General features: G+C 52.2%; 10 protein-coding genes and 1 pseudogene across 12 annotated transcripts; 3 read left to right on the top strand and 8 right to left on the bottom strand.

Moving 5' to 3' along the window:
• Window positions 1-1365: 1365 nt before the first annotated feature.
• On the top strand, window positions 1366-10820 carry LOC136140971 (sialic acid-binding Ig-like lectin 5). Its single transcript, XM_065899098.1, has 9 exons — window positions 1366-1414; window positions 1480-1863; window positions 2081-2359; window positions 2581-2628; window positions 5117-5374; window positions 5460-5744; window positions 6051-6141; window positions 6491-6572; window positions 10638-10820. The coding sequence occupies exons 1-9, from the start codon at window positions 1366-1368 to the stop codon at window positions 10818-10820; spliced, it is 1659 nt and encodes a 552-aa protein (XP_065755170.1).
• A 9081-nt stretch (window positions 10821-19901) lies between these two features.
• On the top strand, window positions 19902-20554 carry LOC136141408 (UPF0193 protein EVG1 pseudogene; annotated as a pseudogene).
• Window positions 20555-43080: 22526 nt separating this feature from the next.
• On the top strand, window positions 43081-58087 carry IGLON5 (IgLON family member 5). The gene is made up of 8 exons (XM_065898615.1): window positions 43081-43159; window positions 51793-51871; window positions 52590-52822; window positions 54580-54699; window positions 56014-56148; window positions 56375-56495; window positions 57079-57233; window positions 57953-58087. Exons 1-8 carry the CDS (start codon window positions 43081-43083, stop codon window positions 58039-58041), a joined length of 1011 nt encoding a protein of 336 aa, XP_065754687.1. The 3' UTR covers window positions 58042-58087.
• A 545-nt stretch (window positions 58088-58632) lies between these two features.
• Window positions 58633-70261, bottom strand: VSIG10L (V-set and immunoglobulin domain containing 10 like). Its single transcript, XM_065899097.1, has 11 exons — window positions 70222-70261; window positions 69310-70140; window positions 68677-68970; window positions 68234-68518; window positions 66924-67178; window positions 66224-66502; window positions 65514-65807; window positions 62911-63024; window positions 62531-62685; window positions 61964-62029; window positions 58633-58707 (listed from the first exon to the last, which is right to left on the bottom strand). The coding sequence occupies exons 1-11, from the start codon at window positions 70259-70261 to the stop codon at window positions 58633-58635; spliced, it is 2688 nt and encodes an 895-aa protein (XP_065755169.1).
• Window positions 70262-73119: 2858 nt separating this feature from the next.
• On the bottom strand, window positions 73120-84967 carry ETFB (electron transfer flavoprotein subunit beta). Its single transcript, XM_065899156.1, has 6 exons — window positions 84836-84967; window positions 77612-77770; window positions 77301-77459; window positions 76513-76575; window positions 74402-74560; window positions 73120-73329 (listed from the first exon to the last, which is right to left on the bottom strand). The coding sequence occupies exons 1-6, from the start codon at window positions 84890-84892 to the stop codon at window positions 73159-73161; spliced, it is 768 nt and encodes a 255-aa protein (XP_065755228.1). The 5' UTR covers window positions 84893-84967; the 3' UTR covers window positions 73120-73158.
• A 730-nt stretch (window positions 84968-85697) lies between these two features.
• On the bottom strand, window positions 85698-87021 carry CLDND2 (claudin domain containing 2). The gene is made up of 4 exons (XM_065899531.1): window positions 86853-87021; window positions 86365-86502; window positions 86031-86147; window positions 85698-85771 (listed from the first exon to the last, which is right to left on the bottom strand). Exons 1-4 carry the CDS (start codon window positions 87019-87021, stop codon window positions 85698-85700), a joined length of 498 nt encoding a protein of 165 aa, XP_065755603.1.
• Window positions 87022-89177: 2156 nt separating this feature from the next.
• Window positions 89178-89941, bottom strand: NKG7 (natural killer cell granule protein 7). Its single transcript, XM_065899529.1, has 4 exons — window positions 89785-89941; window positions 89562-89708; window positions 89340-89474; window positions 89178-89236 (listed from the first exon to the last, which is right to left on the bottom strand). Exons 1-4 carry the CDS (start codon window positions 89939-89941, stop codon window positions 89178-89180), a joined length of 498 nt encoding a protein of 165 aa, XP_065755601.1.
• A 5849-nt stretch (window positions 89942-95790) lies between these two features.
• Window positions 95791-101273, bottom strand: LIM2 (lens intrinsic membrane protein 2). Of its 2 annotated transcripts, none has more exons than XM_065899143.1 (4): window positions 100964-101273; window positions 97279-97428; window positions 96070-96204; window positions 95791-95852 (listed from the first exon to the last, which is right to left on the bottom strand). In XM_065899143.1, the coding sequence occupies exons 1-4, from the start codon at window positions 101271-101273 to the stop codon at window positions 95791-95793; spliced, it is 657 nt and encodes a 218-aa protein (XP_065755215.1). The 2 variants fall into 2 exon arrangements, with proteins under 2 accessions (XP_065755215.1, XP_065755216.1); XM_065899144.1 differs by having other exon boundaries at window positions 101099-101273.
• Window positions 101274-102848: 1575 nt separating this feature from the next.
• C20H19orf84 (chromosome 20 C19orf84 homolog) lies at window positions 102849-104052 on the bottom strand. The gene is made up of 2 exons (XM_065899738.1): window positions 104018-104052; window positions 102849-103362 (listed from the first exon to the last, which is right to left on the bottom strand). The coding sequence occupies exons 1-2, from the start codon at window positions 104050-104052 to the stop codon at window positions 102849-102851; spliced, it is 549 nt and encodes a 182-aa protein (XP_065755810.1).
• A 6531-nt stretch (window positions 104053-110583) lies between these two features.
• LOC136140587 (sialic acid-binding Ig-like lectin 10) lies at window positions 110584-116515 on the bottom strand. Of its 2 annotated transcripts, none has more exons than XM_065898745.1 (12): window positions 116479-116515; window positions 116021-116401; window positions 115589-115873; window positions 115220-115267; window positions 114867-115130; window positions 113662-113709; window positions 113288-113545; window positions 112921-113205; window positions 112508-112601; window positions 112372-112408; window positions 112249-112323; window positions 110584-110850 (listed from the first exon to the last, which is right to left on the bottom strand). In XM_065898745.1, the coding sequence occupies exons 1-12, from the start codon at window positions 116513-116515 to the stop codon at window positions 110584-110586; spliced, it is 2079 nt and encodes a 692-aa protein (XP_065754817.1). The 2 variants fall into 2 exon arrangements, with proteins under 2 accessions (XP_065754817.1, XP_065754818.1); XM_065898746.1 differs by having other exon boundaries at window positions 115589-115699.
• An 11119-nt stretch (window positions 116516-127634) lies between these two features.
• LOC136140968 (sialic acid-binding Ig-like lectin 13) lies at window positions 127635-130866 on the bottom strand. The gene is made up of 6 exons (XM_065899096.1): window positions 130833-130866; window positions 130383-130766; window positions 129887-130165; window positions 129638-129685; window positions 128296-128563; window positions 127635-127659 (listed from the first exon to the last, which is right to left on the bottom strand). Exons 1-6 carry the CDS (start codon window positions 130864-130866, stop codon window positions 127635-127637), a joined length of 1038 nt encoding a protein of 345 aa, XP_065755168.1.
• Between the last annotated feature and the right edge of the window lie 5827 nt (window positions 130867-136693).

Below are 136693 nucleotides of genomic sequence, written 5' to 3'. Positions count from 1 at the left end.
ATCAGATTCTCCCACAGACGAGGGTTGAACTCTGTGATCCTTCCATGTGACAGATGAGAAAACTGAGGCTTGGAAGGGAGAAGGGCAGGGCCCACCTACCTCCAAAAACTGGCATCCCCCCAGTGTCACACTGGCTGTCACACTGGCTCCCAAGCCTGGCATGTGCAGGGAGGCCTGCGGCAGGGGGCTGTGAGCAGGTCAGGAAGCTTCAGGACCACCTGTGGGATCATGTCCTTGTGACCACCCTCCTGGATCCTGGTCTCATCCTCTCTGTCCATTTACACCTGGGAACTCGCCTTCTAGCTGCATGGAGCGATGGGGTTTCCTCCAAGCCTCTATCTGGGCTGCCCCTATCTCACACTGTATCAGCAGGAGCTGGGGCGTTGGAGAAGTTCTCAAGGGTGGAGACAAAGTCTGTCGCATTCTTGCCTTGTGCTCCACTCCCCTGAAAGGAGAGGTGCACCTGTGCCGTTGTCGTGTTCATTTTGTTCCCAAGTCCAAGCCTGCTCTGCTCGCCTCACAACGGGCGTGTGAATCAGAGGTGAGGTGTTGAGGGAAGGGATGACAACTGTATTCGGAAATCTGGCAGACCTAGAAGACAGCAGACCAGTGTCTCTGAGAAACCATTTTACTGGGGCTTGGATGCCAGTTTCTTTTACAGCACAGAGAGGGAGAGGAGATGAGGAAGTAAAGTAAAAAGGCCACAAGCTTTGCAAACATCTCCTGGAATGGCCAGCCTCGGGGAGGGAATGTGTTCATTTCTTCTCCCTTGCAGCCATCCACGGGTGGAACAGCGTCCAGACGTTTCCCTGAACCAAGGCACTTTGTTTTAACCTTCAGGCAGAGGGGCAGGGTTCCCCGAGGCAGGCCATTATGTAGAGACAGTATCCTTTTAATGAACAAAAGCAGTGGAAAGCAAAGGTTAAAGTAGAGGAAACAGATCCAACATGGAGTCAGGATTGACTCTTCCCTGTTACAATTTCAGTAACTAATCACCACCTCTCTCACCCTGGTGGGACCCATCCCCGTCTTTCATGCATGGAGCTTTCCCGGCTGCCCCTCCTGCATCTCACACCTGACGGGGACTGACCGGCCTGATTTCCTGCGGACAGAGGTGTGGGAGGGACAGGCTGTGGACAGGGATCCGGGAGACGCCTTTGGGCTGTATTCGCTGCTCGTGACCCTCACCAGGGCCTCGCACGGAAAGTAGAAGTGGTGACTCCCCAAGGTCCACGCAGCTCCGGCAGCATGTGGGTGAGGAGTTCCTCTTTTGTGGTCGGCTACCTTCTGACCTCAGCTCTGGGCTTCCTGTGGGGCTTCCTGTCTATCCTGTGACACGAAGGCCCCATCACTCTTACCCCGAAGATGCTGCTGTTGCCGCCACGGCTGCTGCTGCTGTCCCTGCTGTGGGCAGGTGGGTGGGCTGCGGGGAGAGGGGTGGGCGGGGCAGGGCTGCAGCTGACCCTTGTTCCTCCGCAGGGTCCCTGGCTCAGGACGAGAGATACTGGCTGCAGGTGGAGGGGTCTGTGATGGTGCAGGAGGGCCTGTGTGTCCACGTGCCCTGCGGCTTCCGCTATCCCCGGGAGGACTGGGACGACTCTGTCCCAGCTTTCGGCTACTGGTTCAAGGAAGGGGCCAGAAGCCCCCAGGATCGTCCAGTGGCCACAAACAACCCAGGTCGTGAGGTGCTGACGGACACCCAGGGCCGATTCCACCTCCTTGGAGACCCCCGGACCTACAAGTGCTCCCTGGACATCAGAGATGCACGGCAGGGAGACACGGGGACATACTTCTTTAGGGTGGAGAGAGGGTCTACTGTAAAATATAGTTATTTAGAGAACAAGCTCCACCTGCATGTAACAGGTAAGGATGGTGTCAAGGAGAGGACACACAGACACAGGGGCCCTGAGGGCCCCCAGGGCAGGGCTGGGAGGGGACCCCCTGTCTTCTCATCCTGGGAGGGGCCCTAGGGGACCTAGGAGGACAGGCCGCTGCGGCTGGCCTGGGGCAGAGACAGCTCTGAGGGGCACACTCGGGGCCCCCCCTCCAGGGCCTGGGTCTGTTTCTCTCTCCTCTTCAGCTCTGACACAGACACCCGACATCCACGTCCAGGGGACCCTAGAATCTGGCCTCCCCAGGAATATCACCTGTGCAGTGCCATGGGCCTGTGGGAGGGGGACACCCCACACCTTCTCCTGGATCGGGGTTGCCCTCACTTCCCTGCACCCCAAGAGCCCCCACTCCTCGGTGCTCACCGTCACCCTGGGGCCCCAGGACCATGGCACCAACCTCACCTGTCGAGTGACCTTCCCCGGAGCTGGCGTGAGCACAGACAGAACCATCAGGCTCAACGTGTCCTGTGAGCGCGGGGCCAGGACGCCGGGTCCCTGAGGGCGGAGGGCATTCGGGATGGGAGGGAGGACCTGGGCTACTGCGTGCTGAGCCCTGCGAGCTGGGACTGGGGAGGAAGGAAAGAGGACACTACTCCACCCTCTTCCTATTTCTAATGTTTCTGGGGGAAAAGGGCCGATGCCTACCTTCCTGCCACTGAAAAGGGGACAGTTATGTCTGTCTGTCCAGATGCACCCCAGAAGCCAACCATCAGAGTGTTCCGGAAAGAAGACACAGGTAGGTCTAAACCTCTCTTCTCCAGGGGTGTGGTGGAAGTGGAAGTGTCTCTGCCCTTCGGAGCAGAGCTGGGGATCAGAACTCAGATGGCAGAGAGGCTCAGGCCTGGGGTGGGGACAGCAGAGGTGGGAAAGCCCCCACTGGCTCATCAGCTTGCACACTGGCCTCCCCCTTTCGCTGACCCTGCTCTCATGGGGTATCGCGTGGCCTCTTCCTTGTCTGTTGGACGTGGCTGTCCCCACTGCCAGGGTTCCATCCTTGTCCCACATCCCGCCCTCATTCTCTTTAGGATCTAGACCCCACCTACTCCTTCAGTTTCCTTCCCTCATTTTAATGTTATTGTTTACAATAGTGAGCATACGGGGCTTCCCTGGCGGTCCTGTGGTTAAGCCTCCACGCTCCCAATGCAGGGGGCGCAGGTTCAGTCCCTGTTCAGGGAACTAAGATCCTGTATGCCGCACGGCACAGCCAAAATAAATAAATAAAACAAAATATAGAACGTAGTTTAAAAAAGAAAGAAAAGAAAAGAATAAGCATACAATGTGTGCTAGTTAGCTCAGGCCGCCACAATAAAATACCAGAGACTAGGTGGCTTAAAAACTAGGAATTTATTTCTCACAGCGCTGGAGGCTGGGAAGTCTCAGATCAAAGGGCCGGCTGATCGGGTTCCTGGTGAAGGCTCGCTTCCTGGCTTGTGCACGGCTGCTTTTTGTCTACGTCCTCTGGTATCTCCTATAAGAACACTAACGTCATCGCGAGAATCTCAATCTCATGACCTCATCTAACCCTAATGACTTCTCAAAGACCCATCCAAATACCTCCAAATGCCATCATATTGGAGGTGAGGGCTTTGACATATGAACCAAATACCTCCAAATGCCATCATATTGGAGGTGAGGGCTTTGACATATGAACCAAATACCTCCAAATACCATCGTATTGGAGGTGAGGGCTTTGACATATGAATTTGAGGGGAACATAGTTCAGTCCCTAGCAAAATTTAATAAGAATAAAATAGCATTCAGCACTTATGTATCTCCCCTCTTGGTTATCTTTTCGAGTAGAACCTACACATATACATTTTAAAACACACACATATATGCAGCTCATGCTACCCACGTGCTTTGCATCTCTATTAGTATTTTTTACTAAACTTTTCATGTGGAGTAATTTTAGACTCACACGGTACAGAGACTTTCCACAAATCTCTCACCTCATCATTAAAACCCTCCATCAACATGGCGTATTTGTCACAGCTAAGGAAGTGACGTTGGTACATTTCTACAAACTAAACTCGCCTTTTTCTCAAACTTGGTATATCTTGGAGATTTTCCTGTATCTGTACATAGGAAACCTTCTTCATTCTTAATAATGAGCCCATGGTTTTCCAATTAGAAGTATATTATATGATAAAGTACTTAATAGGTCTCCTGTTAGTGGAAAACTATGGTGTTTCCAGTCCTTTGCAAAGACAAGACAAATGTGTGGGTCTGGAAGATTACTCCTGAGAGAGAAGAAAGTCCTAGATCAAAGGGTATGTTTGTAATTTCTACAGATATTGCCAAATCGAGCCACACGGAAGTTGTCCTGCTTATACTACCCCCTGCCGTGTGTCTACTTCCCTGCTAAACATTTTCTTCCTTGCTGATACCATAAGTGAAGACACTATCGTGTTACTTGCATTACCATTTTGTGAATAGGTTGCGTATCTTTCATTGTGTTTAAAAACCACGTGTCTTTCTTTTTTTCTTTTTTATTGCGGTACGCGGGCCTCCCACTGTCGTGGCCTCTCCCGTTGCGGAGCACAGGCTCCGGACGCACAGGCTCAGCGGCCATGGCTCACGGGCCCAGCCGCTCCGCGGCACGTGGGATCCTCCCGGACCGGGGCACGAACCCGTGTCCCCTGCATCGGCAGGCGGACTCTCAACCACTGCGCCACCAGGGAAGCCCCATGCGTATTTCTTTGTGGTCTTTTTCTTGATGATTTGAAGAAACTCTTTTCATATTAACGCAATCATCTGTGTATACGTTGAAAGGATTTATTTCCAGCCTAATCATGGGCTTTTGACTTAGTGTATGGTGATTTTGCTAGGCAAAAACATGCCATGTTTCTTGGCCACACCGCGTGGCTTGTGGGATCTTAGTTCCCCAACCGGGGATGTAGACTGTGCCCCCTGCAGTGGAAGCACAGAATCCTAACCACTGGACCGCAAGGGAACCCCCGCCATTTTTTTTTTTTAAGTCGCATTCAGTGATGTACTGGGACTAGCTCTTACTGGTTGGCGAGAGCCCGTTGTGCAATTGTGTCCATCTTTTCCCACTTCTGGGTTCAGAGGCTTCAAATCAGGTGCTTGAAATTGGCCAAGATGGGCGTTTTTACACAGAGGAAATTGACAAGTGCTACAAAACGGGAAGATATGAGCCATTAGGCGATGGAAGAGACAGATAGACAGGCAGACTGAAGCTAGCTTTCTCTCTGTCTTGCCAGAACCTGAAAGTCTGGGCCAAAGCCTATCTCTCCCAGTCCAGGAGGGCCAGTTCCTACGCCTGGACTGTGTTGCCGACAGCAACCCTCCTGCCAGGATGAGCTGGATCCGGGGGAGCCTGACCCTGAGCCCCTCCAATTCCTCGAACCCTGGGGTCCTGGAGCTGCCCCGGGTGGAACTGGAGGACCACGGGAAATATGTCTGCCGAGCTCAGCATCCGTTAGGCTCCAAGGAAGCATCTCTGTGCCTCGTTGTGAAAAGTGAGTTGGAACACACCTGAGGGAAGGACGCCTGGGTTCTAGGGAGGGGAGAGTCTCCTCTGATCCCTCCCATCTCTCCCCACAGACCCCCCGCAGCTGCTGGAACCCTCCTGCTCCCAGGAGGAGGAGGGTCTGCACTGCAACTGTTCCTCCCGAGCCCAGCCGGCCCCCTCCCTGCGCTGGCGGCTGGGGGAGGGGCTGCTGGAGGGGAATTTCAGCAACGCCTCCTTCAAGGTCACCTCCAGCTCGGCTGGGCCCTGGGCCAACAGCTCCCTGAGCCTCAGCCACGGGCTCAGCTTTGGCCTCCGACTCAGCTGCGAGGCCCAGAACGGCCACGGGAAACAGAGCGCCACTGTCCTGCTGCTGCCAGGTCTGGGAGCTATGAAGGGCCGTGTCCGGGGAAAGGGGACACACGAGCCTGCGTCCTAGAAGATACTGAGAGGGAGAGAAATGGGCCTGATTCAGGGCAACAGGAACTAGAGTTCAGGGTCCTCTGTCGGTTGGCTGGGGTGGGGGCTGGGGACACAGGAACCTGCAATTATATAGAAGGATGGGGGACAAAGGACAGAGTCCTGGATAGAAGTGGGCACACTCGTGGGTCGTGGATTTGAGAAGGCTGGTCACTTAGGTGCCTGCTTAGGGAGACTGCAGGTCAGCCCAAGCCTCTTACTTGCAGGGAGGCCAGCACCCAGGACCGGTGTGGTTTGGGGGGCCGTCGGGGGATCTGGCGCCACAGCCCTGCTAGCTCTCTGTCTCATCTTCTTTGTGTGAGTGGTGGCCCCAGTTTGGGACAAGACTTCCCAAGGCGGTGGTATGGGGGGTAAGGGGCGAAGGAGGGGGAGACTCGAAGACGTTTTCAAAACTCGAAGCTCAGAGCTGAGGGCCCCGGTGGAGTGATGAAGCCAGGAAGGAGGCCGTTAGTTGAAGCGGCATCAGGAATGTAGCCTCCTGACATCTTGGCCAAGTGTGGACTCTGGTGCCAGCCATCCTGGAGGAGGGAACAGGTGTTCCGGTCATGGTCTCTGCAGCTGGATGCCGGCCTGCATTCGGTCAGTCCTTCTCAGCTCCATGCAGTGAGTCCACCAAGCCAAGAAAGGCCCTGGTCTCTCTCTTCAGAGTGAAGATCTACAGGAAGAAATCAGCGGAGAAGGCATCAAGCAGAGATGGCGTCCATCCCGCGTTGACTTCCATCTCTCTGGTGAGTGATGTGGGCAACTTTCCACCCAGTGTCTCCACTGGACACCTCTCCCCTAACAGGGGCCATAGCAGCTTACTCAGCACCTCAAAAAATGAGTTCGTCCTCCCCACCTCCAAATCTGTTCTTCCTCCTGAATTTCCTGTTGCGTTCAAATCACCCTCTCCTCTTTCCCCTCCATCACTTCCCAGAGCCAAGAATTGCCCAAGTCCTGTCCGTCTTCCTTTTAGCAAAGCTCATCTCCATTTGGCCGCTTCCCTGCTGAGCCCTCACATTCTCTCTGCTGGGTCACTGGCTTCATCTCTCCTCCCCAACAAGCTCTCGGCAAGAAATTCCCCTAACAGCTGTCCTTCAGTCAGCCTGTACTTGCTCCCCACTGTCTAGATCCAACAGAAGTATGATGCGAGCCATGTATATAACTTAAAACTTAGCCAAGTTAAAATAGTAGAAAGGAACATGAGATCAATTTTAATATAATATTTTATTTAACCCAACGTAGCCAAAGTGTTATTTCAAACATCATGTCATCAACAGTCAACATAAACATACAAATTATTGAGATTTCTTTTTTTCTTTTTTTCTTTCTTTCTTTCTTTCTTTTCTTTCTTTCTTTCTTTCCTTCTCTCCTTCTCCCTTCTTTCCTTCCTCTGTTTTCTTTCCTTTTTCTTTTTCTTTCTTCCTTCCTTCTTCCCTCCCTCCCTCCCCCTCCCCCTTTCTTTCTTTTTTTTTTTTAATTTATTTATTTTTAGCTGCATGGGTCTTTGTTGCTGCACACGGGCTTTCTCTAGTTGCAGCGTGTGGGGGCTACTCTTCGTTGTGGTGCGTGGGCTTCTCATTGTGGTGACTTCTCTTGTTGTGGAGCACGGGCTCTAGGTGCAAGAGCTTCAGTAGTTGTGGCTCACAGGCTCAGTAGTTGTGGCTCTTGGGCTCTAGAGTGCAGGCTCAGTAGTTGTGGCTCACGGGTTTAGTTGCTCCATGACATGTGGGATCCTCCAGGGACCAGAACTCAAACCCATGTCCCCTACACTGGCAGGTAGACTCTTAACCACTCCGCCACAAGGGAAGCCCCTCTTTCTTTCTTTCCTTCTTTCTTCCTTCCTTCCTTCCTTTGTTCCTTCCTTTCTCTTTCCTTCTTTCTTTCTTTCTTTCTTCTTTCTTTCTTTCTTTCCTTCCTTCTTTCTTCTTTCTTTCATTTTTCTTTCTTTCTTTCTTTCTCTTTCTTTCTTTCTTTCTCTTTCTTTCTTTCTTTCTCGACTTTGAACTCCAGTATGCATTTTGTACTCACAGCACATCTTTGTTCTGACTCACGGCGTTTCGTGGGCTCAAGAGCCACGTGTGGCTGGGGGCTCCTGCGCTGGACAGCGCAGGCCTAGGAAATCAAGACCAAATTCTTCAGTCTGGTGTTCTGTGATCTGTCCCCCGCCAAGTTCTCCAGCCGGCATCCTGTCCCTCCCCACAAAATGAGCTTATTATATTCTATGATATTATGATTTATAATAAGAAATATATATTTGGTCTTTATCCCCTATTCCTGGCACAAAGCTCCTAGAACTCTTGAACTTTCCTGTGATGGGAGTGATAAAAGTATTTCTTGTTATATTCATGGGGTGACTTTTGGGAAGCACCTAAGGATGGGGGCTGGTTACTGGGAGAACCAACCATGCAATTGGGGGATTGGAACTTTCAGTCCCACGCCCTGACCTCCAGGGATGGGAAAGGGGCTGGAGGATGAGTTCAATCCCCAAGGGCCAATGATTCAGTCAATCATGACTATGGAATGAAGCCTCCATAAAACCCCTCAAAGTATGGGGCTCAGAGAGCTTCCAGGTTGGTGAACAAGTGGAGATTTGAAGAGATTGAAGCAATCGGAGAGGGCGTGGAAACTCTGCACCCTTTCCCTATACCTTGCCCTACACATCTCTTCCATCTGGCTGTTCCTGAGTTATATACTTTAATTTAAAAAAACAGCTAATTTAGTAAGTGAAATATTTCTCTGAGTTCTGTGAGCTGCTCTAGCAAATTAATGGAATCTGAGGAGAGGGGTTGTGGGAATCTCTGATCGACAGCTGTCTGGTCAGAAGCACAGGTGAGAATCTGGGACTTGTGATTGGCATGTGAGGTTGAGGGTGGGACAGTCTTGTGGGACTGATCCCTTAACAGTGTCAGAATTGAGCTGAATTGTAGGACACCCAGCTGGTGCTGCAGACACGCTTGGTGTGCAAATCCCCCCGCCCCTGCCCCATATTGTAAGTGGTTCCAGGATCCTTATATCTCCAGGCAGGGCTCACTCTTTGTGACTTTGTGCGTTTGCATTCGAGATTTCCTCTGTCCTGATCCCATTTGCACTGGTCAAGCCCTCAGTCATCTTTCTTGCCCCAATTAATTTTTTTATTTATTTTTTATTGAACTATAGTTGATTTACAATATTGTGTTAGTTTCTGGTATACAGCAAAGTGATTCCTATATATATATATTCTTTTTCAGATTATTTTCCATTATAGTTTATTAAAAGATATTATACGTAGTTCCCAGTGCTATACAGTAGGACCCTGTTGATTATCTGTTTTATATGTAATAGTATGTATCTACTAATCCCAAACTCCTGATTTATCCCTCCCTGCCTCCCCTGTAACCGTAAGTTTGCTTTCTGTCTGTGAGTCTGTTTCTGTTTTGTAAATAAGTTCTTTTGTATCATTCTTTTAGATTCCACATATAAGTGAAATTATATGATATTTGTCTTTCTCTGTCTGACTTACTTCACTTAGTATGATAATCTCTAGGTCCACCCATGTTGCTGAAAACGGCATTATTTCCTTCTTTTTTAAAAAAATGTATTTTATTAAAGTATAGCTGATTTACAGTGTTGTGTTAATTTCTGTTGTACAGCAAAGTGATTCAGTTTTATATATATACATATATATACACACATTCTTTTTCATATTCCTTTCCATTATGGTTTATCACTGGATATTGCTTTTTTTTAATTAATGAACTTATTTATTTATTTTTGGCTGCGTTGGGTCTTCATTGCTGCATGTGGGCTTTCTCTAGTTGCGGCAAGCAGGGGCTACTCTTCGTTGCAGTGCACGGGCTTTTCGTTGCAGTAGCTTCTCTTGTTGCAAAGCATAGGCTCTAGGCGCACAGACTTCAGTAGTTGTGGCACGTGGGCTCAGTAGTTGTGGCGCACAGGCTTAGTTGCTCCGCGGCATGTGGGATCTTCCCGGACCAGGGCTCAAACCCATGTCCCCTGCATTGGCAGGCAGATTCTTTTTTTTTTTTGGCAGGCGGATTCTTAAGCACTGTGCCACCAGGGAAGCCCTATCACTGGATACTTAGTTCCCTGTGCTATACAGTAGGGCCTTGTTGTTTATCCAGTCTATATATAATAGTTTGCATCTGCTAATGCCAAACTCCCAATCCATCCCTCCCCCACCCCACCCTCCTTGGCAACCACAAGTCTGTTCTCTATGTCTGTGAGTCTGTTTCTGTTTTATTTCATTCTTCTTTAATGTCATGCCAATTTATGTCATTTAAATATTCCCCTGCCCTATACCAGACCGACTGTCATCATGCATCCCTGTAATAATCACAGGCCTGTCCCCACCACACTGTGAGGCCCTGGGGGCTAGTTCAGGTCTCCTGCAGACCTCTGTGACTCTCACCCACAGCACCCTGCTTCTGTCCATCAAATCACAATTTGCAATTCGATAAGTTTTGAGTGTGCAACAATTTCATACAGTCCCCTTGTCCTCATAGACTGTGCAAGGTCAGGGATCTTGTCTGTGGAAGAATCACTTCACCTTGCTCACTCAGTCTGTTTTCCTAACTGTAAAATGAGGATAACATTTATATCATCCGTGAAGGGAAGTTGTAAGCATTCAGTAGGGTGAGAAACAAGGACAGACCACTATGATTAAAGGAATGAATGAATGAGTGAGTGAGTGAATGAGTGAATCCTCAGGAGGTGGGTGTGACATGGATAAGGGAATAATTGCCCCCCTCAAGCCCCAGGTTCCCTTCTCCAGACCTCAACAGCCAGCTCTGAAGCTCTTCTCTCGTCCCACTCAGGGTCACCTCAATGAATCCTGTTCAGACAGCCCCTCAGACTACCAGACCCCAGCTCCGGCCACCTCCACCTCAGAGAAGGAGCAGGAGCTCCATTACGCCACCCTCAACTTTCACAGGCTGGGGACCCACAACTTTGAGGACCAGGACACCACTGAGTACTCAGAGATCAAGATCCAGAAATGACGCCCCCGCCCCCAACCCCAGAACCAGGCTGGAGCCCAGAAAATGCATCTCTGAAGAAAATGTGTGCGAGGCACCGATCCTTGAAGACTTGGCTGCCCTCTGAGCCAGAGCTTATAAATGAGAAGGTGAAGCTCCTTGGAGCGGCTAAAGGGCACAGAGAGTCCTAGGTTCAAATCCAGGCCCTGGGAACCCTAAGGGTGTTATATCAGGCAAGTCACTTTACCTCTCTGTGCTTCAGTTTCCTGCTCTGTAAAATGGGGATAATGTCCATTAGGTACATTGTTAAGTGGGGAAAATGCACTTTGGGAGTTGTTAACTACATCGTTATGTGTTAAGTTAACCTCGGGATGGAGGGAGATGTCAGCTTTTGGCTCTACCACATATTTCTATTTTGCCTGACTGTTTTTAAGAACACGAATTATTTTTTGTGTGTTTGTTTTTCTGGGAGGGAGAAGATAAAACATGTATTTTTTTAAGTAAATCTAAATTTACCTCTCTGGATGGAGACGATATTTCCCAATACATGTATCTAACCCAGGATATATAAATTTAAAAATAAATTTGAAGGCTTCCCTGGTGGCACAGTGGTTAAGAATTCACCTGCCAATGCAGGGGACACAGGTTCAAGCCCTGGTCTGGGAAGATCCCACATGCCGCAGAGCAACGAAGCCCATGCACCACAACTACTGAGCCTGCGCTCTAGAGCCCTCGAGCCACAACTACTGAACCCGCGTGCCACAACTACTGAAGCCCACATGCCTAGAGCCCGTGCTCCGCAACAAGGGAAGCCACCACAATGAGAAGCCCGCGCACCGCGATGAAGAGTAGCCCCTGCTCACCCTGACTAGAGAAAACCCGCACGCAGCAACAAAGACCCAACGCAGCCAAAAATAAATAAAATGATAATAATAATATATATTTTAAAATAAATAAATTTGAAAAAAATTTAAAGGGCTATGTAAAGAGCTTCCACAAATCCATTAGAAAAAGGCAGACAACCGAATAGGAAGACAAAATAGTCAAATGGCCAATAAACATAGAGAAAAGTATTCAACTTCTGTAGCTGTCAAGGAAATAAAATTAAAATCACAGTGGTGCCAACCGCATAGTTACACTGGCTAAGATAAAAAAATAATGTCAAGGAAATCAAGTGTTGAGGATATTACGCTAAGCGAAATAAACCAGTTACAGAATGCCAAAGGCTGCATGATTCCAGCTATAGGAAGTATTTAAGGAAATCAGACTCTGAAACAGAAGGTAGAGGGGCCCTGGGGGAGACTCAGAGAAGGGGAGTTAGGAAACTGCTCTTCAATAGGTGTAGAGTTTCATTTTTGCAAGATGGAAACATTCTAGAGATTTGATGGCCAACAATGTGCATATATTAACATTACCACGCACTTAAAAATGGTTAAGAAGGTAAATTTTATGTTATTTTTTTTATCGCAATGTTTTTAAAAGTACTATATGGTGGTTACCGGGGGCTGGAGACTGGGGGTGTCGGTGGACAGTTAATGTTTAGTGGGTACAGAATTTCCGTTTCGGATGATGAAAAAGTTCTAGAGACAGACGGTGGTGATGTGAATACGCTTAATGCCATTGAATTGTACACTTGAAACGTGGTTAAACCAGTATGTCATGGGTACTTCATCACAATAAAAAATGCTTCCTTAAAGAACATCAAGGGGCTTCCCTGGTGGCACAGTGGTCGAGGGTCTGCCTGCCGATGCAGGGGACACGGGTTCGTGCCTCGGTCCGGGAAGATCCCACATGTCGCGGAGCGGCTGGGCCCGTGAGCCATGGCCGCTGAGCTTGTGCGTCCGGAGCCTGTGCTCCGTAAACACCCTCCTCCTTAAAAATCTGGGCTCCGGTGTCATCCCATCCAGCAGCAGCAGAGGGAGCGAATATGCAGCTCCAACTCTGTCCCTCTCCTCCTAAATGTCCTTCCATGCCTGCCCCTTTCCCTCAAGATGAAATATCAACTTCCGTGAGAGTTATTCAAGAATTTTCACGCTCACACCTTCATCTACCCTTGGCACTCCCTGGTGGTCTAGTGGTTAGGATTTGGCGCTCTCATCTACCCTAAACACACCCCCTTTTAGCCACCACTTCACACATCTTAGCCGCGTCCCTGTCACTTCATGAAGATCTCATACCCCTTCCTGTCTCTCCAACCTTCATTCATATGGTCCCATCCCACTATAATATTGTCCCCTTTCTCCATCTTTGCGATACATGCTTACCCTTTGAGATCTGACTCAAGTATCACCTCCTCAAACAAGCTATCAGTACCTTCCCTGCTTTACCCCGCCCCCACCCCTGCACTTCCCCGTGGGTGGATTAGAGTCTGGTTTATCAACCTCAGCACTACTGATATCTGGGCAGTTGGGGACTGAATGACTCTTTCTTGTGCGGGTGTGTCTTGTGCATTGTAGGATGTCAAGGGGCACCTCTGATCTCTATCCATGAGACGTCAGTAGCTTCCGCTGGCCAGTTTTGACAACCAAAAATGTCTCCAAACATTACCAGATGCCCGTGGGAGAGCAAAACGTCCCCCACCCCCAGCAGAACCACTGGGTTAGAGCCTCCCTCCTCTGCACTCACACAGATACTTCAGTGGAACGACAAACTTTCTCCAGTTCTTCTTTTCGAAGTCACCACAAACACCATTTCTTCACTCCTGGAAAAGTTTCAAAACAATTAAATGCATTTCAGTTCCTTTGCGTCGCATTCATGAGGGGAGCCATGGGAAATTCCTATATTTGTTCCTCATTTCTTTGTTCCCCAGACTTCTTTCTGTTGTTGTTCCCAATCTGCATCCTACCATACACCAAGAATAACAAAAGGAAGAAGATACAGTTTCTGCCTCAGACGAGTTCAAGTTCGTGGGGTAAGGTTTGGGGAAGGAACAGAAATACGTAACCTATTAAAACACAATGTGATGTGGTTCCTATCAGGATGGACATAGGGTATTAGGAGAAAAGCAGGAGCTGGCCAAGCAGAGAAAATGCAAAGCATCCCAGGTAGTAATAACATCAGGTATAAAACAAGGAGGTGGGAGACGACCTGGCAGCTGTTTGGACGAGAGAGATCAGTGCGCAGTAGTGAGACCTGGGGTAAAAGACACAAGGTGAGGTCACATCCCTAGAAACTTTGACTGGTCTCTGCTCTCCAAAGACTTTGTAGCCATGTTGAGGAGGCTGGACTTCCTCCTTCAGTCTGTCACACAAAAAACAAATCTGGATTAAGATAAAAAGAGAGTTTGTTCAAAAGGATTATTGCAATAAGGGGAATGGGATTATTGCCACAGGGAAAAGGAAACTTCTCTTTGTTAAAAAACAAGTTTTAATAAAGTTTAAAATACGGAAATCAGGGCTTCCCTGGTGGCGCAGTGGTTGAGAGTCCGCCTGCCGATGCAGGGGACGCGGGTTCGTGCCCCGGTCTGGGAAGATCCCACATGCCGCGGAGCGGCTGGGCCCGTGAGCCATGGCCGCTGAGCCTGCGCGTCCGGAGCCTGTGCTCCGCAACGGGAGAGGCCACAACAGTGAGAGGCCCGCGTACCGCAAAAAAAAAAAAAAAAAAAAAAAAAAAAAAAATACGGAAATCATGCAAAGCATCTCTTCCAATCACAGTGGACTAAAACTAGAAATCGATAACAGAAAGGAAACTGGAAAATTCACAACTATGTGGAAATTAAACAGCACGCTCTTCAACAATCAAGAGTCTAAGAAGAAATCACCAGGGAAATTAGAAAATACCTTGGGACAAATGAAAACCAAAACACATACCAAAATTTATGGGATGCTGTCAAAGCAGTGCTAAAAGAAAAATGTATAGCTGTAGACGCTTACATTCAAAAAGAAGAAAGATCTCAAACAAGCCACATAATTTTACAGATTAAGATGCTAGAAAAACAAAAGAAAATGAAACCTAAAGCTGGCAGAAGGAAATAAATAATAAAGATTAGAATGGAGATAAGTGAAAGAGAATAGAAAAGCAATAGAAAAAATCAACAAAACAAAGTTGATTCTTTGAAAAGATCGACAAGACTGACCAACTTTTTTAAATATAAATTTATTTATTTAATTTTTGGCTGTGTTGGGTCTTCGTTGCTGCGTGTGGGCTTTCTCTAGTCGCAGTGAGTGGGGGCTACTCTTCGTTCTTGTCATTGTGGTGGCTTCTCTAGCTGCAGAGCAGGGGCTCTAGGCATGAGGGCTTCAGTAGTTGTGGCACGTGGGCTCAGTAGTTGTGGCTCGCAGGCTCTAGAGCGCAGGTTCCATGGTTGTGGTGCACGGGCTTAGTTGCTCTGCGGCATGTGGAATCTTCCCCGACCAAGGCTCAAACCCATGTCCCCTGCATTGGCAGCCAGATTCTTAACCACTCTACCACCAGGGAAGTGCAAGACTGACCAGCTTTTAACTAGATCAACTAAGAATGAAAGAGAAAAGACTCAAATTACAAAAATCAGAAATGAAAGTGAGAATATTACTACTGATTCTAAAAAAAAAAAAAAAAAGATAACCCAGATGAATGGATAAACTCCTAGAAACACACAATCTACTAAGACTAAATCATGAAGAAATAGAAAATCTGAATAGACCTATAACTAGTAATAAGATTGAATCAATAATTTAAAACCTCACAACAAAGAAAAGCTCAGGACCAGATGGCTTCATGAATGAATTCTACCAAACATTTAAAGAAGAATTAACATCAATCTTTATTAAACTCTTCCAAAAAATCAAAGGGGAGGGAACACTTCCTAACTCATTCTTTGAGGCCAACGTTACCCTGATACCAAAGCCAGACAAAGAGACTACAAGAAAATGAAACTACAGACCAATATTCCTTAGGTATGACAGTGAAACAGAGACAACAAAAGAAAAGTGAAAAAATTGGACTTCACCAAAATTAAAAACATTTGTGTATCTAGTAACATTATCAACATAGTGAAAAGGCAACACACAGAATGGGAGAAAATATTTGCAAATCATATCTCTGAAAAAGGATTAACATCTACAAGATATAAAGAGCTCCTACAACTCAACAAATATAAATGATCCAATTTTTAAAATGTCAAAGACTTGAATAGACGTTCCTCCAAAGAAGATATAAAAGTAATAATGAGATATTACTTCATACCTATTAGGATGGCTATTATCAAAGAAAGAAAAAATAGGGAGGTTGATGAAGTTTCAGAGAAATTGGAACCCTTGTGCATTGCTGGTGAGAATGTAAAATGTCGAAGCCACTGTGGAAAACAGTCTGAAGGATCCTCCAAAAATTACACATAGAATGACCATATGATCCAGTAATGCCACTTCCGGGTATATACCCCAAAGAAATGAAAGCAAGGACTCAAACAGGTATTTGTAACCCAATGTTCATAGCAGCAGCATCACAATAGCCAAGAGGTGGAACAACCAAAGTGTCTATTGGCAGATGAATGGATGAACGAAATGTGGTGCATATATATATATATGTACATACATACATACACACACACACCAGAATATTATCCAGCCTTAAAAAGGAAAGAAATCCTGTTGCATGCTACAACATGGATGAACCTTGAAAACATTATGCTAAGTGAAATAAGCCAATCACAAAAGGATAAATATTATGGGGTCCCACTTAGATGAAGTACTTAGACTAGTCAGATTCCTAGAGAAAGGAAGTAGCATGGTGATTACAAGGGGTTGAGGGGAGAGAGGAACGGGAGGTGTTGTTTAGTGGTTACAGAGTTTAAATTTGGGATGATGGAAAGTTTCCTGGAGATGGATAGAGGTGGTGGTTGCACATCACTGTGAGTGTACTTAGTGACACTCAATTATACGCTTGGAAATGATTAAAATGATAAATTTTATGTAATGGATATTTTATCACAATTTTTTTTAAGGTAAGAAGTGGATTTATTTAGAGGGAAACACACTCCACAGACATAGTGTGGGCCATCTCAGAAGGCGAGGAAAGGCCTATCGCAGTTTTTAAAAAGAATATTGTGCTGTGTTCCTGGTCAGATTGTCCCCCAATTCATCTGTTAATTCAATGAAATCCCAATCAGAATTCTGGAAGGGGTGTGTGTGTGTGTGTGTGTGAATGAGAGCCATCAGGGTGAGGGCAGAGTGATTTTTGTTTTTGAAATTTTTTTTATTGAAGTATAGTTGATTTACAATGTTGTGTTAGTTTCAGGTGTACAGCAAAGTGACTATTTTTTTTTCAGATTTTTTTCCATTATACTTTATTACAAGATATTCAATATAGTTCCCTGTGCTATACGGTAGGTCCTTGTTGTTTATCTATTTTATATATAGTAATGTGTATCTGTTCATCCCAAACTCCTAATTTGCCACCCCCCCCCCCATGGTTTTCATGAACATGGTCAAAAAAGGCTTCTCTGAGAAGAAAATTGACTCCTAAATTTCCATAGCACAACCCACACTACAGATTGGCTCAAGCCCTGAAGCTTGATCCCCTTCCCCCACCAGGCCCCCACACACAAAGTGGGGGGGCGGGCATGTGCTTTCAGCTCCTGATTGGCTCTTGCAGCTGTGCATCAACTCCCAAAGCTTCATCTGCCTCATTGATTGGCTGTGGACTACTAATCCATGCAGTCGCTGATTGGCTATGAAACAGGCCCATGCAGTAGCTGATTGGCTGCCGGGTGGACGCGTACAGCACATGCGCAGGAGGCACACAGCCTGGATCCAGAGCAGTTTCCACGTGGCACTGAGCTGCAGCCTTCCACTTGCGGACAGGCCAGGGCATCAGACCCCGCGGGGCCTCACGGGGCCGCGCTGGGCCTGTTGGCTTTCCCGTCAGTTATTGAGTGTAGAACCTGCGTTGGGACTGTCCAAACTGGGCTTCCATGAAAGTAGGGCATCTCTGTCAATCCAAGTGACCTTGGGCAGCTAGGCAGCTACGACGTCAGTGAGGCCTCCCAAGGTGGCTGTCCGTCCTGAGAGGCCTCCGAGATCCCCTTAGTCAGAAAGGCCAATTCTGGATCAGATTGGGAGGCTCCCTGAGAGCTAGCTCACCAGCTAGCCAGCCAGTTCACTGGGAGCCTGCCACCAAGTGGGTCACTCAGTCAGCCTGAAGGGGAACTAGGGGGTCACCAATATCAGTAAGATCACCAATCGGTGTGTCGTTGGAGGATCAGGCTAGCGCCCTGATGGGTCAACAGTTAGTCCCCTCGTAAATCATTTAATCAGCTAATCAGATCATCCACCCCCTTCACAGCCTGCCCTGTTAGTCAGTCAAATTAGGCTCCCTGTAAATCAGCCTCTTAATAAGTTAATCCCCCTACAAGGCACTCAGTCATTAGTCACACAGTTATCCCGCGTGTTGTAAACCAGCTAATCAGTTTCACTGTTAGTCCTTGGTTTCTCTAGAAAATTCGTTTCCTAGGCAACATAAGTAGGTCATCCAAAATTCAGTCCCGCCCTTAGGAAGTCTGGAAAGCCCTTTGCATTACTTACGTTCTGCTGAGGGAGGTGTACTGAGGATAAAGAATCTCCTGGAAGCCTTGGAATGAGAGACAAAGGTAAAATTGGGAGGAGAAGTGATGGATGAAGGGCAATAGAAGGGCAGGAAAAAAAAGAGGGTAATGAGGATTCATTCCATGTATCTCTAAAGGCTGGCAGAGAGGAGCAAGAAGAAATCAGAATTTTAGAGCTAGGCTGATCATCACATCTCAAACAATCAAGCCCACTCATGTTACAGATGAAGAAATAAAAGGAAAACCAGAGAGAGGGATATAGTTGACCAAGGTTATTCCGTGATTTAATGGCTAAGCCTGGGCCAGGACCCAGACAGGGCTCGTTCCAACACCCAAATGCAGTTTTAAATCAGAGAACGGAAAAGGAAAAAAAAAAAATTTGGCAGTGCAAAAAGGGAATGGTTGTGGGGTGTGAAGAAGAGAAAATACTTCATTACCTGGAAGGCTGGACAGCATCTTATTTATGTAAGTAAGAGAAAGGAAATCTGTTTTGACATGTGGGGATTAAGGGTTGGTGCAGAGTCCACTCAACGTGGTCCTGTAAGGCATGTAGAAATATGGAACAGGAAAGTGGGTGGGGGTGGGGGAGAGGAAATAAAATATTAGAGAAAAAAAGAAAAAAAGCAGAGATCTGGCTCTAAACCAGAAAAACAGTGGAAACAGAAAGAGAGGACTTCCCTGGTGGTGCAGTGATTAAGAATCTGCCTGCCAATGCAGGGGACACGGGTTCGAGCCCTGGTCCGGGAAGATCCCACGTGCCGCAGAGCAACTAAGCCCGTGCGCCACTACTACTGAGCCTGCACTCTAGAGCCCGCGAGCCACAACTGCTGAGCCCGTGTGCCACAACTACTGAAGCCCATGTGCCTGGAGCCCATGCTCCGCAACAAGAGTAGCCCCCACTCACCGCGACTAGAGAAAGCCCACGCGCAGCAACAAAGACCCAACACGGCAAAAAAATAAATTAAAAAAAATTAAAAAGAGAGAGAGAAAAAAATTGAAGTATAAGAAAAAAGGGGGAAAAAAGAAAAGAGAGAAAGAAAAAGAAAGGAAAGCAGAGCTCTGGTTCTAGAACCAGGAAAAAACAACAAAAAAAAGGAAAGCAGAGAGCTGATTCTAAAACCAGAAGAACAGAGGTGTAAAAAAGTAGTCCCAATTCAAATGCTGAGAGAGGCCAAGTAGGTAATTTAATAAATAGTAACTAACATTTATTGAGTGTACACTATGTAAGGCTCTGTCCTAGTAATTTGTTTAATCCTAAGAATGACCCCATGAGACTCAGGCCCTTGACAGAGCACAGAGTCCTAACCACTGGACTGCCACTTTTTTGTGTGAAATAGCCTGATTTTTAAATGTTATCCCCCCCACACGAAAAAACTTGATTTAATAAATTAAGCTTTTAGGAGGCCAAACAAAATCTATTTATGGGTCAAATCCAGCTTGGGTACCACCAGTTTGCAACCTCTGATGCAGACCAAGAGTGAGGGAACTGACTTACCCAGAATCTTCCAGAAGCGGGAGACAAAGATTAGGCTTTCTGACTCCTGGTCTACTTCCAGGAAGAATCTAGAACCCTTAGGAGCCCTCCCATGGCTTCCCAGGAGAGGGTGGAGACAGTGACCAAAGGAACTGGGTTCTGGCGCTGCCCCAAGCCAGCCACTTACACCCCAGGGACCTGCGAGCTGCTGAGAGTGATGCTGAAGGAATCGAAACTGACAGACTTCCAACAGCGCCACATCATGGACACCATGAAACGAGGAGCCACTCTCCCCCTACAGTGCAGCCCAACTTCCAGCTAGAGGGTCTTGCCTTCCAAGCCGCCGGCCTCAGCCATCTGCTTGCCTCCCATCCTGGCTGCCCGGTCCCACCTCCAGACTGCCAGCGTGTGCCAAGACAACGGGGCCTACAGCCGGGAGCAGCTGAAGCCTCAAGCCACCCGAGATCTGGAGAAGGAGAAGCGAAGACTCCAAAATATTTTTGCCACCAGGAAAGAGCCAGAGGAATGGAAAAGAAAGCCCCTCCTGTGCGACAGGAGGGCCCAGCCCCTGAGCTGGACCGGTGTGAAGAACTGGTGAAGGAAATCCAGGAGAGGAAAGAATTCCTGGCTGACATGGAGGCCCTAGGGCAGCGCAGACAGTACCGAGGGATCATCCTTACTGAAATCTCCCAGAAACTACAGGAAATGGAAGACCCTGACCACAAGAGGAGTGAGGAACTTAGGAAAGCTCTTGCCACCACTTAATCTGCCTCCGGAGGGGGGCGGGGGAACCCAACCTCCACCACTGGAGCCCACCCCCTTGCCAAGCAGGGTCATCCCCAGGTCAGCCCACCCACCCCGGCCTTCAGCCACGTAAATGGTTGTATAGCACTGCCCACACCTAGGGTACCCTGGACATAGACAGCATCCTAGAAAATGGACCACGTCTCAGAAAATGAGCTGATTCTCCTTGAGACTCTGCCCAGGGATCCTCGGTCAGCTGAGCCTCTGAGACCAGTCACAGATACAGACACATACACACACACAATGAGTCTTTTCTTGGGGAAAGAGCCACACACACAGTGAAAGCAAGGATCCAGGTCTCACCATCTTGGGTGTGTGTCTAAAGGCATCCACTGGGCCCCCTTCCCTCCGCCTCCCCGACTGCGTGTCCTTGTGTCCAGCACATTAGGTTTCCTGAACTTAGTAATGAATATGATTCTTTTCTTCCTACCTGTCTTAGGACCTACTTATTTGACTTCTTACAGTTTGGGGCAAATATTTAACCAGTATGATCAACTGGCTAATAAAGCATATTTAACGTGAAAAAAAAAAAGAAAAGAAAAGAAAAGAAGGAGGTGGAGGAGGGCAAATTAACCCTGAAGCAAGCAGAAGGAAAGAAATAAGAGAAAGCAGACATCAATTAAATTAAAAACAGAAGCAACTGATACTGCAGAAATACAAAGGATCATGAGAGATTACTACAAGTAACTCTATGCCAATACAATGGACAACCTGGAAGAAATGGACAAGTTCTTAGAAAGGCACAACCTGCCAAGACTGAACCAGGAAGAAATAGAAAATATGAACAGACCAATCACAAGCACTGAAGTTGAAACTGTGATTAAAAATCTTGCAACAAACAAAAGCCCAGGACCAGTTGGCTTCACAAGCGAATTCTATCAAACATTTAGAGAAGAGCTAACACCTGTCCTTCTCAAACTCTTCCCAAATATAGCAGAGGGAGGAACACTCCCAAACTCATTCTATGAGGACACCATCACTCTGATACCAAAACCAGACAAAGATGTCACAAAGAAAGAAAACTACAGGCCAATATCGCTGATGCACATAGACGCAAAAATCCTCAACAAAACACTAGCAAACAGAATCCAACAGCACATTAAGAGGATCATACACCATGATCAAGTGCGGTTTATCCCAGGAATGCAAGGATTCTTCAATATATGCAAATCAATCAGTGTGATACACCATATTAACAAATTGAAGGAGAAAAACCATATGATCATCTCAATAGATGCAGAGAGAGCTTTTGACAAAATTCAACACCCATTTATGATAAAAACCCTCCAGAAAGCAGGCATAGAGGGAACTTTCCTCAACATAATAAAGGCCATATATGACAAACCCACAGCCAACATCGTCCTCAATGGTGAAAAACTGAAACCATTTCCACTAAGATCAGGAACAAGACAAGGTTGCCCACTCTTACCACTATTATTCAACATAGTTTTGGAAGTTTTAGCCACAGCAATCAGAGAAGAAAAATAAATAAAAGGAATCCAAATTGGAAAAGAAGAATTAAAGCTGTCACTGTTTGCAGATGACATGATACTATACATAGAGAATCCTAAAGATGCTACCAGAAAACTACTAGAGCTAATCAATGAATTTGGTAAATTAGCAGGATACAAAATTAATGCACAGAAATCTCTTGCATTCCTATACACTAATGATGAAAAATCTGAAAGTGAAATCAAGAAAACACACCCATTTATCACTGCAACTAAAAGAATAAAATATCTAGGAGTAAACCTACCTAAGGAGACAAAAGACCTGTATGCAGAAAATTATAAAACACTGATGAAAGAAATTAAAGATGATACAAATAGATGGAGAGATATACCATGTTCTTGGATTGGAAGAATCAACATTGTGAAAATGACTCTACTACCCAAAGCAATCTACAGATTCAATGCAATCCCTACCAAACTGCCACTGGCATTTTTCACAGAACTAGAACCAAAAAATTCACAATTTGTATGGGAACACAAAAGACCCTGAATAGCCAAAGCAATCTTGAGAAAGAAAAACGGAGCTGGAGGAATCAGGCTCCATGACTTCAGGCTATACTACAAAGCTAGAGTAATCAAGACAGTACGGTACTGGCACAGAAAGAGAAATACAGATCAATGGAACAGGATAGAAAGCCTAGAGATAAACCCACACACATATGGTCACCTTATCTTTGATAACGGAGGCAAGAATATACAGTGGGGAAAAGACAGCCTCTTCAATAAGTGGTGCTGGGAAAACTGGACAGCTACATGTAAAAGAATGAAATTAGAGCACTCCCTAACACCATACACAAAAATAAACTCAAAATGGATTAAAGACCTAAATGTAAGGCCAGACACCATCAAACTCTTAGAGGAAAACATAGGCAGAACACTCTATAACATAAATCACAGCAAGATTCTTTTTGACCCACCTCCTAGAGAAATGGAAATAAAAACAAAAATAAACAAATGGGACCTAATGAAACTTAAAAGCTTTTGCACAGCAAAGGAAACCATAAACAAGACGAAAAGACAACCCTCAGAATGGGAGAAAATATTTGCAAATGAAGCAACTGACGAAGGATTAATCTCCAAAATTTACAAGCAGCTCATGCAGCTCAGTATCAAAAAAAAAAATAACAACCCAGTCCAAAAATGGGCAGAAGACCTAAATAGACATTTCTCCAAAGAAAATATACTACAGATTGCCAACAAACACATGAAAGAATGCTCACCATCATTAATCATTAGAGAAATGCAAATCAAAACTACAATGAGGTATCATCTCACACTGGTCAGAATGGCCATCATCAAAAAATCTAGAAACAATAAATGCTGGAGAGGGTGTAGAGGAAAGGGAACCCTCTTGCACTGTTGGTGTGAATGTAAATTGATACAGCCACTATGGAGAACACTATGGAGGTTCCTTGAAAAACTAAAAATAGAACTACCGTACGACCCAGAAATCCCACTACTGGGCATATACCCTGAGAAAACCATAATTCAAAAAGAGTCATGTACTAAGATGTTCATTGCAGCTCTATTTACAATAGCCTGGAGATGGAAACAACCTGGGTGTCCATCATCGGATGAATGGATAAAGAAGATGTGGCACATATATACAATGGAATATTACTCAGCCATAAAAAGAAACGGAATTGAGTTATTTGTAGTGAGGTGGATGGACCCAGAGTCTGTCATACAGAGTGAAGTACGTCAGAAAGAGAAAAACAAATACCGTATGCTAACACATATATATGGAATCTAAAAGAAAAAGGTCATGAAGAACCTAGGGGCAAGACGGGAATAAAGATGCAGACCTACTAGAGAATGGACTTGAGGATACAGGGAGGGGGAAGGGTAAGCTGTGACAAAGTGAGAGAGTGACATGGACATATATACACTACCAAACGTAAAATAGATAGCTAGTGGGAAGCAGCCGCATAGCACAGGGAGATCAGCTAGGTGCTTTGTGACCACCTAGAGGGGTGGGATAGGGAGGGTGGGAGGCAAGGACATGCAAGAGGGAAGAGATATATGTATAATGATTCACTTTGTTATAAAGCAGAAACTAACACACCATTGTAAAGCAACTATACTCTAATAAAGATGTGAAAAAAAAATTAACCTTCCAGAATTGGAAACAACTAAATTTTCAATAAAGTGGTTTTTCATTAAAAAAAAAAAAAAAAAAAAGAAGCGATACAGAAAAATCGGTTGAAACCAAAAGCTTGTTCTTTAAAAAAAAAAAAACAAACTCAATAAAATTGATAGACCTTAAGGAAACTGACTGAGAAAAAGAGAGAAGACACAAATTTTGAGTACCAGGAATGAAAGAGTAGTTATAACTACAGATCCTAAAGACATTACAAGGATAATAAGGAATATATTTTTCAGAAGAGAACCTTTCTAAGCACTGGGAAAGACACAAAGATGTGTTTGATGTAGGGCCTTTTCTCAAGGAGCTCACTCTTGGATAGATTCCCTGGTAGGGTATTTCATCCGTTTCCCAACGAAAGCAGTAACCAAGTGAAGAAGCGTGCGGTAGACCGTGCAGGTTTGTGTAGCAGCTCCACAAGGCTATCAGGGAACAAGGATCCCTATACTGTTGTCAATAATTTCCTCAGTCTGTGGCTTTGATCTACATGGTTCCTCATGGTCGCCAGATGGCTGCTCCACTTCCAGTATCACATCTATATTCCAGGGGAAAAGAAGAAGAAAAGCAGCAAGAAGAAAGTAGCGGTGCTAATATCAGAAAACCAGAACTCCCCAAAAGACTCCTGCAGATAGCCTCAGACATTTGGTATTTCAAGTAGGCAAGTCTCTCGAGATATTTGCCTAATAATAAATCTAACAGCAGAGTCTGTGGTTTTTATTTTTGCATTGTTCACGTGGGAGAAGAGAACAGTACCGTCCTACAGACAGGTATACAATTTAAGAAACAGAGATGTCAATTAAAATGTTATTGTTACCAGAGCAAAAAATTATCAAGTAAGACCACTGGTCAGAATTCCATTTTATTTGGATATCATTTTCATAAGACATGGAATAATTTCTAATGTCTTTGGAGTATCGTAAGACTGCTTTGTTTGAATTGTTCTTCCAAGGGCGGACTTATATCAACAGAGAACAGAACAAATCAGTACCAGTCTTGAATATTCATATGAAACTGTATATTGCAGAGGGGAACATAAATTATGTTCTTATAAACATTCTCAGTTTTGCACAATGTCAAATCAGACTCCCTGAACCTTTTTATAACACAAAACCGTATCTTTTGATTTATAGCTGCAGGGGAAGGAAACATCTTCAATTCTTTCTCAGACACGTTTCCTTTATCATGAACACTTAGTTTTTTTTAAAAAAAATCGAGCTCTCAAATTTCATTAGCTAGTATTATATGCAAAAAACAGACCTTCAGAGCTCAGTTATGATGGCAAAAATGGGGTAATGGCTGAATAGACTTCCATTTGGTGATAATAATTTAATAGCATTTTTCTTGTACTTGCTTCGTTGGTCAGAACTCTGTCAAGTGGCCAGCCCTAGATGTAAAGGAGGAAGGGAAATAGGGTTTTTTTTTTAAACTGATAACTTCACCACCTGAACAAATTTGAAATAATAAGAACATACAAGACGGTAGATATCAGGCAACTCTTGGGTTCTGCCTGAGACATTGCTCTAAAAGAGATGAATATATATAAGTGCTGAAGAAAGTCTGAGAAAGGAGGCTTTTTTGTGGTTGTGAGGATCCAGGAAGGCTACCAGGAGGAAGTTACATTTGACCTGGGCTAGAAAGAGAGGTATGATTTGAATGTGGGCAGAGGGGAGAGTTGCAGAAGGATGCCATGAAAAAGGGGGTGGCCCAAGTAAACATACAGAGGTAGGAATGCACGGAGTAGATGTGGTATATATGTATACATACTTGTTTCTCTTAAGCTTGCAAAGAATGGCAGAAAGGGGAGCAGTAGAGATAGAGCAAGTGTGAGCCCAAATCATGGACAGCCTTGATGCAAGGCAAGGGAGTTTGGAATTTATCTTGCCAGCCGTAGAAATGTCTTTTATCACTCAAATGTCTCTTAAATATACCCCATCCTCTCCATCCCCCATAGCCACTGGGCCAGCTCAGACCACATCATCTTTCTCTTGAACTATTGCTTCCTCCTCAATGCAGACCATAGAGACCTTTATAACATCCACACCCGTTGTCCGCCCCCCCACCATGGTTCAAAACGTTTCCATGATTTCCACGACTTCCCCATTGACTTGCGAAAAAGCCTAAGCTCCTCAGCCTGGCACTTGAGACCCTTTAAAGGGAGAAGGGGCTGGGAGTGAAGACTAGAGGAAAGAGAAGAAAGCAGACATGGTCTTGAGACTCCACAGAGAGTCACAGGGAACCTTCCCTGTCCCTGTTCCCGAAGCTGCTCAGCCTCTGGTCCCATGAGGCTCCTAATTCACAGGTGGATGGACCTTAAGGATGATTGCAGAGATAAGAATACCCAGTAAACAGTGAATTTATTTCTACCTCCACCTTCTGCTTCTAACTGCTTCTCCTCTCCGGATGCATTCCAAATCCTGCCCTCCAGGACATGTGGATCTGAGATCAAGTGTTAGCAGCATAATAGGTCCTGATTCTCTCTTGTCCCTGAGATCCTGTTGGTGCTGATGGCACTACCACTGTTACGGTTGGGCAAGTGGAATGAGAGGCCGGGTAGGAGGTGGTTGAGAAAGCCAAGGAAGTGCCGGATTGGGCGTGGGTGCGGGGGTGGAAGCTGGGCTGGACTGAGGTCAGGTGAAGAGGTGAGGACCTAAAGACTTAAGTGCGTGATAAATAATACATAACAGACATCTTCCATGTGCATTTTCTGTGCTTGCCATTGTGACCCACCATGTGTCCCATTTTCTCTACCCAACAACTCCCTGAGGAATTATAGTCCCCATTTCACAGATGAGGAAACAGGCTTTGGGAGATCAAGCAACTTGGCCAAAGTCACTAGAAATTTAGCTAGTGGAGTGCCCAGCTCTTCTGACTCCTAGTTCCGTTTTCATGCTCTGCCCCAGGCACTCTAGAACCCAAATTATCAATGTATCCACATCTGCTCTCTCAACATCATCACCTGTGCAGTGGGTGCTGTCAAGTCTTGGAGAAGACAAAAAGCGTGGTGGCCCAGAACCAAGTGTATCAAGATTCCCAATGTTGGGGACTGGACTTCATGTGTGGGAAGCCAGGGTCCAGGCCTCATGCTGTTACTCTTTTCTCTATGACCTCAGGCAGGGTCCTTAATCTCTCTCTCTCCTTTTTTTAAAAAATAAATTTATTTATTTTAGGCTGCGTTGGGTCTTCGTTGCTGCGCGCGCGGGCTTTCTCTAGTTGCGGCGAGTGGGGGCTACTCTTCATTGCACTGCACGGGCTTCTCATTGCGGTGGCTTCTGTTGCTGCGGAGCACAGGCTCTAGGCACGCGGGCTTCAGTAGTTGTGGTGCATGGGCTCAGTAGTTGTGTCTCGCGGGCCCTAGAGCACAGGCTCAGTAGTTGTGGCTCACAGACTCTAGAGTGTAGTCTCAGTAGTTGTGGCGCACGGGCTTAGTTGCTCCGCGGCATGTGGGATCTTCCCGGACCAGGGATCCAACCCGTGTCCCCTGCAGTGGTGGAGGATTCTTAACCACTGAACCACCAGGGAAGTCCCTGTACCCATTTTTCTGATTTGAGAAATTACGATACAGAAATGATGCAACATGACCAAGGTTACAAGATACAGTTACTACCAACAACAAGAGAACTAAAAAATACCCAGCAGACTAGGTTGGGCTGGTGCAGTTTGGGAGTCTTCAAGACCACCCTCATGTTCAGTAACTCACAAGGACTCACAGAATTCAGCAGAACTATTCTATTCCTGGTTACAATTTATTTATCTATCTATAAATATATATTATTTATTTATTTTGGCTGCGTTGGGTCTTCACTGCTGCGCACAGGCTTTCTCTAGTTGCAGCGAACAGGGGCTACTCTTCGTTGCGGTGCGCGGGCTTCTCATTGCAATGGCTTCTCTTGTTGCAGAGCCCGGGCTCTAGGTGCGCGGGCTTCAGTAGTTGTGGCTCGCAGGCTCTAGAGCACAGGCTCAGTAGTTGTGGCGCACGGGCTGAGTTGCTCCGCGGCATGCGGGATCTTCCCGGACCAGGGCTCGAACCCATGTCCCCTGCATTGACAGGCAGACTCTTAACCACTGCACCACCAGGGAAGTCTCCCCTGGTTACGATTTATTATAGCAAAAGAACAGAGACTAAAATCAGCAGAGGGAAGAGCACATAGGGCAGGACCTAGGAGAGACCAAACACCAGTTTCCAGTTGTCATCTCCCAGTGGACAGCGCCCCTCCTCTCCCAGCAACAAAGTATGGGAAACTCACCAGACCTTGGTGTTCATCCTGGAGGAAGCAGAGAAGTCAGGGTGCTTGCTGACCCTTGACGCTGCTTCCCTACAGCCCCTGCCAGTCTGCTTTATTCTTCTTGCTCCTTGGAGAAGACTGCAGTGCAGCTGTTCCTTCCATGGGATCCCCACGCCCTCCGTGCAGTGGTTGATGGGAGGTGCTCCCATGGGTCTGAACAACATGAATAACACCCTCCAGGTGACTTTTAGCATAATTGCCCCCTTGGGCCAACAGCACCATCACCCTCCTCGGGGAGCCTGAAATAACCATGGGCCTCCACTGTGAGGGGAAGGACCAATATGGAATCCATACTTCAAGCAACTTCCTCATATCAGGTAAGTATACAGGGGTCTAGTTGCTGGGCTAGAACGACACCACCTAGGGACCAGGATGAGGTTGGGTACAGAGCCAGAGGAAAGAGTAGTGGCTCAGAATTTACAGGCTTAGGAGAAAAACTACTCTCACTTCCCTCTGATTCCAGATAAGAATTCAGTTTCCAGTGCGTTCGTGAAAGGGCTGACCCAGGGCGTTGTGTATGGACCCATTGCATCAGTACCAGTCTCCTTCCTTGTTCTCCTTGTGTGAGTATCAAGTTAAAATTCAACAGCAAGCGGGCTTCCCTGGTGGCGCAGTGGTTGAGGGTCCGCCTGCCGATGCAGGGGACACGGGTTCGTGCCCCGGTCTGGGAAGATCCACATGCCACGGAGCGGCTGGGCCCGTGAGCCATGGCCGCTGAGCCTGCGCGTCCGGAGCCTGTGCTCTGCGACGGGAGAGGCCACAGCAGTGAGAGGCCCGCGTACCGCACACACACAAAAAATTCAACAGCAAGCCTTCCCCGAAGCCTACCACATTTATTTACATTCTTTATTTCCTTCCTTATGATTCTTCCAGTTAATTCAGCTCTGTCAGTTTTCTTGATACAGACGCTTACATCATTACATTTCAGCCATTCTTCTTTTCCAGTTTTCCATTTAAGGCTATAAATTTCCCTGTAAGCATGACTGTAGCTGAATCTCACAAGTTTTAATATAAAGTCTTTTATTATCTTTTGGTTTAAATATCTCTAATTTCCATTATTATTTTTTGACCCATAGAGGTTTTTTTTAGAGGCATCAGTATTTTCTAATAATCCTCTTTTCTTTATTTCTATTTAAATCCAATAAGGTCAGAGAATATGCTATGCATGGTTTCAGTTCTTGATTTCTTTGTGACAAAATTTTTGTTTATATAAATAAATATTCCAATGTGGGCTTGAAAAGAATATGTATTCTACGCTTGTGGAATGCAGTGTTTTATATAAATATTATATATGTGTACATGTATATATGTGTGTATATATATATATATCCTTTAAACCAAATTTATTAGTCATGTTGTTTAAATCTTCTCGAGCTGTACAGTGACTTCTGCCTGGTGCCCTTCCCTACACTTCATCTCCCATCCCTGAACCCCTCTCTTACCCGGCTGACGTTTACTCATTGCTTAGGACTCAGCTCACAGCTCTTCCATCATGTGCTCCAGGAAACCTTCCCTGGTACCTGGGCTGGGTGCCTTTTCAGGGCCCTCCTAGCCACCTGGGCCTCGGGGTATTAGCACTAAAGGTTTCACTCTGATGTGGCTAAGTGTGGATATCTTTTTTTGTTTGTTGTTATATTTGTTTGGCCCCTTTAATCTCTGCTTTGGTGTCTTTTATCAGTCCTGGAAAAGTCTCAAACGTTCTTTCATATATGCCTCTGCCCTCTCCTTTCACTATGGGATTCTCATTTAATATTTGTCAAACCTTCTTTCTCTTTTTTTTCCCTCTAACCTTGTCTCCTGTATTTTCCAAGGACATAGACAAGTAAACAAGTGCTGTGTTAGAGGCCTGCACGAGGAAGATACTAAGGGAAACTTACCCCTTCGGTATCTCCTTATCCCTTGGGAGCAAGCATCAATACTGCCCAGAAATCCCTCAGCCTACCTCTAGTCAGCCCTTCCCGACACAGCACTCTGTCAGTACTACAAATGTTTTCCTTTTCCCCCCAACTCAGCCCCACAAACTCCTTCTATGTACCATCCAGTGTTTGGGGTTTTTTTTTTTTTTTTGAGAGAGAGAGCTGACGTCCTCTTTCTGATTCTCATCACCCTCACATTCTCCAGTCCACCTCAATATGCTCTCCAGCACCATGCCCCTGAAATGACATTGTCTAAACCAACCAGTCATCCTTATTCTCAAAATCCAATAGCAGATGTTCTTTTTCTGGTTCACCTTTAAGTGACATTTATCACTGGGTGGCCGTTTGTGATTGGATCCTACCCAGTGGCTCCTTTCCGGAGAGAAGAAAGAAATATGGCAAAGCCGCAAAGCGATGTGGGTGGGAGCAGGGGTGAGGGGTAGAGAATGAAGAAGACGGACAGTGTTAGGTGTGGTTAGGATAGCCACTGAGGAGAATTACTGGGATCTGTACAAGGACAAGGAAAACACTTGGTAAACAGCAGCAAAGGCCCAGCAGTGACTGGAGATTATTAATTTTTTTTGGAGATTATTAATTGTTAATGGCACCAAGCGGCATTGCCCTGTGATGTTTCCTCCCACCAGTGGTCATTGGAAAGAAAGAGTAGATGGTGGCAGTGATCTAGGTTTGGGTCTTTGCGGGCAGGGTCCCATGGAAGGCTGATGGGGTGGGGGAAAGGGAGGCAGGGAGGCTGGAGGGAGAGAGTACTTCAAGTGGGCAACCAGTTGTACCCTGTGGAGTGGGGAAACCAAGAGGGTCTTCACAGGTGCTAGAGAACGTGGTGTCTTGGCCTTGAAGTTTCCACCTGTGGGATCAAAGAAGAGGAACATGAGATTGGAATGAGAGCACAGGAAAGCTGATAGAGTAGAACCAGGGAGAGCATGGGGCATTGGGGTTCATGTTTTCACAGGTGGAAAACTTTGGAGGATAACAGAACCTTGGTGGTTACTAAGGGAGATAAGTCGCAGTAGTCAGAACTCTTCCAGTTGTGGGTGTCAAGAGAACTTGACAACAGTTCTGGTTGCTTTGTTGTCATAATCCCCCGGCCCTACTACTTAAGCCATGATTTTAAGCCATGATCGTTTTAATGTATCTTACAATTTCATGGATCAGGAATGTGGGTGGGACCCAACTGGATGATTTTTCTGCCCTCCTGTGGCATCTACTGAGGTCACGTGGTGGTAGTTAGCTAGCAGCTGGGCTGGGCTGTGGCATTTTGATGGGGACAGTCAGAAGATTGCCGGGCCCCTCCCCGTTTCCAAGTAGTCTCAGGGCCTCTCATCGTGGTCTCTTCCAAGGCGTAAGTTGCCAGTCCCCTTTAGGGCTAGACCTGGAATTGACAGTGTCATTTCTGCCATATTCTTTTACAAAAAGTCGTAAGCTAGTCAAGATTCAAGGGGAGACGAAATAAACCCCACCTCTCCATGGGAGGAGGGCCAGAAACTTACAACTGTGACAAGACTAAGGGGACTCTCTGTACACTGATATGCACGAATATGCCAGGAATATTGAGAAAGAGAAGAGATGCGGAAGAGATTTCTCTAGGGAACGCCCTGGCGGTCCAGTGGTTAGGACCCCGTCCTTTCACTGCCGAGGGTGTGGGTTCGATCCCTGGTCGGGGAACTAATATCCCACAAGCTATGCAGCACAGCCAAAAAAGTATTTTTTTTAATTAAAAAAAAAAGATTTGTCTATAAAAAAAAATTGCATACATATGGAGACTTTAGGGGGCCAGGAGAGAAGCAGAAGAAAGGCACAGTCATGAAGGGCCACCAGGCTGGAGGGCTGGGGGACTTTGTCCCGGGGGACACGGGGGAGCCATGGGAGGGCTGTGAACAGGATGTTGGGAAGACGGTCCAGGCCAAGAGAGTAGGGACTTGTATCCCCATTGGATGAGGGGAGGCGATGCTGCTCACAGAACCAGCAAACGGAGGGAAATTGGGTCTTCTGACCCCCAGTCCAGGGCTCCTTCTGGGAACCAGGGGGAACTGAGCACAGCATTAACCATGGGGCTCATTGCCTTAGAATGAAGATGCGTAAGTGGTGGGAGGAGAGTCATATTCCCATGGCCAATGAGGCCCTGATCTTCAAGAAACCAGAGCTGCTGGAGGAGCCAGAAACACCCAAGGAGTCTGAAGCTGAAACCTCACTTGCTTCTGTTACAGGTAAGTCCCTGGGCTGGGCTGCTACACAGCTGAGGCCACCAGAGGGCACTCGTTAGACACAAAGATTCCCAGAGCCCCCGGGTACCTGGCAACCGGCCGGGAGAACCAGGGCTCAGCCTTAGCAGAGCATCTGTCCGCTTCTTCAAGCCGTGGCCCCATTCCAGCAGCCAAGCCCGCTGTGCCCCAGATGGTGACGACCCTGAGGGGTCCCAGCCCCACCTACTGCCCCGCCCACAGGCAGCCCTTGCCCCACCAGGAAAGGGGAGCAAAATCTAGAAGGGGGCTTATAAGTCCGCTTGTGCTGCCATAAGAAAGAAAGCACCACAGACTTGGGGGCTTTAAACAACAGAAATTTATTTTTTCACTATTCTGGAAACTACAAATCCAAGATCAAGGTGTGGGCGGGGTTCATTCCTTCTGAGGCCTCTCTGCTTGGCTCGTAGACAGTCATCTTCCTCTTGTGTCCTCGCGTGGTCATCCTTCGGTGTATGTCTGTGTCCTAATCTCCTCCTTATGAGGGCACCAATCCTACTGGATTAGGGCCCACCCATGTGACCTCATTTTACCTCATCTCTTTAAAGGCCCTGTCTCCAAACAGAGTCACATTCTGAGGTGCTGGGGTCTAGGGCTTCAACGTACGGATGGGGTGAGGCGGGAAGGGACACAATTCAGCCCATAACAGAGGCTTCAAGGAGCTAATTGGATCCCTCCGTTTGTGGGAGACCCTTAAAGGGGAAGGGGCTTGCCCACGGCAGAGGGACGCCAGGATCTGTTTCTCCCACAGTCTAGGGCTCTTGAGAGCGAAAGAAGACCGCAGACACGTGAACTCCAGGACAGATCAAGCCCAGCGCGTGGCTCACAGCCGCCTAGATCCAGCGGCCCGGGGAAGACCTGCGTAGACCCGCAGGGCAGGAGCGGCAGCTGCCGTTCAGAAGCTAAGGCCAGAGGCCCTGCTCAGCACTCACGCATTCACTGGGCAGACACCCCGCTAGGCCTCCTGTCAGCCCACACACCTGCTCCCTGCCCTGGAGGAGCGAGGTCTGGACTGGCCTGAGTCACCCAGGAGCACAGGTGAAATACAAGAACCCTGTAGGGGGCAGTACTAGGCTATGGACTGTTACCATGGCAGAGGCCACATGGGGCCGTGTGAACCAGAGTGACAGTGACCACCAACAAAGTCCAGCCCCAGCATTCCACAGGGAGAGAAACTGAGACCCGTAGAAGGGAAGTGAGACCCTATAGGTCCCTCTGCATGGACTCTGGAGATACTCCCCATTCCCACATGGCAAACGGGGAAACTGAGGCTCACTGCGCCCCAGGCCACACAGCAAGACCTTGCCCTGCTCAGGACCCCTGGGTCCCTGGAACAGCTGTCTGGGTCCCTGATCATTTTCTCCTGACCTTATAAGCCTCCAGTGCAGAGGCTGCAAACTCAAGCCCACAGGAGCCAGGCAGCCTGGGTGGACAGCATCCACCTTGAGAGCAGGTGCCCCACCTGAAGGGGCCGCCCCGCAGCCACCGTCTCCACTCCCACGCCTTCCACCACCCACCCGCCCCAAGCAGCTATAGGATCTCTATGGCCGGATCTGTGGGGGGTTTTCCCCAGAGATCCAGATTTCCGTGGGAAATTTCTGGATTCAAACATGTTGGTAATCAAGACCGTGTTTTTTAAAAAAACAGCATGGGCCCAGGAAAAGCCATACGTGGGCCTCTCATTTGCAAATGTCATCAGAAGCACAGACGCAGAGGGGTCTCCCTTGCTTTAAACCCAACCCCTGCCAACAGGAGGTGTCCTTATTCAGAATTCAAACACCTCAGGCCAAGCGCAAACAGAACCCCGGGTTCAGGGCTGCGAGGATGAGAACGAATTCCCGGTGGAGAGGGAAGATCCAGGAAGTCACTCACTCGTGCTGCCACAAACCTCCCGGAGGCCTCCTGTGTGCCAGGCCCCGGAGTGAGGGCACGGCGATGGGTCGGATCCAGGTCCTGCCCGCAACGAATCCAGGTTGTCACAGCCTGCGTGGCCAGGGGTTGTGTACAGGGAGCCTCTGGGAGGGCGGGGGGCCGGCGCTGGGGTAGGGGGGCTTGACCTCACCTGGGGAGCTGGAGCGTTGCCACCTGAGCTGGGAGGGGTGATGGCAGTCCAGGCACAGTAAGCCACAGGATCAAAACCAGGGGGCACCCAGGGGGCTTGGAGCGCTCCAGCCAGGGCAGGGCAAGCAGAGTGTCTTGGCAGGGGGCAGACGACACTGCAAACAGGCCTCAACCTTCACCCAATCCACTCTCAGGCGAATCAAGGAGGGCTGTGCCTGGCCGGCTCCCCCCACCCTCCAGGACGAACCGGGTGGAGAAGCCAGAGCTGGGATATTGCATTAAAAAAAAATTTATATATATATATATATATATATATATATATATATATATATATAATGCAGCTTATGAGCTTATGACCTGCTAACTGCGGAGGCAGAAGCCACCCGTACGGGGCTGGCATATGGCTCCCTCAGCGTCCAACTCCCACTTTGGGGAAGGTGCGGTTTCAACAGCACCCGCACAGTGCTGAGTAGCGTCACAGGATTTTGGTGACTTACACATCCTAGACGCAAGGGGGCGCGGTTGAGCCGGGGAAGGGCAGTCCTCCATCCCCGGGCACTGGCAAGCCCGAGATCGCAGAGTAGCAGCACCTATTACTTGTAAGGTGGTTGGGGCCAGGTCACTAACTGTTCACAGGCTTAACTCTAAGTGGTTATTTTACTTTTTAATTTTTATAAATTTAGTTATTTATTATATTTGGCTGCGTTGGGTCTTCGTTGCTGCGCGCGGGCTTTCTCTAGTTGCGGTGAGCGGGGGCTACTCTTTGTTGCGGCGCGCGGGCTTCTCATTGCGGTGGCTTCTCTTGTTGTGGAGCATGGACTCTAGGCATGCGGGCTTCAGTAGTTGCAGCACGCGGGCTCAGTAGTTGTGGCGCACGGGCTTAGTTGCTCCGCGGCATGTGGGATCTTCCCGGACCGGGGCTCGAAACCCTCTCCCCTGCATTGGCAGGTAGACTCTTAACCACTGTGCCACCAGGGAAGCCCCCAAGTGGTTATTTTCAAAGGTGTCTTGGGAAAAACAAAGCGTGAACTTATGGCGAGCATCCTACACTCAAGTCCTTATCTAATGTTCAGACTCCGGGTGTGAGCAGAGTTATCACACTATAAAACACCTAGACACAAGTGGGAAAAACAAAGGCATTTTCCTCAAAAGTTGTTTTTCTCATTGTAAGAACACACGTGGCAACATCCTTGAGTTCGACTTCAAAGACCCCACACTCCATCAGTTAGGGCCTCGTGGAGTCACGGAGACGGAATTCAGGAAAAATGAATTTTTCATTTTCCTCCTGAGTGGGCGGCAGGGTGGGGACGGCAGGGAGCCAGCAGCAGCTCCATGAATAAAGATGAGGTTGGAAAGTGGATCCTCTTCCTAGAAGTGGTTACAGGGCTAACCTTTTCCTCCAGCGTCAAGAGAGAGACACTAGAGGGCGCTAAGGGGTCAGGCACGGCTCCAACCCCAGGCTGTGTGACATCGGGCCAGGCACAGACTCTGCACCAGGATAAGAATCAAATGCTTGAAATGTAGTCGTGCGGGGGAGGGGGGCACGCAGAGGGCCCCCAGGAGCCTACAGCTCACCCCCTTCTGAGCAGACATTTGCTGATGTCCACTGTTTTTCAGCAATTCACGGGAAGGACTCGCAGAACTCCGCAAAGCTCTCATACTCACGATTTATTGCAGCAAAAGGATAGAGATTAAAACTAGCCATGGGGGCTTCCCTGGTGGCGCGTGGTTCTAAGAATCCGCCTGCCAATACAGGGGACACGGGTTCAAGCCCTGGTCCAGGAAGATCCCACATGCCATGGAGCAACTAAACCCGCCTGCCCCACATCTACTGAAACCTTTGCGCCTAGACCCCGTGCTCCGCAACAAGAGAAGCCACCGCAATGAGAAGCCCTCGCACCACAATGAAGAGCAGCCCCCGCTCACCGCAACTAGAAAAAAGCCTGCGCACAGCAACGAAGACCCAAGGCAGCCAAAACTAAATAAATTTTTAAAATTTACTTTGAAAAAAAAAGCTAGCCATGGGCAAAGCACGTAGGGCAGAGTCCCAGAGAGGCCAGGAGCCTCCAGTGGTCCTGTCCCAGCGAAGTGGGGAGTCTGCGTGATCTCCCAGCAGCAACGTGTGACGAGATACACGGAGTGTTGTCGACAAGGGATGCTCACCTGAGCCTCGACGTCCAGGGTTTTATTGGAGGCTGGTTACGTAGCTCTTAGTTTCCAGGGCCACCGCCCACCAGGACGTCAAGCTGATACCACATGACTCAAGGCATCCCCCATAAATCATACTGTTAGCATAGACTATCTGGTGTGGCCCAAGGTCCCCAGATAAACAAAGACACTCTTATCAGGACATTCCAAGGGCTTAGAGGTTCCCTCCCGGGAGCCAGTCCTGTTTAAAATGGGCAGGGTTTGGACAGCCCAGGCCTGCTGAGTTAACCCTTCACTGCGCACCTGTCTGAGGCCAGGTGGAAGTGCAGGAGGTACAGGTGAGTCTCTGAGAGATAATGGGACTCGAAGAATGACAAGGAGGCGGAGACAGGGACAAAAACCAGAGAGAAAGAAGGATGAAGGGGAGATGCACAGAGGGAGAGAAAGAGGAGATCACGGGAAGACAGATTTGTATAAACCTCCTCTGTCCCTTCAGGAGGTGATGGCAACGACCATGATAATGGCACTGGCCAGGACTGAGTGACCCAAGCCCTCAGCCCTTATTCACTTAACCCAGCGGCCCTGTGCTCTGGTCATTGTGACCCTTTCACAGAGGAGGAAACTGAGGCCCAGAGAGGTTCAGAAGCCTCCCTATGGTCACACTGCAAACTTGTGAGATGGGAGCTAGGCCCTCGAGGATGAGGACGCTGAGATTCAGAAAGGGGAGGCTCCTTCCCAGGGGCTCACAGCCTGAGAGGCAAAGCCAAGTCCATCTGGGTGCACCTGCTGTCTCCTGGCTGCTCCTAGGAACTGCGCCCATTAGGGCCACTTCTCCGCATCTCCGAGACAGGCTGGAGCATGGTCCTCCTCCCCAGAGACAAACACTGTTCTGGTGCCTAGTGTTTCCTCCCAGAGAGGTGGGTCTCAACCAGGATTCATGTTGCCCCTCCCAGGGGACCGTCTGGGTTGTCATGACATCTAGTGGGTGGAGTCCCGGGATGCTGGTTAACACCCTTCAACACACAGGGCAGCCCCCACCATAAAGAATCACCCAGCTCCAAATGTCAGCGATGCCAAGACTGAGAAAGCCTATTCTAGAGGAATAAGATGGACCTACAAGCATATGTGTGTGTTACACATTTGCATTACGTACTTTGCTTCCTTTCACTTACAGAACACCACACAGTCTGTATCATTAACCTCACTCTTTACCAGCTGCCTATCAATGCATATAATGTATCAAACCAGTCCTTTGTTGAGTATTTAGGTAGCTTGTCCTCTGAGCACTGCAGACAATGCTATATCGATGATCTGCTCCCTCAGCCGTTGGGCATGAATGAGAACACACCTGCAGGAGAAAATTCTGGATATGGACTTTCAAGGTTAAGGGTGAGGTACATAGTTTCCAGGGATGATGCCAACGTGACCTTCATAGAAAGGGAACCGATTTCACTCTTGTCAACAACTGCTATCGCCAACCTGGCATGTTTCTGGGTCCTTTGAACTTTGCCTATCCAGTGTATGAAAAAATAGTATCTGTGGCCATCAGAATCTTTATTTCACTTGTTAGGTATGAAATGGAGCATCTTCCACACTCCTGAGCCTTCTAAGAATCATCTTCAGGGGACTTTGGGCCTCGACTGTGAAACCCCAATAGTGTTAGGACAGCAGGGGTCCTGGCCGGAAAGAGACAGCCACCTCCAGTGGGATTCTTAAACAGACTTTGTGATAAAGGTACCATTCACAGAGGTGCGAGCAGGGTTAGGGATACAGGGATGGTAAGGCTCCCAGGAACCAGGAACAAAAGGAAAAGATTCCTTCCAAATTCTGCTGTGTCCTTGAGGAACTAGGGAGAGAAACGGTGTCTCTGAGGCCTTATTGAGAACCGGGGCCGTGGCCAAGGGCCCACCTGACAGGCCCCAATGTAGGGCAGCGGGCAAGGACCAGAGCATCCTCCAGCCACCCTTCAGTGTTCTGCCTGTGCCTCCCTTTGGCCAGACCCCCCTTGAGGTCAAAGGGCAAGTAAGCTTGCAGGGTATGAGAGTTCCGGGTGCTCCACTTCCTTGCCAACACTTGCTACTATCAGTCCTTTTAGCCATTCTAGTGAGTGGTCTTGATTTGATTTCCCTGATGACTAATGGTGTTGGGTATTTTTTTCAGGTGCTTATTAGAAATCCTCTTTCTGTGAAGTATTTGTCCAAGTCTTTTGCCCATTTAAAAATTGAGTCGTCTCTTTTGTTGTTGATTTGTGGGAGCTCTTTACATTGATATAGTCTGGCTATAAGTTCGTTATCAGATACACATATGGCAAATGTCTTCAGCTGTGTCTACAGCTTTGGGGAATTCCTTTACTGTTTTACTTCTCTGCTTTTACTTCTCTATGTCTGTTTCCTCATCTGTGAAATGGAGGTAAAGATAAGACACACCCACAGGGACATCATAAGGTTTCAAGGAGAATGTAAGATGTGCTCAGAAAGATGCCTGCACGTAGGAAGTGCTCATATTGTCATCAGACCTGGGACGGGTCATTCCAGGAAGAGAGAACGCTGTCCTCAACCTAAGCCTCATCATAGGGAAGCAATAAATGACCTTTTGCCAGGACCCCAATGGATTTTGTACAGGGGTGTGTTGGTACAATGGCTCTCAGACAAAAAGTACTGATTTGTAGTGTTTGCCAGTTGCCACCGTGTAAATACTTCCGTCACGTCCAATTTCAGGCTAACAATTGTTTAACATCCATTTTGAAAATTCCTGAAAACGTAACCATCAGTTCTCACAAATCAGTGTGACCAAGCAGCGGCACACCACCAGCTCTTACGCCACCTGGCTGTGTTAACGTCGGGGGGTCCCTTTCCGTCTCTGGATCTTCGTTCTCTCCATCTATCCAAATAGGGCTAGCAACTCATCCAACCCATGCATACAGTACCTATTTGTTGAGTACCTACTAGGTGTCAGTCACTGGGCTGAGCTCTGGAGATAAGCCTTGAGCAAAAGCCGACAGAAACAAACAAAAAAAAAACCTGTCCTAGATGCTCAACATTGCTAATCACCAGAGAAATGAAAATCAAAACCACGCTGAGCTATCACCTCACGCCTGTCAGAATGGCTATCAGCAAAAAGCGCAAATAACAAATGCTGGAGAGGATGTGGAGAAAAGAGGACTCTTCTACACCGTTGGGGGGAATGCAAATTGGTGCAGCCACTGTGGAAAACAGTATGGAGGTTCCTCAAAAAACTAAAATAGTACAACCATATGATCCAGCAATTCTACTCCTGGGCATCTATGCAAAGAAAATGAAAAACATTAATTTGAAAAGACACACGCACCCCAGTGTTCACAGCAGCATTATTTACAATAGCCAAGACGTGGTAGCAACCTAAGTGTCCATCAACAGATAAATGGATAAATATTCATATATGTATATATATGAATATCACTCAGCCAAAAGAAAAAAGAATGAAATTTTGCCTTTTGCAACAACATGGATGAACCCGGAGGGTATTATGCTTAGTAAAATAAGTCAGACAGACAAATACTGTATGTTATCACTTATATGTGGAATCTAAAAAAAATAAAACAAACGGATGAATATAACAAAACAGAAACAGACTCACAGATGTAGAGAACAAACTAGTGGTTACCAGTGGGGAGAGGGAAGGGGGGAGGGGCAAGATGGGGTGGAGGATTAAGAGGTACAAACTACTACGTATAAAAGAAATAAACTGGGGCTTCCCTGGTGGCGCAGTGGTTGAGAGTCCGCCTGCCGATGCAGGGGACGCGGGTTCGTGCCCCGGTCCGGGAAGATCCCACGTGCTGCGGAGCGGCTGGGCCCGTGAGCCATGGCCGCTGAGTCTGCGCATCCGGAGCCTGCGCTCCGCAACGGGAGAGGCCACAGCAGTGAGAGGCCCGAGTACCACAAAAAAAAAAAAAAAAAAAAGAGATAAACTATAGGATTATATTGTATAGCGCAGGGAATAGAACCAGTATTTTATAACTTTAAATGGAGTAAAATCTGTAAAAATTTTGAATCACTATATTGTACACCTGAAACTAATATAATATTGCAAATCAACTATACCTCAATTAAACAAACAAACAAAAACACAAAACCCTGCCTTAGCAAAGCTTACATTCTGGAAGCGGGAGATGCGGGGGAAGGGAAGTGACTGAAAACAAACAAGTGAACACGTGAAATAAGGGAACGGTAAAGGCTATGGAGAAAACAAAACCAATGTCACAGAGAGCTGTTGCATTGGGAGTAGGGGTTACTTTGGATAGCATGATCAACAAAGGCTTATTTTTGAAGATTTATTATTTTTTTTTCACTTTATTTATTTTTGGCTGTGTCAGGTCTTAGTTGCAGCACGCCGTCTCTTCACCGTCACGCGTGGGCTTCTCTCTGGTTGTGGTGGTGGATTTTTCTCTTCTCTAGTTGTGGCGCGTGGGCTCCAGGGCATGTGTGCACTGCAGTTGGGGCTCAAAGGCTCTCTAGTTGAGGCGCACGAGCTCAGTAGCTGTGGCATGCAGGCTTGTCCCGAGGCATGTGGGATCTTAGTTCCCTGACCAGGGATCGAACCCACGTCCCCTGCGTTGTAAGGCAGATTCTTTACCACTGGACCACCAGGGAAGTCCCAACAAAGGCTTCTGAAAGGTGAGACCTGAATGATAAGAGTCTTGTGCCAATCTGGTGAGAAGAGCATTCCGGCAGAGGTAACAGCAAGTGCAAAGGCCCTGAGGTTGGAACGAGTTGGGCTTGTTCAGGGAGCCGAATGAAGGCCACAGCAGCTGGCGTTAAGTGAGTGAGGCAGTGCAGTAGCATCAGCTGGTCTATGGTTCAGTGCTTGTTGATCTGAAGGTGGAGGCCTAGAGACCAGGGCATTGGCTGCTGCCTTCAGAGCAGTCATCCAGGGGAGACGTGACAGCTCAGGGAAGGGTGGAGTGGGAAGAAGAGGACAGAATAGAGATCTGTTTTGAAGGTGGAGGCCAAGCTAGCTTCTCTTGCAGACAGATTGGATTTGGGGGTTGGGGGGAGGAATAGAGGATGGATGTGCTTTTGCAGTTAAACAGCCCCTAGGGGGTGACTTCAAAAACTTCTGCCTCCAAGTGCCCCAGACATGGAGTAGGCTCAGGGATTGTTCTCTTGCCTCAGAGGCTAGATGGGGGCACAGGGGACAGGGATGCCTCACCTGGTGGGCCAGGAGGGAGGACTATACCCGGTAAATGGATGCATAGTGGGACCAGGAGAAAGAGCTAACTTCAGGTTGTTAGGGCACTGGGCTGAGCTAGCACCCTCCCCAGAATCTCCGTTATTCTTCTCAATAACCTTGAGAAATAGAGATGATTCCATCTTGCAGGGAAGACACTGAGATTCTGGGGAAAGGAGTGACTTGTCCAAGGTCCCGCCCGCAGCCAAGTGACTGAAAGAATGAGCAGTGGGGATTCTCCGTACCTGAACCCTGGATTACCATCTCCCAAGGTCAGGTCCCCCAGTCTCTCCCCATTCCCCTATTTTCCTGGGGATGAGGGTTGGGATGGACGGAAGAAGGAAATTTCACCCCAAAGTCAGTGTTATTCATGAAAGTAGATGGAGAAGCGGAACTATGTCCCACAGGAAGAGGGGGCTGGGAGTTCTGATTCCTGGGTCCGGGGGAGGTGGGGACTTGGGGAGCAGACTCCTGGGCCTGAGGGGGCTGGGGGCCGGACTCCTGGGGTTGGGGGACCGGAATTTCTGGGTCTGAGGGAGGATGAGATTGGGACCTGAAGCAGGAGGGAGGTGGGCTCCAGGAAAAGTGTCCCAGACCCGGGGTTCTAGGGATCCGAGGTGGGAAGCCCTGTGGATCGAGGGGGCGGGAGGGGGTAGGGGCCGGGCCGCAGTAACAAAGGCCTCTCCCTCCAAAGAGCAACCCTCCTCGGCCCCGCCTCCCTGGCCCCCCGCCTCCCCTGATTGGTCGGCCTTCCTGCCCGTCAGCACCGCCCCCTCCCCGGGTCTGCAGCAGCTCCGGCCGCCTCGTCGCGCCCCCCCAGCCCCCTCCCCCCGCCCCCGCCGCCCCCCGGGCCGGTGCAGCCGCAGGCGGGGTCCCCCTCCCCCTCCCCCTCTCCCCCCAGGCCTCGCGCGCCCCGGACCGGCCCCCCCTTTCCCCTCCCCCTTCGCGCCACTGCTGCCGCGATGCCCCCCCCTGCGCCCGGGGCCCGGCTCCGGCTTCTCGCCGCCGCCGCCCTGGCCGGCCTGGCCGTCATCAGTCGAGGTACCGCAGCGCCGGGGGCGGGGGGCTCGGCCGGGACTCCAGGGTCCCGGGCGGGGATTGGGGGCGGGGGAGGGCGCAACCCTGAGCAGGGAAGAGGAGGCCCCCGGACGCGGAGGTCTGGGCTCGGGGGCGGGGGCTGCATCCTCTGGCTGGGAAAGGGGTCCTCGGACGTCTGGATCCATGCCCGGGGGCGGGGGTCCGCGTCCTGGGGCCCGAGCCTGGGCCTAGGGGCGGAGGTCTGTTTCTCCGGGCCGGCGAGAGGGTCTCGGACACCTGGTCCCGGCCTGGGGGCGGGAGTCTGCGGCTCGGGATCGGGGAGGGAGCTCAGAAGCTAAGTAAGGGTCCCCGGGCAGGATCTCTGAACTGAGTTGGTGGGGGTGGGAGGAGGGTAGGAAGGGGGATGCCCCGTCGGGGGTCTTCATCTCTGCGTGGAGAGGGTCCCGCAGGGGGTCCCTGCCTGAGGGCTGGGGTAGGCGTTTCTGGGGAAAGGTTGGGGGGATGGTGTCTTCCCAGGGTCAGTAAGAGGAGGGGGCAGGGGTGTCTATAGACCTCCGTCCCAGGGCCGGGAAAAGAAGGGGGTGGGGTCTGGTCTCCCAGCTGGGAAGCAGCTGAAATCCCCCAGCTGGGTGGTCTAGGTTGGGAGAAAGTATTAGTATTTGGACGGTTGCAGTTATGTGGGAGGCAATGGAGCTGGAGATCCAAGAAGTTGGGGTGCTGGGCTGGGGACTCAGATGTGGAAAGCTCTGGCTGAATATTTGGGTTTGGGGCAGAACGGAACCTAAGAGACGGGCCGATTGAGGAGGGAGGGAAGGGAAGGGTTAACACGGGGTCAAAGGGTTAAACTCAGCTCTCCCAGTGGGGGAGGGGGACTGGGGCTGGTCTTTTGCAGAGCAGGAAGGGGAGAATGGAAAGTGGGGGGGGGGGGCTGGGGAGTGAACTTGGCAGTCTCTGTTTAGAGGACGTGTAGCTGGATCTCGTGTCTCCCCAGCGGGCTTGCAACCTGGGGATGGTCCAGGAGATGCCCCCAAAGGAGAGGAGGGGAGAGCAAGGAGGCGGGGGGCAGGGGACAGGGTTAATTCTGTGCTTCCAGAGCATTCCCCCAGGCCCTGCCCCAAGCCAGGATCACAGAGTTAGGGACACACAGTCGGGAACACCCTAGAACCCCCAACAGTCTCAGCGAGACAGCGACAGCGGCTCTCAGCCACCCGCCCACACACACCGATCTCGCATAGCCACATAAACACCCATCCCCCTGGTCTGACCCGGAGCCGCACCTGCAGACACCCACGGTCACACAAACCCGGCCCTGCACACACAGGACCCAGGATGCTGAGCCGGAGGGTCACTCCCTCCCTGGTGCAGACCGTCTGAGTGCCCCTCCCACTTGACCCGTCTGAATCCCTGCCTGTCTGTGTCTCTGTCTCTGTCACTTGTCTCTTTAGGTCTCTCTCACGTCTCGGCCATTTCCGGAGGCTCCCTGGCTCTGGGTGACATTCCATTTGTCTCTGTCTCTGGGTCCCCTTCTCTCCATCCCTGCTGGGATCAACACAATTTCACATGCGTCCCTCCCTGCCTCTGGAACTGCGTCTCCATGTCACAGCCCGTGTGTCTCTCTGCCTCTTTCTGGCCCCTGAGATGTACCTTGGTCCTCATTCACTTCTGGGAGCTCACGTCTCATCTCGCCCACTCATTTTCCTCCTTGTCCTTTCACTGTCTCTGGCTGTCTCCTGTTAGCTCTCTCTCTGTCTCTCTTCCTTCACTCTCAAGTAACTTCCCATTTCCTTCTACTTCTACTCTTCAGAACCCTAGAAATCACTGCTGTTCACAGGTGCTGGGCTGGGATCTTAGTGGAGCCAGGAGGTGGTCTGTGACCTAGGTCAAGTCCAGTCCCATCTCTGAGCCTTTTGTCCCCCATCAGAGAACTGCAAGCAAGGGGGACAGGGCGGGGTGGGGGGTGAGCTGAGACGGGATTAGGGAGGCAGAAAGAGAGCCCCCCTCACCCACCACCCTCTGACCGTTGGGGCTGAGCAAAAGCCGGTGGAAGATACACCAAACTGCATCTCCTCCTCTCTTTTATTCATTGGATGGTTTCCAGATTACGGGAGGAAAGCATCCACTACAAATATGCATAAGAGCAAACCCCACTGTGTCCCGCTCCCCTACCCTCCCCAAACCCACTCTCGAGAGGGAGCCGGCGTCCCCAGCCTTCTCCCACCTACACCGTCAGACACGCAGTTCAGCATCTGTAAGGGATTGGTTAGTTTGTTGATGTTTTTCCCCAGATAGAAACAAAATACAGCCATTTCTCTGCAAAACTGGCTTTTTTTTCCCACTTAACTCTACCTCCGCAACATCTGTAGATATTATTCTATCGTTCCTTTTTTTTTTTTTCCCCTAAATACTTTATGCCAACACACACACATACATCCACTTACAAAAGTAGATGCTGCAGGAGATTTGGGGGCAATTCTTTTGCCATATTACACGGAGTGGGGACAGGGTGAACCTGGGCGTGGGTGACCCCCCCAGGCCCCCCCGGTTTGTCTGGACTGGGGGCGCCACCTCGTCGGCTCATTTAACAGGTATTTACTGCGCATATAGTCGCTGTTCTAAGCACTGGGAATCTATAAACACAGCAGTGAAGTCCCTGCCCTCGCAGAGCTTACATCCTAGTGGGATGGAGAGAGATCCCACAAACTAAAAAAAAACCTCAGAAGTAAACCGCTAATTTCAGAATGTGACGATTCACGTAGAGAAAATAAGAATGACTCGGCGGAGCTTCCCTGGTGGCGCAGTGGTTGAGAGTCCGCCTGCCGATGCAGGGGACGCGGGTTCGTGCCCCGGTCCGGGAAGATCCCACATGCTGTGGAGCGACTGGGCCCGTGAGCCATGGCCGCTGAGCCTGCGCGTCCGGAGGCTGTGCTCCTCAACGGGAGAAGCCACAGCAGTGAGAGGCCCGCGTACCGAGAGAAAAAAAAAAAAAAAAAGAATGACTCGGCAGACAAGTTGGCCTTGTGACCTCAGGTGGTGTCTGAGCAGCTGAAGGGAAGTTCAGACTGAAAGGACGGGAGAAACCAGCCTTGGAAAGATCCCGAGGGAACGGCAGAGGCAAAGGCCCTGCGGTGAGAACCAGCGGAAAGGAACAGGCAGCATGTGGAAGGTTCCCGGGCTCTTGGCTCTGCAACCAGACTACGGGCATCAGTGATAAGAAGGACTTGGGAGATCAGCAAAGAGGAAGAGGGCTCTGGGGGCTCCTCAGTGGCCGTTAGACCAGGCCCAGCCCCTTCTCACGGCTCTTCCCTGCCAAAGCCACACGGACCCGCACTCACGTGGCCCCCACCCCTCCCTCCAGCCGGGCTTCTGCCACCAGCTCCCCAGACGCCCGCCACAAGTTCACACACACTCCTGGGCCTCGGGTTCCCCATCTGTGAGTTCTGGGATGGTGAAATCTAAGCATCCCCTGCATTGGAGGGTCCCATTTCCACCTAAGTTCCTTTGAGGGGCGGCAGATGGTTCTTATCTCCAACTCAAGGTCACTCAGCTTGTTAGAAATCCCCTTCTTTCTTTTTTTTTTTTTTTCTGTTTTTTTTTTTTTGTTGTTTGGCTGCGTTGGGTCTTTGTTGCTGCACGCAGGCTTTCTCTAGTTGCGGCGAGCGGGGGCTAATCTTCAACAAGCTTCTCTTGTTGCGGAGCACGGGCTCTAGGCATACAGGCTTCAGCAGTTGCGGCCCGCGGGCTCAGTATTTGTGGCTCGAGGGCTCTAGAGCGCAGGCTCAGTAGTTGTGGCTCGTGGGCTTTGTTGCTCCGCGACACGTGGGATCTTCCTGGACCAGGGCTCGAAGCCGTGTCCCCTGCATTGGCAGGCGGATTCTTAACCACTGCACCACCAGGGAAGTCCCAGAAATCCCCTTCTCTCAAGAGAAGGGAATTCACCCACTGCAACCTTCATCCCTTGGTTTATCAAACGGGTATGAGAGCCACTGGTCTGGACTGGCAGAGACCCGTGTGGTCCGTCCCATCACCACTGGATCTCCTGCCAGGCTGGCACCTGCCCCGTAAGCATCCTATCAGCCAACACACATAGAGCTGTTTGCAAGCACTTAACTAGCAGGCACTGTATAGAGCCCGTTGCTTGGGTGACCTCCCCCATCCTCTCCCCCACAACCCAATGAGGGAGGCACGACGATCATCCCCACTTACAGGTGGGGAAACTGAGTCTCAGGGAGGGGAAGTAACTTGTGCAACCCAGTGGCACAGCTGGGATTTCAACCCTGGCGGCCCGGCTCCCCGGTCCGTTCTTTTAGCAGCCTGGTCATGCTGGCAGGGTCATGGCAGAGCAGATGCTGACAGCGCATCTGTACATGCGTCGCCGACTCGGGTGGGTGCTGGGCATAGAGCAACCTACAGGCCAGATCTGCTCTGCCCCACTCCCTCCACTCCCGGGGGAACGACACCAAACCGGGGGATAACAATAGATGTTTCTTTAAAAAGAAGGTGCCGTTAGGAACAGCTAGCACTTCTTGGGCCCTTTTTGCTTGCTAAGTGCTGAGCTAAACATTTTACTTGCACGTCCTCATGGAATCCCTGACAAAAAACCCTCTGAGGGACGAACTACTGTTTTTCTCCTTTCTACAGTTGGGGAAACTGAGGCTTAGACTGGCCGGGGGTCACCCAGCCAAGAAACGGGGGGACAGACATTTGATCTATCAGCCCAGACTCCTTAGGGCTTTCTTAGCGAGTCTCTAGAGACCATCCATCCCCTCTACAAACAGTTCCCTGCTCGGAGCTAAGCCCAGCTCTGGGGGACACAACCAAGATTCGGCCCTCAGGGGACTCCTGGCCAGGTAGGAAAGACACCCCTGGACACTGTCCCAGCTGAGTCAGAGGGTACGCAGTAGAGAGAGTGGAGACTCTCTGCCTTGAACAGTCAGGGAGGTCCTTCTGGAGGAGGGGTCGTTTGAGTTGGGGTTTTGAAGAATGTGTAAGAGTCCAAGAGGTGGCAAAGCATGTTGTAGGAATCCATTTACATTCACTCATTCAACAAATATTTCCCAAGGCTTTCCAGGCCAGGCCCTGTGCTGGAAGATGTTGGGGATACAGACCTGAGTCAGACCCAGGCTCTGCCCTCAAGAAACTTATAGCTGGGACTTCCCTGGCAGTCCAGGGGTTAGGACTCCACACTTCCACTGCAGGGGTCACGGGTTCAATCCCTGGTCAGGGAACAAAGATCCCACATGCCGCGTGGTATGCTCAAAAAAAAAAGAAACTTATAGTCTGCTGGGGGAGACAGATACAGTCACCACAGCCATAAGGGAGGTAGTCCAGGCATTGTGGGAACACAGACTAGGGCTGGAGGGAGTAGGGAGTCAGAGTTTCCCAAGCAGAATTCCTGCAGAGGGGACCTCATGTGCACTAGCTTGTTTATTTTTATATTAAACATCTCTTGAGGCCTCCTGTGGACCAGGCCCTAAGCTGGGTGATGCTGGAGGTGGGGAGACCCAGGCCCTGCCCTAAGAGGCTCCCGTCTGGTGAGGAAAGCAGACCTGAAAACAGTGCAGGGTGACTGGGACTGAGACAGAGGGAGGGGCTGGGCCCAGTGACAGGGTGGTGGAATGGCTAACCTGACCCCCACCCCCATTTACCGAAGCCCAGAGAGGGGAAGGGACTTACCCAAGGTCACACGGCATGGAGGGTCCTCCTGAGCCTGGAGTCTGGGAACTGCATGAGACAGACATGCAGACCCACAACATCCAAATTTATAGACACACAGACCAGGAATCGAAGACCCACTTGAGATAACTTCATCACTCATCTCCCAAGACTGCCCACAGCCAGGGCCCAGCTGGGCATGCTGGGGAAACAGATGGCCTGAGCCAGGTCCTGCCCCGGAGAGGCAGCTGGGGGAGGCAGAGAGCTCTGATCCACGGAGCCCTGGGAGCAGAGCGGGAGCTCACATGGGCTCGGATGGGCCATCTCTCCTAGGAGGTCCCTGGAGAAGGAGAAGCATTTTGATGGCAAACAGTGGGAAGGAGGGAGAGGGGAGCAAAAGTGGGAAATGCAGAGCTGGGCTACACTAGGGGAGAGGAGGCAGGAGAGTGATGCCGGGGCCCCGGACTCCAGGATGAGGGGCTGGAACTTCGTCCTGGGGGCCATGCCGAGTGTTGGAAAGATCCCTCTGGCAAGGAGTGTGCGTCTGTCTGTCTTTCTGTCTGCCGTACATATGATTAAGATCCTGCCCACCTCTGTGAGGTCCACCCCCCACCCCAGGGCCCTAGCCTGAGCTCAGGAGTCCCGGGTTCTTCCCTGAAGTGGGGCACCTTAGACAGCTTCCTCTGCAACCCCCAGACTGGGGTTGTCCTCCTTGAACCCTGGACAGTGGCTGTCACAGGGCTGGGGGGAGGGGGGCAGGTGGGGTGATTTTGCCCCCTGGGAGGTATCTGGCAATGTAATTTTGGTTGGGGCAGGGGAGCTACTGGCATCTAGGGGGTCGAGGCCAGGGGAGCTGCGGAACATCCTACACTGCATAGGACGGCCCCGCAATGAAGAATCACCCGGCCCCCAATGTCAATGGTGCCGAGATGGAGAAACCTTGGTCTAGGACGTGTGTGACCAGGGGTATGACAAGCCCTGTGGGGGTGGCGGGTGTGCGATAGGGCTGTGTGTGATCTGATCAGAGGTGACAGCGTGAGTGCACGCACCCTATTCTTGGCCCAGGGCAGCCCCTTTGTATTTGAGAGGCTACAACTGTGTCGCTGTTTCCCTGCACAGGCCGCATCTTCATGCACGACTTTCCAGGGTAGGGCGTGGCGATGAGCACAGCCCTCCGGCTGGTAGTGTCACTGTGACCAATTCAGCCAGTGTGTGTGTGTGTGTGTGTGTGTGTGTGTGTGTGTGTGTGTGTGAGAGAGAGAGAGAGAGAGAGAGACAGCCCTCCAGGTAGGGCTGTAACCACGTGTAGACTTTGCACCTGCGTGTGAGGGCCTGCTGGTGTCAGTGTAACCGTGTGGGGCCGGTTGTATATGGTGGGGCGGATCAGGGTGCCATGTCCCTCCGGTGGCTGAGAGGCATGCTTCTGGGAGAGAGTTGTCTTTTCTAACTGACCTTCTGCTGGGTGTGTGTCCTGGGCTGTGTGTGTCAGCATGAGTATTTAGGTCTCTGTCCCGCTGAGCAGGACCCATTGCCATGCGTGGGACTATCTCCTGGCCCCGGGGCTGGCTCTGCGCATCTCTCCTGGACCCTGGTGACTGTGTGTGTGTCTGTCTGTCCCCTGGCCGCCCCCTCCTTCCTAGGGTTCTGCGTGGCAGCATCCTCTCTGCACAGCTCAGGACGGGCAAGTCCCTTCCCTCCCTCCAGGGCCCTTCAGATTACAGGAGCGACTCTGGCCCGGGCGAGCCCAGGGTGAGGGGCTGCGAACCCCCAGGGCCTGGCGAGCCCACTGCACTGGCTCTGGCCCAGCCCCGTCCAGAGGCGCTGCTGATGGAGAGGGCCTCTGGGAGTCGTTGGCGGGGCACGGGCAATTAACTCATTAGATTAATTAGGTCCTCATCCTGGGGTGGGGGCCAGGGCAGCCCCGTGTAGACCCGTGCCGCCCTGGCGTCCAAGGTCATCCGGTCGCCTCCTTTCCCCTCCTGGTGCTGTCTCCATCCGCCGCCTCCGCGTGCCCAGCTCCCACTCCCTGGCCCCGGTCCAGCCGCTGGCCACGGTCCACAGAGAGATGAATGGCGGGGGTGGGGGGGGCGCTGCAGCGCGCAGGCAGGCGTGGGCATGCGTCCTCAAGAGCGTGCCCCACCGGGCACGGGCACACGGGGGAGTCTGTGTAGACGCGAGGCTCCCTGTAGCACGCCTCAGTGCGTCCTGGGCGTCTGTGATAGACGTGTGTCCGCGTGGATATTTGTGTCCATCCGCGTTTGTGTGCGTGTTTGCATTTGCATGTCTGGATGTCTGTGTGCACTTATGTGGGTGTTGAGGATCTCCCTGAAGCGTGTCTTTCCACGTGTTTCTGAATTAATGTGTGTAACTGTATCTGTGTGCGTGTGTCTGTTACATCTGTATATGTATCTGTGTATATGTATATCTATGTACCCATGAGTCTGTGAATATGTGTATGTGTGCCTGTGTACGCGGATATCTGCGTATGTATGTGTGTATTCTTGAATCTGTGTGTCTGTGTGTCTGTACACTGTGAACATGTATGTGTGTGCCTTGTGCCGTGTCTATCTGTGCTTGTATACGTACCTGTGTGCACATCTGTGCATATCTCTTTGTATCTGCACATATGCCGTTCTGTAATTGTGAAGCTGTGCATGTCTGTGTGTGTGCACGTCTGTACACAGCATCTCTGAGTGTGTATGTGTGTCTGTGTGCACATACACGTGTGTTCGCGTGCTGTGATTGTGTGCTGTCTCTGGAGGTGCATAGGTTTGTGTGTCCCAGTCTGGGTCAGTGTGGGCTTGTGGGAAGGTGTTGCGTGTGTCTGCTCTGAGTGTGTCTGCCATGTGTGTCTCTGAAAACAACAGTGAACGTGTATGCCGGTGGGTGTGGGAAGTGTCTGTATCTGCAGGGGTGTGTGTGTGTGTGTGTGTGTGTACAGATGTGTACAGTCCCGCCGAGCTGAGCTGCCCTCCCTTCCACAGGGCTGCTGTCCCAGAGCCTGGAGTTCAGCTCCCCTGCGGACAACTACACAGTGTGCGAAGGTGACAACGCCACGCTAAGGTAGGGAGACCCGGAGGGTGCTGCCCCTTCACCTTCCTTGGGGGGAAATGGTCCTGATCTCCAGGCACAGCCCACACCTCCCCGTCAAGAGAGAGTCACTGGGGCCCAGACTCTGGGCCCAGGCCCACCCCTGGGCCTCAGTGTCCCCATCGGTCAAATGGGTGGAGGAATGGTGACCACCACCTGGGTTGTTGTGAGGATTCAAGAGTCTGTACACACGCCCTGAGCTTAGAGAGCCTGGCACACTGTGGCTTCTCGGTGAGAGCCGGGGTTACACACCCCAGCTCTCTGCCTCCCCAGTCTGCGTCTGTCCCCCTCTCTCTGGATCCCTGTCCCCCTCTCTCTGAGTCTCTGTCCCCCTCTCTCTGGGTCTCTATCCTTCTATCTCTGGGTCCCCCATCATTCTGCACCTTTGTCCCTCTCCCCCAGTGTGTCTTTCCCCCCTCTTCTTGGGTCTCTGACACACAACAATCACTCAATAGCCATCAGCTGTCATTCTGTTGTGCACTTGGGCTCACAGCTCTCCCTCTCTGAGGCTCAGTTTGCCCACCTGTAAAGTGGGTGCAGTCACACCTGCCTCCAAGGATTGCAGTGGGAACTGGAGATGCAGTGGGCCTTCCTCCCCCCCACCACCAAGCCCCCATGATGGGGGACCCTGGAGGGCCGGGGGGTGGTGTGGGAGAGAAGAAAACCATCTTGCCTTCGTCCTCCCCGCCAGCTGCTTCATCGATGAGCACGTGACCCGAGTGGCCTGGCTGAACCGCTCCAACATCCTGTACGCGGGCAACGACCGCTGGACCAGCGACCCGAGAGTACGGCTGCTCACCAACACGCCTGAGGAGTTCTCCATCCTCATCACCCAGGTGGGGCTGGGCGACGAGGGCCTCTACACCTGCTCCTTCCAGACCCGCCGCCAGCCGTACACCACTCAGGTCTACCTCATCGTCCACGGTGAGCCCTCAGCTGAGGCCCTGGGTGGGGGTGGGCGGGATGGGCCCGGGCGGCGGGCACAGGGGACAGGGGACCCTCATGTCCTCGCCGATCCCTGGGACACAGCCATGGGAAGGCAGACACACACCCTGCCCTCACGAATTCCAGCCAAGCAGAGGGAGGGAAAGTCACAGGCAACTTCTAGGGCAGGAGAGCTACAGGGCCAAGCGTGGACTCGGAGGAAGACCGCATTCATTCACTCAGCCCTGTTTATGGAGCACCTACTACCTGCAAGCATTGCTCCGCGGGCTGGGGACAGAGAAGGAGCCAGGCAGGCTGTCCCTGCCCCTTTGGAGGTGACTTTCCAAGGAGAGGCAGCTTCCCAGACATAACGTCTGAGCTGAGACCTTCAGGTGGGTGCAGGGCTGGTCCCGGAAAAAGAAGAGCACGTGCGGGGGCTGGATGCGCAGAGTGGGAGAGGTGGGGCTGGAGAAATCCACGGAGAGGGCAGGAGGCTGCCTCACGTGGCATCAGAGGTGGTCTGGAGTGCAGGGAGCACTTGGAGAGACGGGACCACAGGGACAGCCCGGCGGGGCCGTTGACAAGCCCCGACTTGAAGCCAGAGTCCTCCAGGTTCCGAGCTCACCGCCACCACCCAGGGGCTGAGGGACCCAGAGCAAGCCGGGCGGTCTCAGACTCCGCATCTGCAAAACAGGGATGACGCTGTCATGTATCAAGTCCAAAACATCGTCAGCTGGAAGGGGCACCTGGCTAGAAATGGAAAAAAAAACAAAACAAAAAACCCCTCCCAGTGAAACACTGGCGTCCTACATCATAAAGCCATCCTGATTGGAGAAATGTGCAAACGGGTGGGGTGGAGGTGGGAAACGCCCCTGTGTGTTAGAATGGATGAGTAGAGCAACATCTACCCCAGAAGGGAGTAGTGCGGGTTTAATGGGTTAATTTTTGCCAAACACTTAGAACACCGTAAAGTTACACACAGCAAGCACCACACGGGCATTCGTTAAATAATTTTTTTAATAGTAATACTAATCAATAAAAATAGAGATGGGGGGCTTCCCTGGTGGCGCAGTGGTTGAGAGTCTGCCTGCCGATGCAGGGGACACGGGTTCGTGCCCCGGTCCGGGAAGATCCCACATGCCGCGGAGCGGCTGGGCCCATGAGCCATGGCCGCTGAGCCTGCGCGTCCGGAGCCTGTGCTCCGCAACGGGAGAGGCCACAACAGTGAGAGGCCCGCGTACTGCAAAAAAAAAAAAAAAAAAAAAAAAAATTAGAGATGGGGCAGGAGGAATTCAGGCCAGAAGAGAGAAAATAGAAACCAAGTTAGGAGGAAGGTGGAGAGAGACTGAGAAGGAGTGAGGAAGACAAGACCAGCAGCTGGAGAAGCAGCCAGACCCAGAGGGAATGGAACACACAGGATTGCTTACAGAAAGAGGAGTGTCAGCTGGACCCCTGCGTCTGAGGGGGGAGGGGCCGGGGGCCTGGATCCTGGGTCTGAGGGGGGAGGGGCCGGGGGCCTGGATCCTGGGTCTGAGGGGGGAGGGGCTGGGGGCCTGGACGCTGGGTCTGAGGGGAGAGGAGCTGGGGGCCTGGATCCTGGGTCTGAGGGGGGAGGGGCTGGGGGCCCGGACCCCTGGGTCTGAGGGGAGAGGAGCTGGGGGCCTGGATCCTGGTCTGAAGGAGGAGGGGCCAGGCCTGGATCCTGGGTCTTGGGAGCCCACATCTGGCCTCTCACTGACCTTCCCTCCGGCCTGCAGTCCCCGCCCGCATCGTGAATATCTCTTCGCCTGTGACCGTGAACGAGGGGAGCAATGTGAACCTGCTCTGCCTGGCCGTGGGGCGGCCGGAGCCCACGGTCACCTGGAGGCAGCTCCGAGGTGAGGACCCCACCCCTGGCCGAAAGCCCCTTCCCCCACTCCGCAGTCTGGGCCCCTCAATTCCCCATATCCCTAGCTAGGTACCCAGAATCTCCCATTACCCCCCTCCTTTGATTCCCCCGGAACCCTTGTGGTGACTGGATTTCCCCCTCCTACCCTGGTCCTGTTATTTCACTGGAAGGCCCCAGAGCCTTAGAGCCTTCCCCACTTGCCATCCCAGGCCTGGGCTCTTTCCTCCAAATCACCTCCTAGATCCCAACTTGCCCCACATCCCCGACCCCAGTAGCCTCAGTCTCTTTCCCCCCAGCTCACAGGATTGTCCTGGACTCAGACCCCTACCACTAGATGGCCAGAGCCAGGTTACAGCCGCGGCCCTGGCCCACGTTCCCGTCTCCTGCTCACATCACTACATCTCTGCCAGATGCCTTAGGCCAGTGGTCCTCAGAGTGTGGTCCCCAGACTGGCAGCATTGGCATCACCTGGAAACTTGACAGAAATGCACATTCTTTGGCCCACCCCAGAGTTAACGAGTCAGAACCACCCCTCCCCACATCACCACCACAGTCTGTCCGAACAAGCCCTTCAAGTGATTCCAGCGCTAGGGCTAAGAACCATGGCTGCCCCCAAACAGAGTGCCAAGGGGCCTGAAAGGGACATTCCAGGTCCCAGACATCACCCACTCCCCTTTTACCTAGATCTCTACTACCATTTCCCAGATCCCTAGATCCTTACTCACTGGGTCTTTGGAGACCAATTGTGCCAATCGGTAGATCCCTTGAGACCCCAGAACCCAATAACTAGGTCTCAGACCCTTGGATCCTCCCCTAGTGGTTCATCTGAGCCCCACAGTCCGGGTCTCGAGTTTCTGGATCCCTGGATGCTCTGAGTCCCAAAGGGTCTTCTGAGCCAGCGCTCTGTCATGAGACCCCAGATATCTGGATTGCTGACCCCAGTCACCAGATCCCGATTCCTTGGGCCCCAAGGGCTAGATCCCAGAACTCTGGATCCTCCCCACTGGGTCCTGTGAGTCACATGATCTGAGGTATGGACTCCCAGATCACTGTATCCCCTGAACGCCCCCAATTCTAGGACCCTCCCCACTGGGTTCTAGTTACTAATCCCCAGATGCTCATTCTGTGCCCCACCCCTAGCAGGAGATCCCAGGCCCGGCAAGCCCCTCCCCATTCCCACTGACCCGGGCACTCCAGGCCCTGCGCTGTCCGCCCCGCTGATGTGTGTCCGTGTTGTGCCCGTGTTGTCCCGTGTTAAGTGTTTGTGTCTGGCCCCGCCCCCTCCCCTCCCCTCCCACCACAGATGGCTTCACCTCGGAAGGTGAGATCCTTGAGATTTACGACATCCAGCGGGGCCAGGCCGGGGAATACGAGTGCGTGACTCACAACGGAGTTAACTCTGCGCCTGACAGCCGTCGCGTGCTGGTCACAGTCAACTGTGAGCCCCCCTGGCACTGGGCACGAAAGCGGGGCGGGTCCTGGGTCCCTGGGGATGAAGGGTGTGAGGGAGGAGGAAGGGGGTGAGTCTGCGCGAGGAAGGAGTCTTTGTGCGGGGGGGATGCTGGAGACCTGGACTCCTGGTAAGGAGAGAGGAGCGGGCTGGGGGTGGGACCCCTTCGTCCCCACCCGGCTAGGAGAATTCGCTGACCCTGGTCCCTCACCAGATCCTCCGACCATCACGGACGTGACCAGCGCCCGCACAGCCGTGGGCCGGGCTGCCCTCCTGCGCTGTGAAGCTATGGCGGTGCCCCCCGCGGATTTCCAGTGGTACAAGGATGACAGACTGTGAGGACGGCACCGGGGCCGGCCGTGGTGGTGATGGTGGTGGTGGTGGGGTCCTTGGTCCTTTGGACCGCGGGGAGGGGGGCAGAGGGAGCAGAGTACTGGCTCCTGAGAACTTGAGGGTCCGGCTTCTAGGTGTTGGGGTCCTCTGAGCCCCAGGGAAACTGTGGTGGCTTACTGGAAATTTGGGTCCCAGGATGATGAATGCTGGAGCCCGGTCTCCTCCAGCTCTTCAGGAAGAAGGTCTGGGGTGGGGGTCGATACTGAGGATCCAGCAGAGAAGTTTTAGGGTTAGGGGACCATTACATCTGGGGTCTAGCGGGGCCTGGGTGCCCCTAGTGGTCGGAGGTACACACTGAGAGAGTCCAGTGTCCCTGAGGGGCTAGGCTGCCTGGAGAGGGGCGTCGGTGGGAGTGGCCCGAGATCCATGGGGCGCTAGAACCCGAGGCTAGGGGTCGCTGGGGTAGGGAACAGAATGTAGGGTCTCCAGGGAATCGGGGAGCCTGACAGGGGGTTGGGCTTTCCGCCTGGAGAGGGCCCCGGGCCGGGGTCCTGCGGCCTGGTCCCTGACCCGGATCCCCGGCAGGCTGAGCAGTGGCACGGCCGAGGGCCTGAAGGTGCAGACGGAGCGCACCCGCTCGATGCTTCTCTTCGCCAACGTGAGCGCCCGGCATTACGGCAACTACACGTGTCGCGCAGCCAACCGGCTGGGAATGTCCAGCGCCTCCATGCGGCTCCTGCGTGCGTCCCTGAGCGGCAGGAGGGGCGGGGCCGGAGCGGCGTGGGTGGGGCCGGGGCTGAGTGGGCGGGGCCAGAGAGGTGGAGATGCCGGGCCGAACCCGGACTCTCCCCGAACTTAGGAAAGAGACGCACCCTCGACTGAGCAAGAAACCGATCTCTTCTACAGACACATTCATTGGGCGCCCACTAAGGGCCAGGCATTGGGTGCTCGGGACACAGCAATGCACAAAAGAGCCAAGGTCTAGGGACTTGCACAGCTTACAGTCTAGCAGTAGTAGAAAAGCAATAAACAAGTAGACACATAAGTAAAATGAAAAGCCAACGAATACATACACACATAAATAAGCCAAAAAAATTTTTTGCATATCAATAAGGGCTACGAAGAAAATAAATAATAGAATTGGGGACGGTAGCATTGGATAAGCTCATCGGAGAAAGCTTCCTGGAGGGGGTAACATTTGAACTGAGACCTGAGTGGTCGGGAGAAGGCAGCCCTGCCAAGATCTGTGGGGAGAGCTTTGTAAGTGGAGAAGACAGTCATCAGCCAGATGCTTAGACTAAAACAGTCAGAGGACAGGCACACTGAGTGAAAGCCCAGAAAGGTCCCCAGGAGGCATCCTCAGACAGCACCCTCAGAGCAGAGACAAGACGCTCGGGAGAGACACACGTGGGGTCTCCCCACTCTGGGCCTCCTCCCCTGACCCTCTCTCTTTCCCCAGGCCCAGGATCCCTGGAGAACTCGGCCCCAAGGCCCCCAGGGCCTCTGACCCTCCTCTCCGCCCTGGGCTGGCTGTGGTGGAGGATGTAGGAAGAACCCAGTGCCCTGGAGTCCCCCCGCGGGCGGTCTGAGGCCGAGAGCAAGAGGAGAAGGGGGAACAAGCGCCGCGGGTCTCGAGGGAGCAGAGGAGCTCTAAGAGGAAAAGGAAGAGAAGGAGGAAAGATCTTTACAGAACCCATCACTGTGAGGGATAATGCAAAATTATGCATCTTTCTACAGCCATTCTCGCCACTGTTCACCTTTCCGATTGTGACCCATCCCCGGCCACCCCACACCCGTCTCTTAGCTCAGGCTGTCAACTGGATCGCGTGTGTGTAGTGGGTGTGAGCGTGAGCCTGCACGCGCGTGTGTGCGTGTGTGTGTATGAATGGGTGGGAAAGGGAGCTCAGCACTCTTCCCTCCTCAACACCCCGCACATCCACTGCCCCCAACCTTGCTGTCTCTCACCTCTGGCTTGAGGTAGGTATGGGGGCTTCGTGCCAGAAGCTGTGAGGAGAGGTTTTCCAGGCTCCCTACTTTCCCAATATATGCATTCACACCACCCGCTCCCCACCCTGTTGAAAGGCTGTCTCCTGGGCAGGTTGGGAGTGGGCAGGGCCATCACGCTTGTCTGTCAAGCTGTCACTCAGCCTCTGTGAGCAGGTGCACGATCTCCATCTTGGCTCTGGGCCTCCCTGCTGTCAGCCGGCTGGCTGCCTGGAGCCGGAGGCCCCATCACTGGCTCAGCGGCCTGAGACCTTCCCACTTTTCCTGTCCCTCCCCACCCTGGACTTTCTGGCCCCCTCCTGGGCCAATCGGTGCTTCCATCCAAATGTCAGGCTGGTGCCTGTTGCCACCTGTGTGTCTCAGTGCTTTGCCCTACCCTGCCCCCACTCCCCTCGACCACCTGCAGCGCCAACCAGCTGCAGCCGGCCCACAGGTGTGGGCTTGCTGGGCTACCACTCCCTGGCCTCTCCACCGGCTGAACCTCCTAAAGGCTGACCTGACCACCCTCACACACACTCACACACACACACACACACACACACACACACACCAGCGACTGTGACCAGCAATAGCCCCCCCGGCTCCAGCTGTCCTGTAGCTGGCGACCAGCTGTAGTTCCCCCCAGGATGGGCAACTGTTATCAGGAAGGGGCTCTGAGGCTGTAACTTCAGCTCTGATTGTAGGAACACCCCGCCCTGGCACACCACGTCACACAAGGTGGGGGAGAGAGAGGCATCCCACAGTCCTGAGCCCAGACCAAGATGCCACGTCACCAGCTCCAACTCCCGGGAGACCCTCTATAAACACCCACCCTGAACTACACCCCCCAGAGCTTGGGACGGGGAGAGAGGGCAGAGCAGGGGCAGAGGGGCAAGGAGCAGTGACTGTACCTCAGACGGGGGCGTGGACCCCATCCCACATTGTCTTCCATTCCCAGGGTCCGGGGGACGGGGGGGGGGGCAGGGGGAGGGGTGCAAGGGAGGGGGGGCGGGGGGCCCTGGGGGCCGTGTGTTCCAAGTCATGGGGAGTGTTGAGACCACCACACCAATAAACGCCTTTTTCCAAAGCCTCCGCCTGCAGGTGTCCATGTCACGAAGGATATGGGTGAGTGGAGGGCAGAGAGGTGTGGTCACGGGTGGTACCTCCCCAGCATCACTCCTGCCCTCCCTTTTCTCTCTGGTAGATTTGCAGTTGACCCATTTGCAGAGGTGGCACGATTGGCTTAAGCCACCCAGCATAGCCCGTTTCCCACTGTGACTGGTTCAGAGGTGGGCACATGACCCAGCCAGGCTACTGAGAGAGTGAACGCCAGAGCTGTGTGGATGTCCTAAGAAGACATGCTCTTCTGCTGCAGCACGTGGCCCCATGGCGTGAGGTCTGGATCTGCAGGGCTCCTTCTCCCCATCGCACAGAGAGATCTTGGGTCTATGGGGATCGCCATGGTGGGGAAGACAGCACGTGGAGCCTGAGAACGATAGAAACACTATGGAAGGCAGAGTGGAAGGTCTAGAGAAACTGGGTCCATATGACATCACTGGAGCAAGTGGATCAAAACTTACCCGATGCCCACATTCACTTACATAAGCAATAACGTCCCATGTATGTTTAAGCCAACTCATGTTAGGTTTTCTGTTTCTAGTGATTAAAATGGAAATGAAAATTCTAGCTGATACAGATGTAGAGAGAGTCCAGGTATCCAGGACCCCAGCCACCACCTTTGTAAAAAGACCCAAGGACTGTATTTCCTAAAGGCCTCTTCCACCCCGATCTTTAACCAGAATCCTTTCCTTCCTTGAGACAGATGCTGGTTGCCTATACTTTAGTTGTTGCCAGTTTCCTCTTTGCCCACCTCCCACGATACAGGCTGAGATATTTGGTTTCCCAGCCTCCCTTGCAATGATGTGGCCAGTTTTTGTTCAATGAGACATAAGGGAAGTTTACTGTTAGGCTTCCAGGAAATTTTTCCCCCCACTCATGAGAGGAGAGGAATGCTGCTCCCTTCCTTTTGTCGTCAGATACAGTTGCGTGAAGATGTGAGCTGCAGCAGCCATCTTGCTACGTGAGACAATATGCTGACCCACTGAGGGGGGCAGAGCAGAAGGACACAAAGTGCCCAGGTACTTGGTGGGGTCACTAAGTGGCTGAGTCAGCCTGAAACCACCTACCTCCATCTCTTGCCATCATTTATTTTGTTACTTACAGCCAAAAGAATCTTCACTGATGCACTCCTTAAATTTCCAATGAGAAACCCAGGTGGAAAAGGAAGCCATCCTGCTGGGGATGGTAGCAGCAAGCCCAGTCCTTCACTGGCCCCAAATATTTGATCAGTCAACAAATATGGATGGCCTGCTGTGTACCAAACTCTGTGTTAAGTGCTGAGGACAATGACACGGTCTCCACCTTCGTGGAGCTCCCAGTTAAGAGGGGGTCGGAGGCTAAACAGATAGTTATGTGTTTAAATACGGGGAGCAGGTGTTTCAGGGCCTCTGAGACCTAAACCCATGACTGAGGCACGCTAGGGTCATGGGTTAGGGAAGGGTCCTCTAAGATGGTAACGGTTACCTTTACACTTGAAAAATGAATGACATAGGGCTTCCCTCGTGGCGCAGTGGTTGAGAGGCCGCCTGCCGATGCAGGGGACACGGGTTCGTGCCCCGGTCCGGGAAGATCCCACGTGCCGCAGAGCGGCTGAGCCCGTGAGCTATGGCCGCTGAGCCTGTGCGTCCGGAGCCTGTGCTCCGCAGCGGGAGAGGCCACAGCGGTGAGAGGCCCGCGTACCGCAAAAAAAATGAATGACATAGAGCAAAGAGTGTTGCTCCAGGTGCAGTACGCTCCGGGAGCAAAGGCCTGGAGGCAAACTTAAGTACGGTGGAGAGAAGCAGGGGTGAAACTTCTGGACGGGAAGGTCAGAGAGGCTGACAGAGGCCAAACCACAAGACTTTGAAGGTCATGATGAGGAGTTTGGACAATATCTGAAGGGCAACGGGCAGCCATAGAAGGGCTTAAAGAGAAGAGGAACGCGATCTGACCGATAGAAGGGCTTAAAGAGAAGAGGAACGCGATCTGACCGAAGATGAAGACCCCGGGAGCTGGATGGAGCGTGGCCTGAAGCAGGCAAACGTTGACATAGGAAGACCTTTCTAGAGAATGGAGGCAGGCCGCCCTCTCCAGCTCGGGGCAGCACAGCAAGCCCTGCCAGTCGGCCACAGGTCCTCGACTGCTCGGAGGTTGTACAAGCCACACTGTTAGGTCAGCAGGAGTCTCTCCTAGCCCAGGAGTCCCACCTCCTTAGCAGCACAAATACAAGGCGAGTCTTCTGCGCTGAGAGAAGGAGACAGGAAGTCCCACTTTACGGGTCCAACCTTCAGTCACAACAGGACAGGAGGTCCCCTACGGCTGCTGGGGTAAAACAGGAAGTCCCGCCCCAAAAGTCCTGCGCAGAGCAGGCCACTAGTCCTGGTCACACCTGCGTGGCTGCCCGAGCAATCTTGGGGTCCCCACGTGGAGAGTTGACTGTCCTCGGACCAGAGGCCTGGAAGAGAAGGGAGGGAAGGGGGACAACTTCAGGGGTTACCCCGGATGTGACATAACTCACCCTTTTCTAGAGCTAGCTCGCACCATTCCAAAATTAGCTGAGTTCCCTCCGTTTGCGAGGAGGAAGAAATGGCTAGCCACCCTTGGGAGAGATAAGACATGCAACAACCCAAATTTTATGGGGAAGAAGACGTTCTATCCCACTTCGGAGAGAAAATGGAAGTTTTGCCAATTTTTATGGAAAAGAATGAAGGCGTTTTCCTTCATTTGGGAGGGGGGGTTGGAATTTCGCACTTCTTTTAATATGTATAAAAATTGGATGGGAAGTCCTGTCCAACTTTTATATATTAAAAAAGAAGAAAAAAAGACAGGGAAAATCTACCAATTTTGTAAACCAATAAGAAAAGCTGGAGGAAGAGAACTCAAACCATCTCCTTTGCCTGACTAAAACACAAAAAGTTCCACCCCCATTCCAGGACACTGGGGCACCCACACTCACTGGGTGGGCCCTGGTTGGGCTAGGGTCCTCCAGAGGAACTTTGAGGGGCAGAGGCTGTGGGGTCCGCTCTGGGGTCACGCTCTGCATCTTATTTTCCGGTACGGTGAATACAGGGGTCAACCTGGGCGTATGCTTCTTTCTGTTAAGAGTCTCTCCTGGGAAAGGGAGGAGGAAGAGAAATAGAAACAGTTGACTGGCTGCTCTGACACCCCCCACGCAGTCAATGGCGAGGGGAACTGGGCTGAGAGGTGGAGCCTTACTCTGATTGGCTGATATGGAGGTAGGAAGGCAGGTTGGATGAGGTAACTGCTGCTGATTGGTTCAGATGCTGAACCAATGGGACTCTTTGTAGGGAACCTACCACTCGGTCACTCACTCACCTTGAAAGTGGCACAGATAGCAGATGCCCAGGATGAGAAGTGCTGCCAGGAGTCCCAGGCCCAGTAGGGAGCCCAGGACGATGCCAGCGATGGCCCCGGGGCCCAGGATGGGGCCTGGAAGAGACCAAGTGAAGGAGGATAAGGAGAGCAGGGGCCAAATCTGGACCTGTTTCCTGAGCCCCCTGCCTCAACCCCCCGTCAGAACCCAGGAATCTGGGACCCCAGCACTTTCAATTCATTTAACATTTCCTTAGCGAATGTGGTGTGCCTGGCATTCTGCCAGGTGGTGAAGATCCATTGGTGAGCAAACCAAGATACCTGCTATCGTGAGGGTTAATTTTAGGAGGGAAATCAGAAACGCATGTGCAAATAAATAACATAATTTCAGATCGTGCTCAGAAGAAAAAATAAACGGGCTACGATAGAAATAACGGAAGGGGAGGTCACATTTAGAAAAGTGGGTGAAGGAAGGTCCTTGAGGAACATTTGAGCAGAGACCTGGGGAGTAAGGAGCCGGGCATGCTAAACAGGGGGAAGGGTGTTCCAGGCAGGGCGAACAGAACATGCAAAGACTCAGAGGTAGGAAAGAGTTTTCTGCGTTCAATGAAAACTGTGGGTGGAGGACACAGAATGAAGGTGGAAGAGGTCAAGGATGAAGTCAGAGGGATTAACAGGGGCCAGAGCCCAGGCACGAAAGGCTTTTCAGCAAGGCGGCAACAACGTGATCGGATTTGCGTAACTTCGGCTTCTACCTGGAGAATGGATTGTAAGAGGGCAAGAGGGGGCATATAGAGACCAGGTAAATGGCTGCTGCAGTCCAGGTAAGAGAGGATGGTGGTGTCTGACCGGAGTGTGATGGAAAGAAGTGGGTGGATTGGGAAAGCATTTCAGAAGGAAGTGATGGGACCCTGCTGGTATTTGGGATGTTGGAGGTGATGTCAGCACGTGGGTGGTGCCCTGTCCCAGGATGGGAAGACTGGAGAGTTGGTGGGGGGTGGGGGGGAGGGTGTAGTTTGGGAGAAAAAAAACCTCAAGAGATCTATTTTGGACATGTAAAGTCTGAAATGCCAGCTGGACATCCAAAGTGAAGATGTCGAACAGGGAGGTGGCTTTTCAAGTCTGGAGTTCAGAGGTCTGGGCTGGAGATCAGACATTTGAGAGTCATCTGAGTATTAATGATATATAAGGTGATGAGAGCGGACAGGCCACACTGGGGAGAAATATAGGTGGAGAAGAGGGCTGAGGGCTGACACATCCAATACTTAGAAGTTGGGGAGCGTTGCTGGTTGAACTGTGTCTCCCCAAAAAAGATACAGTGATATCCTAACCCTCCGTACCTGTGAACGTGACCTTCTTTGGAAATAGAGTCTTTGCAGATGTAATCAAGATAATATGCAGAGACTTCTTTTCCAAAGAAGGTCACGTTCACGGGTACTGAGGGTCAGGACGTCAGTATGCAGTAGTTCCCCCTGCCCTTATCTTCAGGGGATACATTCCAAGACCCTCAGTGGACGCCTGAAACCACGGATAGTACAAAATCCTACGTATTCTATGCTTTTTCCAGCATCACTACTCTTGAGCTTTGGGACCATTACTAAAATAAGGGTTACCTGAACGAAAGCACTGACACAGCATGACAGTTGAGCTGATAACTGAGACAGTTTCAAACAGGCAGAATACTCCGGACAAAGGTGTGATTCACATCCCAGGTGGGATGGAGGGGGCCAGCGTGAGATTTCATCACGCTTCTCAGGCACGCAATTTAAAACTTAACGAATCGCCTGTTTCTGAAATTTTCCATGTAATATTTTCAGACCACGGTTGACCCCCGGTAACTGAAACCTCAGAAATCAAAACCGAGGATAAACGGGGACTACAGTATCTTTGGGGGGGAGACACAATTCAACCAATCAAGTCGAGATGAGATCATGAGCGTTGGCCCTAATCTGATATGACTTGCATCCTTACAAGAAGACAGAGGTGGGGCTTCCCTGGTGGCACAGTGGTTAAGAATCTGCCTGCCAATGCAGGGGACACGGGTTCAAGCCCTGGGCCAGGAAGATCCCACATGCCGCGGAGCAGCTAAACCCGCGCGCCACAACTACCGAAGCTCACGCGCCTAGAGCCCATGCTCCGCAACAAGAGAAGCCACCGCAACGAGAAGCCCGTGCACCGCAATGAAGACCCAATGCAGCCAAAAATAAAAACAAATAAATAAATAAATTTATATTAAAAAAAAAAAAAAAGAAGACAGAGGCACACACAGGGAGGAGGAGGCTCTGGGAAGCTGAGGGCAGAGACTGGAGTGGTGCCAAGGATTGACCGTCACCATCAGAAGCTAGAAGGAGGCAAGCAAGAAGTCTACGCAGAGCCTCGGAGAAAGCATGGCCCTGCAGACACCCTGATTTCAGACTCCTGGCCTCCAGAGTTAGGAGAGAATACACTTCTGTTGTTTCCAGCCACACAGTTCATGGTACCTTATTACAGCAACCCCAGGAAACTAACACAGAGAAAGAAGGAAGATCCAACAAAACAGACTGACAGGAGGAAGCCCACGAGAAGGGCTTCTCAGCCCAGGACGAAGCCCAGCGGCTCCAACTCACCGGCACGGTAGACCCGGCTTTCGGATGGGGTCCCTGGCTGGAGCCCCAGAGTGGGCAGGATACGAAAGACCCAGACCTGGGGCTTCTGAGGAAGGAGGGGCACCACAGCTGAGCGATCCCGAGGTCCGAGGGTGAGCAGGGAGGTCCAGGCCTTGGACGTGGCGACTCTGCTCAGGTCAGGGCTCTCCTGGGCCTGGATCTGGAAACTGCTAATCAGGGCCCCTCGCTCCACATCCCAAGTCAGCACTGCTGCATCCCGGGTTCTCTGCAGCCTCCATGAGGAGATAGAAGGTCCTGGGGAGGGGGCGGGGGTGGAATCAAGGTGGGGGTTGGATTCATGGGTCCTAGCAGGGAGAGGAAAGGGGGCCACGGGCCTGGACTCCTAGGTCCCAGGCGCAGAGGGTCTGGAGACCCCAACTCCTGGGTCTAAGAAAGAAAGGGACTGGGGGCCCAAACTCTTGGGTCTGAGGGTTTCATGGAAAAAGTGACTGGGGTCCAGGATTCCCTGACGGGTCAGGGATCTGGGGGTGGGAGTTCTAGGGTCTGCGGTCGGCAGAGGCCAGGGACCAAGATTTCTGTGTCTGAGGGAGGAGGGAACTGAGGGCCTGGACTCCTTGGTCTGAGGGAGGAACAGGCTGGAATCCCAGTCTCCTGGGTTTGAGAGAAGAGAGGGCTGGAGGACCTGGGTTCCGGGAAAGGATGGGGCTCACCGGTGAGGGTGATCCTGTCGGTCCCAGCACCCAGCGCCCCACTGCACAGCACGGAGTAATTTCCCAAGTCCCAGTTCAGGCTGAAGTTGCCGATCAGGAGCTTCTGCCTATCCTGGCTGAGCAGCAGTCGCCCGTGGCCTCTGGAGGCCAGGGGCCGCCCTTCCCGGGCCCAAGATGCTCGAGAAGGGGGGCCACAGCCAGAGACCTGCAGCGCCACCTCCACCTTCCCTGACTGTGTCTCCTCGACCACCGGATGCAACAGCACCTCTCGAGGGGCCTCTGTGGGTGGAACAAACCCAGTCAAGAAAGAGAACAAGTCCTGTGCCCTTTGATGAATCTAACAGGGCACCTTAGCCAAAAGAGGAAGATCTGCCCTTTCACTCCCTCCCTCATTCATTCATCTGATTTCCTTAACAAGGACTTAGGAAGTACGAGAGACAGGCCAGGTCCTGGCCTGGGAAACTCATATTATTCTCAACCGTGTATTGCTCTGGACACGTGGGAAAGTGTCAGCCCTCTCCGTCCAGGAAAGAAATGTTGGCCCCGCCCCTGCTTTAGGTATAGGGAAAACCTCCGGCCTTCTGTAGGGTTAAAGATAGAGGAAATCTCTCTTCCTGTAGTTGGAGGTCCCCTTTTCTCAAGTTCTAATGGAGCAAAGAAACAGCCCCTCCTCCTCGGGAAACAGGAAAGAAGCTCTCACCCGGGGTGACACTACAGGTGCGCGTGGTCATCAGGTGGCGAGCAAGGCAGGTGACGGGGACGCCGCTGAGCCGGGGGTGGGCAGGGACAGCCTCCAGGAGCACCGAGGACACCGGTCCCGCCTGGACGCCTTTGGGGAGACCCTGGAACTGCAGGGAGGCGGCAGGGACCCCGCCGGGCCACGAGCAGCGGAAGAGGAGGACGCGATCCCCAGGACCCGCTTCGACTGAGCACTGTGGGGACCCGGGCGGCAGATCTGTGGAGGGGAGGGAGAGCTCAAGGGGTCAGTCAGCTCTCTCCCAGCTCCCCTCTAGCCCCGCCTCTCGCGCGTTCACTCCACCCCTTCTTCACCTGGCCCCGCCCTGTAGGCACTGACCCCGCCCCCTTCTCTTGCAGACCCCGCTCCCTTTCCCCGGCAACCCCTGGGCTAAGTGGGTAGTCGCAGCCCCACTGACTGCCCCCCTTTCCGAAGGAAACTTCATCCTCCCACACTGATCCCTGTCCTTCCAAACGTAACCCCGACCTTTTTTCTAGCTCCACCCCTTCTACCAGGTTACTTTGGCCCCCCTCTTTTTTTTTTTTTTTTGCGGTACGCGGGCCTCTCACTGTTGTGGCCTCTCCCGTTGCGGAGCACAGGCTCCGGACGCGCAGGCTCAGCGGCCATGGCTCACGGGCCCAGTCGCTCCGCGGCATGTGGGATCTTCCCGGACCGGGGCACGAACCCGTGTCCCCTGCATCGGCAGGCGGACTCTCAACCACTGCGCCACCAGGGAAGCCCTGGCCCCCCTCTTTGCTTACTCCACGAGTCGCCTCTTCCTACTGAACCCTCCCCTTTTCTGGACATCCCTGCCATTCCTAGTGGGCCCTGCCCCCTTTCTAAGACGACTCTGCCCCTTTCTAGAATGATTCCACCCCTTTCTCTCGTGACCCTGCCCCCTTTCCCAGGTAACTTCTTTCTCTTGCTGATCCCACTTACTGGCCCAAGCAACTTAGTCCCTTTCCTTGACTACTCTTTCATCCCCAGGAAGCTCCGCCCTCTCAGTGCTGGCCCTGCCCCCTCTCCTGGCCATCCTTGCTCCTCCCCTTCTCTTGTGCATCCCCCCCCCCCCGCCGTTCCTTCTACTGGGATCTCCGCCCCTCCCTGCCGGTCGCGCCCCACCACGCTCTTTCCCCCCGCCCATGCCCCCCCCCCCGGGTATCCTAGCCCCTTGCTGGTTCCGCCCCTTCTCCCGGGCTGGTTCCGCCCCTTCTCCCGGGCATCTCTGCCTTTCCTGGCTGACCCCGCCCCTCCATCCACCCCGCCGCTCTCACCCGCCACAAGGAGTCTGAGCAGCGAGCGGCGGCGGTGGCCGGTGCGCGGGTTCGCAGCGAGACAGGCATAGTCGCCGCCGTGGCCGGTCCGGACCGAGGGCAGAAGGAGGCGCGGGCCGGCGGGCACCGCGGCCTCGGCCGGGTCGGCCAGGCTCCATGTGATGTCGGCCGGTGGCCGCGAGGCGGCGGTGCAGTGCAGGGTCACGTTGCTGCCCAAGGTGACAAAGATGGCGGGGTCGGCGTCATGGTCGGAGGAGACAGTGATGACCGGCAGATCCGGGCCGTCTAGGCGGAGGAAGGGGGTCGGAACCGCGAGAGTCGGGGTCAACTGGGACTCCGCCAGGATTTCCGGAGACTGGACCTCCAGCCCTCTCCTCCCCAGGGACTCCAGGAGCCTGAGCCCTCAGATCCCTGTCCCCGACCGGAGGCACCGCCGCACTCACAGAAAACACTGACGTTGGTCGCGGCCTCCGCGTGGCCGAAGGGGCTGTGGACGCGGCAGGTGTACCGGGCGTGGTCGCTGCGCGTAGGGCGCGCGATGAGCAGCTGGTCGCCCTCTACGCGGATCCGGGGTGGCTCCACTCCCGCAGGGTCCGCTGCCCCCAGGACGCGTCCGTCCCGGGTCCAGCTCAGCTCCCCGCGACCCGGCCTCCACCCCACACAGCGCAGCCGGAGCTCCGCCGCCCCCTCCTCGGTCTCCGGGGCCTCAGGCTTCACCGACACCTTGGACACGGGCTCTGGGAGAGGGGGAACGGACTCAGGACTCGGTTCTCAGCCCCCTCGTCCCTTAGGACCAGGGAGCCCCAGCCCCCTCCACCTCCTACACCCAGGACTTCGCCCCAGCCGAGGCCCCCTCTTAGCCCTCCTCTTAGCCCGAGTTTTGGTCCCCAGGTCCAATTTCCCTCAAGCACCTGTCTTGACCCCCAGCTCCTCTTCTCCCTCCCTCCAGCCCAGAAGTCCTCTCTCCCCTGTCTAGGAACCCCTTCCTCTGGGACGGGAAACACATCCTCAGAACAGCAGTCATCTGCCCACAGCAGCCCCTGCAGCCAGCACTCTGGACCTCAGGGCCCACTTACCATATACACGCACAATGAACTCCCGTATCTGCCGGGAGATCCCGGCCCGGATGACCTCGGCTGTGTAGACCCCAGCATCCTCTAGCTGGGCAGAGGACAGTTCCAGACTCCCTTGGGTCTGGTTAAATCGTAGGCGGCCTTTGTACGTGGGGTCCAGGCTGATCAGAGGGGCCCCCGGCCCCAGGCCCCCTGCTGCCAGCACCTTGGAACCTTGGCGCCAAACCACCAGAGGGGAAGGGGGACCAAGGCCAGGAACTGGAAGCAGAGGGAGCTGGATTGTGGTCCCCACCAGCACCGCAAGAGGGCCCCCCACTTGCGGGGATAAGGTTGGCCCCGAGCGGGCCTCTGAGGGAACTTTGGAATCCAGGCTCTGGGCAGAGAATTTAAGATCCTCATCCTCAGGGGAGAATTTTGAAACTGGGGTCTCCACAGAGACGTTCGTATTGGGGACTTGCCTGTTGGAAGCTGGGGTCTTAACAGAGGAGGAAGGCTTCGGGTTTGGGGCAGGAACTTGAGAACCCGAGGCATGAGGAACTACTTTGGAACCAGGGATTCCAGAGGAGGGGTCCAGGTTCGGCTTTTTGCCCTCAGCAGAAACACTGGACCGGAAGGACCTGGGCACGTCCTTCAAATTCAGTACCTCGGGAGACCCTTCAGAATGAGGGATATCAGCTTTTGAATCTGGAGACTGATCTGGAAATTTCCAGCTGGGGGGTTTGATGGAGGGAACTTTCAAACCCGGGCCCTGGGAAGATCTTTCTGAGTCCAAGGAGAGATTGGTTCTCTGAATTCCTGAAGAGGCTTTGAGGGCGAGGACCCTTACTCCCGAGGCTGCAGAGGAAAAGGAAGGGAGGGAGTTGCTGGGCTGCAGAAAAGGGAAATGGTGGGCAAGGGTCTGGGTGGGGGGCTTACCCAGCAGCAGGAAGAGCAGCAGAGCCCGTGAGGTGCCCATGGTGCCAGCTGCACCCGTGAGGAAACCGGGGCAAGACCCAGGGCCTGCACCCATTCCTCCCGGGCTAGACGAGTCCAACAGGACGGATAGCTTCCTGGGCGGGGAAGGGAGTCAGATCCAGTGGGAGGTGCCAGGGTCCCCCACCCAGATAATATGGCTGAGACACCCACCCCACCCCACTTGTCCTCATCAGCTAGTCCCGTCTGAGGGGAGGCCCAGCGTAAACCCTGCACTCCCCACACCCTGGGGGCAGACGGTGAGACTGGAGTCCCAGCTGGAAACTTAGTAACAGACTTGTGGAGGGGGGTGGGGAGGTGAAGTCAGGAAGACTTCCTGGAGGAGGGTCAGGTGCCCTTTGAGAGAGCACCCCGCCCCCAGCCTCCTGGCGTCTGGTCCACTCTGTCCTGCCTACATCTTCAAATACCCATGTCTGACCCTGCTCCCCCTCTGCTCTCCATGGTCCCCTGTTGCCCTCAGGGCCGAGTCTCAAGTGGTTATCTTCCACCCAGTTCTCTCTCCTGAGAGCCAGAACTGTGTCTCCTCAACCCCCAGGTCTTAACATGCCCCATGTCCCACTAAACGTAGAGTCTTCCCTCTAACCCCACCCTCCCGCATTCTCCATCTCCAGTGTGGCTCTGCCATCTAGAGGGATGCTGGGAGCCTTCCTCCCTTGTTCCTTCCCCTCACTGCTGTCAGTCTCTGGATCCCACCCCTCCTGCCCCCTGAATCTCTCTGCTCCATCCCTTTCTTTCTACCAGCCAGACCCCAGCACAGGCCTTGACTTCCTCTGTCCACTGGCCTAGCCTCCTCCCTCCAGTCCGTGGCCCCCCCGATGGTCCTTGAGTCTTTCTACCCCCAGAGTGGCCCCCTCATCCCTCACAGCCCTCCTGTGGCTCCCCAGCACCTGACCTTGGAAGACAACCAAGTTCCTCATCAGAACTTCCAGGCCCTGCATGGCCTAGACCCACCCACTCCTTTCCCCCTCCAGCACTTCCTCTTTGAACACCCTGCCATTCTTAGGCCATCTCTCCCCTCCCAGCCTTGGCCAGGACAGTTTCCTTTGCCTGAAAGCTCTGGCTCACTCCCCCACCCCCTCCAACCTGGCTTAACCACAATTTGTCCTTCAAGTCTCTATCAAGAACCAAAATAATAATTACCCATTTGCTGTGGTCCAGGAACTGTGCGAAATTCTTCCCAGGCATTAGGCTGAACACTTCCAAATGCTCTGAGCTGGGTGTTTACAAACAAGGATACTAGGCTCAGAGACATCATGGGACCTGCTGGAGGTTGCACAGCCAGAGGGAAGAGCTTGGTCCACAATGGTCAGGCTCCTCACTCCTCCTGAAAGCTTTCCCTACCACCCCATGCTAATAATGGTTAAAATACAGAGTAAGCATTTTCTGCATGTCAGATATGCTTGTGAAGACGCTACATTAATTACCCTTCGAAACCCCATGGGAGGACTTCCCTGGTGGTCCAGTGGTTGACTCCACGCCCCCAGTGCAGGGGGCCCAGGTTCGATCCCTGGTCAGGGAACTAGATCCCGTGTGCCACAACTAAGACCTGGCGCAGCCAAATAAATAAATAGATATTTAAAAAAAAAAAAAAAAAAAAAACCATGGGGTAGGTTTTGTAGCTTTAAAACGGTTACAGGGTTTCCCTGGTGGCACAGTGGTTGAGTCCGCCTGCCGGTGCAGGGGACACGGGTTCGTGCCCCAGTCCGGGAATATCCCACATGCCGCGGAGCGGCTGGGCCCGTGAGCCATGGCCGCTGAGCCTACGCGTCCGGAGCCTGTGCTCCCCCCAAAAAAAAGGTTACAAATTCAACCCTCCTCCTACTAAGAAATAGGATCTATCTCCCCCTCCCTTGGATCTAGGTAGGCTCTGTGACTGTCAGACCAAGAGAGTACAGCACAAGTGGCCCTGTGCTAGTTTCTGCATCTAGGCCTTGAGAGACTGGCATACTCCACTTCCCACATTATAGAATACTCCCGCTGGGACCCAGCTGCCATGATGTGAGGAAGCTCAATCATCCCAGTGGAGAGGAATCATGGTCCCTGACCAGCAGCCAGCTCAAGTCAACATCCCCAGCCAGCTTGCCAGGCACATGACTGAGGCATCCTGGACACGCCATTTGAGCCACCCAGACTGATGCTACTGAGGCAAGCTGTCCTCGCCAAGCCCTGCCCAAATTTCAGATTTACAAGCAAAAGGATTTTTGGTTTAAGCCACCAAGTTGTGGAGAGGTCTGTCATGCCATGACAGACAACCAGAAAACGGGTATTATTACTAACTCCACCTGATGGAGGAAGAAACCCAAGCTCAGAGAATAGGAACCTGCCACAGGTCCTCTCAGAGCCAGCGACTGGCCAGGCTGGGAGCTGAACCCAGGGCCTTGGGCTCTAGACCCCAGGCCCCCAACCACTACACCAAGCTCTTACTATTTCGATCGCCCACATGAGGAAACTGAAGATCAGAGACAGGAAGTAGCTCACTCGAGATCTCACAGCTGCTAAGTGTGAGGGTAAGGGTCTAGAATCACTATGGCTGGCTCCAGGCCACCGCTCTTCATCCCTGCACTAGGTTCTGACTGCCTGCTGCTTGTCTGTCTCCCCAGCCAGGACCAGACCTTCCGGCCTCATTCCCTCTTGCGTCCCAAGTCTCGACAAGGGCCTGGCACCATTGTCTGTGCCCCCTTCACCATGGAAGCTCCTCACAGGCAGGGGCCGGATGTGACTCCCCTGGCTCCCCAGCGTCACCCAGCACAGGACCTGGCACACAGGAGACTTAAGTAAATGTTTGTTGAATGAATCAAAGAATGGGTTTCTGGGGAATGAGTTAACAAAGACAGACGCCGCAAGAGTCATGGTTTTATTGCCGGGTTTCAGGGAAAGGGCTCAAATGCGCCCAATCTCCTTCAGCTTGGCCACCAGGTCCTCTGTGGTCTCCACCTTGACACCGGCTGTGCGCTGGGGCGGGTCTTCCACGCTAATCACGGAGAGCTTGGAGGTCAGGTCCACGCCCAGGTCCCCAGCCTTGATCACTTCGATCTTCTTCTTCTTGGCTTTCTGCACATGGGAGGCTCACGGTTCACAGGGCTGCCCAAGCCCCTGCCCACACTCCTGCAGCCCCCTTCCATGGGTGCCACGTCTGCAGAACCACTCCCATTGGCTGAACACTTCTGGACCTGCCCGCTGGCCAGGGCACACGTGACCTCTTACAGGGCCACACCTGGTGTGGACAATTCCTGCTGGCTGGGATGCCCTGGGGAGCCCTCCTATCGCGGGAGCCCACCTTTAGTCAACCGCCGTGGGAAGTCCTTCACTGGCTGGAACGGACTGGCAAAGTCATTCTTCTGGCAATAATAACTCAATAGACTTTTGGCCAAGATGACCAATTGTACTCTCCCTGTTGGCTGAGATGATGACTCATTGAACCCTCCCTATTGCCTAGGATGACACACTGAAACCTTCCTACTGGCTGAGACGACTCAATGAACCCTCCTTGTTGGATGGAATGAGATACTGAACGCCCCCTGCCAGTTGAGATGACACACTGAACTCACCCTATTGTCTGAGATGACACATTAAACGCTATTGGCTGAGACGACACACTAAACCCTCCGTATTGCCTGAGATGATACATTGAACTCTTCCTATTGGCTGAGATGACCCAATGAACCCATTCTAGAGCCATGACGAACAGTGAACTCTTCCTGTTAGCCATGACGGCCTAAATGATGCCTTCCTGTTGGTAATGATTACCGGGGGAACCTTCCCTGACAAAACCAAGATGACTTAATGAATCCTCCTTATTTGGCTAAGAGTACACAGTGAACTTTTCCCATTGGTTGGAATGACACGGGGACCCTTCCTAGAGTCCAGTGAAGCCTTTCTGTTGGCTGAGGTGACCAGCAAACCCTCCCTGTTCGCCAAAAGAGCCACTGTCCCGCAACCTCGAACTCTCGCTATTGGCAGAAACGATTCAGTGAACCCGCTCCGTTAGTGACCGGGTGACCCCTTCCTGCGGAGGAGACGTCCCTTGGGTCCTCTCTCCTCCCACGTGACCACCAGGGAGGCACTGGGCCCGCAGCACTCACCCGTCCCCAGGCCCCCAGTGGCCCATCTGCCAAGCACTCACCATGATGTTGGGCAACGTGGCGTAGCGGGGCTCGTTGAGCCGCAAGTCAGCGGTCACCACGGCAGGCAGCTTCAGGCGCAGGGTCTCCAGGCCCCCATCGATCTCCCGCTCCACTTTCACCTTGTCCCCTTCCATCGTCACCTGGGAGGCAAATGTGCCCTGGGGAGGGACAGCGTTGGGGGAGCACAGGTGAGGTTAACACAGTGCAGGCACAGAGCAGGCCACTGCTGAGTGCACAGCACACGGATGGGCCAATGAATGAGAACAGAAGTGGGAGTCCCGCAAGGTGACCTGCAGACATCAAGCTTAAAAACAGGAGGAAGCCACAAGAAGGGAACTCAAAAATCCAGGGGAGGGTCTTTCCTGGGACCCAGGGTGTAGGTCCTAATGTCCCGAACCTGCCCGTTGGATCACCCTTCCTTAATGATAATGAACATGTATGGGGTTTGGGGCACTGTTCTAAGTGACTGTATTAAGTCATCAGATCCTCACAGGAACTCTATGAGGTAAGTGCTATTAACCCCATTTTACAGATGAGGAAAACTGAGGCAGAGAGAGGCTCAAAAATGTGTCCAGCCTGGTTCCAGGCTCCATGTCATGGACTCACTTCCCCACCTTTCTGTCCCCAAGAGCTCCCTTTGAGGTCCCTCTGCTGAGCCAACAACAGAGCCTTCTGTGTACCCTGATCCTCGAAACATCCCCTGGGGCCCCCTCAGCACCCATTCTCTGGCCCAAGGCTCCTCTGCCCTTCGGTCCTGAACCACCATTTCCTGACGTGACCTACACCCTCTGTCTAACCAACCTGTTCTTTCCGTTCACTTATTCACTGGACAAATCTTTCAGGTCTTAGTTGGAATGTCCCATGAGCCCGGCTCTGGGGATGCACCATGAACACAACCGACAAGGACCCAGCTTTTGGGGGCATTTATCCTGCAATGAAGACCACCGGTAACCAAGTAAATACACAGTGGCCACTGGCCACATGTAGCTTCTGAGCATGTGAAATGTGGTTAGTTCCATCGAGGGAGGGATGGAATTTTTCATTTGATTTCATTAATTTACATTTTAAAACCAATAAGCAAGATCCATTATCATGATTGTGGTGATGGTTTCATGGGTGTGTAACACGTGTCAAAGCTTACCTAACTGTACACGTTACACGTGTACAGTTTATCGTACAGGTCAGTTTTATCTCAATAGAGCTGTTTTAAAAAAAAGCATACTTGATGCAGTTATTGGAAAACGTTTAAGTCTGTTTGGAACAAGTTGGATGCGTGAATCTACTTTTTCAACAATGAGTATTAGGAATCTAAGTATTTCTTATGGAAATTGAGGATGTGAATTGAGATGTGCTGTAAATATAAAATACACACTGGTTCTCGACGACCTCGTACCAAAAGTCAAAAGAATGTAAAATAACTCAATATTTTTTTTTCATTTTTTCTTTTTCGGCCACACCACACGGCTTGTGGGATCTTAGTTCCCCAACCAGGATTGAACCTGGGCCCTTGGTAGTGAAAGCAAAGTCTTAACCACCGGACCGCCGGGGAATTCCCAGCTCAATGTTTTTTCTACTGATGACATGTTGAAATAATATTATCGATCTATTATGTGAAATAATATAGGATTAAAATGAATTGGGCCTTTTTTACTTTTTTAATGTAACTGTGAAAAGCTTTAAATGACCCATGTCGCTTGCATTTCTATCGGACTGGAATGGGAAATGTGGGGTTGGGGAGGGGGCGTGAGTACTTTCATAGACAGTGGGCAAGGCAGGCCTCTCCGAAGAGGTGATACCTGAGGAGAGACCTGGTGGGGAGTGAAAAGCCCTGAGGAGATCTGAGAGAACCCTGTTCCAGACTGAGGGAACAGTCAGTGCAAAGGCCCTGAGGCAGGGATGAGTGGTGTGGTTGAGGAGCAGCAGGCTGGGGAAGCGGCATGTGAAGGCCCAGACGTGGCCTGGCGTCCTGGCTGTGCGCCCCTCCTTCCTGCCCACTGGAGTAGCCATCCTGCTTTACACCTGCCTCCCTCCAGAAGGGCAAGGACAGGGGTGGCTGTGTTCTGAGCCCCCAGGCCTGGCCTTCAGCAGATGCTCCCCACTCCGGCCTCACCTGTGGCCAGTCCAGAAATCCGGCTGTCATCTGCCCTGTCTGGTTACAATCGTCATCGATGGCCTGAGTGGGGAAAGAGAGAAGACTGTACACTGATGGAGCTTCTCACGTACCATTTGGGCCTTTCTCTAGAACGCAGGCTGGCAAATGTTTTCTCTAATGGGCCAGGTAGTAAATATCATAAGGTCTCTGTCACAGCCGCAGACAATAAGTGTCTATGTAAACAAACGCAGTAGCATTTCAATGAAACTTTATTTATAAAATCAGTGGCCATGGACCACAGTTGGCTAACTCCTGGTCTAGAATGATCCTATGCCCTCACTTGGGCCCCGAGATAGGCAGTCACTCGTCCAGGAGTACATGAGGGCACCTGGCATCCCAGAGACCAAATCTTTGCCCACTGTCTAAATAATCCAGAGGCCTCCCTCTAGCCAAACCCTATGCCAGTCACACTAGGGAACTAGATGAATGGCACCTGGGCCAATGAGAACGCTTTATATCCCTGACCCCAGTGATTGGTTCAGGGATGGGCACATGACTCCAGCTGGACCAATGAAGTGCCCGCTCTAGAAGCTTTGCTGGAGCCCTTGGGAAAGAGATTCTTATTTTCTCTTGGGTCTGTTAGGCTGGTGGGATGTGAGCCTGGAGATACACAGAGTGAAGCCGAGACAGAGGAGAGGGGCGTAGAGCACGTGGGGCTGGACCAAGCTGTGCCTGAAGCTTGTTACATAACCTAATGAGCTTGCTTTTTGGCTTCAGCCGGTTTGAGTCACGATTCTGTCACCTACCTGCTTGCCCAGCAGCACCAGGTCCACCTTCTCCTTCTCTGCCAGCTTGGCCAGGACCCGGGCCACCTGCAGGGGACCCAGGCGATCCACCTCTGCAGCCGGCACCTCCACGTGGATGCCTCGGTCTGCACCCATGGCCAGAGCGGTGCGGATGGTCTCCTGCTGAGCAGAGGAGGGGCTTGACGTGGCTTCTAGCCCTAGGGGGACCAGTCTCCAGCCCTCCTCCCTCAGACCCAGGAGTGCAGGCCCCAGTCCCTCCTCCCTTAGACCCGGGACTTGGGGTCCCAGCCCCTCCCCAGGCCCCCGAGCACCTGGCACTGGGTAGGCCCGCAGCTGACGGCAATGACTTCCTTCACCAGCTTCTTCTCCTTGAGCCGTACGGCCTCCTCCACGGCGATCTCGCAGAAGGGGTTCATGGAGTGCTTCACGCCATCCGTGACCACACCCGTCCCATCGGACTTCACCCGTATCTGCTCAGCCAGGAGGGGAGGTGGCAGGGTCAGGGGGAAGCGGGCGAGAAGGCGGGGGTCGGGAGGGGGGCGGTGGCTGAGACACCAAGCCTCGCGCAGGCTGGACGGGGACCACAGGGACCTGGAAAGGGGCAGGGCCTTGTCCAGGGTCCCACAGCTCCAGGGACAGAGAGGGTTAGAATTCACAGATGGGTGGAGGTCACCTTCTCACTGAGACATTCGCTGAGCGCCAGGGACGTCTGCCATGCTCGTCCTACTCTGTGGCTGCTCCTTGGGCCTGAAAGAGTGTTTCTCAAATTTTTCTTTACCATAACCCACTGCGAGGGGTACATGTTACAATATCCCCCAAGTGTATTATAAATGCACAACACACGTTTATACATTAACGTAAATACCAAGGCAATGTAAGGTTCGGTGATCGATTCTAACCCTTCCATTATACACCATACCCTGACATTTTCTGTTCTTTTTTTTAAAATGCCAGCCTGCCACGTGGTTTTCCTGACCGACACATGGTTAAGATCGAGTCTGAAAAACACTAGCATTGAAAACCTCTCTCTGCCAAACAGGCTAAGGTCAAGGGCAAGCAAACCTCGTCTATTCCTTCCCTCACAGGGTGAGTCTTCACTGAACATTGGCCCTGCGCTGGAGTCCTAGTCACCACCGTGTGCGAGGCAGACAGGTCTGCTGGCCCGGGAGCTCCTGGTCTGGCACAGCGGGGCATGGCAGGAACAACTAACTACTGCTTCTGTTAGTCTCCCGAGGCTGCTGTGACAAATGCCCACACACTTGGTGGCTTACCGTCTCACAGTTCTGGAGGCCAGAAGGCCAAAATAGGTTTTGCTGTGAAATCAAGGTGTCGGCAAGGCTGCGGTCCCTCGGGAGGCTTGAGGGGAGAATCTATTCCTCGGCTTCTTCAACTTGGAGGGGCTGCCAGCATTCCTTGGCTTGGGGTGGCATCACTTCACCCTCAGCTCTGTGCTCCATCTCCGTGCAGCCTTCTCTCTCTGTGTGTGTGTGTGTGTGTGTGTGTGTGTGTGTGTGTGTGTGTGTGTGTGTGTGTGACGAAACTCGACTCCTCTCTTATAAGGACTCTTGAGATGGCATTTAGGGCCCACCTGGGGAATCGAGGAGAACCTCCTCATCTCAAGATCCTTAACTCAGTCGGGACTTCCCTGGCGGTCCAGTGGTTAGGACGCCATGCTTCCACTGCCAGGGCCCTGGGTTTGGTCCCTGGTTGGGGAACTAAGATCCCACAACTCACATGGTGCAGCCAAAAAAAAAAAAAAAATCCGTAACTCAATCACATCTGCAAAGAAGGTAACAGTCACAGGTTCCACGGATGAGGAACTTCATAGCCCAGGGGGCCACTGTTCCCCCCACAATCCTCTTGGTAGCAAACAGGGATGACAGTATTGGCCACTGCAGGAGCATCTCGCAGGAGCCCTGTTCTAAGCAATCACATCCTAACTCATCAATCCTGGCAACAGCCCCGTGAAAGAGGAGCTGTCGCTGTCCCTGTGGGCAGACGAGGAAACTGACGCTCCGAATAGAAGTACCTGTCCCAAAGTCACACGGCCAGTCAGCAGCGCTCTGCGCCCCAAGCACTCAAGTCCCCTCTGTACCACCTGACAATTCCTGAAGGGGGGTCCAGGAGCTGTGAGATAGCACGATCGGGGCCCGACCCAGTCTGATGTTGGAGGCTATCAGGGAAGGCTTCCCTGAGGCAGTGGCACTTGAGCTGAACCTGAAAGAGGAACTGGCATCGAGTAGGTGAAGTGTGAGGGAATGTGCTGGGGGTGTGGGAGGAGCATGTGCAAAAGCCCTGAGGTTTGAGGAGTCCCAAGAGGCTGGTGTGGCCAGGGGAACACAGTGTGCTGTCAGCGAAGCTGGCAGGGGCTGAACCGGGGTGACAGGCACAATAACAGATCCTCAGGCTGCCCATATCCTAATCCCTGGAACCTGTGACTGTCACCTACATGGCAAAAGGGACTTTGCAGAAGTGATTTAAGTTTAGGATTTGAGAGAGGGAGATTATCCTGGATTATCCAGGTGGGCCCAAAGTAATCACAAGGGTCCTTACAAGTGAAAGAGGGAGGTGAGAGAGCGTCAGGGTCCAAGAGAGCAAACGCTAGACTGCTGATCGAAGACATAAGAAGGGGCCACAAGCCAAGGGACGCAGGTGGCCTCCAGAAGCTGGAGAAGGCCAGGAAACGGATTCTCTTCTTGAGCCTCTGGAAGCCATGCAGCTCTGCTGACACCTTGATCTTAGCCCAGTAGACTCATTTCAGACTTCTGACCTCCAGAACTGTAAGAGAATAAATCTGTGTTGCTGTGAGCCACCAAGTTTATGGTAACTAGCTACAGCAGCAATAGGACACGAATTCAACTGCGCAGGGCCCAGCAGGCCATGCCGGGGAGCTGGGTCTTGATCCAAAGAACAACAAGGAAAGGTAAAGAGGTGAGTGGATCCAACTTAAGTTTGTACAAGGTCGTTCTGTATCTCGGTGTGGAAAACTGGAAAAATGGCAAGAGCGGAAGTGGGGAGACAGCTGGGCAGCTGTTGGTCACCGAAATAAGAGATGACAGTGGCTCGGACAATCCATCCACATGTGGAAGTGGATGGACTGGAGAGGTCTGTGGAGGTGAAACTGACAGGGTGCTGGGGGCAGGAGAGGGAAGAGTGTAGCAGGACTCTCGGGTTTCTGGTGGGTACATCAGTACAGCGGGGGAGGACGCTGAACTAGGCTCTAGCCTGAGAGAGAGACTGTCAGAGAAGCCTAGCTTGGGAGCCTGCCTAATCTGGCTCAGGACCTCACCTCTTTCTTCTCCTGGGCCGACAGCTGGGACTCTCTCTCTGCGACTATTTCCCTGCACCTGTTTCTCTGGGGCTGAAGGATGTGGTTGTTCCTCCCATCCACGGGACAGAACTGAGATGGGAATGTGGGATTCAGGCAGGGGTCCCCCAGTCTGGCTGCACCTCAGGGACCGGTAACATTAAAAGGAGGAAGAGAACGAGGAAAAGGACAACTCCCACTTCCTATCACTGTTACTTCATTTTGAAAAAGTCACCTTAGCACCAACAGTAAGGCTCAAACCCCAGAACTTAATAAATGCACTTTACAGAAAAACCCATGGAGCAAACACCATGCACTGAGTCCACGTTTTTTTTTTTCACTAGAACCTGGGCTGGGCATGTCACCCAGGATTTCCCCAGAATTTCCCAGACACGCCCCTGGCTCCATCCCTCACCTCCTTCCCTGGTCATCTTCCTCAAACTGCATCCCTCCTAACTCTCCCCGCCCCCTTCCTCTGTTTCTTTCTGGAGCATGCCTGCCATATGACATATGCTGTACTGACTAGCTGTCTTCCCCCCAGCAGAACGTCAACTCCATGAGGACAGGGATTTATGGGTATTTTGGTCATGACCGTATCCCCAAGGTCTAGAGCGGTGCCTGGCATGTGGCAGATGCACTGGAAATGTTTGTCGGGTGAATGAATGAGAATTTGCTCCCAAGAGTAATGCATTAAAACCTGCACCTGTCCGTTCATCAAACACTTCCTAAACAGCATGGAAACTAACAGGCCAAAGCCCTGTCTTCCATGAAAAAAAAATAAAATCCAAGATAGGAGTTTCCCCTTTATAAATAGGAAAGCAGCCCATCAGTATAAGGCCTCACTGGGAAGCCAGGGGGCCCAAGAGAGGGCCTCAAGCCTGCTCCGGCCCTGGCAGGACTCTCAGCCCCAGACTCCTGACCCCCAAGGAGGAAGGGTTGCGAGCTCTCCAGCACCAGGGGCCCGTGCCAGCTCAACTTCTCCGGGGAAGACCTTTGAAGCCTGAGTTGATTTCAAGCTTCGAAAACACTGTTTAGTTAAATTACGTAAGTCGGGAAACCATGGTTGGCCTGAAAAATCAGTGATGATCCTTTTTTTTTTTTTTTTTTTTTAATAACGATGTTTTATAAATTGAGGGAGATGATTCAGTGAAGCTTCCAGGCTTTCTCTCTAAAGGTGTAACAAATGAACTCTCAACAGAAACAGTCAGAGGGGACTTCCCTGGTGGTCCGGTGGTTCCGACTCCGTGCTTCTACTGCTGGAGGATGGAGGAGCATGGCTTCAACCCCTGGCTGGCCGCGTGCCACACGGCGCTGCCAAAAGAAAAAACGAAAGAAGAAAGAGCCAGAAACAGGAGGCAGGCAACCTCCAAGGGCTTTATAGGTGTTCACTCATTTAACCGTCCGGACAGCCCAGGAGGTGGGTTACTGCCACCGCCATCCTCATTTGCTAGATGGGTCAACTCAGGCACAGAGAGGCCAAGCAGGTGACCATGGAAGGCCTCAAAGACAAGGTGACGTTTTTTTTTTTTTTTTTTTTGCGGTACGCGGGCCTCTCACTGTTGTGGCCCCTCCCGTTGTGGAGCATAGGCTCCGGACGCGCAGGCTCAGCGGCCATGGCTCACGGGCCCAGCCGCTCCGCGGCATGTGGGATCCTCCCGGACCGGGGCACGAAGCCGTGTCCCCTGCATCGGCAGGCGGACTCTCAACCACTGCGCCACCAGGGAAGCCCGACAAGGTGACTTCTGAGGAAAGTCTGGAAGGGAGTGAGGAAGCAATGCTGGGAACACAGAGTTGGGTCAGACCTTGCACACCACCACCACCCCCTCCCGAAAGGAGCGGCCGGTCTGGGGGCAGGGGGTGACAACTGGGCAAACAGAGGATCTCAATCCAGTGTGGGAAGGGCTGAGATGCAAGCCCAGGGGGCTGCAGGAGCGCCCAAGGACACATCAGGGTAGCCTGAGGGGATGAGGTGGGGGGGGGGCGGCTTCCTGTATGTGGCGATGTCAGATAATCCCTACACCCTATTACAATCAGTGGGATCAGAGTTAGGCGGGACAAAGGAGGGATGAGAAGCAGAGGGGGGAGGGGGGAGCTGGAAGGGCACCCAGGCAGAAGGCACAGCAGGGGCAAAAGCCCAAGGCAAGCAGCAGCCGGGTTTGTCAGGAAAGTATGAGCAGCTGGGAGGCACAAAGGGGTGATGGAGGGCCAGGGGGCCAGGGCTGGACCACGAAGGGGCTCAAGCACGTGGCGGAGGAGCTGGGACTTTGTCCTCAGGGTGCTGGGAGTGGCAGGATGAGCGGAGGGGCCATGGTCAGCCCTGGGGGCAGGAAGCCCCCCCCACGCAGGCTGGGAGGGGACGGACTGGAGGGGAGAGACTGGGGAAACAGGAGGACACAGCAGTGAGGGTTCAGGTAGAAGAAGATGAAGCCTGAACTGTTGCAGAAGAGGGAGCAGGGCAGAGAGATGGAGAGGGCATGGGGGACGGGGCTGAGAAACGACAGTCTGTGGGAGATGAGGGAAGGAGGGCTGCGGTGGTGCCTGGTTGGTGATTAGGTAGTTAGCAGCGTTTGAATCACTTGTTGTTTGAATCACTTGTTTCCGACACATCCAGGGAGATGCCCTGGGGCACCGTGGGAGGGGCAGGCCCTGCCAACACTGCGAAAAAGGACAGGAGCTCATGTCAGGACGAGTTCACACTTCCCCATTTGGCACAAACACCAGAAGCACCCACGGGCCAGGTCCTGGGCAGCGCAATGCTGGGACCCAGAGCTGAGTCAAATGTGAGCCTGTCTGGCGGGCGAGACAGATATGACCCCAGACATCTCAGGCCAGGGCCCAGGGCTGCGGCAGAGGAAGGCAATGGGAGCCCAAAGGGACAGTCAGAGTGGGAAGGAAACCAGAAGAATCGGGTCCCAGGACCCCAAGACGAGCCTGTCCCCCAAACAAGCAACACCCCTGCCACACACTGCCAGAGCTGTCATTAGGCCAAGTGGCTGTTGAGTGAGAGCAGGACTTGGTTGCATTTTGACCTGACTGCGGCTAGAGCTGCCTAGCCAGGTGATCCGGCAGCCAACAGAACCTCCACAGGCGTGTCCTCACCCGTCCAACAGGATTAACAATATCTAAACAGGGGAATTCCCTGGCGGTCCAGTGGTTAAGACTCTGCACTTTCACTGCCGTGGCCAGGATTCAATCTCCAGTTGGGGAACTAAGATCCCACAAGGCACGCAGCATGACAAAAAAAAAAAAAAAAAATCTAGATGGTATTGAAAGGACTGAATAGGTTCATCTCCATCAAGGACCCAGAACGCTGCCTAGCGCCTAGGAAGGACCCACTAAATGTGAGTTGTTAATGATGCTTAAGTTTTCATGCTAGGGTCAGGCCTCCAGGCCCTGTACTGGGCAATGCTGGGGACACAGAGGTGGACTCCTAGTCTGATGGGCATTGCGGGGTGGGGACATACATGGATGGACAGTCACTGCCTTCAGTCTGGTTTAGGCCAACTACTGAGACAAAGTGGCTTGAGGGACTGTGTCTGATTTACCTCTGTCTGGACCATCTTCTGTCTGGAGACTAGTCAGGCCCTCCACCCCTCTCATGGAGGTGGTAAGCTATACCACCAACTTGTCAGACTGGTTTCCATCTCTAGCAAACACACTCCTCCCTTCCCAGCGTCTCCTCACTTGCCCTGGGGCTGTGATAGCTTCTGGGCTCCCACAGGACCTCCACGACAGCACTTTTTCTGTGCTGGACGGTCAACTGAGCGTGCGATGCAGCCGAGTGGGCGAAAGCCTGGATTGTGTGCAAAGCACCAGCTGGGATGAGGAGTCAGAGGGACCTGGATAGGAATCCCGGCTGTGCCCCTTCCCAGCTGAGTGACCCCTCTGCGCCTCAGTTTCTGCGTGTGTTAAACAGGAACCGCGGCTCCTCCAGCAGGTAAGAAAAAGAGAAGGTAACTCGCCCTGCACACAATTCTCAAGAGAGTGAGTACAGAACTGGTGGAAGGGGAACGGGGTCATGACCCAGAAGGGCTGGGTTTGAATGAAGAGGGATCGGGCGTCAGAACCTCTCGGTTCTTGACCTTTGCCCTCAGGTGTGACTTTGACGTTTGAGGGAAGAGCTGCAGAGCATCAGAGGTACCAGAAGACCCTCATACAGTGTGCGCTCTTGACCCCGGAAGTATACGGCCGCGGGGCTCAGGGAGGAGGGAGAGGGGGGCCCGGTCACCTTCACGGCGAAGTCGATGACCCTCTTGACAGCCACAAGCGCGCGCAGCTCCGCCATCTTCCCTCCGCGGCGACCCGCCGGGTCCGTCCTCACCCTCGGCCTCACGGTCCGGACGCCCCGCCCCCTGTCCTTTTCTGCGCCGGCGCCCCGCGCCACCAGCCAGTCAACCGCTGCGGTGCCCGCCTCCCCGCCCCGACAGAGGACCAATCAGGAGGCCTGAGGGGAGGGCGGTGCGGCAAGCGGATGCGGGCCAATGGGGAGAGGATCCTGGGGAGGGAGGCGGAACCCGGAGGGGAAGGGAAAAACTGCTTTGTGAAGGGGGCGTGGCCGAGAACTAGGGGAAAGGTCTTGCGGGGGAGGGAAGCGCTGCCAGGCAGGAGTTTCAACAAGTAGTCCTAAGCTTTTCCCAGTGCCCTAGGATTAGCCCTCTCCCCTAGTTCCCCACCTCTTACTCGCCTCTCCGAGTCGCGGTGCCTATGTGTCCGAGTCCCCCCATTCTCTCCATGCCCGTGTTCCTCATCCCCTCTATGATCGTGCCTCTACGTTCCCCCATATCCGGCCTCCCCCGTCCCTGTCTCCACTTTTCCTCCATGTCTGTGTCCCTACATCCTCTCCACGAGCCCTTGTCCCCTCCTGACCCCACTACCCCCTGTCCCTGTTCCCATCAAAACCCTTGTCCTGTCCATGACCGAATCTCCGTTCCTGTGTCCCCCCATGTCTCCACGTTCCCTATAGGTTCGTGTCCTCACTTCCTCCCTGAGCCTCCAGGTACCCCCGTGTCCGCGTCCTCAGGTCCCCCAGAAAGGCACGTGGAGCCGCGGCAATGGAAACAGTTCCTTTATTCTGCCCCAGGCAGCTGCGGTCATAAGCACACGGGGAATCCACTGATGACATCCGAGCTCTGCATGATCATGTCCGCCAGCAGAAAGCAGAAGCCTGGCGGGAAGGGAATGGAGGGCGGGTGGAGGAGGGTGAGTCCTAGGGCGGATGGTCGGGAGGACCCCGGGGACTGGGGTTTGGGGCTCCAAGGGCGTTTCTGTCGGGTCCGCGGGAGCCCAGAGTGGAGTGTGTTCAGGAGTCCCTGGGAGGTCACTGTGGTGTTTCCTGGGAGGACAGCTGGGGAGTCTCTGCAGGGAGGGGGGGGGGGGGTCCTCGGGGCAGTCTCCTCTCCACCCTCTTCCGTTATCCAGGTTACCCGCGAAAACAGAGAAGGGTAAAGCCAGCCACCCCGAAAAACAGGACCAGGAGAAGACGTCGTTTTTCCCTGCATTCTTCACTGTGTAGCCTGTCATGGCGATCAGCAGCAGCAGGCCTGGGCCCCGCCCACCCGCCAGGTGAGGGTGGCCAGGGGGCTGCACCCAGCCTCACCCTGACCGCGCCCACCGCCTCAGACCACGCCCTTCTTGCCCGCCCTCCCGTCCCTGCTCTACCCCATCTCCCTGGCCCCGCCCCTGACCCTGCCTCTTTAGCTCCTCCCCCTCGGGGCCCCTACCTCCTCCAGCTACCAGGCCCACCCTATGCCATCTCACCGCAGAGGAAGAAGATGGCACTCGTGGTCCGGCCCCGCGATTCGCCCTCCTGGCACAGAATCCGCAGCCCCATCACCAAGCCCACGATGCTGCAGCCCGCCGCCAGCACCATGCACGCCCCGGTCACCGCCAGCATGGCTGGGGAGAGCGGGCCGCATCAACCCCGCTGGCGCCGCTCCTGGCCACCACCCCCATCCGCCGGCTCCGAGCTGGGAGCAGAGTCAGGGTTTTGGATGGGGACTTGGAAGTTACATCGTGAGCGGCGGTTAATGTTGCAACAGGGAGGCAGGTCCCCGAGTTGGGGTTCCTGGTGGCCTGGTCACGGAGGGACAGCTGGATCTTAGGCCGAAGTGGAAGGGCTGGGGGCGGGGGCACCGCAGGATGTGCCCGGCTGTAGTGTCAGGAGAGGGGGCCAGCTGTGGTCAGTGCTGGGGGGCTGTCTGTCCAGTAGGGGGGGAGGGTCTGACAGCTGGGCGGCGGGGCCTCACTCTGGCAGGAGATGTTGGAGCAGGTGCCCCCGCTGCACTCCTGCCACAGGCCACTGTAGCCCCCAGAGTAGCGGATCCAGTAGTTGGTGGCCATGGACAGAATGGTGAGGATGTTGGCCAAGAAGCCCAGCAAGATGCCCCCGCTTTGAAGGCTGCGCTTCACCCCCATGCCAGGGAGGCTGCTGCCGAGGACCACACAGGCAGGATTGGCCAACGCTCCTCCCACCCCCAGGTCCCTGAGACCCCCTCTTGCATGTCCCTCCATATCCCAGATGGCTACCCCTGCACCCCTGCCTGGTGCCCCTACTTCTGGGACCACCCCCCTCAGGCCCCTCCCAGACCCAAGACCACCTGCCCCCTCAGGCATCACTGCTTAGGAACCTCTGCCTTCCAGAGACCTCCATCCCCCAGTGGACGTGACTTTGGCCTGTCCCTTGCCTTCCCCACCACACACCCACCTAAAGGACTCACCCACAGCTCCCAGGGCTTCTCAGACAGAGCCCAGAGGGTGGGGGAAGGGAGACTGGGTCTCTGTGAGGCAGCAGGAGTTCCAGAACCCCCTTCTCTAGTGGCCATTTAAAGAGATAACCACCCACCCACCCATACACACACACACACACACACACACACACACACACACACACACAGAAGCAGCTCTTCTGGCAAACTGACAGCTCAGAGTCAGGTGGCAAGTCTGGGGGACCCTGAGGGCCATGACATGGTAGCCCGTGTCCTAGAAGCTGCTCTTCCCTTGACCCCATAAGCTCTCCTGGTCCCCAGCTCTCTGTGCCCTCCCAGGCCCCCATGCAGCCTCCTGCCCCTCCCTCCACTTCTCAAGGCCGGTTCTCCTGGAGAACTCCATTCTGCATCTTCTTGCCAGGTGAGCTCCAGTGACCACTGATGCTCTGAGAGCATCGCACACTGCATCTCCAGCCCAGGTCCTCACCTGCTTCTGACCATCTCCCAGACCCTGACACCCAACCACATCCCCATTCATCTCAGCATCTTCCACCAAACCAGGGAGGACACCATCACCCCATCCAGTTAGTTGGACCACACCCCTGGGCACTATCCTCGCCCTCTTCCTGCCCCTCACCCTACAAAGCCCTTGGATCCCTGAGTCCAGTTCCTCCCACCCCCTGAAACTTTCTGGCTCCTTTCCTCCTTTCCCTCTCATGCCCTGGCCCCAGTGCACCCTTGTCCTGTCTCATGTCCCGCCTGTTGGATTGCCAAGCTCTTCTCTCCCCTTCAAGCCTCCCCCATGGGCCCCAGAAGGAGCTTTCTGGCACCCAGGCCAGACGCTGTCCCTCCCCTGCTCACACCCTTAGCTCTCCATCACCCTCAAGAGACAGTCAACTGCTGGGCTAGAGGTGCTGCCTCCTACCCGCCTCTCCATCCCCATTTCCCCTCCCGCTCACCTTCTACAGTGGACCACAGAGCACTATTCTCCATCCCCTGAGAACTCCCAGCCTCTCCACGCCTTCACCGTAGGGTCCCTCTGCCTGCATTACCTTCTCTCGGCCCTGGAGAAGTTCCTAAACACCGTCTCCCCAGAAAGCTCACCTCCACACCACACCCCTCCTCCAGACACAGGCAGTCTTCCTGCCACACCTGCCCTGGGCTCTGCCTGCCCCCACTGGACTTGGAGCCCCTGGCGGGCAGGGCCTGATCTGACTCACCTCAGCATCCCCAGTGGGAGGCCCTGCAGAAAGGATGCATTCAGGAAAAGCCAGCTGAAAGAGTGAATTTGTTCTTTTTCTTTCTTTATTTTTTTTTTTGGCTGCATCCCGCGGCTTGCGGGTTCTTAGTTCCCTGACCAGGGATTGAACCCGTGTCCCCTGCAGTGGAAGCACGGATTCCTAACCTCTGGACCGCCAGGGAAATCCCAAGAGTGAATTTATTAATGAAATGAGGAAGGCGCGCTAAGGGTGACAAAATCAGAAGGGGCAAAAGAAAAGAGCTAAAGGGAGGAAGACAAAGGGAAGAAAAGAGATAGAGGATGGAGAGACAAGGGCCCTGGGGCCATGCCCGAGCCCACACTGGTTCCCACTCTGGTGGGAGCATCTCTAGGGCAGGGCAGGTAGCAGGACTGACTCCTCTCTGGGTGCCCAGTGTCATCCGCCGTGGAGCTGCAGTGTCGTTGGCTTCTGTTGTGGTAGCATTAACCTCAGAATAACCAGATCCCAGCAAATTTTTGTTGAATGAATGAAGACACAAAGGAAAGAGCTTGCAGACGCTGGGAGTCAGGGCAAGAAGGAGAGCCAGCTGTTTTCATGGTTCCTGATGACACCTTCAGAGAATGGAGTGCCAAAGCCATCCTGTGGTTCACATGGCCTCATAGCCAGGCCGGTGGGCCCTGTAGTGAGCTCCCAGACTCAGGCCACCTGGGTTGGCAGAGAGAAGTTAAACCCTTGCTCCTGCCCTGCTCCCTCAGAGCCCCCAGCTGGGCCCCTATCCACCCCTGGAACTCCCCAGGGCAACAGTCACCTGCACAGAGAAAGAGGACAGCTGAAACCCAGCCCAGGTAGAAGGACCAGGAGAAGAAGGAGTGGATCTGGGGGTGTCCAGGCTGCTTCCACCGCTCGATAGTGTAGACCACCATGGCCACTAGCAGGGAGAGGGCTGGGGACGGAGACAAGAAGGATGGCTCAGCCCCTCCGCGAAAACTCACCAGGTCCCAGCGCCCCAAGCGCAGCCCGGAGTCCTTACCTGCGGCAAAGGCTATGAAGGTCGAGACAATGGGGCCGCGTCCAGGGGCAGACAGTGAAGGGATGCAGGACATGACCAGAAAGCTCACAGAGATCAGGCCCCCCAGGACAGCCAGAATGCAGAAGCTCTGTGTCACGTGGATATAGCCTGCTCAGAGACGGGACCGCTAAGTGCCCGTCCCCTCAGGCCCTTCCCCACCCCAAGAGAGACCGCTCCCCCTTACCTTCTACTGAGCCCTCATCTCCCCTTGGCCAGAGGCCCGAGTGAGACAAGGAGCTGGGCCCCTCGGCCACAAACCAGAAATTCGTGCTCAGAGCCACCAAGAGAGACAACAGGCCCAGGGAGCTAGTGAGCAGGGCCAGGGACCGGCAGGGCTCCATGGGGGCGAAGGCTGGGTTTCTGGGTCCTGGGTGATGAAAAGCCAGGTGATCCAGATTCCTGGGTCTCTGAGAAAGGAGGAAGCTCTGCCCCCTGGACTCCTGGGAGATTCGAGCAGTTGGGGCAGCTGGGGGACCTGTGGTCCTTCAGATCAGATTAGTTTGGTCTCACCCAGTTCCTGGCAGTTGACTCTCGTCACACATCCTCTCTTCCCGGCTTGCATCGGCACCCGCCCCCCACCCCTTGAGGTTCTCCTCCCAGTATATGGTGGGGGGAGGGCCCTGGAGATGTCACATTGTCAGTGGTTTGGGTGGGTGGAGTGTGTCTCTACAGCCCCCTCGGAGCCCTCCACACCAGAGGGGGCTTCCTGTAAGAGGTGAGAGAGAGGCTTGGGAGGCCCAGAGGTGGGGTGTGGTGAGTGAGGCCAAGGTGTGAGTTAAATGGGAGGAGGAGGTGTAGCCAGAGGGGACAGTTGGGGGATGCATCATTCTTTCCTGTGGGTTCTGCAACCTTCCGTTCTGGCAGACGGGGGCCCCAATTCTAGGGTCTCCATAAAAGGAGGGGCAAGGAGGCTAGGATGCTTGGGGCTGAAGGAGGAAGCTGCTAGGAAGCCTAGACTCCAGGTCCTGAGCGTGGGGACACAGACTCCCGGCTCCTTACTTAGAGCTTATGCCCAGGGCAGGAAAACAGCGATCGCAATTTTGAAAGTTTGTAGAGGGAAGACACGCCCACATCCTCATCTGATACATGAGTTCACAGTTAGTGCTGTTTCGAGCAAGGCTTTCCGTCTGGTGTGCTTCAACAACAGGATCTGGGTTTCTGTGGTCGGGGAGTGGGAGTTGGGGGGTCAAGGATGTCAGTGCAGGACTTTCTGGCCCTCCCCTCACAGCAGCATCAGAGGTCCTGGGCCCCACCTCAAATAGAAGGTGAAGGTGCCACAGCCCAGGTAGAAGGCCCAGACAAACTTGACCTCTACGAAGCAGGAATGACCTGGAAGAGGACTTCTGTCCCGCAGATGAACTGAGCTAACAGTCCCAGGACAGCTGGTGAAGGGGAGAACCAGAGTGACCCAGGAGGCTCTGTCCTCTTCCTTGGTTGGAGACTCCAGTTTGCAGGCCCCCATCCTTCTCCCAGATGCTCACCAGTGGGGTAACTGGCCGCTCCTGAGAACATGCTCATGAGGACAGGCTCCCAGAAGGGGATCCAGGTCCTGAGCAGCTGGGGTGCCATCCCCAAAATGGCTCCTGTGATTAGCTGCCGGACACGCTTCAGGAAGTCTCAGCTGAGGGCATGTGGTGATCACGTGCACAGACCCATCTGAGATCTTTTTTTCTCCCTCTCTTTTTCTCTTTTGGCCTCACTGCATGGCTTGTGGGATCTTAGTTCCCCAACCAGGGATTGATCCCGGGCCCTCGGCAGTGAAAGAACGGAGTCCTAGCCACTGGACCGCCCGGGAATTCCCCCCATCTGTCATCTTGACCACATCCCAAACCCAACACCATCCTGACCGCAGGCAGCTCCAATCCCATCCTTTCATTTCTTTATTTTATTTATTGGTGTGTGTGTGTGTGTGTGTGTGCCACACCGCATGGTGTGCGGGACCCTAGTTCCCTGACCAGGGATTGAACCCCAGCCCCAGCAGTGAAAGCGCTGAGTCCTAACCTCTGGACCGCCAGGGAAGTCCCTCAGTCTCATCCTTAACCCCAGTTCCAATTCCAAACTCCAGCTCCAACCCCAAATTCAACCCATCCCAATCCCCAAGCTCAATCCCATTGTTAACCCCAGTTCCAACCCATCCCAAACCCCAAACCTAGGGGCTTCCCTGGTGGCACAGTGGTTGGGAGTCTGCCTGCCGATACAGGGGACACGGGTTCGTGCCCCGGTCCGGGAAGATCCCACATGCCGCGGAGCGGCTGGGCCCGTGAGCCATGGCCGCTGAGCCTGCGCGTTCGGAGCCTGTGCCCCGCAATGGAAATGGAAGAGGCCACAACAGTGAGAGGCCCGCGTACCGCCAAAAAAAAAAAAAAAAAAAGGACGTACTGTGTAGCACAGGGAACTCAATATTCTGTAATAACCTATATGGAAAAGATTCTGAAAAAGAATGGATATGTGTATATGTATAACTGAATCACTTAGCTGTACACCTGAAACTAACAGAACATTGTAAATCAACTATACTCCAATATAAAATAAAAATTAAATTTGAAAAAGAAAAAATGAAAAGAAAATCCTTTAGATACTGTGTAGAGAATGGACTGCAGGGGCAGGGATTGGGTGGGGTGTGGGTAAGGGTTGAGGCTGAGCTGGTTAGAAGTCTGTGGCAATAAGCCAGGTGAGACATGATGGTGGCTGGGATCGGGGGTAACCATGGTTGAACAAGAAGGGGTCCAATTCCGAATACATTTTTAAGGTAGAGCCAAAACAATGTGCTAATGAATCAGATGTGAGACGTGACAGAAGGAAAGCTATGGAGGGTGATCCCAATGTTTCTGGCTTGAGCAGCTAGATAAAAATGGACTTGTCGGGCTTCCTTGGTGGCGCAGTGGTTGAGAATCTGCCTGCTAATGCAGGGGACACGGGTTCGAGCCCTGGTCTGGGAGAATCCCACATGCCGTGGAGCAACTAGGCCCGTGAGCCACAACTACTGAGCCTGCGTGTCTGGAGCCTGTGCTCCACAACAAGAGAGGCCCACACACCGCGATGAAGAGTGGCCCCCGCTTGCCACAACTAGAGAAAGCCCTCGCACAGAAACGAAGACCCAACACAGCAAAAATAAATAAAATAAATTAATTTTTTTTTTAAAAAGAAAAAAAACCTTAAAAAAATTTAAAACAAAAATAGACTTGTCATTTACTAAGTTGGGGGAGACCATGGGAGGAGCAGATAGATGCAGGGTGTGAGAGAGTTCAGGAGCTCAACTTCAGATATGTGAAAACTGAGATGCCTCTTCTTTTCAGGTGGAAATGTTGAGTAAGTAGTTGGAGATACGAGTCTGAAGTTATAACATCATTATTATTGCTAGAGTCAGCCCCTATAAATATGATTCCTGGAATAAGTCTCAGGAAATATTTCTACTTAAATAGGCCTCAATAAATTATAATCAGTTGATATTATTACTAGAGGAAGCCTCTATAAATATAGTATTTTGGTTATTTGAGGAGGTCCCAATAAATATTTCTAGGGAGTAAGCCTCTATTAATATAACAGTTCCTAGCCTAGGCTGTAATAAATATTCTTATTATTGGAATTAGCCTCCCTAAATAACCTTATTATTTCATGATAAGCTTTAGTAAATCTCATGGCAGTTGGCACGAGTTTGTTGAATGAACTAATGAATGAGGGAGTGAAGAGAAGATCAAAGTCACGAATGATGGATGAAGAGGCAGGTGCAGGACGAGGTGCAGATCAGACTTCTGGTGTTTCTCCTTGGAAGGGTCCATCCAGGGAGGGGCCAGGAGGCTGGGAGAGCCAACTGGGGATGGTGCGAGTGGGCCAGGAGGTTGTTTTTCCACAGTTGTTCCTGGTTTTTTTTTTTGGCCGCGCTGGGCAGCATGTGGGATCTGAGTTTCCAGGCTGAATTCGCTCAGTGGCGTTTTGGAGGGCTCCGAGGAGCTCTGGTTGTCTCAGCACAGAAAGAATTCAGTGAGAGGCAAAGTGAGGAGATAAGAAGCGAATCATTAGATTATTAGACTAGCATGCTTGTGAGGCTTACAAGTGGGTGGGCGAGAGGGTGCCGCCCCCAGAACTTAGTGGGCTCCTGTTTTATAATCAAAGGAAAAGTGGGGAGGGGGAGAAGACCACCTCCTTCCTCATTCTTGAGTAGACGTCATGCTTCCATCATCAGCTCCGCCTCCAGGTTGGGCAGGGGAGTTTTTTTATCCCTACACGGTCAAGCCAGGACTGTCATGGCACTACGGAAAAATTATTTCAGGTCTCAGTACAATGAGGGTCCTTCACTTTGAAATATCACCTTTCCATAAATTATTGCCTTTTATGTGTGCAGAGAGAATGTCATGGGGGTTATTAACTTACTGAGCTCACTGGACAGGATGTGGGTCTCACGCCACCATTGTTTTATTGTTTGGGGCATGTCTCATGCTTCTGTCACACGGTTTTGTTGCTAAGCGAGCCTGCTTGGTTTTGTGGTTACGCAAACCTGCTTTCTTAAGTGATCATTAACTTATAGGGTCTCCCATACTTTTTCTTTACTTACAATCCCCTAGTGTAAGTAAATCCTCTATTTAACTAATCCTCTATTTAATTACCTACTTTGTCCCTTTATTCTGTCCCTATCATGACCAGGGATAGAACCCATGCCCCCGGCATTGGGAGTGTGGAGTCTTAACCACTGGACCACCGGGGAAGTTCCACAGATCTTTTCATTTATCGTGTTATCCTACTGTGATATTATGTTTTATAATAAATATATATTGGGTCTTTGTCCCCACTTCTGGCATAGGGATCCTTAAACTCTTGGAATTTCCTAAGTTGTGAGAGTGAGGGGAACCAACCACCGCTGATTAGAGGGTCAGAAATTGCAGTCCCACCCCTTGACCTCCTGGGAGGGGAGAGAAGTTGGAGATTGAGTTCAACCACCAACGGCCAATGACTTAATCGATCATAGCTATGTAATGAAGTCTCCAGAAAAACCCAGAAGGAGAGGATTCAGAGAGCTTCCGGGCTGGTGGACACGTGCTTTCTGGGGGAGAGTGACCTACTTGGAGAGAGCATGGAAGCTCCACACCTCTTCTCACTTACCTTGACCTGTGCATCTCTTCCATCTGCCTGTTTTTTTGTTTGTTTGTCTGGGTTTTTTTGCGATACGCGGGCCTCTCACTGTTTGTGGCCTCTCCCGTTGTGGAGCACAGGCTCCGGACGCGCAGGCTCAGCGGCCATGGCTCACGGGGCCAGCCACTCCGTGGCATGTGGGATCTTCCCGGACCGGGGCACGAACCCGTGTCCCCTGCATCAGCAGGCGGACTCTCAACCACTGCGCCACCAGGGAAGCCCCATCTGGCTGCTTTGAGTTATATCCTTTTATGAAAAACTGGTGATCTAGTAAGTAAAATGTTTCCCTGAGTTCTGTGAGCTGCTCTAGCAAATTAATGGAACCCAAGGAGGGGGTTGTTGGGACCTCTAGTCTATTGTTGGTTGCTCAGAAGCACAAGTGACAAGCTGGGCTTGTGATTGGCATCTGAAGTGGGAGGCGCGGTCTTCTACGGCTGTGTCTTTAACTTGTGTGATCTAACGCTTTCTCTAGGTAGATCGTGTCAGAATTGAGTTACTCGCTTGGTGGTGTGGGGAAAAAACACACCCATCAGAATTGGACCTACACATTGGTTTCCTAGCAGTTGAACCCAGGGACTTCCCTGACGGTCCAGTGGTTAGGACTCCACACTTCCACTGCAGGGGGCCCAGGTTCGATCCCTAGTGGGAGAACTAAGATCCCACACGTCGAGGGGTTCAGCCAAAAAAAAAAAAAGGTGAACCTAGTAGGGTGGGGACTGTGAAATTTATCTCTGTGCCCATCTCTCCTACAGGAACTGAGCAGGCAGGCCTACTATAATGCCACCACCCCTGCCCCATTCACCACACTTCACCCCTCTTTCTCTCCACTCGAACGCCTCAGGGACCACACTTCAGTAGTTTCTGTCAGTTTTATTAAACTCCAAAAAGTCTCTCTAATGGATATTCCATTTCTCTAACAACCCCCCTGGTGGCTGGGGCCTTGGGTCTCCTCAACTGCCTCCACCAGGCCCCAGGAACCAGGATTTCAGGCCTCTAGACCCACTGCCTCCTCTTCAGTGACCTGACTTTGACGTCCAGATGAAGTCGGGGCACACATTTGGGTTCAGCGGGGAGTGGACAGGCGCCGACATTCATTCATCCGGTAGGCACACATGTAGAAAATTCCTGCGCGAGAAGAGATCCCGGTTGACCCCGCCCAGCCCCCCATCAGCCCTCCCAGCCCCTGCTCCCAGCCCAAGACACAGACACAGCATCCCCTTTCTCCCTGGTGTCCACAGGGCTTGGAGTCTGCCTTCTGGTTCAGTGCCGGGGGCGCCTGTGTGAGATCCCCCACCCCATCATCTCACCCGGACACTGGCCTTTCCACCCCCAAACCCAGTACCTGCAAAGAAGGTCATGAGCAGGGCTACCCAGCCCAGGATGTAGGACCAGGAAAAGCGCCAATCCCCGAAGCGGCGACCGAGGAAGCTGACGGTGACTCCAGTGTAAATGGCCAAGGCCAGCAGGACGAAAAATGCTGGAGAGAGAGGTCGGGGGTGGGGGGTGGGGTGGGAATGGGGATGGAGGCGGGTTTGGAGATGGGGGGGGAATTAATAAATTGAGAAGGGGGTATGGGTGCAGGTAGGGATAGGGTGAGGATGGGGGTTGAGTTGAAAGTGGGAGTAAAAATGAATGAGGGGTAGGGTTAGGGTGGGAATGGTGTGGGGTCGTGGTGTGTCATAAAGAATCTGACTGGTCTTTGTCTCTGGTTCCTGGGAGGGAAACTCTAAATCCTTGGAATTTTCTGAGTACTAGGAGTATCTTTGTTGTTCTTGGATCACACCTGAGTTTATGTTGATGATCAGAGATGACTCAGGGATAGGAGCCGGTCAGCAGAAAGACCAGCCGTGGGAATAGAGGGTTGGGGCTTTGAGCCCCAGTCCAACCTCTGGGGAGGAAAGGGGAGCTGGAGATAGAGTTCAATCACATGGCCAGTGATTCATGCCCTTGTAATGAAACTCCAGTAGAAATGCTGGATGCTGGCGGTCACTGGAGCTCCCCGTTTGGTGAATGCATGGATGTGCTGACGAGCCCTAATTCTGCAGGGAGAGTGCATGGAAACTCCATGTTCAGGACCCCTCTCCGGCTTCACGCTAGGCACCTCTTTAGTTGGCTGGTCTTGAGTTGTACTCTTTATAATAAAACTGTTAAGTATTATGCTTTCCTGAGTTCTGTGAGTTATTCTAGCACGTTTCTGAACCTGAGCAGGTCCTGGGAACCCCTGAATCTGTAGCCGATTGGTCAAAAGTACAGGTGAGCTGGGGACCCCAACTGCAGCTGAAGTGGGGGCAGTCCGGTTGGGAACCGTGCCTTTAAACCTGTGGGGTTTGCTGCCAACTCCGGTGGTTATGCCAGAATTGAATGGCAGTACACAGAGCTGGCGTCAGAACTGACTGGCATTAGAAATAGTCCTGAAGTTGTCGTCGAAGGTGGAGGGGGGATTTGGGTGCGGGTGGAGTGGAGTGAGGAACAGTGGGGAATGGAAGTGGTTTTGGGGGTAGAGCTGGAGAGGGAGCTGGGAGGGGGCAGGTGTAGGGGGTGATTCACTCACTGGAGGCGAAAAACACGATGCCCGCAGAGAAGGGCCGGGAGAAGCGGGTGAAAGTGGGCTGCTGAGTGAACGCCACGATGCCCAGGATGATGCCAGAGGTGGCGCACAGGGAGGACAGGATCATGAAGGCCCGGGTGGCATTCCAGTATGCTGTGGGAGCACCCCACAGTCAGTCCTGTGCCTTCCTTGCCCTCAGTGGTGAAGGCTGCTACCTCTGAGGGCAGGAATGCCTCACCCCTCTCTGTATTCCTGACCTAGCTCCTCCTTCACCTCTCTGAAAAGCCCTTCCTCTTCACCTGGCAGACTCCTATTCATCCTCCAAAGCTCGGCTCCCAGATCCCCTCCTCTGGGAAGCATCCCTTCACCCCTCAGGCACCATCCTCACTCCCTGCTCTGGGTTGAGGCTCTCTTTGCCTGTTTCCCTCTCCAGCCTGATTGCTCCCTGAGGACAGGGACCTGGTCGACTCTACACCACAGACACCAGCAGAGGTTTGATTTGCACGTGGGCCTGGAGAAATGCTTGTCCAATGAATGAATGCCAATTTCCCATATCCTCCTGCTACTCACTCTCTATCCTCTCTCCCATGCTCCCTTTCCCTTCCTTCATACCACTTACCCATATTTAGAAATGTCCCATTAATTTATTTCTAACTTGCTTATGATGTCCATCTCTCTCCACTGAGTTCTCAGCTCTGCAAGGGCAAGGGCCTGGCTTTCTCACTCACTGCTGTATCCCCAGCACCTAGTGCCTGGCCCATAATAGGTGTTCAAGAAACATGTCGAATGAATGGAAATGCCCTGGGAGCACTCATCATGACCTCATCTTCCATTTGGCAACTCTCAAGTACGTGCCAGGCTCTCTTCCCATGTGTGATCCTATTTCTTCTTTCCAAGAGCCCTATGCTCTAAGTAATATTTTCATGACCATTTTTCAAGTGAAGGAACGGAGGCTCAGAGAGGTGAAGTGATTTGCTCAAGGTCCCATAATTAGCAGAGGGACTGGAGTTGAAAGCCAAGCTCCACGTCCTCCGTCTTAACTGCTTTGTTATTCTGTCTCTCGGAGAACCCATGACAATTATCACCCGGGGCAGAACTGGGATCCTGCCACTGAAAAAGCCTTAGATCTTTGCAAAATGCAGTCTTTTGTCTTGTGAAAGTCTAGGGGAGAACAATTCCTGGATACTTCTCCACGGATGTTGTTATGGGCTGCTGGGTTGCGTTGTGTCTCCCCTTTCAAGTTCATATGTTCAAGTTCTAATTGCTCCCCCCTCCCCCCACTGCCTCGGAATATGACCTTATTTGGAAATAGGGTCTTTGCAGATGTAAGTAGTTAAGATGAGGTCATACCAGAGTAGGGTGGATTTTTAATCCAATATGATTGGTATCCTCATAAAATGGGGACATTTGGAGACAGGCACAGGCAGGCACACACCCAGGGGAGCATCAGGCAAAAATGAAGGCAGAGATGGGCTGGTGCATTTACAAGCCGAGGAAAACCAAAGATTGCCGGGCAGCCACCAGAAGCTAAGAGACAGGCAGGGAACAGATTCTTCCTCACAGCCCTCAGAAGGAACCAACCTTGCAGAGACCTCGATTTTGGACTTCTAGCCTCCAGATCTGTGAGGCAATAGATTTCTGTTAAGCCACCCAGTTTGTGGTACTTTGTTACGGCAGCCTTAGAAAAGGAATACACGTGCCTCTGGGTATTTAAAAGTCTGGAGGACTTATGGGGGATGTTATAGCCTATTTCTTTCCCATGGTTGGGCTAATGCAGGGGTGGAAAACACAAATGCCTCTGAGGCTTGGCAGCGGCTGTGAATAAAGGCAGGAGACAGCAGGCTGCATGGGGAACATGTATGTACCAGCTATCAGTTATCGGCTTCATCTTTAGAGAAAACCCTCCCTATTCAAATCACAGTGTGGTTTCTGTCTCCTGAGGGGACCCTGACTGGTGTGCCCCATTTGAAGGGGGCATTTGCTTCTCATAACCAGCTGACCATGGGCCTGGAAAAGACAGGCAAAGCTGGATTATTCAAGAAGAGCTGCAAGTCCAGATTTTAATGTAAAAATCTCCAGATTTTTAAAATACTGGTAATGACTTTGGAAACTTAAAAAATGCTATGCATACGCGTCCTGGGTTGGGTTTGGCCTCTGAGAAGCAAACCCAGGACTCCTGCTCTAATTTTGGTGATCGGATTACGTCAGCTAGACAATGGATGAACAAATTAAACCTGCTGTTTGGACAAATACCCAAGAATCAATCGGGGTGGGGTATGTCCCTGAGGCTCTCAGTCTTGTGGTCATGAAGATATCAAATGAAGTTGAAGACCTCCATCCAGCCTCCCTCTCTCCCATCCCCAGCAGAGGGAACTCAGAGTGTCTGCTGATGTTTCCAGTCTGAAGCAGGAGGAATGGTAGAAGTGTGACCAAAGAGACAGCCAGAAATGAAAAGGATGCACGAAGTCAGCCAGATGGGGCTCTGAGACTGGTAGCCCAGGGCAAACCTTCCCACCTCTCCCTGCCTCAGTTTATCCCTCCAGCAAATGGGCAAGTTTGATGAGATGGGGTAGGTGAAATCTGCCACAAGCCTGTCATATCACAGGGCTCAGTGAGGGTTGGCTCCTCTTCCCAACCCCCTCCCCAGAAGAATTGACTTTTTGAGGTCAAGTATCATGTCTTAATTCATAGACACAACGGAACAGCCTCCTTAGCGTTGTTGGGACACCGAAGGGAGTTAATCCAGGCAAAGCGCTTAGAATAGCATGTGGGACACAGTAACAATACATGCCAGTTATTGTTATTATTAATTACTACACTATTATTGGATACAGATAATATAGAACATGTGATATACTATGTATTGTTAATATATTATATAATGTATATTGTATAATATATATTATGTAATATACTATACGACTCTATGCATCTCTCTTTCCATATATATGCACGTATATACATTTGACCCTTGAACAGCACAGGTTTGAACTGTGCAGGTCCACTTACATGAGAATTTTTTTCAATAAATACGTATAGTACTACACTACCCGCGGTTGGTTTAATCCCCAGATGCAGAAGCACAGATACGGAACCGCGGATACGGAGGGCCGACTACATGACTGGAGCATCCAGAGGCTTTGGTATCCACAGCGGGTCCTGGAACCAATTCTCTGTGGTTACTGAGGGACTGAGGGAAGACTGTACATATATACAAATATATATGTATATGGAAAGAGGCACATAGAGGTACATAGTATATTATAATAATATGTATTATATAATATAGATTGCAGGAATCCTATACTGTAAGTACTATTTTTATCTCCATTTTTATGTAATATATACACGTATATATCTACATATACATACAAACACATATATACACATACACATATGTGTTACATGGCTTGCCTCACAGCAAGTATTAAAAAGTATCTCATCCAGTATTAGCAAACTTAGGGTCCGTATTGCTTCTGTATCCTCCTGGTACCTAATATAGTTCTCGACACCTAGTAGATATTTAGAAAATGCTCTTCTGATAACCCCAGCCCCAACTGCTATACCTGACCTCTATTTCATGCCAGGAAATGTCACCTCTCTACTTAACCTCTAAATCGGTACCTCCTGTAATTGTACTAGAAAAAAATGCTGAAATCCCAGTTCTGCCCCTTCCACGCTGAATGACCTTGGGCTGGACGCTTTCCCTCCCCGAGCCACAAGGTTCTCCATCTGCAAAACAGGTGGCCTTTCCACTGTAAGCTTCTGCGCTGCGTGAGGCTCTGACCCCAGGCACAACCCAGACCCTGCCCCGGAGCCTCACCGATGCTCTCCGTCTGCAGGTAGCACTTGCTGCCCAGGCAGTATCGCCACAGGCCCTGGTGGGCGAAGGCCCCCGACAGCCGGTACTGCATCCAGTGGTCTGTCGCCGTGGCCACCACCAGGAGGATGGTCCCCACCCAGGCGCAGAAGAGGCCACCACCCATGAAGCTGTACATGGTGATCTGTGGGTAAAAGGAGAGATGGGGTCGGGAGCTGGATTCCCATGTCCTGGGGGAGAAGGGACCGGGGGTCTAGATTCCTAGTCTGAGGGACAAGAAGCTGGGGCCCTAGACTTCCAGATCCTAGGTGAGGAGGGAGCTGGGGGGCTGGGACATTAGGTCCCAATGAGAGGAAGGAACTGGGCACCTGGATCCCTGGGTCTGGGGGGCAGAGGGAGCTCGGGATCTGGACTCCTGAGTCTGGGGGAGGAGAGGCTGAGAACCTAGACCCTTGGGTCCTGGGGGGAGAAAGGGGCTGGGGGCCTAGACTTCCAGGTCCTAAGCCAGGAAGGGGCTGGTCACTGGGACACCAAGCCTTTGGGGGATGGAGGGGGCCGGGGCCCTGGACTCCCAGGTTCGAGGTGAGGAGGGGGCTAGGGCTAGGACCCCACCAAGTCCCTGCGAGAGAAAGGAGGCCTGGCCGCCTAGATTTAGGGGGAGGAGGGGCCCATGGCTCCCACACCTGGTCCCTACCTGAGGGGCAGAGCCTGCCCTGAACCCTCCGTCTGCCTCGGACCCTCTGTGCAGACTGAGCCCAGTCAGGTCGCTGGCCTCTCTGCTCCCAGGGTCTCCCAAATCCCTTAAGCCTCCCCATACAATGGCCCCACGGCCCAGCAGCTTCCAGCAGGCAGAAGTGCAGTGGTGGCAGACGCCCCAGATGGAATTCGCTGAAGCAGGAATCCAGGCCCTCCCTCCCCACAGCCCCTGGTCCCACCGGCCTCTCTCTGTGACCCTCCCAGCCACCCTAGCACCCTTTCGCAGGCCTCGTTCCACGGCACCCTCGGGGTTAGCCCAAGCTGCGTAAGCACACACAGACACAAGACATAGGGACACTCAGCCATTTATTGTTCAACCCGGCCGGCCCCGCTCCCCCAAAGGCAGGAAATGGGGTGGGGCTGCAGGTATCTGGATATGTTGGGCCAACGGGGTTCTTTGCAGGTGGGGTCACAGGGCATGTCACGTTTGGGGCTGGGACAGGAAGGAGGGTGAGGGCGAGGCGGGGCTGGCTGGGGTTGAAGACAGGGCTGGAGTGCAGAAGAAATCAAGGATGGGGATCGGTTGGCCTTCAGGTGGATGGGAATGAGGATGGGTCAGGGCGGAGATGGAGAACGGAATGGGGGTGAACGGCTGCGGGATGCGGGATTCAGTGTGGCCGTGGGATGGGGCTGGCAGAGGCAGGTGGGAATGGCTTTGGGGTTAGGAATGGGCCTGGGCATGGCTGGAGGAGCCCTGGGCATTGAGGTGAGTGTTGTCGCTGTAGTTGGGAACAGTGCAAGAGATGGGAAGAGGCTTGGGTTTGGGCATGAGGTTCAGGGTTGTTTCCCTGGCTTGGGATCCTATGTCAGGTCTGGGTTTCACCAGGTGACTCGCAGGACCCCCTCCTGAGGCTGTGGTTTGAGAGGAAGAGGGATGGGAGCAGGATGTTTCTTGGGTATCTCCGACAGGGCTGAGGTCACCCTGGGCTCCAGGAACACCCTCCTGGTGACCCTCAAGGGCCCCCTCCGGAGTCCAGGGTGCAGGGTCCTCAGGGACCTAGTACTCGGCCTCCCAGTCATCAGCAGGCATTGACTCCAGGGGCAGCTCCGGACCCTGGGCGTCCTTCTTCCCATCCTGGGCAGGTGGTGTCGGTGATGGCAGCGTCATCGGCGGGGTCTTGGGGCCAGCCCCAGGGTTCCCCACCCAGCCACTCTCTGCCTGCTCAGCCCTCCCAAGTCCCCACTGCCGCTGGCCCTGACCCCGGCCTGGCCTGCATCGGGCGTCCCTGCCCCCTCGTCCCCTGGGCGGCCTCTTGGCGGTGCCCGGCTGGGTGTAGCACGCCTGTGCGGCGCAGGGGCAGGAGGGCAAGGACTGCTGAAGCGTGTAGGCTCCCATCAGGGCGCTGTGCAGGAGGTAGGAGAGAGTATCCAGACGGATGGGGACAGTGACAGCGGCCAGGCTCTCAGGGAGCCCCAGGTGGGCTGGATCTGGGGTGCCCAGGAGAGAAGGGAACAGGGCTGGGAAAGGTGCAGGCGGCCACGCCTCAGTCCCTGGGGAAGGCAGGTTGTTCCTAGAATAACAAAAGGACAGGTCAGTGGGTCTCACCATCTGCATACGCCTTCCCTATTGCAGCCTTTCTGCTTCCTGGCTTCTCCCAGGAGTCCATTTCTCCCCATCCTCAGGACTGAGCTCGCCTCTGACTTCCAGGCCCCTTTCTCTCTCTGTTTCTTCCCGTTTTCTTTACAGACAGACAGACAGCTCTGCGAGAGCTTCAGCATCCCACAGAACGCGGTTCCCATTCCAGGCTGCCTCCCTCGCGTTGTGTTTGGGCATTTTCCCATTCCGAACCTTACGTTTTCATACCAAGAGATAGCTTCTGGTGGTATCAAAGGTGCTTGTTAAAGGGCTGGGTCTGGGAAGTGTTCGATAAATGTGGACAATTATTATTTCTCCAGCCCTACGGCTGTGTCTGGCATCTTCAATTCTGGTTCCTTCTCGAAATTTCTCTGTTCCACAAATTTATTTCTAGCTCTCTCCCTATTTCTAAGCATCTCGCTCAACTCTCCCTGTCACCAAGATTGTCGAAGATTCTGTTTCTGTGTGATGATACCCAAGACTTTTTTTTTTTTCCTGATACTCTCTGGGTCTGTTCAACTCTCTGATTTTCTCTATCCTCCCTCTTTCTGGGTGTCTGTGCTCCCCGCGGGAAGTCTTGCGTCTCTCACCACTCCGGCCCAGTCCCTTCCTTCTGCCGTTCCATCTTCACCGCGGTCTTTCAAGTCTTTTCTAGGACCCTCGCCACGACTTCTCCACGGCCCAGTGAGGGGGGAACCGTCTGGAAGAAGATGGGTGGGACTTTGTCAGAAAGGGGGCGTGGTTTGCGGGGCGTGCAGAGCCGCAGGAAAGCGTGCAGGGCTGAGTTCGCGGGGTTCCAGTGCGTCAACTCCACGTATCTCAGGTCGCAGACCACGCCTTCCGGAGACCCAGGAGCCGGGCGCTCGAGCCAGCTCCTCCCTCAGATCCAGGATCCAGGCCCCGGCCCCTCCTCCCTCAGACCCAGGAGTCCAGGCCCCCGGCCCCTCCCCCCTCAGACCCAGGATCCAGACCCCCAGCCCCTCCCCCCTCAGACCCAGGAGTCCAGGCCTCCAGCCCCTCCTCCCTCAGACCCAGGATCCAGGCCTCCAGCCCCTCCTCCCTCAGACCCAGGATCCAGGCCCCCGGCCCCTCCCCCCTCAGACCCAGGATCCAGACCCCCAGCCCCTCCCCCCTCAGACGCAGGAGTCCAGGCCCCCGGCCCCTCCCCCCTCAGACCCAGGAGTCCCTACCCCCCTCCTCTCTCCACCTGTATTCCTGGGCCGTGTCCTCAGGGGACCCGATGGTGTTCTTTAGGACTAAAGGGACGTTTAGGGAAATCTGGACATTGGGTACTCCCGGGGGCAGAGGGGTTAGCAGATGGACTGGCAACCTTAGAGGCTGGATTTCACTCTAAGCTCTGTCTCTGGCTTAACTTTGTGAGCTTAAGCCCTTCTAGTCTCTGTGCTTTTGAGAAACGGGGCTAATATGACCTTCTAGGATCTCGTGAGGTTTAAAGGATGTATCACGTGTGTAAAGTAGTCAACACACGATCTGGACTACAATAAGTCTCAACCAGTGAGAGTTTCTTATTGTTATTGCTGGTGGTCGTGGTAGTATTTTATTGAGAAGCAATAGTCATTCTCATATCTATTTATTTAATATTATTCAGTGCCTGCTTATATGCTACGCTCTAGGTTGGGGGCCGGGGATTTAGCCCGGGACAGAATACATGTACGCTAATGAACCTTTACATGTTGGGAGAGAAACACACAAGACACGGTACAGTTCCTATATGCAGGGCTGTGAAGGTGTAAAGACAGGACAAGTGATATAGAGGCACAGGGGGCAGAGGGTTATTTTATTTTTTATTTTTTGGCCACGCCACCGGGCATGTGGGATCGTAGTTCCCCGACCAGGGATGGAACCTGCGTTCCCCTGCAGTGGAAGCTCAGAGTCTTAACCACTGGACTTCCAGGGAAGTCCCCCATGGGCTTATTTTAGGTAAGATGGTTAGAGATGGATACTGTGGGATGGAGCCAGCTGACCTGGGAGTTGATTATTCCCGGCGGAGGGACAAGCAGGTGCAAAGGTCCCTCAGGGTGAAACAAACATAGTGTTTGAGGGACTGGGAAGCAATAAGCTGGGAGGAGAGGGACAGGTCTTTTTTAAAAAATATATATATATATATTTAAAAATTTGGAATACCTTCATATTTACAGAAAAGTTACAAAGATAACTTTGTAACTCACCCCGATTCCCCTCTTGCTATCTTCTTACATTATCGTGGAACATTTGTCACAACTAAGAAACCAACATGACTCTTAAGACTCTTCACTAAACTCCAAACTTGATTTGGATTTTGCCAGTTTTTACCCGAATGTCCTCTTTTTTCTGTTCCAGAATCCAAGGCAGGATCCCACTGAGTCATCATATCCCCTCAGTCGCCTCTGTTCTGTAGCAGTCTCTCAGTCTTTCCTTGTTTTTCACAACTTTGACAGCTTTGAGGACTACTGGTCAGTTTCTTCTTTTTAACAAACTAGAGGTCTATTTTAATGAATAATTCCAATTTATTTAGTCTTCATTTCACAGAGGTTCAAACTGTGCCTGAGAGAGGCTACGTAAGTTACTCAAGGTCACAGAGCTTGTCAGTAGCACAACTGGGATTTGAACCCTGACTCCAGAGTCTATGCTTAATGGAGACACAAGTAGGAGCCAGACTGTATAGCACCTTCTAGGCTGACTTTGGAATTTTTTTTTTTAATTCTGGAACATTGAGATGACTTTGAACATTTGTAAGCAGAAGTGTGACATAATTTATGTTTTAAGAAGAGCACTGTGCCTGCAGTTTGGAGAGTGGATTGTGGTGGAACGCAAGAGTGGAAGAAGGAAGCCTAGGGAGAATGCTGCCATCCTCCAGGCATGGGTGGTGACGGCTCCAAGGAGGTTGGGGGTAGTGGGGATGGGAAGATGTGAATAGATTTAAGATGTTTTGGAGGGAGAGCCATCGGGATTTGCTGCAGGGCTGCTGGACACGAGTAATGGGGAATCAAGGATGATGCAAAGTTCTCAACCTGAGCGGCGCCTTTGAATATGAATTTTTTTACAAGAAGTTCACAACATCCCACTTTAAGGATGAGAAATCCGAGACTAGCTTTCGAGTTCTGTGCTGGATGATACTGGTGACGCCGAGATGACGCAGAACCGGTACCTGCTCTCGAATGGCTCAGTCTCGAGAGGTGGGGGACAGACACAGAGATGGACAATAACATTCTGGGGTGATGGGAGCCGGGACACAGGGAGGAACAGGACAGTGAGAGCCGGAAGCGGATTAAACGTTGCCTGGAGGCAAGGGGGAGGGGGAGGTCGGGGTCCAGGAAAACGTTGTTGCTCGCTTGCAAGGCGTGGGGGAGAATGTCGGAGAGGTTTTTGGGTTTTTTGGTGTTTTGTTTTGTTTTGTTTTAGAGGAGGTGGCCTTTGGGCTAGGTCTAGGGTGAATGGATATTTGATGTAGAAGAAACGGCGCGAGCAAAGGCTAGGTGGTTGGAATCTAAAGATTTTTACCAAGAAGGCTGGTTTTCCTTTCCTGGCGACTATGATTAGCATGCAGGTCTCATCCATCCGGTTAGGAAGCTTATGTCAAACAGGGCTCCGAAATAAGGGTTCGAATCCTCGTTCCGCTTCTTACTAGCTCTTGACCTAAAGTAAGCTAAGTCTCTGGGTTTTTGCGACATAAAACTCAATTCCAGCGTAACGGCACTGCTTCGTGTTTTGTTCCGTTACTGTTCCTCCGGTTTCTGCCGTCAGGGTCCGACCTCGCCACTTACCATGTACCTGGCCCTTTAAGGCCCTCCTCCCGGACCTGGGAGAGCGGAGGCGTGTTCTTGCGCCTCTAAGAAAATGCCCTTTACCCAGCTTTCAAAATTGACAGGCAAGTTCTGAAAAGTGACCAATCAATTCCTGAGTCCGGAGGGAACGAGGGTTCCGATTTGTTGGGGAACGCCTTCAGCAATAGGTTTGAGCTCCTCCCACTCCTTGTTACGTGGAACAGCGCGAGACGTAATCCTCAGCTCTGATTGGCGGGTATGATCACGTTGCTTCCGCGTCTCCTCTGTCCGTCAAATCCGGGGGAGGCGGGGCTAGCACCCTCGCGTTTTGATTGGCTACGTTTCTGAGCGCGTCTGAGCGTTTGAGCGTGAGAAGCCCGTGCACCGCAAAGAAGAGCAGACCCCGCTCGCCGCAACTAGAGAAAGCTCACGCACGGCAAAGAAGACCCAATGCAGCCAAAAATAAATAAATTTTTAAAAAGTTACTGACCCCTGGTCAAACCTGTTGTCCTAGCAACATAATCTCGCAATTTCCCAGGTCAAACAAATTTTGAAGGGTCGTTTGGCAGGATTTGGGGGCAGAGAGAGGGAAACGGAGGCCCCTCCAGCATTCTGCCCCCTCTAAGTTTATTAAAACGAATTCAGGACCTGCAGTGGTCATCCCTTTTAGGGTCTGTCTGAGCTTGAATGTCACTTCTGCTATTTTGTTGTGTGAACCTGTCCCTCTTGAAGCCCCTATAAAATGAGGCAGTTGTACAAACTACCATGTATAAAATAAATAAGCTATAAGGATATGTTTTACAACACAGGGAATAAAGCCAATATTATATAATAACTGTAAACGGAGTATAACCTTTAAGATCTGCGAATCACTATGTTTACACCTGAAACAATATTGTACATCAACTACGCCTCAATTTTTAAAAAAAAAAGTTAAAAAAAATGGGGCAGTTGCATTGGTTGATCCTACTCCATGGGTAATTCAATTACTCTGGGTATACTGGCTTCTGGTGGCCAACTTCAGTGCTTGCAGCTAGTTCGGTTTTTTATTTTATTCAGTACACAGAGGCACTGGCACAGTTAGGAGGCAAAACATGTCAGCGTGGGCCTCCTTACCATATCATCATATGCAGTAACTACCAAATCCGGGCTCCGGGGGTGACTATGGAGGAAAAACAGAGAGCACTTAGGACACAGTGAGCACAGCGCTCTTTTTTGCTACCTTCTTCTCCAAAGCTATTTGCATCCCACCTGCAGACTGGAGCTCCATGGCTCAGCCAACTGGGCTAGTCAGTTAATACCTTACACAAGCCGAGAAAATTTAAAACACTATAGTTGCCATTAAACAAATGTAAGGTGATAACTTTCTCTATTCTTCCGAATCAAAAAGGGCACCCACCATACATAACTCATCGTACTTGATACTCAGATCATCGTACTTAAAGTCTGGGTAACAGTTTACAGTTTATAAAGTGCCTTCATCTGTGTTCTTTTTCTTAAAAAACATGTTTTTATTGAAGTATAGTTGATGTACAATATGACATAAATTACAGGTGTACAATAGAGTGATACACAATTAAAAAGTTTTTAAGGTTATGTTCCACCTATAGTTATTGTAAAATGTTGGCTATATTCCCTGTGTTGTACAATATGTACTTGTAGCTTATTTTATACCTAAGAGTTTGTACCTCTTAATCCCCTACCCCTATACTGCCCCACCCCCCTCATCTATACTCTCTTATTCAATCATTATAACAAACCTTCCAAGTAAGGGCGTTACCTTCATTTTAATACATGGGGAAATCGAGGCTCAGAGAGAGAAAGTCACTTGCCTACACTTATTCTGATTAGTAAGTAGTAGAATCTGGACACAAGTGCAAGTCGTTTGTCCTTTCCATATACTGCACCTGCCACCCCTCCTTATCAGGTCCCCTCTGCTCAACAAGCCACCAAGAGGGCAATATAAGGTCATGACCAAGAGCCTGGGCTCTGGAATCAAATCTTACTCATCCTGTGGCTTTGGATGTGTCTGTAACCTTTTCGTGACTCAGTTTGCCCAATTGTATAATAGAGATAATATCTGTATAAAGGAACCCTTGGAAAATTCCAACTCAAAATCTTTTTCTTTCTTTTCGTTCCCTCTTTATCTAATTGCATTTATCCTTCTAAGGAGTAAAGACATCCCCTCCACCCCCACCCCCCCCACCATGGTCTTAGAAAGGAAAAGAAAGATCAACAGAGGCCAGCTTCATGGACACAGCCTGACCACTACTTCCTGCTGAGATGAGGTGACCAGCAAGCCTCTCTTTATATCTGAGATGATTGACCATCCTCACATTCTGCCCTGAGTTTTGAGTCCTTTTCACTCAAGAGCGCCACTTCAGGAGGGGTTATGAAAAAGCGGGGAGAGCAGCGGTTTTGGAGTCAGCCATGGGTGGGACCCCTGATACTGCCGATTTCTCCTGTGTGTCTTTCGATAAGTTAATTCACCTCTCTGAGTCTCTGATATCTTCCCAATGGAGATACTCTTAAATCTTACACCACAGTTGGCTCACAATGTGATACATAGCAGGTATTCAAAAATATTAATTTCCTCCCTCTTACTATTAAACTGCCACTCAAGTCTCCTCGCCCTGCAAGTCCTCACCCTAGAAACCTTCCATCTAGTCACAGAGCTAGTCAGTGTCACCTTGGCTACTCTTGAACTCTCTCTGGACCTCCGCTTCTGTTAGCTCTTCTGTACAAATAAGCGGGTGAGTTTACATCACATGAAAATTCCACAAACTTTTCCTAAGCCGAAGGCTAGCTATCTTAGGCTTAGCAGGGCAACGGCTCCACTCTGCCTGGAATCAGCTATAGGCGACACAGAACAAAATGGGCATGGCTGCATTCCAATAAAGTTTTATTCGTGGACACTGAAATTTGAATCTCAAGTCATTTCCATGCATCATAAAGCGTCCTTCTTTTGATTTTCCCCTTAACCATTTAAAATGTAAAACACACTCTCGGCTCACAGGCGGCAGCAAACTAGGCAGCCGCCCAGACTTGACCCGTGAGGTTAGCAAAGATGAGCGCTTGACCACCTTTAAAGGTCCTCCCACCGCTGAGAAACAGACTGTGAGTATTCAGCCAGGGTGGTACCTAGGTGTGTCAGAGGAAAAGCTTTACCTTGCTTAGAATAGTGTATTTGGAGAAGGCCGCTCTAGAGACATTCGTCAGGCTGTTCCAAAATGCTAGGATCTGGGATGGGATCATCCCATCCTTGGACGATGAAATGAGAGAGAGAGGGAGACAGAAAGACAGACAGACTATACACTCTGTTCTCCTCTTCCCAATTGTTCTGCCTTTCTCCCCGGCCTGGATCCAAGTCCTCCAACCCAGCAGACAGACGCTCAGTGGAACTGGATTTCAGCATACTCTGGGTGAGTATCCTTGGGCCTCTGGGTGTTCCACGGTCTGAGGCCTGGGAAGTTGAGGACAGCATAATGGGTCTCCTCCTGGTTGTTCTCCGATTCTGGGGCTTGAGTGGATGATTTGGGTCCTGGACAATTGTGGGAAACAAGATAGAGCTCCTTCTGGTTCTTTCTGGGTTCCGGGGGGTGAGCATCTGGATCAGTGGCCCAGGAAGGACTGCTTGGTTTGGTTTTCTGTTTCTGAGCCTAAGGGAAAAATGACCATCCTTCATTCATTCATTCAACAAATACTCGAGCCCCTACCACGTGCTAGGCACCGATTGAGGAACTGGGGTTACATCAGGCAGTAGAGCAAAGACCCTGCCTTCGCTGAGCTCGCCTTCCATCTCGTGACAGGAACAAACAATAAAGACAAGTCTGTGGTTAAGCCTCCCAGCCTGTGGTTCTCTGCTGTGGCCGCCCTAGCAAACTAATGCAGATACATTGGTGTAACCATCACCACAAGACACCGAACTGCTCCATCATCACAAACATCTCCCTCCTGCTGTCCTTCTCATCATCCTCCCATCCCGAACCCCTCGCAACTACTAACCTGTCCTCTATCTCTACAATCTTATCATTTGAGAGTGTTACATACACGGAATCCTGTGTATGTGACCATCTGAAATCGGCATTTTTCACTTTTTTTTTCCTTCGTCCCTAAGCTCTATCCAACCGAGGGGGGAGAAGTGGTTTGGATGGATTTGGGAGGAGATTTGCAGATGGGTGGATTGTGGGGGCGATAAAAAAGAGAGGAGTAAGAAATGGCTTGAAGTCTTTAGGCTTGAGCAGCTGGGCAAATGTGGTGCTATTTGCTGAGATGCAGAGGATGGAGGAGAAGGGTTTTAAGTGGTGTTTAGTCATGAGTTTGGTTTTGGACAGGCTAAGTTTGAGAGGCCTATTAGACATCCACGTGGAGATGCTGCCTAGATAGTTGGCTATGAGTCTAGAGTTCAGGGATGAGTCTGGGAGATGTAAATTCTGGAATCATCCGCATACAGATGTTCTCTCCTGAAAAGATCCGGCATTTACCCAACACTTACTAGGTGCCTGGTACCGTTCTAAATGCTTTACAAGTAGAAAATGAGCATATTGAATACCCAGAGTGAGCCTACGTGGTCGGCACTACTATTATCCCCATTTTACAGTTAAAGAAATCGAGGCACAGAAAAGTTAAGTGACTCATCCCAGAACACACAGTGAAGAAAGCGGACAGGAACCCAAGCAGGCTGGCTTCAGAGCCCTACCCTTAATCATCACTAGGACATACCGTCTCTCAGTGATATTAATCATCGGTGACATCATTAATTTTACTTAGTAATGTTCTTGGTAGTAGTAATAATGGAATAGCTGCTACCTATTAGGCAATAACATGTGTTGTAATCCTCAAACCGACTCTCAAGGAGGAAGCAATAGAGGCTCAGTGGAGGGAGGGATTTGGTCAAGGTCTCATAGAGGTTAAGTGCCAGAATCAGGACTTGAATCCAGCACCCGGGCCTTTTCCACTGCGATGTCTCTCGGGCAAAGGGTGAGGGCGGGGCTGGGGAGGAGGGTATACAGGAGTCAGAGGAGGGGAAGAAGAGACAGCTGGTTGGGACCACTCACCAGGGGGCCAGTTTTAGGGACCACGTTGATGTAATCCAGGAGCGTGCTCCTCCGTGAGACCCTGGACCTCGGAGTCTCTCCCGGGGCCGGGGCCGGGGCCGGGGCCGGGGCCGGGGCCGGAACCTCTGCTTGGGTCCACTTCTTCCTCAGAGCCCTCACGCTGCGGGAACACCCCGCCTTGGTGTGCGCCCTGGCCCCGCCCCCCTCTCCACGGGCCCCAGATCCCACGCTCCCTCCATCGCTGGTCCTGCTAACTCACACGATCAGGATGAAGCAGAGGAAAAGGAGGGTCATGAGGCCAATTCCTAGAAATATTCCGCCGGAGAACGCTTTGGAGGCGAATCCCTTCTCATCTGCACGAGGAAACGGTCAGCCATCTCTGAGCCCTTCCCATCCCCGTGGGTCCTCACGTCCACCCGCCACTAGGCGCTCAGGCTTCCGGAGCCTAGTGGTTTTTCCAGAGGTTTTTACCTAGAGCCCCTTCCCATCGACTTCTTGGAAACCGCTACACCCCAGGCCCAAGCGTCAGGCTCTCCGATTTAATTTCCCCCTCCGCATCCCCAGCCACAGGCGCCCCCGTGTCCCCGCTCCCCAGCTCCTGACCCACCCACAGGACCCTGTCGCTGTCGCTCTCAGCCCCCGCCTCCAGGGGGCGTCCAGTTGGCCCCTGACCTGGCAGCAGCAGGACAGTGGCGCTCTGGGCCCCGTGGACGTTCAGGGCCTCGCAGCCGAGTCTGAGGCCAGAGCTGAGCCCCTCGCGGAGGCTCAGGGAGCTGTTGACCCAGGGCCCAGCCGAGCTGGAGGTGACCTTGAAGGAGGCGTTGCTGAAATTCCCCTCCAGCAGCCCCTCCCCCAGCCGCCAGCGCAGGGAGGGGGCCGGCTGGGCTCGGGAGGAACAGTCGCAGTGCTGACCCTCCTCCTCCTGGGAGCAGGAGGGTCCCAGCAGCTGCGGGGCGTCTGTACAGAGGGAGGAGAGTCAGCGGTGCCTCTCCCCTCACGTGGGCCCAGGTGACCTGCCCCCAGGGGTCCCCGCACTCACAGACCACCGAGAGGCTCAGAGACGTGATCTGGGAGCCCAGAGGGTTCTGAGCTCGGCAGGTGAATTCTCCTTCATGCTCTGTTTGTATCTGAGGCAGATCCAGGACCCCAGGATCTGAGGGCTGGGAGGGGCTCAGAGTCTGTCCCCCTCGGGCCCAGCTCAGCCTGGCTGGGGGGTTGCTGTGAGCGACACAGAGCAGACGCAGGCTTTGGCCTTCCAGGACCGGAAGAGATGTGCCATTTCTGAAGTTTTCCAGGACTAGAGAGGGAACAGTCAGGATGGATGAACAGCTGAGGGCACAGGGACCCTCTTCCTGCTGACATTCCAGACGTCTGGGACGCTCCCAGTTTGGTTCCTCTGATCCCCTTTCCTACCTGTCCTATTTCCTTGGGAGACCATCACTTTCACGTTCTCTGGGGCATCTGAAACAGAGACAGGGTACTTGACTCTAAACAAGCCAGGGGTTTCCTTCTGGGCAAAGTGAACGTCCCTAGGGGTGAAGGGCTGGGAGGCGGAGGGAGGTTGAATCACCCACTGAGTGTCAGATGAATGACCCAAGGGAATAGACTGGTAAGAAGGGCAGGTCCCTAAGATATTGTGATTTATAACAGAAATAGGTATTTGATCTTTGTTCCCATTCCGGGCACAGAGCTTCTGAAACTCTTGGATTTCCTGAATGCTAGGTAAGCGTGATAAATGTGCCTCGTTATTTATAACAAACCCCTTTCCACCACTCCTGAGTTTATGTTAATGAAGTCACTTTTAGAAGCGCCCGAGAATGAGGGCTTGTTGCCAGGGGAACCAACCACGGATTAGAGGGTTAGAACTTTCAGTCCCACCCCCCACCCCCACCCCCCCCCCGACCTCTGAGGAAGGGAAAGGGGACTGGAGATTGAGTTCAATCGCCAATGGCCAATGATTTAATCAATCGTGCCTATGTAATGAGGACTCCATAACACGCGCCCCCCCTCAAATGGGGCTGGGAGAGCTTCCAGGTTGGAGAACACTTGGAGATTTGGGGAGTGTTGTACCCAGGAAGAGGGCATGGAAGTTAGATGCTCCTTCCCCATACCTTGCCCTATGCATCGCTTCCATCTGGCTGTTCCTGAGTTATATTCTTTTATAATAAACCGGTCATCTAGTGAGTAAAATATCTCTCTGAGCAGCTCTAGCAAATTAATTGAACCCAAGGAAGAGGTCATGGGAACCTCCAATCTATCGCCGGTCAGAAGCACAGGTGACAACCTGGACTTGTGATTGGTGGCCGAAGCGGGGGCGGGGCCACTTTCCAGAAATTGATCCCTTAACCTGTGGGATCTGACGCCGTCTCCGGGTAGATAGCGTCAGAATTGAGTTGAATTGTAGCACATATCACTGATGCTGGAGAATTGCTCGGTGGCGTGGGGAAATCCCCCGCCCCCGCGCCCACCGCAGTCGGAGCTGGAAGCAGAATCCCTAGCCCCATAGGCCTGGGGTTCCGGGTCACCTTAGAGCTCTGGGACCCTGCCCTCAGCCCCCTCCCTCCTCCCCGTCCCACCCCCCCCCCCCCCCAAACCAGGCCCCTGCTGGTCACACTCACACTGCACGGAGAGTTCCAGGCTGCGGCTCTGAGAGCCAAGCCCGTTCTCAGCTCGGCAGGTGTAGCGACCCGCATCCTCAGCCTTCACCCGGGACAGCACCAGCTCCAGGGTTCTGGAGCCCGAGGGGTGGGACCAAGAGAGGATTCTGTCCTGCAGGGCCCAGCTCAGTGTGGCAAGCGGCACGCTGTCAGCTGTACAGAGTAGCCGCAGGAACTGGCCTTTCTGGACTTCCAGATGGGGGCTGTTTCCCTGCGGCTCCAGGGCTGCAGAGAGAGAGAGCGCGCAAGAGAAGGACTGCAAGGGGGAACACCACTCCCCCGCCCTCCTGACACCCCCAAGTGGCCCTCAGTACCTGATACATCGGTCTGGGAAACGCTGATCACCAGGTCTTTGGGGGCATCTGTAACAGGATTGGGAGCTGGCTTTGGGGAGGAATGAGAGATTCCCCACCGCCAGAGAGAACCCCCTCGGGGAGAAGAAAGTGTGCCTTTCCTCCGGGAAGACAAGTGACAAATGAGTGCCAAAGATGCGCTTATGGACACAGGTCCAGACGGCATCCCCATTCCCGCTCCCTGGGCCGAGGCAAGCGTCGCTAGACTCCACGCCTTCCTACCCACGAATCCGCAGAGAGCTGACCACCATTGCCCGGCTGCCTCTCTCCACCTCCGCATCCCCCGTGCCTGTTTGCGCACCCCGATGTCCTTCCCGCCACCAAACTCACAGGCCACGCTCAGTAGGACGGTGTTCTCTGTGCTCAGTCCCTTTCTGGAGACGTCCACCCGACAGGTGAGCTTAGTGCCGTGGTCCTGGGGTCTGGGTGTGAAGGTGAGGGCTGAGAGGTAGGAAGTTCTTGGTCTGGCCTCGTGGGAGGAGACGGTGGCCCCCCTCCAGGAGAGAGTAGGGGCTGGACATTCCTCAAAGGTCCGGTGAAACATACAGATGAGCGTCACCTGGTGCCCAGGCTTCAGAGTCTCTGGGACGTAGATCTCTGGCTTCTGAGTCAGGGCTGGGATGGAGGGAGAGAGGGTGGGATGCTAGACCCTGATGGGGGTACTGCCGGGGGTCCCCCATGGTCCGTTCCCCATAGCCCCTCCCCGGTATGAGAAGGGGGGAGGGGGGTCCCACCCCATTCCAGCTCGAGCCAGTTCCGTACCTGTCACCTCCAGACGGAACTTGTATTCCACGAAATTATATCGCACGTAATGGCCTCTCTCCAACCGAAAGAAGTACAATGCACTGTCCTCCACGTGTACGTCTCTGATGAGCAAAGAGCAATTCTGTCTGGGATCGCCAAGGAGCTGGAATCGGCCTCGGGTGTGTATTTGCACGTCTCGATCTGGCTTGTTTGTGGCCACTGGCAGACCACTGTCTGTGGCGGTCGGGTCTTTGAACCAGAAGCCGTAAGCTGGGGTGGAGGAAACCCAACCTCCTACGGGATAGGAGACGGTGCAGGGCACGACCACGCACAGGCCTTCCTGCACCCTCACCAACTCCTGCACCTGCAGCTGGAAAGCTGGATTCTGAGCCCATGACCCTATAGGGAGACAGAGAGAGGCTCAGGCTGCACCCCCAGTCCCGGGCCCCTCCTGGCCCCCCACCTCGTTCACTCACCGGCCCACAGCACGGCTAAGAGCAGTGGCAAGACCATCTCAGGCACTTGGACCTGCCCTGGGACACGCTCATTCCCCAGATGCTGTGACTTGCACTGGGTGAGGGCAGAAGGCGGAAGCTGAGCCCTGGTGGATTGATGCATGAAATGAGCTTCTGATGCTGAGACCCACACGACTCATTTTCCTTTTCTGGGCTCTCCCCACCCCCATGTCACCCACTTGAACTCACTCTTTCCCGGGGGGCTCGCCTGGCGTTTGGGCTCCCTGAGCTGGTCACCTTCCCGCGTCACCTCTGGGGGAGGGACTGGAGGACATGTGTCTAGACTTGGGGCCTGGCTTTGGGTGGGTGGAGGCCGGGGACTCTCCCGCTGGACCCTGAGCCGTTAGGGAAGCAGAAGTGAAAGTCTCCAGTAAGCCCTTCTTACAGGGGCCTCTGGTGATGGTGATGGGTGCTAGGCAGGGTGGATTTCTGGGGCAGAGGGTGGGAGTGGGAGTGCAGGGTTAGTCTTGCCAGATAAAAGGCAGGATGCCCGGTTAAAACTGGCTTGACGAAAAATGAATTGTTTTAGTATAAGTATGTCCCAGAGATTGCATGTGATATACTTCTACTAAAAGCATTCGTTGTTGAGATCTGAAATTCAACTTTAACTGGGCACTTTGCATTTTTATTGGCTAAATCTGGCAACCGTAGGCTGGTCTCAGTCCCTCTACCCCTTCACCCTCCCTGATGGGCTCACTGACTCCTGGTCCCCCAGGAGCACCCACCCCAAGGTCTTTGTCTGCTTCCCAGTCTCCCCTTCTGTCACACAGTTGGAAGACACACATTTGTAACACCTGCTGCGATAAGAACACAGACACCCAGGGGCGATGCTGATGGTGGGAGACTTAGGCAACGTAAGGGGCATGGGATCTGTGGAGTGAGTCAGGTAAACTCCCCCAGATGTGGACTGTTGTTCCCCTCACCTTGAAATGACTCTGTTTTGGTCACGTGGAGACACTGTGTTTGCCTATGTGACCTCCATGCTCTGGAAGCTTGTGTGTGGCAGGTGTCATGCTGTATATGGTGGAGGCGGACGCGCATAGGTAAATGAGACAGTGTCTGACCTCAAGGGAACCCAGCTTGGTAAACGAAGATCCTTAGAAACAGAAGAGCACTGAAGTGTTCATAAAAGCCCTGCCCCCCACATGCTGGGACAGATATTCACGCTGGGCCCTGGGGAAAGGGTGGTCACTACTTCCTGGCAAAGTCAAGAGGGGCTTCCCAGAGGAAGTGACACATAACTATCCCTGTCCTCGAATCCACTCTATTAGACACTCAGGCTGCCATAATAAAAGAGCACAGAATGAGTGGCTTAAACAACAGAAATGTATTTCCTCACAGTTCTGGAGGCTACAAGTTCAAGATCAACGTGTCAGCAGGGTTTGTTTCTTCTGAGGTCTCTTTCCTTGGCTTGGAGATGGCCGTCTTCTCCTCCAGTTTTCACCTGGTCTTCCTTGTGTGTACGTGTGTTCTTCACAAGGACACCAGTCATACTGGACTGGGACTCTGCCCTATGACCTCATTTCAACTGAATTACCTCTTTAAAGACTCTATCTACAAATATACATTCTGAGATACTGGGGGTTAAGACTTCAACATATGAACTTGGGGGCAGAGGGAGTGCAATTCAACCCATAACATCCCCCCTCCTATTCACTCTGCTCCCGGGTCCCCACTGCCCAACCTAGGCTTTCTCTGGGGGAAGCAGTTTCCCTTCTCCCAGGGGAGCCCTTGCATCCAGGGACATCACACCCTTCCTTCTGTCAAGTTCACAGAGGAAGAGCCTCTCAGAGGGAGGAGTGAGAGGGAGGGAAGGATGCCTGGGTCCTGCTGAGGGCTTGCCCTGAAGGAGCTGAGAACTGAGGTTCCCCACCCCCAAAGCTTAGATCCAGCCTCACCTCTGCCTTGGAGCGTCTCCATGCCTCCATGGGGCTAATGGGAGTGGGAACCAGGACAGTGGCAACGTCTCAGGCCTTCCGTGGGTTTCTCCACACTATTCCACACTACTCCATCAGACAGAAAAGGGAGAGAGGACCGTCTGTTACCCTGGGGCTGAAGGATACCAATCCGTGACTCCCCAGCTCCTCCAGGCCAACCCAGAGGTCTCATACGCCCCACCGACGAATGTGGGCCACCCTCAGGGTGAGATATGCCTTCAAAGCTCAGAGCTGACCCCTGAGACGTGGAGGCGAGGAGGTCTCCTGTACCAGGCGAGGTCGGTTGGGCAGCTTCGTATCTATAGCCAAGCGGCCAGGGAGAGGTGGAAACAGAGTGGAGCCAGTAACCCCACTTGTGGACCAACCCATCCCCTTCTGGAGGCAGCTGCCAAAAGGTTCCTGGAGGTGGTCCTGAGACCATCAGCTCCCCTCCTCTGCGTTCCCGGAAACCCTGAGGGTTCGCTCTTCTCTTCACAGGAAAGGTTCTTCAGGTCACAGGAACTGCCCTTTGTTTACTGTCCACCCTGCTCACCCGAGTCCAATCTTGCCTCCATCCCTACATCCCTCAACCTCTTCTTGTCAGGGTCACCAAAGATCTCAAATGGCTAAAACCCATGGGTAATTTCTGTTCTCATCTCATTTGGATGCTGCCTGCTTAGCAGCATTTGGTGTGCTCAGTCACCACCCCTTCCTTCTTTTTTCTTTTTATAAATTTATTTGTTTGTTTTTTGGCCGCACTCGGTCTTCGCTTGCACACGGGCTTTCTCTAGTTGCGGCGAGCGGGGGCTACTCTTTGTTGCGTTGCATGGGCTTCTCATTGCGGCGGCTTCCTGTTGCAGAGCACAGGCGCTAGGCACGCGGGCTTCAGTAGTCGTGGCATGCGGGCTCAGCAGTTGCGGCGCACAGGCTCACTAGTTGCGGCGCACGGGCTTAGCTGCTCCGCGGCTGTGGGAAGCAGTCAGCCTTGAGAGCAGGCTACGGACGTGCCAGGCATGCCGCGGCCGCTCGAAGGGACTGTGCCTACTTGTTCCCCTCCTTGTTCCATCCCATGGGAGATAAATCTCCAGGGCCCAGAGATCAGAAAGAATGTAAAATGAGACAAGCAAAGCTGTCTTCCCCCTGCACGTGCAGGTTATTTTTGATGATTCTGGGTTTATGGGTTTTCTCCCAGGGAAGTTAACCTTGAAGCCGAGACAGTCTGTAGATAATGTAAACCACCATCTGGTAACCTCCCTTTTTCTAGTCTATATAATTTGCAACTGTAGCATAATAAAATTTGCCTTGCAACTATCAGTTGTCTTGGTCCTCTGACCCCATCTGTCGGTGCTACTTCAGTTCCTTACCCCTTCCCTTCTGACCCTGGGTGGTGAAATCCTCTTTCTCCGGCTGGTCCGCGGCATGCGGCATGTGGGATCTTCCCGGACCAGGGCTGGAACCCGTGTCCCCTGTACTGGCAGGCGGATTCTTAACCACTGCGCTACCAGGGAAGCCCCACCCCTTCCTTCTTGAAACACTTCAGTCTGGCTTCCCCTGTCACCTAGAACTGCCATGTCGAAGGTACCTGCCGGAGTCGGGCTGCCCATAGCGTACAGAGGACACCATTACTTCCTTGGTTTTCCTTCTACCTTTCCAGACACTCGTCTTCATCTTTAATGGTTCCACCTCTGCCCTTGACTCCTAAATCTTAGAATGCATCAGGATCACTCCCCCTAGATGTCCTATTTCATCCACGCCTTTAAAAATGCACGCTACACGTGAAATTGTGATTTATAGTAAGTATATGCTTTGGTCTTTGCTCATGGTTCCTGGCTCACAGCACCCAAAACCCTTGGAATTTCCTGAGTGATAAGAGCAATGGGAGCAGCTTTTGTTCTAATATTGGTCTCTCGTCCTCAGTTCCTGAAAACACTTCAGAGCCAGAAATGAGCGTCTTGCTATTCATAACAGACCCCTTTCCACCACACCTGAGTTTTTGTTAATGAGGTGACTTTTGGAAAGCACATAAGGATGGGGGCTAGTTGCCAGGGGAATGAACCATGTGATTAGAAGGTAGGAAATTTCAGTCCAATCCCTGACCTCCCAGAAGGGGTGAGGGGCTAGAGGCTGAGTCAGTCGCCCATGGCCAATGATTTAATCAGACCTGCCTGTGGAATGAAGCCTCCATAAAAACCAAAAGTATGGGGTTCAGAGAGTTTCCAGGTTGGAGAACATGTGAAGATTTGGGGAGAGTGGTGCACCCCCCCAAAGAGAGGGCACGGAAGCCCCAAGCCCTTTCCCCATACTTTGTCCTATGCATCATTTCCATCTGGCTGTTCCTGAGTTATATCCTTTTATAATAAGCCAGGAATCTCAGAAGTGGACTGTTTCTCTGTGTTCTGTGTGCCACTCTAGCAAATTAACTGAACCCAAGAAATGGGTCATGAGAACCTCCGATCTATACTCCATCAGTCAGAAGCACGAGTGACAACATGGACTTGTGATCAGCATCTGAAGCGGGGGGCGGGGGGGCGGTCTTATGGGACTGAGCCCTTAACCCGTGGGATCTGACACTATCTCCAGGTAGGTGGTGTCAGAGCTGCGTTGAGTTGCAGGATGCCCAGCTAGCGTGGAGAATGGCCTGGTGGTGTGGGGAGCTTCCCCCCCGGGCCCACACTTTGAAATCGGTAATCAGAATTGTACTACCAATATCAATGCTTTGATTTTCATATTGCCCTCCAGTTGTGTGAGATGTTAACACTGGGGGTAACTGGAATGCGTGACACATCACGGTACATTTCTCTGCAACCTCCCGTGAGTCTCTAGTTGCTTCCAAATGAAGTTAAACTACATTTCAATCCTTCCCTGTCTACCTGACACGGACTCAGGAATACATAAAGGGCATCTCAAACTTAGGATCTAAATTTTCACGCAGCACTCTTATTTCTCATCTCAAACCCTCTCCTTTTCAGTTGTCTAAATGTTATTGTTTTGTGGCACCAACATCTGCCCACATCCTAGCATCATTCTGATGTCTTCCTTTGCCTCAGTCCCTGCAAGACCTGTCAGTTCAACTTTTTTTTTTTTTTTTTTTTTTTTGCGGTACACGGGCCTCTCACCGTTGTGGCCTCTCCCGTTGCGGAGCACAGGCTCCGGACGCGCAGGCTCAGCGGCCATGGCTCACGGGCCCAGACGCTCCGCGGCATGTGGGATCCTCCCGGACCGGGGCACGAACCTGTGTCCCCTGCATCGGCAGGCGGACTCTCAACCACTGCGCCACCAGGGAAGCCCCCTTCCTGCCTCTTTATTAAAAAATTATTTTATTGAAGTATAGTGGACTTACATTGTTATGTTAATTTCTGCTGTACAGCAAAGTGAGTCAGTGATACATATATAGACATTCTTTTTCAGACTCTATCCCAGGCTATTGAATACAGCTCCCTGCTTCTCCTTTTGCCCCTTCCGTAATGCAGTTTCAACACAACAACCAGAGTTATTTTTAAAATATAGATCAGATCAAGTCACCCTCTTGCCCAAACATTTCAATGGCATCTTACCATATGTCGGAGAAAACCCAAACTCATCACCACAACCTATAGAACTCGACCTGATGTAACCCCCAGTGACCCCTGCAAACTCACTGGGAACCCACTCCACTTTACTTCTGCACTCCCGCCGGCGATCCCCACTCCGTTTCTCACATTTACCAAATTCATTTCTGCCTCAAGAACATGACACTAGCTGTTCTCTCTTTCAGGAATGCTCTTCCCGTGGCTGCCCCCCTTTTCACTGTTCTCAGCTCAAAGGCCATCTCTTTGGAAATGCTTTTCCTGACCTTACAACCAACTTGCCCCAACATTTCCCCACCCGTACACTTTTCCAGATTTTTGGTCATTTCTTTGACCTCCTCTGAACTTTCCACCTTTTCTCAGTGTGACCAGAGCACCTCCCCACTTTGCAATTGCCTTCTCATCCAAGCCACCCTTCCCCCCTCCCAACCCTTGGCTAGACCACAGACTAGGGGCTACCTGAGTCCACGAGAATTTTTATCGGTCATCCTCATGTCTGCCTTCTCTGCCTAAGAATGTTCAGATTTTTCTCTGAGCCTATTCCTTAAGAAAAAACCTCTACAAGCCTCTGGTTTCCTCCTCTAATTCAACAGATGTTGAACACCTGCTTTGTCTGTCCCTGAGGTCACAACGGGGACAAAGATAGATACTGAGAGGAAGTGAGATTGGGGGTGGGTGGGTAGGTATGGGGTGGGAGCAGCTGAGGAGGGGGAAGAGAGGTAGGTAGGTGGGTAGTTCAGGATTCTGCCCTAGAAGGGTGCTGGGAGTGGGCCTGAGGGCTGGACTCATTAGGAGAGATGAATGAAGGAGATGTAGGGAAGCATTCCAGTGGTGAATGAAAAGTCTGGGTCTGGCTGTAGTTGAGGTCCTGAGGGTGCTAAGGAGCCTTTGTTGGGGGGAAGGGAGTATCTTAGACAGCCCCTGGCTAGCATCTTTGTGTCATTCAGATACACCTGTCCCAGTTCCCGCCCACACTGCTTGTGCTGCCGTTCAGGACGATGCCCCCAGAGGGCGCTCCACTTCCCCTGGCACACACTGACCCTTGAGCCCCAGTCACCAGGATCTCTGCTGTCCAGAGTCCTGAAGAACCGCAGCTCTTTAGGGAATATTTCTCAGGCTCCGGACACATTTGCAAACGTTGCTCATCCAGAAAGGCTGCATTCATTCTCACTGAACCTACAAATAATGATTCTGCTCTTTTCACTGCACCTCAGTACAACTGAGTCTCTGCCGGGGGAGAGCATATCAAAGCAAACACTAAGTCACCACAACCATCCGCTTCCCTCACTGCAAACCCACCTTGCCTGAAATTTAAAACACCTCAATATCTCTCACAGTGTCATTCTCAAATAAATGACTTCTACCCAGGCACACCAAACATGCGATGTCCTCATAAGAAAATGTTCCTGTGGTGTGTCAGTCTGTTACGGCTGCTATACTAGACATACCGAATGTAAGACCTGAAACCATAAAACTCTTAGAAGAAAACATAGGCAGTGTGCTCTTTGACATTGGTCTTCACAACATCTTTTTGTCTCCTCAGGCAAGGGAGACAAAAGCAAAAATAAATAAATGGAACTACAAAAAATTAAAAAGCTTTTGCACAGTGAAGGAAACCATCAACGAAACAAAAACACAGCCTACTAAATGGGAGAAAATATTTGCAAACAGTATATCTGATAAGGTGTTAATATTCAAAATATACAAAACACTCATGCAACCCAACATCAAAAACACCAAACAACCTGACTAAAAATGGGCAGGGGACCTGAATAGACATTTTACCAAAGAAGACAAACAGATGGCCAACAGACACAAGAAAAGATGCTCAATATCGCTAATCTTCAGAGAAATGCACATCAAAACCACAATGAGATACCACCTCACACCTGTCAGAATGGCTATGATAAAAAAGACAACAAATAACAAGTGTCGGCGAGGATGTGGACAAAAGGGAACCCTCGTGCACCTTTGGTGGGATTGTAAATTGGTGCAGCCACTATGGAAAACGGTACAGAGGTTCCTCAAAAAACTTAAAATAGGGCTTCCCTGGTGGCGCAGTGATTGAGAGTCCGCCTGCCGATGCAGGGGACAAGGGTTCGTGCCCCGGTCTGGGAAGATCCCACATGCCGCGGAGCGGCTGGGCCCGTGAGCCATGGCCGCTGAGCCTGCGCGTCCGGAGCCTGTGCTCCGCAACGGTAGAGGCCACAACAGTGAGAGGCCCGCGTACCGCAAAAAAAAAAAAAAACTTAAAATAGAATTGCCATATGATCCAGCAATTTCACTTTTGGATATTTACTCAAAGAAAACAAAAACACTAATTTGAAAAGATATATAGGGGCTTCCCTGGTGGCGCAGTGGCTGAGAACCCGCCTGCCAACACAGGGACACAGGTTCGAGCCCTGGTCTAGGAAGATCGCACACGCCACAGAGCAACCAAGTCTATGCACCACAACTACTGAGCCTGTGCTCTAGAGCCCGCGAGCCACAGCTACTGAGCCCACGCACCACAACTACTGTAGCCTGCGCACCTGCAGCCCGTGCTCCGCAACAAGAGAAGCCACCGCAATGAGAAGCCCGCGCACCGCAACGAAGAGTAGCCCCCGCTCGCCACAACCAGAGAAAGCCCGTGCACAGCAACGAAGACCCAACGCAGCCAAAAATAAATAAATACATTTATATATATAAAAAAGGGGGGCTTCCCTGGTGGCGCAGTGGTTGAGAGTCTGCCTGCCGATGCAGGGGACGCGGGTTCGTGCCCCGGTCTGGGAGGATCCCACATGCCGCGGAGCGGCTGGGCCCGTGAGCCACGGCCACTGAGCCTGCGCGTCCGGAGCCTGTGCTCCGCAACGGGAGAGGCCACGACAGTGAGAGGCCCGCGTACCACAAAAAATAAAAGAATAAAAAAATATTTAAAAATAAATTAAAAAAAGAATGCATACAAACAAAATGAAAACAGACCCACAGATATAGAGAACAAATGGGTGGCTGCCAGTGGGGAGGGGGTGGTGGGCAAAATAGGTGAAGGGGATTAAGGAGTGTAAATCACCAGTTATAAAATAAATAAGCTATAGGGAAGTAATATACAGCAGAAGGAATAATGGTCAATGATATTTTAATAGCTTTGTGTTGGGACAAATGGTTACTAGACTTATCATGGTGATCAGTTCATAATGTATACAAATGTCAGCTCACTATGTAGTACACCTGAAACTAACACAGCATTGTACACCAACACTACTTCAATAAAAATCAAAGAACCTTTAAAATATTGACCCAACATACAAATAACTACCGTCAAGAAAAAGACCAGTATTATTTAAAGAAAGACAAGACCAAGTCATCAGCCACAAAAAATTGACAACGTTCAGCAATCAGTGAAACATTACTAGACACATAAAGAAGCAGCAACACGTGACACTCGGTAAGAGAAAAATCATTCAATGGAATCAGGCCTAGACATGACAGAGGAGACAGACCTAGCAGACAAAAACATTAAAACATTGATTACAAACATTATCCATATACTCAAGGATGTAAAGGAAAACATTAACATAATAAAAGAAGAAACGTGAGATTAAAAACCAAGGAAATTAACTTCTAGAGACGAAAAGAAATTATCTGAAGTGAGAATTTCACTGAATGAGACTAACATCAGATTCAATACTGTGGAAGAAGAATCAGTAAACTTGAACATGTAGCATCAGATCCTATTCAAATTGAAGAATATAGAGAAAAAAGGTTGGAAATGGTGAACAGATGCTCAGAGCTGGTAATGAGATAATACTGGGCAATATCACATATGTAAAATTGGAGACCCAGAGGGGAATAGAAAAAAAAAAAAAATATATATATATATAAACATTGGCTTCAATTTTTATAAATTTGATCACTACTATAAAATTTCAGATTCAAGATACTCAACACCCTCCAAGTGGGTTAATCTCTGTCTCTCTCTCTCTGTCTCTCTCTCTCTCTCTCTCTCTCACATTTACACGCCAAGGCACATCTTATTCGATTATTAAAACCCAGTGAAAAAGAGAAAATATTAAAACCAGCTACAGAAAAATATAAACTACAAAGAAAGAAAGATGAAAATAAGGCAAAACTAGGCAAGCCAAAAGAATTTAAACAACAGAACGGGGAAAAGTTTAACCTAGAATTCCTAATCCAACAAAAATATCCTTCCAAAGCTAATGTACATGAAAACTTTTCCAGACAAACAGTGGCTGAGAGAATTCATCACCAGCATACCTACACTACAAAAATATATGAGGGCTTCCCTGGTGGCGCAGTGGTTGAGAATCTGCCTGCCAATGCAGGGGACACGGGTTCGAGCCCTGGTCTGGGAGGATCCCACATGCCACGGAGCGACTGGGCCCGTGAGCCACAACTACTGAGCCTGTGTGTCTGGAGCCTGTGCTCCGCAACAAGAGAGGCCACGACAGTGAGAGGCCCGTGCACGGCGATGAAGAGTGGCCCCCGCTCGCCGCAACTAGAGAAAGCCCTCGCACAGAAACGAAGACCCTACACAGCCAAAAATATAAATAAATAAATGAAAAAAAAATATATGAAAAGATCTTCAGGTAAAAGGAAAATGATACTCTAGAGAAACTATACTGTCATCTTAAATTAGAAATAAATCTGAGAAAAGAGGCAGCGTTATCTTAATGCAAAAGGACAGCTTTATTGATTGCAAGGTTTGCAAACCAGGGATAAGAAGCCTTTGGCTGTAACCAAAAGTACGTTCCTTGGAGGTGAAGGGGTGAGGGGTTTTTGAAAGCACAAGCCAAAGAAGCCACAGTTGGGAGACTTATAAAAGGGGACTGGATGGCCCTTGCAGCCTGACCACAAGTCACGGCAGCCTGACCAGAAGTTTCCAATGATGGCTGTCATTGGAGCATCTCCTTAGGGGTTTTTCGGGTAGGACCCTTAGCACAATCAGAAGTCCTTATAGTTTTCGTTCGTGGTTTTTCGAAGAACTCAAGAGTACGTGACTGAACCCTAGGTCTGTCATGATTGCCTGGCTCCATTTTATTGGGGGTGCCTGTTAGTCACACCAGGTCCATTTTCTAAATATGTTCTTTTCACAGGGAATTCCTCTTATTTTTACTTTTCCTTAGGGGATTTTATTTTTACAACAAAGGGATGAAGAGCAATTGAAATGGTTCATATGTGGATAAATATAAAATAGTTAATTTTTCTAATTAAAAAAATCTCTTTAGGGCTTCCCTGGTGGCGCAGTGGTTGGGAGTCCGCCTGCCGATGCAGGGGACTCGGGTTCGTGCCCCGGTCCGGGAGGATCCCACATGCCGTGGAGCGGCTGGGCCCGTGAGCCATGGCCGCTGAGCCTGCGCGTCCGGAGCCTGTGCTCCGCAGCGGGTAGAGGCCACAGCAGTGAGAGGCCCGCGTACCGCAAAAACAAAACAAAACAAAACAAAACAAAACAAAAATCTCTTTAAAATTAACTTTAAAAAATACTATATCATGGGATTTATAACAATATATTATGGGTCGCGCTATGGGCATATCAAAACCATGCTAAGGTATAAGCACAGAGAAGAAAACACATTACATGGAGCATAGTTCAATGTAATAATAAAAATACCTATTTCCTCCTTGCCCTCATAACCACTCATGTAGAACTATCAGGGAGAAACCTGGAGGCCAGATGTGAAGAGGTGTTATTTCTGGAAAGGAAGCAGGTTCAAGTCATCCGGGACCTCCTTGTTCATAGACCTCTGAAGCACCACTGTGAAGAAGGGAACTCAGTCACACCTCTCAACCCTATTCCCTTGTGAGTTTCTGCACCTGTAAGGGAAACACAGTTCTGAAACAAGGGACCAGTTTCGTGGAAGGTCTGCTCTGGAAAGGACAAGATGGAGGTGCCCCCAAATCAGGGACACCTTAAGAAGGGCTTCTCACCTGGTATAGTAGATCCAGGTGAGGCCATAGGTGAGAAGGAAACCAGCCCCCATCAGGGCCCCCCTGAGCAACGTGAGGACCAGGGGCCAGGAGCCCTCTCTCTGCTCCCCAGAGACTTGGGGGAAGGAAGAGGAGACACCTGGAGGACGAAAAGAGAGAGGAAGGTGGATGATAGGTATAAGTTCACACCATTATTTTTATTTTGGCTACACTGCTTGCCATATGGGATTTTAGTTCTGCGGCCAGGGATCAAACCCACGTCCTCTGCATTGGAAGCATGGAGCCTTAACCACTGGACCACCAGGGAAGCCCCTGTAAGTCCACACCTTAACCCTGCTTTCCACCCTAGCTCAGAACTCAGGCATCCTTGCCTATACTCACCCTGTACAACCAGGTTCAGGGAGACACGGAGGGAGCCCCTCGGGTGCTGAGCTTGGCAGGTTAATTCTCCTCTATCCCCTGAGACCACGTGGGGCAGCTCCAGGACCCCAGGATCCAAAGGCTGTGAGGGGCTCACTGTCAGGCACCCACGGGCCCAGCTTATCCTGGTGGGTGGGTTGCTGTCGACAACACAGACCAGGCGCAGGGACTGGCCCTCCACGACTCGAAGGGAGGTGGCATTGCCCAGGATCTCTGGGACTAGAGAGACAGAGAGAGCTAGAAGGGCAAGGCTGAGAGGCCCTTCTCTCCCTCTGTCCTCCCAGACACAGGAACAGCGGCTCTGAGACAAGCACTGCAGGCAAGGCCAAGTACGGGGGGCAGTCTATGAGGTGAGGCGGGGGAAGGAGAGGTAACTTGCTGATCCCAGGACAGGGGGCTGTGGACGCTTGCGGAAGAGTCGGCCACATCTAGGCCAAGGAGAGAACATCCCAGGAGGTGGCCCTTGATGTGTGAAACTGTGCAGGGCACTGACATACGTGGGTCTGGCCACTTGGAGGCCTGCACACAAGTGATGAGAGCCCCAGGGAGCCACGGGAGGGTTCTGAGCAAGAAAGTCATAGGGTCAGATCTGGGGCATGTAGAGATCCCTTTGGGGTCCCAATTCTTGCAGGCTGGACAGGGCCAAGACTAGAAGCTGACAGGCCAGAGGGGAGGCTGGTCCGGATCCAGGCCAGAGAGAGGATGGAGGCCTGAGTGGGAGCTGCGGTCACGGGGATGGACGAGGGGGCTGACGTGAGTCATTCTCAGAAGGTCAACGTCGCAAAACTCACTGAGTCCCAGGGACGATTGGGTGAGACACGGAGCCTAAAGGAATTGCTGAGATTCAGGCTCGGGTTACTCGTATCGGAGGGTCCCTTGCAGGGGGAGTGGAGGGCACTCAGGACAGAGGTTTGGGAGAGTCTTCAGGGCAGAGGTAGGATTGGAAACCCCGGAGTAGATGAGCTTCCCCTTGGAATCCTGCAGAACCCAGCTTGGGAACTCAGTCTCCTTGCGGGAGAGACGGAGACAGGGAGGAGGCAGGGAATCCGCGAAAGGATGTCCTGGGAAAGTGAGGAGGGAGAAGAGGTGGGAATGGAGGGGGCAAGCGGAGGCGACAGTGAGTTGTCACTAGGAATCCACAGTGGCCCTAAAGTGAGTCCTGCCAGGGGACAGGGGTGGGGGGCAGAGGGCAGACGTAGGAGCAGAGAGGGGATGAGTGATGGGCTTGATTCTGTCCATCTTCACAACATCCCTGCATCTGACCTCCATTCCACCCAGGTACTTTTCTCCCACCTGTGCTATTTTCCCGGAAGACACGAATGTCCAGGTTCTGTGGAGCATCTGGAACAGAAAGAAATAAATGTCCTCCTGCAGTATGAGGAGGTGTCATGAGTCACATTACACCATGGGGGGGGGGTCTCAGCATTCTCCTCGTTCTCCTCCCAGCCTGCCTCCAAGAAGAGTCCCCAAGTATCCCACCCAGGCCTCCCGTCCCCAACGCCCTCCACCCTCAGGGACCCGGCGTCCTGGCCCCGCGCTCACAGGACACGTTGAGCCTGATGGTTCTGTCTGCGCTGACGCCAGCTCCGGGGAAGGTCACTCGACAGGTGAGGTTGGTGCCATGGTCCTGGGGCCCCAGGGTGACGGTGAGCACTGAGGAGTGGGGGCTCTTGGGGTGCAGGGAAGTGAGGGCAACCCCGGTCCAGGAGAAGGTGTGGGGTGTCCCCCTCTCACAGGCCCATGGCACTGCACAGGTGATATTCCTGGGGAGGCCAGATTCTAGGGTCCCCTGGATGTGGATGTCGGGTGTCTGTGTCAGAGCTGAAGAGGAGAGAGAAACAGACCCAGGCCCTGGAGGGGGGGCCCCGAGTGTGCCCCTCAGAGCTGTCTCTGCCCCAGGCCAGCCGCAGCGGCCTGTCCTCCTAGGTCCCCTAGGGCCCCTCCCAGGATGAGAAGACAGGGGGTCCCCTCCCAGCCCTGCCCTGGGGGCCCTCAGGGCCCCTGTGTCTGTGTGTCCTCTCCTTGACACCATCCTTACCTGTTACATGCAGGTGGAGCTTGTTCTCTAAATAACTATATTTTACAGTAGACCCTCTCTCCACCCTAAAGAAGTATGTCCCCGTGTCTCCCTGCCGTGCATCTCTGATGTCCAGGGAGCAGCTGTAGGTCCGGGGGTCTCCAAGGAGGTGGAATCGGCCCTGGGTGTCCGTCAGCACCTCACGATCTGGGTCGTTTGTGGCCACTGGACGATCCTGGTGGGTTCTGGCCCCTTCCTGGAACCAGTAGCCGAAAGCTGGGACAGAGTCGTCCCAGTAGTCCCGGGGACTGTGGAAGAAGCAGGGCACGCGGACACACAGGCCCTCCTGCACCGTCACGGAGTCCTGCACTTCCAGCCGGTATTCGCTGTCCCAAGCCAGGGACCCTGCGGGGAAACGAGGGTCAGCTGCAGCCCCTGCCCTGCCCACCCCTCTCCCCGCAGCCCACCCACCTGCCCACAGCAGGGACAGCAGCAGCGGCAGCATCTCTGAGACGGAGGGCCTCTGGGCGTCCTGTGTGTGAAAAGAGAAGGGGTAAGAGAGAGGGCGGTAAGGCTGCGGGGAGACCCACGGGAAGCCGGGGAGGAACACGAGACCCAGCTGTTCACAGAAGAGGAACTGCAGAGCCGGAGCTCGGCCCCCCTCCGCACAGAGCGGACGGACATCCCTCGGTCCAGAGACCCCGGAGACCTGCCCAGAGAGGAGCAGGCAAGGAGGAGAGCCCTGTCCTGCCCCCCAGCTCGGGTGGGTTCTTCCAGCACCAGAGCCTCTCAGGACACGGAGGCGTAGGACACGGTGAGCCTCCTAAGGTCCTCCCGTCTGAGCGCCACTGTCTACACCAGGGAGCCGCTCAGCTCCTCTCTTGACCTGGAGGGTCCCAGCCTCACCTAGACCCTCGGGTGGTCGGTCCTGCAAGATGTAGGGTTCTTTAGGGTCTATGTGAGCGTCTGGGGCAGAAGACAAGAAGGGGCTCCTGGGTGACGTGAAGGCAGCAGCCAATCATGCCTTCACTCCTTCCCCCAACACTGAGCATCTTGGGCTGCTGACCTGGAGACCAGAAGGGATACGGCTGGCCTGGTCCCTGCCCAGGAGATGCTCCCACCTGGGCCCATCACTTCCTCCCCAAACAGGCAGCAGTGTCGGGCTTTAGAGCTGCATCAGTGGTGAGATTGCCGAGTGTCCGGCAGCATACCGGGTATTTTCTTTTAATGAGTATGACTTTTTTTAATCTAGTAAAAAAATAACTCTTTTCAAGTTGAAAACCTTGAAATTCTGTACCTACTAAACAACCAATCCTTCTTCCTTCTTCCTGCCAGCTCCTGGCAACCACAGTTCTATTTTCTCTCTCGAGGAATTTGACTCCTTTGTCTACCCCATATAAGTGTAATCACGTAGTGTTTGCCTTTTTTTCACTAGGTTGTTGAACTTACCGTAATGCCCTCAAAGTTCATCCATGTGGTAGCAAGTGTCAGAAGTTCCCTCCTTTTTCAGGCTGAATATTCCATGGTTTTGCTTATCCCTTCGTCTGTTGAGGGCAAGCTGGGTTGCTTCCATCACTTGGCTACAGTGAGTAACGCTACTAGGAACACGAGTGTGCAAATATCTCCGGGAGTCCCTGCTCTCAGTTCCCTTTGAGAGATATCCAGAAGTGAAAGTCAGGATCATGTGTTAATTCTATATTTAAGTTTTTGAGGAAGTGTCGTACTCTTATCATCCCACCCCACCCACTTTTTTTAACCTCATCTCTATTGTCATCTTACACTAACTCTACAATTTAAGGTCTCTACCCTGGACCCCTCCTCTGATCCCCAGACTTTCATATCCAGCTCTCTACATACATTTCTGCATCATATTTGGTCCTCATTTCCCCTCACCTACCACATCCATTAGAAAATTCTGTTAGCTTGACCTTCACAACATATTCAAAACATATCCTCTCTATCTACACGATCTCCTTGGTCCTCCTGCTTGGAGTACCCAGCAGGGTCCTGCCACATCTCTTTCTTGCTGCCCTGGATCCACTCTGGCTGATTCTGAACACAACGGCCTTAGGATCCTACCTCAATGAGGGTCTAATCATATATCCGCTCTCCTCAAAGGCTTCCAGAATCCTGCATTGGCCTGCAGTCGCCTTTCACGGGGTCTGCAGCATCCTCCCATCTTCCCCCCAATCCCTTTGCCTCCCCACACCAATATGTCACATGCTCCTGTCCTTGTGTGATTTTCCTCCAAACCTGTCAAGAGCTGACATGCTCTAATTTTACTTATCATTTATTTGAAAAGTTCTTGTCCGCGTAACGACATCCCCATGAGGACAGAAGTACTTCTCGTTTCTAAAATCACCATAAAACAAAACACCATTGAAACATTGTATACGGTACAATTCAATGGCACAAGTACATTCACAACGTTAGTGCAACCGTCATCACTCTCTATCTCCAGCATGCTCTCACCCCAAACAGAAACTCCGCTGCAGTTACACAGTAACTTCTCACCATCCCCATCCCCTAGCTGCAAGCAACGCCATTCTACTTTCTGTTTCGAGGAATTTGCCTTGTAGGGAGCTCATATAAGCAGAATCAAACGATATTTGTTCCTTCGTGTCTGCTCCTCTCAGGTAGCATACTGTTTTCAAGAGTCACCGGTGTTGTGGCATGTGTCAGAATTTGTGTTCCTTTGAAAGGCTGAATGATCCTTGATTGTATGTGTTACCACATTTGGTTCATCCATTCAGTTGCTGGACGCTGGGACTGGTTCCACCACTGCTGTGAATCTTGCTGCTATGAACAATGGCGTGGAAGTGATCTGTTTGAGCCCGTGCTCTTTTCAGCAACGAAGATCCATCGCCCCGCAAAATAAATAAATAAAATAAATAAAAAATTTATAAAGTATGCTACATAATGAATATTTTAGTTAACAACTTGCAGTATACATGTGCGGGTCTGGGCTGGGAAGACAGGGGTTGAGAAGAGAGCAGAGCTGTCCCTGGAGGTGGACACATGGACACATTCACCGAGGGGGAGAAGAGGGCCCTGGGCAGAGTAGTGAGAACACGCACGCTCTCATGCGCGGCGCGCACGGGCTTAAGCTTAATTGTGGGCTGTAGGGGGAGGTGGCAGTTGTGACTGAGATAGCCCGGCCAGGGAGATAGGAAGAGAACAGGGTGGTTACTGGTGATCCAGGTGAGAGTTTTGCCAGGCAGGGGTGGGAGAGGGCGGCAGCCAGATGGCCGGGAGCAGAGGGGTGATGCGAATGGGAGGCATTGCACTGACCGCCTTTAGCCCTCTCCTAGTTGCCACCTCTGTCAGTGCCACAGAGGAGAGCTTCCTTCCCACCTGTGCCATTTCCTTGGATGGGGCCAAAAGCCAGGTTCTGGGAGCATTTGGGATGGAGAAAGAAAATATTTTCTACTTCCATCATGGGAAGATATGGTGGCTTAACTTCTTTGGTTGGATCCACAAAAGGGTGGCGAGGTGGGGACGGTTGTGCTTCCTTCTCCGTTCTCAGGCCGGGCTTCTGGCCACACATCAGGTCCCACAGGCTCTGCAGCTGGGTCCCTCCTCAGGGACCCAGGTGTCCTGACCACCCCCCACAGAGGATGCCAAGCCTGATGGGACCAGGAGCTCAGCCAAGCGGGGAGAGAGAGCCTGAGCTCCTAGTGTCAAGTAGCTGATTAAAGCAATGAGTCAAAATGAAAATAACAATTACGCCTTTAATCACTTACTTGTTAAAGAACAGTGAAGCCGACTTTATTCAGGACAACTGTCATAGGTGCAGGGACCCCTGCAGTGGGGCTTTGCAGCAGGGGAAAGGGATCAGGCTCAATTCTGAATACAACGAGGAAAAGTGGGAATTTATTGCCAGGGAGCGGGGTGAGGGGTCAGCGGATGGAAAATTACTAAGAGGAAACATAGGGGCAAAGGGGGATTCTGGCTAAACCGACCTACCAGGCTTCTTGCTGAAGGTAGGCCAGGGTGATCAGATATCAGCTAGGGGCTAGTGGAGGATGAGGAACCCCATCAGACATTGAGGGTAAGGGATTTTGGTTAAACTGTCTTACCAGGATTCTTGAAAAAAAAAATGGACGATGCAAAGATAGATGGCAGAACTCAAGAACTTGTTGAAAAAGAGCTTCAAGAGCCTGGCTAAAATTTAGCCAAGGAGAGAACCTTTGCCGATGGTCAGGGTGACCAGCACAGACATGGGGGTCGTCTCGCAGACGCGGGACCCAGAACAAAAAGCTCTAGTGGGTCTAAGGACCCTGGGTTGGGGGTGGCGTTGGGAATGGAAATGTACTGAGTCCTGAATCAGAGTGGGGAAAAGTGTCTCCAATTTTTCCTGCTTCTCCTCTACGAGGAGGCTTCAGTGCAGATGCCCGAAGACCTCTGCCCAAGGCTTCAAATAAACAGACCAAAGGATAAAGTCATCTGAGCTAGGAATGCAAAAATGTGAACAGCACGATGGGCCAGGGCAGTCTGAGTCCTTCACTGCAACTCCTTTCAGAGACTATAGTGCAGTACGCCCGTGAGGCCAGCCAAGGAAAGCTTTTGCATTTGCCTATGATCAGGCCTGAAAAATCACGTATAGGTCTGTAGCCATGAGCTGAACTCCTCAGATGGCTCTATACATAGACCTATCACCTCCTAGGAAGGTCTCCTGACAACGTAGGGCTGGTGTCATGATCCTTTTTAAAAACTTTATTTATTTTTAAAAATATTTTCATTGGAGTTTAGTTGATTTACAGTGTTGGGTTAGTTTCAGGTGTACGGCAGAGTGAATCAGTTACACATATACACATATCCTGGTGTCATGATCTTGGGACCCGAACATATGGGTGAATACTAAGGAATGGGGGACCTTGGGCCCCATGGAGGAGAGAAGCGTCCTCCTTCTGGACTTTGGGCTGTTCAGACTCCAAAATGGTCGTACTTCAGGTTAAAGGGATGTAGATTTGTGGTATCTGGTACAAGCTGAAGAGGAGAAAATGATTCAGACCCCAGAGGGGATTCAGACCCCTGAGACTCCACCTTGGCTTCCCCTGGGGTCCTCAACAAGTCCTCCACCCTCCAGATAAGGAGTACATGTGTTCCTGTCTCTGGGGTTCTCTCCTGGGGATCCCTGGCTACTCGTCACATTCAGATATATTGGGAGTCATTTTTCACATAATATTTCTCTACCTTAAAGTATTCCCACTTCCCCGCACCTTGGAGAATCTGATGCTTAGAGAGCAACTGTGGGTCCCTGGATCCCACAGAAGGTTGGATTGGCCCCAGATTGTTTCTTCCAGGTTTTGATGGGGGTCTTTGGCCAGAAGGGGATTACAATGTCTGCTGCCCACCTCCAGGATCTGAAGGTGGATGTCGAACGGGCTAAAGTCAGTCCAGAAAATCCAGGGGTTGAAATGGAGAATGGGATGGGACGCATAGGTCCTCCTTCACCGTCACTGAGTAAAGGTTACAGATCGCACCTGCGCCGACCTCCAGGGACCACTGCAGGAAACAGAGTCTCTGTCTGCAGCCCTGCCGGGAAACCTCTTCCTCACATCTGTTGCCCTCACGGTTGTGGTCACAGTGGCAGCAGCATTTCTGGGCTGCTAGATTCGCCTGACACCATCTGATTAGCCTTTCCTAGCTTGGAGATGGGGGCGGCCATAGGGTGCTAAGAGAGCTGGGGATGCTTCCTGGGTTGAAGTGTATGGCTTCTATGTCAAACTTCTCCCTTCAATAGAAATACCCATCTCTCCCTCGGGCCACTGCCGTGGGGGAAGTGAAAGCTGAGCTCTTCTCTCCTGGGACCACAGCTGGGTGGACTCTTCCTGAACCCTGAAACGCTCACTCTCGCTTCCTGAAGACCAACCCCCACTCCCCTTAAGAGACATGGGGGGTTTGGGGGTCTATTTTCCCCAGATAGGTTTCTTGGAGTCTAGACAGACGTAGATAGGGAGGCCTTTATCCTGTTCATATCAAGTCCCCAAGCCTCTCCCAATTCGCCTTCCCATCAGAACCTACCCACAGCGGGAATGCTCTTTCCAGCCAAGACACCATCTCGTCCCCAGGAAGCAGGGGGTTGTCGCTGTCCGTGGTGCTGAAGCAGTATTGGATCTTGAGTTTAGGAATAACTGGATTGTACAGAAGGGTCTGACTAGACACGAACCAGATCTGGACCTCAGGCCAGAAAACCATCTGAGGCAGAAGGACTGGGCCTGCCTAGGAAGGAGAAGATCAGGGAGGGGCCGACCCTCTGGCCTGGGGCCAATCCTGAGCCTCTCCTTCTTCCTTCTTTACTCTCTGGAAAGTCTTGTAGATTCTGCCAA

Source organism: Phocoena phocoena, chromosome 20, assembly GCF_963924675.1.
Source record: "Phocoena phocoena chromosome 20, mPhoPho1.1, whole genome shotgun sequence".
Taxonomy (NCBI): Eukaryota; Metazoa; Chordata; class Mammalia; order Artiodactyla; family Phocoenidae; genus Phocoena; species Phocoena phocoena.
Note: the sequence above shows the minus strand (reverse complement) of the source record. Positions and strands in the feature narration are given on the sequence as shown.

What these genes read in the sequence shown, in the direction of transcription:
- VSIG10L (XM_065899097.1), bottom strand. Translation starts at nt 70,261, where the DNA reads ATGGGCACCTCACGGGCTCTGCTGCTCTTCCTGCTGCTGG. An exon ending in CACCTGTAGTGTCACCCCGG is followed by an intron (nt 66,503 to 66,923) that starts GTGAGAGCTTCT and finishes TTCCACCCACAG; the next exon opens with AGGCCCCTCGAGAGGTGCTG. An exon ending in GCCCAACCAGGGCCCACCCA is followed by an intron (nt 62,030 to 62,530) that starts GTGAGTGTGGGT and finishes CTTCTCTTCCAG; the next exon opens with GCCTCTGGTCCGAGGACAGT.
- ETFB (XM_065899156.1), bottom strand. Translation starts at nt 84,892, where the DNA reads ATGGCGGAGCTGCGCGCGCTTGTGGCTGTCAAGAGGGTCATCGACTTC. An exon ending in GCGGGCCTACCCAGTGCCAG is followed by an intron (nt 77,460 to 77,611) that starts GTGCTCGGGGGC and finishes TCTGCTCAGCAG; the next exon opens with GAGACCATCCGCACCGCTCT. An exon ending in GATTTCTGGACTGGCCACAG is followed by an intron (nt 74,561 to 76,512) that starts GTGAGGCCGGAG and finishes GTCCCTCCCCAG; the next exon opens with GGCACATTTGCCTCCCAGGT.
- C20H19orf84 (XM_065899738.1), bottom strand. Translation starts at nt 104,052, where the DNA reads ATGGAACGGCAGAAGGAAGGGACTGGGCCGGAGTG. An exon ending in GAAGGGACTGGGCCGGAGTG is followed by an intron (nt 103,363 to 104,017) that starts GTGAGAGACGCA and finishes TTGTTATTCTAG; the next exon opens with GAACAACCTGCCTTCCCCAG.
- LOC136140587 (XM_065898745.1), bottom strand. Translation starts at nt 116,515, where the DNA reads ATGGTCTTGCCACTGCTCTTAGCCGTGCTGTGGGCCG. An exon ending in CCTGGAACTCTCCGTGCAGT is followed by an intron (nt 113,710 to 114,866) that starts GTGAGTGTGACC and finishes TCTCTGTTTCAG; the next exon opens with ATGCCCCAGAGAACGTGAAA. An exon ending in CACTGTCCTGCTGCTGCCAG is followed by an intron (nt 112,602 to 112,920) that starts GTCAGGGGCCAA and finishes TTCCTCGTGCAG; the next exon opens with ATGAGAAGGGATTCGCCTCC.
- CLDND2 (XM_065899531.1), bottom strand. Translation starts at nt 87,021, where the DNA reads ATGGGGGTGAAGCGCAGCCTTCAAAGCGGGGGCATCTTGCTGGGCTTC. An exon ending in CTCCAACATCTCCTGCCAGA is followed by an intron (nt 86,503 to 86,852) that starts GTGAGGCCCCGC and finishes CGCTCTCCCCAG; the next exon opens with CCATGCTGGCGGTGACCGGG. An exon ending in TGCCATCTTCTTCCTCTGCG is followed by an intron (nt 86,148 to 86,364) that starts GTGAGATGGCAT and finishes GGCGGGGCCCAG; the next exon opens with GCCTGCTGCTGCTGATCGCC.
- LOC136140971 (XM_065899098.1), top strand. Translation starts at nt 1,366, where the DNA reads ATGCTGCTGTTGCCGCCACGGCTGCTGCTGCTGTCCCTGCTGTGGGCA. An exon ending in GTTCCGGAAAGAAGACACAG is followed by an intron (nt 2,629 to 5,116) that starts GTAGGTCTAAAC and finishes CTGTCTTGCCAG; the next exon opens with AACCTGAAAGTCTGGGCCAA. An exon ending in CGTTGACTTCCATCTCTCTG is followed by an intron (nt 6,573 to 10,637) that starts GTGAGTGATGTG and finishes CGTCCCACTCAG; the next exon opens with GGTCACCTCAATGAATCCTG.
- LOC136140968 (XM_065899096.1), bottom strand. Translation starts at nt 130,866, where the DNA reads ATGCTGCCGCTGCTGCTGTCCCTGCTGTGGGCAG. An exon ending in GCTGTCCCTGCTGTGGGCAG is followed by an intron (nt 130,767 to 130,832) that starts GTGGGTGGGCTG and finishes GTTTCCCCGCAG; the next exon opens with GGTCCCTGGCTTGGGACAGC. An exon ending in GCTCCACCTGCATGTAACAG is followed by an intron (nt 130,166 to 130,382) that starts GTAAGGATGGTG and finishes TCTCCTCTTCAG; the next exon opens with CTCTGACACAGACACCCGAC.
- NKG7 (XM_065899529.1), bottom strand. Translation starts at nt 89,941, where the DNA reads ATGGAGCCCTGCCGGTCCCTGGCCCTGCTCACTAGCTCCCTGGGCCTG. An exon ending in AGATGAGGGCTCAGTAGAAG is followed by an intron (nt 89,709 to 89,784) that starts GTAAGGGGGAGC and finishes GTCTCTGAGCAG; the next exon opens with GCTATATCCACGTGACACAG. An exon ending in CTTCATAGCCTTTGCCGCAG is followed by an intron (nt 89,475 to 89,561) that starts GTAAGGACTCCG and finishes CTCCGTCCCCAG; the next exon opens with CCCTCTCCCTGCTAGTGGCC.
- LIM2 (XM_065899143.1), bottom strand. Translation starts at nt 101,273, where the DNA reads ATGTACAGCTTCATGGGTGGTGGCCTCTTCTGCGCCTGGGTGGGGACC. An exon ending in GGGAAAGCGTCCAGCCCAAG is followed by an intron (nt 97,429 to 100,963) that starts GTCATTCAGCGT and finishes GTGCTCCCACAG; the next exon opens with CATACTGGAATGCCACCCGG. An exon ending in CATCGTGTTTTTCGCCTCCA is followed by an intron (nt 96,205 to 97,278) that starts GTGAGTGAATCA and finishes CTCTCTCTCCAG; the next exon opens with CATTTTTCGTCCTGCTGGCC.
- IGLON5 (XM_065898615.1), top strand. Translation starts at nt 43,081, where the DNA reads ATGCCCCCCCCTGCGCCCGGGGCCCGGCTCCGGCTTCTCGCCGCCGCC. An exon ending in GGTCTACCTCATCGTCCACG is followed by an intron (nt 52,823 to 54,579) that starts GTGAGCCCTCAG and finishes TCCGGCCTGCAG; the next exon opens with TCCCCGCCCGCATCGTGAAT. An exon ending in TGGTACAAGGATGACAGACT is followed by an intron (nt 56,496 to 57,078) that starts GTGAGGACGGCA and finishes GATCCCCGGCAG; the next exon opens with GCTGAGCAGTGGCACGGCCG.